The 144,179-nt window shown below is 46.0% G+C and overlaps 1 protein-coding gene across 2 annotated transcripts; it reads right to left on the bottom strand.

Moving 5' to 3' along the window:
• Window positions 1-32,133: 32,133 nt before the first annotated feature.
• On the bottom strand, window positions 32,134-141,936 carry LOC138566222 (uncharacterized). Of its 2 annotated transcripts, none has more exons than XM_069643282.1 (6): window positions 141,841-141,936; window positions 130,689-130,875; window positions 112,900-112,997; window positions 93,476-93,561; window positions 48,800-49,008; window positions 32,134-36,471 (listed from the first exon to the last, which is right to left on the bottom strand). In XM_069643282.1, exons 1-5 carry the CDS (start codon window positions 141,887-141,889, stop codon window positions 48,808-48,810), a joined length of 621 nt encoding a protein of 206 aa, XP_069499383.1. In that variant the 5' UTR covers window positions 141,890-141,936; the 3' UTR covers window positions 32,134-36,471; window positions 48,800-48,807. The 2 variants fall into 2 exon arrangements, with proteins under 2 accessions (XP_069499383.1, XP_069499382.1); XM_069643281.1 differs by having other exon boundaries at window positions 48,830-49,008.
• Between the last annotated feature and the right edge of the window lie 2,243 nt (window positions 141,937-144,179).

The following is a 144,179-nucleotide window of genomic DNA, read 5'->3' as shown; positions in this document are numbered from 1 at the left end:
GGTAGGCAGAAGTTTCCGCTGTTTGGCCTGGTTCCTTTGGAAATTGTACAGATAAACCCAGTCTCCAACATTGTATTCCTTCCTAGTAGTCTTCAAGTCATAGTGGGTCTTCATGCTATCGGCTGATCTCTCTAGATTTCGCTGAGCGTAGGCAAAAGCATGTTGAAGGTGTTTCCTTAAATTCTCAACATACTCATGAGTTGTGGAGGCATTGATCAATGTCTGCTCTTGGGTCATGTAAAGCAGATGCTGGGGAAGCACCATCCTGCGTCCAGTCATCAGCTCAAACAGTGATATTTTAGTTGCAGATGAAGGGGTAGATCTGATGGCCATTAGGACAAGAGGTAATCGGATATCCCAATTTGGCCCAGAATCTGCCACAAACTTTTTTAATATTCTCACAATGGTTTTGTTGTAACGTTCTACTGCACCAGAAGAGGCTGGCCGGTAAGCAATGTGTAGCTTCCTTTTAACCACCAGTATCTCCCACATCTTTGTCATTACTTCGCTGGTGAAATGGCTACCTCTGTCTGACTCAATCCTTTGGCGTAGTCCAAAATGCGAAAAGATGTGGTTGATCATCAGGGCAGCTGCTGTTTCTGTCTTGCAGTTTGGGGCCGGGAGACATTCCACCCATTTAGTAGATAAGCATGTCACAGTCAACATGTACTATTCGCCCCAGAGGAGCAAATCACGGGCCCTATGAAGTCGACTTGCAAATCTGACCATGGCAGTGTCATCCCCCTCTTTTGGAGAAGTGCACGGTGTGTGAGGGATGTTGGCTGAAATTGTGCACACACAAGACACCCCTTCAAGTATTGGTCGAGTTCCTGCCACATGTGTGGCCAGTATGCAACCTCTCTTAACATTTCAAGTGTTGTCTGAAACCCCCTATGACCGGCGGTGGCCACATCATGGGCGTGACAACATCAGGCTTCGGAATGAGTTAGGAACCACCCACTGATCATGACCAGCTTGGGATTTCCTTACCAACAAACCGTCTTGGATTCAGAACATTTTTGGACATTTCATCAACACTCTAAGGTCCTTTTCCCAATCGGTATCCGTCAGGGGAAAGTTCTCAGGGTCCTCGATGTGTTGGTAAAACTTACCAATTATTGGATCCTCCTTCTGAGCCATGATCAAATCAGCGTCTGGGGTCTCCTTACTCCATTGTGCAGTTGAAATATCATTGTGAGCATTTGTCTGGGACCTAGTGATAGCAGTGACCTGGATTTCCCTCAACAGGGACTCAATCTCTATTAGATTCCCTTGGATGGCCCCGGTTCTGACCAGCTAATCAGCTAAGTCATTTCCAGTTTTGTCTGGTCCCTCTACTTTGGAATGACCCTTGATCTTTTTCCAGTAGATGGTCATCCCATTCGAGGTGACCAGATCACCAATATTTTGGATTAACTTCCCATGTTTCAAGGGTTTGTTATTAGCACATAACCTGCCTCTCGTTTTCCAATTAACCAGGTGCTCCACGAACCCGTTCCGTACATAATCCAAATCTGTGATTATGACCAGTTCGTGGAGTTTATGTTGGACAGCAGTGAGGATGGCTTGATGCACAGCCATCAACTCTGCCACCTGACTACTTCGGGGACCAATCTTGTACCCAGCGGAGGGTTCTGGGGACTCATTCACCCATGCATTCCCTACGCCGGCCACAAGTTCTTTCTCCCCGTTGTTGTCAACATGGTAAGGGCATCCATCCACATAGACAGTGGGCATTCCCTCACACTTGCCTTCTTCAAAGACTCTGTGTGGGGAATTAAGGTATGCCTCCATGTTGTCCTTGACTTTTAGACTTTCGTCCTCGAGACAGTTTTCTCTGGCACAATCATGCAAGTCAGCCAGACCTTGCGCGAGGGGACTCTTCTTCTTTTGGCCATATCTGACCTTCACAGGAAAGCCTTGCATTGACAGAATCCAGGAAGTAATTCAGGAATTACTCACATTTCCGGCCCGGATTCTGTCGCTTTGGAGATATTGCAGAGGCTGGTGTGGAGTCTCTACTATGATGTGTTCCCCCTGGATAAACGGGCGATAATTCTTCAATGCCCACAACGTTGCCAGGAGTGCCTTCTCACAATCGTTGAATTTTTCCTCCACAGAGGATAAAGTTTTACTCGCATAGGAGATTACTTTATTGACCTTGTCATGCTTTTGATATAATACTGCAGTCAAGCATGTATTGGAGAACCCTGTCTCCAAGAAAAACTCCTTGTTTCTGACAGGGTAAGCTAGGCACGGCACTTGTGAGAGGCTTCTTTTGAGCTGTCTTACTGCCTCGGATTGTTCTGGACCCCATTCCCACTTGACCCCCCCTTCAAGAGATGAATCAGGGGTCTAGTGATCTCTGCGTAGCCCTCAATGAACTTTCTACTGTAATTAGTCAGTCCAAGGAGGCTCCTTAGTTCCTGCAAAGTTGTGGGGTCCTTCAATTTCTGAAGTGCTTCCACTTTCTTTTCCTGGGGACAGAGACCCTGAGGAGTAATCTCATGCCCCAAGAAATTGACACGGGTTCTACATCACTGTGCTTTCTGAAAGGAAAGTTTTGCTCCGGCAGCCCTCAACTCTGTCAGAACAAAACGGATCTCTGCTATGTGTTCCTCCACAGATGAACTTTTGATGAGGACATCATCTACATAAGCCAGGTTACCCCTCAAACCCAGGTCAGGCATGGCCTTGTGTAAGAAAATGTTGAATTCATTGCTGGAGTTGAGATATCCGAAGGGAGTCCGGGTCCATGTGTACTGCTGGCCCCCAAAGGTAAAAGCCAGCTTATATTGGTCCTCCCTACTGATAGGCACAGTCCAGTATCCATTGGTCAGGACTATTGCAGTGAATACCTGTGACCCCTGGCCAGCCCTTGGTTAATGTAAGGAAGAGGCCATCGGGAAGTATGGACCCGTTTGTTGAGCTCCCTAAGGTCGGCGCAGAGTCTCCACTGGCCGTTTGGCTTCAATATTCCCAGCACCGGATTATTGAAGGTGCTGTGTGCTGGACGGATTATCCCCCAGGACTCAAGGTTCTTAATTATCTCAGTAAGGGACTCATGGATGCGAGAGGCAAGCGATATTGCTTCACAAACACTGGAGTCATGCCAGGGTCCGTGGGAATTGTTGTTGTGTGGATGTTGGTGCGACCACAGTCATATGAGTCCACCGCAAAGAGATCTTGAAAATCCAAGAAAACTTGTTTCAAAACTTGTTTCAACTTTTGCTTCTGCTCCAGAGTCACACAGGCATTAGCTAGGTTGATTCTCTCTTCAACCATCTGCCTGAAGCCTGGAAAGACTTCTGGTTTCGCTATCTCAGCTGCCTCCTCCAGCTGGGTGGAGAAGTCCCTGGTCAGAGTGCTGATTTGGACTGGTGGCTTCAGGTGGGAAAGGCAGCCCTCATGGACCTGGAAAATCACCTCATCCCTTCTGAAGTCACAAGTCACATCTTCCTTACCATAAGAGCAGGAAGTGTACACCAGGAAGTGCCCCCCCATGCCGGGTAAAGATCCTGTCTGGTGTTGTATGGTCATCACTGTCACTGTCAAAACAGTCCTTGGGGATTGGTCCTAACAGTTCATTTCCTAAATCAATGGAAAAATGTCAGTCATCAACCGCCATTCCAATAATGGTGCCTGCGGCTAGAGTGATACTCTTTAAGTTGCTGTTATCCACCTCTATTGGAATGGTGTCATGCTCTATATTGACTAATGGTGTTGGGTTTACCCCCAACCCTTGCTGTTGGAGAGGAGCATTTAGATGAATATAAGCATCAGGGTTTTGCAATTTTTGTCCTCTTAACTTTCACTTCCAGGGAGAATTGTCGGGCCCTTTCTGGGATGGGGACTCTTTAATCTGAATTTCAACTGCATAAGGTAGCAATTGAGCTGACCTAAATGCTTTCTCTGGGTCATCAAAGCGCATGGGATTATCCGCTAATCGGGACCAAGCTTTGAAGTTTATTAGATCCAAACTAATGGCAAAGTGATTGAGAATGTCACTGCCTAAGTAAAAGGTGGCAGTGACGTCTCGCACGACCCAACAATTATGGACTATGCTCTTGTTCCAATGGAAATTTTGAGCATACACCTGCTTGGCAGGAGATGTTTGGAATTGGGTGTTTCCAGATCCATTTCCCATTTGTCTATCAGTTTGAATGTGGGAATGGCTAGGTCTTTTGGGAGTTGGCGGAACATGGCTTCGCTGATGAAGCTCTTACCGTTGTTCACACACAATCGGGCGAGAACAGAGTCCTTCCCATCATTTAACTGAACAGGGATGAACAACTGCTCTCCAATTTGCTGATTATCAGCCAAGCTCTGAGCTGATTTCACATGTTTCTGGACCATAGGAGTGGGAATGTCTGATTGTGGATTGGTAAAGAATTTCAGAGTATTTCCTTCCAGTGTGGAATACCCCCTTAAACTGGAAGGAAGGTTGATTTTCAGAAATAGAGAGGACCCCCCATCACCAGTCTGTTGTCCTACCGCTATTACTGTCACGTCTGGAATTTGGTTGTTCTGGAAGTGAAATTTTACTTGGTCAGATTTTGTTCAACCATGTGGCATGTGCCGTTTAAACTAACATGGTTGACACTCTGTTTTAATTTTATTGGTCGGCTAGTCTGGGTCCAGAGGACCTTGTTTACGCAATCAATTAGGGGTGACAACCTTCTCAGGAGGTCATTCCCTAGTAAACAAGGGGTGCCCTCTGGAGTCACTACTATGACCGGGTGTTTCACCTTGTGTCGCCCAATTTTAATGTCCAAATCCACAGTCCCCTCAACTGGAATTTCCTTCCCGTCAAAGTTCTGAAGTTGTCCAGGAAGACAATTTGGTAGTTCTCCCCCCTTCCTGAATTTAGCTCATCGAAAACCTTTTTGGACAGAAAGGTAGCTTGGGATCCTGTGTCCACCAGTGCCAAAATTGTACCCTGCCCCTGTACTTGTACCGGGGAATAGTATCTTCCCTCCTTCTCCTGAAGGGGGCATAGATAATGCACATTTTTGGACAACTGGTGGGCCAATTTTCTGGTTTTGGACATGCAAAGAGAAGAGATTTGGGCAGAATTCTGTGGAGAGTCTTGGGAATCTGAAAGAAAAAGTTGGCAACTAGAAATAGGAGACATTTTTCATTCCCCTGGATCTGGGCTCCCCCCCCCATTTTGGAGGCAGCATCAGAATGGGTTTGAACCAGGGGATTTTGATGCTGTTGGTTCTGGGATGAGATGATGGGCGGCGCTAGCTCAGTCCCCACATCTACCCAGTCTGGATGTGAATCCCTTGGGACCCATTTTTCTTTGGGAGGAGTTCCCCCATGTCTGAAGGAGAAGATCCTTTTCCCAGGATCCTCTGAGGATCCCTCTACCTCAAATTGGAAGATCTGTACCTCCTCCTCAAAGTGAGTCTGTTTGGGTCCTTTGTTTCTCCTACCTCCTCTCTGCTCCTTGGGTGGCAGACTTTCTGGGGTAGGAGATTTTGTTTCCGGTTCCTGGGTTTCCAGGGGCTGTTCACAAGTGGGGAAGGAAGCTTCCTCCGAGGCTTTACACCCCCCTTCACCTTGTGCCTCCTCCCTGGGAACCGGTGGGTTATCGGGGTGCTGCCCTGTCATTGTTCTGGAGCACCAGGCCCAGAGTGTGGGGCATTCTGCACCAGCATGCTCATCTGGGGGTCTGCTGAGCCCTCAGCATGCGACCCAGATCCTGTGTCATATTTTGGACCTGGCGCTCTAACAGTGAAACCCGCTCAGGCTGATACAGGGTTCGGTTTTCTCCCCTGGCCTGATCCCGGGAAGGGTAGCTATCCCTTCTCTGGTAGTACCCAGGTTGGGAAGATTTGGGTACCCCTCCACCCTTGGCCTCTCCTCTCCCGGATTAGGTGGTCTGGGCTCAGGGAAGTGGGGAAAGAAGGATGGATGATTTTGGGATTTGGAAATTGGGTGGATACCTGGGAAAAAAGTTCTGCCCAGGATTTGGTGAATTTCTGCCCTCCTGTGGGAAGTTAGGAGGGAAGTTCCCTGGGTTAGGTGCTTGGCCAAATCCCCCCCTTGGGTTAGAGGAGTCCACACATAACCCAGGATGGGTCGGTTTCCCTTGTAGCGGGGACTTACATAGTCAGGGGAGTGAGGGACCCCGTTTGTGGGACTACCTCCTTGACTCCCTGTCTGTGACTGGCCCGAGGGCCTTCTGGGCTTGGAATTATTCTGTGCAGGCAAGTTTTTATGCCTCCCATCTCCAAATCCAAAATGGAGGCAACCTTTACCTCTGCCACCTTAGCAGCAGCAGGGGTGCTGGTCGGTTTGGGGTTTTTCTGAGCATTAGTTTTATTTTCTATGGGCTTCTGCACCTCATAGATTCGGGTGACCAGTTCAATTACCCAGTCTAATGAACTTTTCTCATGAAAATCTAGCTGGGTCATGATGTATTTGGGCAAGGCATGGAAAAACGTATTTACAAACTCTTTACTGTCCGTGCGCACCATTTTGGTAGTCTGCGCAAAGGCACGCTTCAACTCCTGCACAAATTCTTGTGGGGCCTGATCCTTCCCACATTTCAAATTGTAGGCTGCATTGCGAGCCTCTTGGGGATTTCGGTGAACAGAAAAGTGTTTCAAGATGGCTGCCCTATATGTGGACCATCTTGAATGATTCTGGTCCTCCAGCCCCGCAAAGAAACTGGAGTATTCTGGGGAGAATGTCCATTTTACGTACTGAATGCAGCTACTGCTGTTTTTCAAATGGAAAGTCTCCATCATTTGCTCAAAGAGCTCCAAGTGTTCCCAAACAGAATACTTTTCTTATGATAAGGAGTGATGAAGCTCCTTATTGCTTTGATCTGTTTTAAGGGGTCCTTAATCAAGGCCCTTTTTGCCTTATTGGCCTTCTTGGTTCGGGTAACCCTGGTCCATTCATCCTCTGACTCAGAAGCACTGCTCCCAGAGGTGCCTGTCTGATCTTCCAGGTTTTCCTGGATTCTGCAAGCCTGGGAATGGCCTGCAGAATGTGGGGACCTAGTCTCTTGTGTCCTGGGACGTGCGGAGGAGTCTTCAGATTCCTCCTTGCTGCCCGGATTAGATGGGTACCCCCCCACCGACCTAACTGGGCGGAGGTTTTCAGAATGCCCTTAGAGGGCCTACTCTCTCGGGGTTCCCCATTAAATAGCACTGTACTTGGGTGCCCATACCTGGATGCCTGCCCATCCTTTCCTGGGAGGTACTGGCTTATGAGCCCCATACTTTTGGCTGTATAATAATCTGCCATCCCCGTGGCCCTGGGCTCATGTGCACCATGGGACATGGGGGTGGCAGAGTCCCAGGACTGGGAGAGATGAAGGCCTCTGGTACTAGGGCTCCTGAGGTTATGCTCAGGTGTTTCCCTTTCCCAGCGAACCTCATCTGTGTCAGCCCCTGCTCCCTGTTGCCATGCAAGAGCCTGTGCTTTCAGTTCCTCAATCAAGGCCTTACTAGACTCTATCAGTCTCTCCTGCATGGCTACCTGTTGCTGGAGCCTATCATTGTGCTGGCAGAGAGCCTCATTCTCTCTCTGTGCCTTCTGGTTAGTCTTGGAGTACTGGGCCAGTCTCTGCTTCAGGAGGGTTACCCCCTGAGTATGGTCCCTACTGGCCTGCTCCTTTCTTGCCAGAGCATCTTCCACCCTCCTGGTGTGCTCTAACAAGTTCTGATGCTCTTTTTGGAGGTCACCCAGTGCCTCGAGGGCCAGGTTATTTTCTTCCATTTTCTTTTTTAAGTGGCAGACTTCCTGGCCTAAGGTATCCCTTTCCTGAGTAAAAGCCTGCATCTGTGCCGCCAGGTCATCCTTCTGCCTTTGAAAGGCACCAGCTCTTTGGCGCTCCGCATCAAACTCTGCCTGGGTATCCAGGTCTTTCAAAATCAGTTTGTTGCTCTCTTCCTTCACTCTATCTAGGTGGCTTTGCAGGGTGGCTACCTGCTTTGTGCATGCCCTGTTGAAGTCTAGTTGTTGCTCCAGCTTTTTCTGGCTTTGCAGTAGGGAGTCCAAACCTTCTTGATACTCCTTCTGCAAGGCCAGAATTCTGGTATCCTGGTCTGCCTTTTCCTGTTGCAGGATACCCATGTCCTCCTTGATTTTAATGATATGCTGCCTACTATCATTTTCTGACTCCTGGCTCTTCTGCAGCCTCTGCGTAGAAGAGTCCAGGTCAGATTGGGCCTTCTCTAATGCCATCAGTTGCCTATTTGCCAGATCTTGGCCTTCAGCACATTTGTCCTGTATGGCTCCCATATATAAATATAAATATGCCGCTATCCTGGCAATCTTATTGAGCTCATCTTTGGCTTTAGGGGCCATATATAATTCACTCAGGGCCACTTGTAAGGGGCCCTGATCTCTCCAGATATCTAACTCAGTTGCAGTGACCTGTTGTGTGATTGCCTGCAACCACATATTCTGGTCCTGCTGAGTCCATTTGCCTCTGACAAATAGCTTATGTAAGAGGTGATCTCTGGCTATTTTGATATCTACAATGTCGTCATTCTTGAAATTGATTTCCTTCCCGACTTACAGAAGTTTGTATTTTATCTTGCAAAACAGACCATTTCCTTAGAGTGTCCTTCTTTGAGGGGTGCTTTTACAGCTTAACACAGCGTGGTGATCCAACAGGGTTTATGTATCTTGTCAGTTAGCACACTGTATTAAGCTGCACAAGTGGTAGCTCTAATCCAGACATCCTGGACGAGCCCCCACTCTGTAAGTGACTTCAATCTAGCAATCCCACTAAGTCAATGCCTAGTCTGGAATGCCCAATGGAAGCCCGTATTTATATATTTTTATGTCAAGTTCTTAAATCTGGATGATGAACCCTTATATAACGCCCCTCTCTTTGAATCCCTCTGACCTCACTGAGCCAAGAAGTAGGTTGTTTTGCAAATTAAAAGGTTTATTGGAAAAATTAAATAACATATATATATATATATATATATATATATATATATATATATATATATATATATATATATATATATATCACATTTTTATGAATAAATTAATATTTGATAGCACACTTATGAATATGAACAGTGATCAACAATGGGTAATCTTACAATAGCACACTCCCTTCAATCAGTGAGGAGTTGGTATAGAAAGGATAAGGTAGCAGAGGATACTTTTACGGTTCAAGGAAATGCAAGATGGGAAAGAATGCAGGCACAGAAATAAAATTCAATATGGATTCCACAAGAGATAATATGATCACTTTTTCCCTTGTGACAACTCACTCCCCCCTATGCAATATGAAGAGATGGAAATTAGGGCACACAGGTTTTCAGGAATACAATCAAAAGCAGTTCAGTTCCCGTTCCCCCCAGCAAGCTTAGAGAAACAGGGATGATTTTAAAACACAGGCCAAATACCTATAAATGTGATTGCAATGAAGTGAAAAATATGCTAAAAATTATTTTAATTCCCTATAGGAGATTCAGGGTAGGTGACAGCTACTTTGGATTAGTTCCGGTCAACACTAGCAATGATTCATGAATGATTATCAGAGTGAAAACGAATTTCAGCAGTGGAAAGTAAGAAGCAGCTATTTTGACAAGTGGTGAAATTGAGCCAAATTGCAATTCGCGGCACTTTTTCTGAGTGCGTAAACCGCGAGTACGGAAAAGCTATAAGGAGGTTGTTTAGGTTCTTAGCTTTAAAATGACAGTTAAATCTCGCTTCTAGGACATACGGGCCAAAAGATACAGACGTTTTTGTGGAGGTAGATTTTCAGAAATGAAGTCAAGATTTCAGAATGACATATGACACTTTTGCAGCTTTGAAATCACAGAATGGACACACGATTTCTATGCAGTTCTGGACAGGTTGAAATGGTTTGAATAAGATTACTTTAAACTAAGAGATGGGTTCTGGACAGTTCTAGATACTCACTCCTAGTTTTGGAAGGGAATGGACCTCGTCACAGATCTGGTCAGGTTTGGGCTGCGGTTCTGTCGCCACGGGACGGTCTCTGGCACTGGTTCTGCTCACAGCGCGGCCTCTGGTCTGCTATCGGCACTGCACAGCGGTCTTTTCTGGGTCTGCCGGGTTCTGGGTACAACTCTGCTTTCTGGGTCTGGATATGGTTCTGGCACAGGGTTCTAGCCAGAATCAAACAGCTCGCCCAGCTGTTGAATAGTTTGGTTAGGTTGCTGGATTCTGGGGCCTCTGAAAAGAGTTCAGCTTGTGGATTAGGCCCCTTTTCTCCAAGGTTCTAGAGTTTAGTTCTAGAGTTTAGTTCTGGAGTCTATCTGGAGTCTAAATTCTGGACGTGTTTGGGCAGCGTGCTGCGCGGGAATCGATGAGTAGTGGAAAAATAAGTGTGTCTATCTGGGTCCCAGCAGTCTCTTTTTATGTCTTTTGAAAGTGGGTGGGAAGGCTGACTTTCTATGCCCAACCCACTAAGGATTTTATAGGTTAAAGGATTTACTGTCCTCTAACTGGAGAACGGAGTTGGGAGTCAGAGTGAGTCAACAGGTATCATCTTTATGGCTCAAGGAAAGGACACTCCCCTTTGTGTCCGTACAGCATATCTTCTTTTTCATAAAACACATATTTACAATATACCCCACTTGTTAATATTACCTAAATTGCATGACAGATTGCTTAAGGTACAGTTTGGTTCAAGTCACATGTTTCTACGAGCTTGGGTTCAGAAATGACAACATTTTGCACTTTTGATTGGTTTCGCAATATTAATTTTGCATCAAATCTTACATGGAGGTACACACCCTTTCTGCGCATATTACTGGAAGTTCTTAGGTTTTTAGCATAAACCCAGCAGTGACAATATTAATAATTATGGGGTTTGGCCTCAGAACATCCCACAGCATCCAGCTTAGTCTCAAATTGTGAGTGAACTTTTCATATTAAGAATCTCCAAATTGTACATTTCTGTCAGCTTGATACAATATTTTATAAGCAATTTAAAAAAACATACATTTGCCTCCACTGCAGTACACCCATTGGTTTGTCCCTGCCCCCAGAAACTTGGTGAGTCAGAATGGCCACATGTCTTATTTCTCCCAGAGCAGTTGTTGCTCAGGCACACCCAAATCAGCATATTCTGTTTAATTAAAAGAGTCTTTTGTCTTGACTGAGGTCAGCAGACCAGGGTGCCACTCTGCATCTGGTTAACATGACCATGTGATTTCCTGTGCTGTTGCTGGGAAGACTAGGTGTGAAGGCTTCCCGGGGACAGCCAGCCTTTTGAAGTCTCAGCTAACTCAGGGTACAGTTTAGCTTCAGAAATACAGGTCTCCTGTCAGAATTTAGATCGCTAGCGTCGGTCAGTGTCAAGCTCCGGTATTGCATCCATTTTTGACAGTTGCCTTACCAGTAAGCAATCCTCAAAATATACTTTGTTCAAATATGGATGCACTTCTGTGGACCTCAGATTCATGTAGAATATTGCGGGAGAATGATGTTGACCCCCCCAACAAGGAGTTGGGATCTTTTTAATTGTTTTGTGAGCCATGATTTTAGCAATTTTTGACATCAATTAAAAGGATTCCCAAACAGCTCTGGGTTGCTTTTAACAATCAGTATTGCTATTCCCAAATGGTTCCAGGCTACTGTGTGTGTAGCCCAATGGTGGTTTTAGGCAGTGACCACATGTGCTCACTAATATAGGCAAAAGTGGGTGGCAGCCTATTCTTCAGATTTCTACTGTGCATCTTTGGATGATTTCTGGCGAGCAGGATGCTTTCCGGCGGCCATTATGATGTTTCCGCTGCCAGTAATGCATAATGATGTAGCAGGGCTTGGATGAGTGGGTTCAAACATCCCACAGATAGCTCATTAATTTAAGGGCTCAGTGCTGGGATCTATGCGGAAGAGGAGAAGTTGGACACATTTTTCCTAACTGTCGCCCCCTCATGCCGCCATACTGAAACAGTAGAATGGCCCAATATGGGACTCCATGTGTTGTGCCTATACCGCACCAGGTGTACGGGAGACAATATGCACTCAGGCAACCATATCTAATGGACTCTCACATTGAAAGTGTGGAAGGATGTTGTGTGGACGGTCATAATTGGAAAATGGACCCCGACTCGTGTTAAGATTAATTTCAGCTCCCACAGAAACAGATCAGGGTTGCAGAGTCAGGAGACGCTGGAAGAAGAAATCTGTGTGCAAAACAAAGAGCCGTCTTTGTCGGCTTGGGATCAAGGATATTATTGTTAAAGAATAGCTGAAAAGCATGTAGGGAGGCAGATGGATAAGCCATGGACGAGCCATATTTCTCTTGGATTAAAGAAGAAGAAAACATCTACAAGAGCCAGGTATTGGACAATCAAAAGTGTATAAGTTCTATACAATGTAGAGTGAGCAAGTCTCTAGAGGCCAAGAAGAACAATGACCCTAGTATAATGAAATCAAATAGCAGTAAATAAGTGGTTGAAATGGCACATTTGTGGTCTCTTCACATGTGACTCAGAAATCGAAAACAAGGGCTATTCAATTAGCCTTGGATGAAGATAGTGTTGTGCTTCCACTCCCTTGAATGTCCCAGAATAGAGAGCAGGCCACAAGCTCAACCACAGATGTGAAACTTCGGCTCATGGCGGGACTGATGAGAGACGATGGACTAATTGAGAAGTGGGGAGTAATCTGACGTGATTCAAGCACCTGCTTCATTTCACTTACGTGCTGCAAGCCGAGCCGAAAGTCCAATGTTGGGTGAGAATGCCAACCAATCAGTGGATCTATGGGGCAACCTACTATATAATGTTGCATAGACCAATCCGCTGCCCTTTTGTTTTGTTAGAGATAGTTTGAGGCGTGTTTTACAGATAAGAAACAGCCAATGGTGTACTGACCCCCATGTATTCTATAAGTAGCCATGTTCCCCTATCCAATCCCTCCCACTAATAAGGTTTATGGTTTGACACGTAGGATGACATCATAGATGACGTTTAGGGGTTTGTCCTGGAAACCTTACTCAATCAAGTTTGTGTCTGAGTGTGCAAGCATCAACACAATGGGCTTCATTACAATTGTGCCAGTCCGGAAACAACGGTACTGGTAAGCCTACCGGCACCATTGTTTCTGAACCGGCACACTACAACTCTGGGGGCGGGTGACGTCCCACCCACCAGGGTAGGACCTGCTGGGAGGGACGGCACCCACTCGCAGAGTACAGGACCACCGGCAGTTAACGCTGCCAGTGTTCCTGTGTCCCCATTCCCATGCGCCTGAATTCCCAGGCCACCGGACTTGGAAAAGCCTGGTGGCACGGGAAAGTCAGGCAGCAGTAATATTTTAACGGGTCCGACGGCAACCCGCCGGTAGTAATGGCAGGATGACCTCCAGACCCGTAATGAAGCTCACTGTCTGCCAGTTGACCCTGCTTTATTAAATTGAGAAAGAAGTAGTACTTTGCCATATTCTTTGAGTCAGTCCAGTTATTTGGTCAGAGAGCTTTATGGGTAATTCCATCAAGCACAAGAAACACCTCAAGGTGCTAGAGCACATATGCATGAACTGCAGGTCACTGGTTTGAATACTAGCAAGGTCTACTCAACCTTTTATCATTCTTGGGTTGACAAATGAGTATTCATTGTGTTTGCTGAGCTATAATAATTTTGTGAGTGTTTTAAGTAAAGTGCTTTGGTAAAAGTGTCATTTGAGTAAAGGATTATTATAAATGCTTAAATGTTAGCATCAGTAAATCTAAGCATAGGCTCATAGTATTGTCATAGTCTTCAAATAGTGTTGCTTTGCGTGTGCGACTTCTGTGACTCTTATTCAACTTTATACAATGCCTGCATAAAAATCACATGCCAGTATTTCTCTGCTTCCCTGGGATCTGAGTGCATCATATTTTATACTGGCATGTCTGAAGCGGAATGAGACAGGGTTATGCATCCATGATCCACATGCTTGCTGCAAACACACGTCATCACCAGGGGTGGACTGGCCTATAGGGCACTCTGGAGATTTCCCGGTGGGCCTCTGCGCCCTGGCCTCTTTTGTGTGGTATTTCCAAATTTTCTCATAGGAAAATCATTGGGCTTGCTGAAAATGTCTCATATGGGGCCACTTTGAACTTTATTTCCAGGGCCTTTTTTTGTCCCCAGTAATTATTTCCAGGGCCTCTTTTAGTTCCCATTCCAGCCCTGGTCATCACGATGCCAGTCTATACATTGGTGTATAGATTGCAGACTTTGTTAATCTTATAAATAACTCTAAATGCCCCGCCCCCAAATATAACTCCCGGACACGGCACTGATCCCCCAACCCATATGATGGCCATGAGAAATACCTACACAATATCTCCCCTAGGCATGCTTCCTCCTAAATACAGGATAAGGCAGTTGGGGTTGAGTGGGTGAGGTGGTCACAGATAGGAATAAGACCAGAGATCATGCAGGAAGCTGGCCTTTGAATCAAGCTGCAGCGTTCATGTGTCATGGCACGTGGTCTCAGTGTGCGTGACACAGCCGAGAAAGAGGCACGCTGGGAGCTTCAGGCACGCTCCTTTTCTAGGCAGCCTGCATCCTGCCATGTCGCTGCTGGAGGGTGATGAGACTTGGCAATGGCTAGCAGATACATTCAGAGGTAGGTGTTAATGAGTGCACTCTGGCAGTCAGGGGTACCAAGGGGTCCCCGCGTGGCCCCAGTCAGAGTGAGGCCTTGGCGGGCTGTCTCCCCTGGCAGATGGCCCTGGGGATGTTTGGCCCTGTTTATGTACCAGCCTGTTATAGTGTGAGATGTTCTACGAGGAGTGTGTGGCCATGTTTATATGCCAGCCTGTTAGTGTAAGATGGTCTTTGAGGGGTGAGGCCCTGTTTAAATGCCAGTCTGTCATCTGTAGGGAGTTGTGAGCAGGGTGCAAGTCCTAAATATTAAAGTGGGGGACTCAACAAACGCAATGGGATGTGAAATTAGCAATTCAAAGTGAAATATGCACATTTCATTAAATTGGCTTTGCATAACCACCCGAATTGAACAGGACGAATGGTATTTGCCTTTCATAAAATCAACACACACATAAAACCTATCAACTGAATCAATGTGTGCCAGTGAGCACAATTCGAGCAGAAGAAATGAAAGCTTCACCTTTTCACTAGCAGTAGGAATTCGTGCTTCACTGTTTCAAAAGCGACGAATGTCTCCAGGGGTGGACTGGCCTATAGGGAACTCTGGAGATTTCCCGGTGGGCCTCTGCACCCTAGGCAGGGCTGGACTGGCCTATAGGGAACTCTGGAGATTTCCCAGTGGGCCGCTGCCTCCTGTGTAGGGGTGGACTGGCCTATAGGGAACTCTGGTGATTTCCCGGTGGGCCTCTGCACCCTAGGCAGGAGTGGACTGGCCTATAGGGAACTCTGGAGATTTCCTGGTAGGCCTCTGCACCCTGGGCAGGAGTGGACAGGCCTATAGGGAACTCTAGTATTTCCCAGTAGGCCGCTGCGATGTGGGCAGGGGTGGACTAGCTCACAGGGAACTCAGGAGATTTCCCGGTGGGCCACTGGCCCCTGGGCCTCTTGGGAAAAGGGTTGGGTTTGTTGAAAATGTGTAATATAGGGCCACTTTGCAAATTCTTTCCAGGCCCTCTTTTGGATCCCAGTCCACCGCTGCAGGCTACAGAGTGTGTGCACGAGCAACATGCATGCATGTCTCCCTATTTATGAAGTAAATCATAAGGGCTTATAGACTCGAAGGGCAAGGTCTAGTAGGAGGAAGGCTTGCATCTCTTTGTCTGAAGTGAGTGTACATGTGGCGAGTAGGAGAAATGCAGTTTGTTAGAGAAGACTCGAAGTGTAGTGTAGAAAGAGAAGCATATGCAGGTTTTTCTGTGCATGTATATTCTGCAAGAAATTTCACATGCTGCATTTGCCATGAGAGTGCTCCACCATTTCCCTTCACACCTAACCACCAAAGGACGCAAAGCGGAATGCTGGAATGGAACGACACTTTGGGCCCCATTTATGGAAAAGTGGGCATTTCTCCCTCAATTGCTGCACGCCGAGAACGGTACTGCGCGAGCCTGCACACAGAATAAAAACTGCGCCCTCCGCATATTCATGGAATTTACTGCACAAAGTAACCGTATCCGCAAGTATCGCCCGGAACGCCCCCAACATGCCCCCCCCCGCAAAGCATAAACAGCCATAACAGCTACCTTTGCGTCCTTCTCTGGGCGCGAATACACGCACCCTTCAAACAGTGCGTGGGGTCCCGCGCAAGCTGGCCAGCATCTTGGGGATTGTATGCACTTCTAAAAAATTATATGTAGAATAAATATGAAATTAAACACGTTCTAATGATTTTTTATAACCTCATTTTTAATAGCCGCTTGTGCTTTAATGTAGAAAAAGTGAACTTTTTTAGGTATTATTTTCCATTGTTATTGGCTTCTTTATTGCAATAGTTTAAAATAGAATTACTTATTTTGTATTATTATTTTATTTTTTAAAGTAATACTATTTAAAGTAAATGGTTAAGGAAGTGGTCCTATTTGGTACCCTTCTGACAATAATGCTGTTCTTGCTTAATGTGGCCCTGATAAGGTCGTGGGGGGGTGATGGTTGGGGGGCTGTTGGTACAATAGAGGTACAAGCAGATGCTGAAACCTGCTGTGTTGGTGAGTGCAGGGCGAACGTGCACTGTACCTGTGTGCGTGTGTGAAATCTCTCCATTTATGAATTTTTTGCATTTTTAAAGCGCTCACACAGGCTGGGGGCATCGAGGCGCTGTTACAGGAATATGACTTAGTAGCGTATTTATAACGCGCTTATACCGAGAGGTTTCTAAGCGCTGACCCAGGGATCGAACCTATGTTGCTTCCTGTCATCTTGTTTCTAAGGTGAGCACGTTGCTGCTGAGCTATCCTCCCGGTACTTGTCCTGGAGAGGTATATTCTGAGGCAGGTTAGCTGCCTGGGCACTCCCCTGGTTGTGTAGGCACAAGGAGTGTGGTGGGGAGGTTGTTGATAAAAGTTGTTTTGTTTATTAGATCTGTGTAGTATTCAGCACACACATCATTGAATACGATTGTCCCTATGGTCTCATGGGTGGAATGTTAGACGTGTAATGGACCCAGGTGATGTGCAGAAGGGACTGGCAGGATGGGAGCCAACCAGAACAGATGTTTACCCACTGCTCTGCTGTTTCCCTTTTATACTTAACTGTAACATAACAAAAGAAGTTCCCTTTTGTGCCCCGTGTCTCCCGCCTCATCTTTCCCTGATGTCTGACTTACCTGATGGAAGAGGTCACTTCAATTCTGAATGGCATTTGATGGGGAATGAGTTGCACGATTGCAAGATGTTTATAGTAAGGAATTAATGTACGGATGAGAGAGGAGGGGAGGCAAGGGGAGGTAGGGTGCCAATTTCTTCCTGAACTTGGTTGTGGATACTTTTTGAGAGGTTTAGGTCTCGTCCATCAACTTGTCACATGTGAGATCAGTGCCTGGATGGGTCTCTTATCCGTGCTGGTTTATGTTAGTGAATATGTAAGTATTAAATTCAATCTTCTATTTCACGTTGATAATGAAAAAGTCAAAAAAGTTGAAATGATTAGTTTGTCAGTCGTAGTGCCTATTTGTTTTAATATCAAGAGATGGCGGAAACGTGGTTCTATCTATCGTTCTATCTATCTATCTATCTATCTGTCTATCTATCTATCTATGTGTTTATAAAGCGCCAAAGCCCTCAGGCATCCAGGCGCTGGTTATCTCCAACCAAAGAAAAGCCGGGCAGTGGGCGGTCAGATGTACTTTCTTGTGTAGATCTTGGTTTTAGGTAGTCGTGCCCGTCCGGCCAGTGGAAAAGCCACGTCTTGAGGTGTATCCTGGCACCCAGGTGAAGATGCTTAGGTAACCTATTCCAGAGTTTGGTTGCTAGAAGTGAGAAGGACGATCCTCCTTCTCGTTTCCTGTTGAAGCAGGTAACATGGACTAGTGCAGTGGTTATGTTATCTTACTGTTCTGTAGGGTGCGTAGTGCTATGAACTTCAATGTCAAGGATAATGGACCCCTTCACGGTGGATGATGCCGAGGGCTTAAAATGTATTATTTCCTTGATGAGGAGCCAATGAAGTGTACGAAGTGCTGGGCAGATATGTTCACTTCTTTACCTCCTGAAGAGGTGACTGGCTGCTGCATTTTGAATTGTTTGCAGTTTAACCATAATGAGGTTTTATTTAAAAACGCGTTAGATAGAACGTTTTTATATAAAATATCACCCAACAGAGGTTGTCACTCGTGTCGACTTCGGAAGGATGAATGGTTGAGTTAGCTATGCCGGGGTTCGAACATGCGACCTACAGATAAGACTCAGGTTGCAGCAGCGAGTGCTCAACCAGCTGATCTATCTTACCAGCTAGCATGAGTTAGTCGGAGTTTTTGAGATAGAGGCTATTCAGGTAGCCCAGTCTTTTTTTAGCACAGGTAATATTACGACATGACCAAGGTTCGGAGAAGTAATTTCTGGCAATGGCTCTCACTTGCCTTCCACTGTGAGGGTACTGTCCATCGTGGTCCTGAGGTTCCTTACCATGGGGGATAGTATTGGGCATGCACCCATCTTATCTGGTTAGAGGATTGAAGTGGTGATTGAAGAAGCTGGACTGCATATGTGCGCCCTGAGGCCAGTGGGCACGTGGCGCATTACAAACATTACAATAAATAAATAAATATAAATAAATCTGAGCAGTTTATCTAGGGTGAGATTATCTATGTGCTGCCATCTACGTTTCCACGTCTGCAAGACAAGGCTTTATGGGGGTCATTACGAGCATTCCGGTCCAGAAATAAGGCCAGTAACGTGTTCCGGCACTTTTTCCGGACCAGCATACTCCGAGTCAGCGGGTAGGGGCAGTGAACTACTGGCAGGTCAGTCCTGCCAGTAGTTCAGGTCCCTACCAGCAGTGAATTCACTGGATCACCAGCAGTGTTAACAGCGGGGCCCGTGATTCAGTGGTTCCCATCCTGTTACTCCGCCCCCCATCATATCCCTGTAATACCGGGATATCAGGCAGCGAAAAAGGTAAGCCGAGTAATGACCCCATATGTCTGGAGGGAGATTTGAGGGTTTGACTTTGAGATTGCATTTTGTGTGCATGACACCTGTGTAATTGTAGCAGGCGATGCCATAGTGATTTAGCAGGGGTGTCACTGAGATGCGGAGAAGCAGGGCTGATAGCATTGATCGCTGCGTTACTCCACAGTATAGCGGGTATGGTTGGGTTCTGTAAGGGCCCATCAAGGTGGCTTTGGCTCTACCAATGATAAAGGAGGTGATCACATTACACTTAATATGAATGTCTTCCAGTCTCTTAGAAGAGTCTCGTGACTGATAATATCAAGAGCAGCAGAGAAGTCCATAAGGACTGTGCACTCTCTGAGTATTTATCGCCATTGCTCTTAATGGTGTCGCACATTTAGCACAGTGAGCACAGTACTAATTCTGCACTTCTAGAAGTTCTAAAACCAGGCCGTGCCTCATGATATGATATGATAGGTTATTTATAACATGCTTAATACCCAGAGGTTTTCTGTGTCGTCTTGCATCCAAGGCAAGCAAGTTGCCCTTAAGCTATCCTCCCGAGACTTCCATCTAGGAAGTTGTTTGTTTAGATGAAATGCCTGAGTTCACTGTTTATTAATTTTGTGATTACTTTTCAGCTTAAAAGAATGTTTCAGAGGGGACAGTAGCTAGGAGGGGCATCTGGAACAACTGCTGTTTTTTTTCTTGTATTGTATTGCCATTTGTGTCAAATACATCACAAACTCCCCACCCATCCACTCCCCCTCCAATTCCCTCCCGTGCCCACCTTCCACACCTCCCCTACCATTACCCAACAGAGAAGTTTCAACAGAACTTTCCCCACCATTCTTTGATCTCTCCACCCCACCATCGATAAATGTAATCACTGACCGTAACAGTTCCCACTTCAGTCAATGTGATGACACCATGATCCCCTCCCCTGATCTCCCCTCCACTCTGCCCTTTTCTGGCCTTCCTTGATCCACACCGGTTTGGGCCTTTGTAAACCTCCATCCATGGACACCGTTGCTCATATCACTCGGTCAAACCAGGTCCAACAGCTGTAATCTTCAGGGGCACCAGATAAATGTGTTCGGCTGAAGAAAATGCAAGATTACGTCCCAATCCAATAGGAATATTTGGTGCCCCCCCCCCCGAATCAAGTAGGTCTCCCACCCAAGAGCAACAAAGTTCCATATCTTTCCTACCATTCATGTTCTGAGGGGGCACATTTCTGCATTACCAACATCTTCTCCGACATCTGGATTATGTACACCTTTCTTTGCGCTTTTGAGGGTAGGTCCCCCAAAACATCACTCATCCCCAACATGGCCTCCCCACATTGCCTGGCTGAGATCTGGGTCCCAAAAATCATATGTATTGCTGCACCTCCCATACCCAAAAGGGCTGTATTGCTGGCATTCCCACCAGATATGTTTCCAGGATCCCTCCAACCGACATTCTCTCCAGCACAGCCCTGATGTCTGCTGGTAAATCCTATGCATTTTCTCAGGAGTCTGGTGACATTGGATCCTCACCTTAAGCCACATCTCCTGCACCTGGATGGCCCTTGTAGGTTTGGGGACGCTTGCACACAACTGAGCCCATTGCCTCTCCTCAAACTGGAGGTTTCTGCGGTCCCTCAGACACAATTCTGTACAGTGTTCCCACCAAATGTATCTGTTGTGACCTATTTCTCAAAGGGTGCGAGGTCCCCAGTGGCCGCAGATCTGATTGATGGCTTTATGACCCAATGTCTCAATTGTGAGTATCGGTATCTCCCGCCCTCCCCTAACCCAAAATGTGGCTTGCATTGAGCAAAGGGTTTAACTTCGCTACCTCAAACATATCTCGTAGCTTTCGTCACCCAGTCTCTTCCCATCTAGTGAATGGACCCTTCTCTCTCCCTGGCATGAACTTAGGCTCCCTAAACAGGAACGTTAGTGGGGACGGAAGGATCATCAGCGCCACCTGCTTAATCAGGGCATCCCAGGGATTGCCAACAAGTGCTGTTATCCTGCTTAAATACATACTTTTGGCTCTGTCCTCCGTAGGTTGCCATAATACTTCCTCCAGTGGCTTACCCACTGCCGCCCTGTCCATTCGGTACCAGATTTTAGAGTGTTTGACCAGAAGCCACTCCTGAACCACTCTGATTTGAGCCACTTTATTCTTAGAGTCCATAAGCAGTTTCATGAGTGCCTTGGGATTTTATGATTCAAAAGGAAAGCCCCCCATACTTTTGAAGGCTCCTGGGGAACCTTCACTGGAATGCCCATGAAGTAGTACAAGCATCTGGGTAGGATCAAACTTTTAAGCACATTAATCCTCCCAAGCCAAGGTGCAGACACAGGGGCTCAGTCAGTTTAAAGTTGTCTCACCCTCTTCAAAAATGGAATGTAGTTAGCCTAGTTGAGTGACTCCAACAAGCCTGTCATTTGCACTGTTTTCAGACAGAACCCAGCAATCTGTCACACCTGGGGAGTGGGTCGAACAAGCTCAATATTTCGGATTTATGAGCATTAATCTTCAGCCCTACTACTGCCCCAAATAGCCCCAGTTCCCCCAAAATCGCCAGCTGTAAAATCAGGCAAAGTCATTCATCTGCAAAGATGGTGACTTTGTGCTCTTCACCCCCGAAAGCGATCCCTCTTATATCTCGAGTAGCCCTGATTCTCGCCAAGAGCGGCTCCAGATGGAGTGCATGCAAAAGCGGCCAAAGCGGACACCCCTGTTTGGTGTCTCTAGAAACTTGTATCCCGGCAGAGTTGCTCATTAATTGATAGCCACAACAAAGGCGTATGATAATTAGCTCCGGCCATTGCAAGGAACTTTGGTCCGATTCCCATGGTCTTCATTGTACGAAAGATGAATGACACTCAACTCGGTCGAAGGCCTTCTCTGCGTCTAATGCTAGCATCAGTGTTAGGCAGAATCACCCAAAGTACCCTTGGGGAACACTACAGGCAATTAAGACTACAAGTGCCAGTACAATTTTACCTTTGGTACAATCCTGTACTACACAGTTATGTGGTAGCAGTGGCTGAGCAGCCAGACTTATCTCAAGAGTTGAGCGAGAGGTAGAACAAGTTACACAAAGGACCAACTAATACAGTGATTCAAATATACACCTACTCAAGGTTTCTTGGTAAAAGACTATACATTTTATTTACTCAGTCAGTTAGAAAACATTACTCTAGCACAAGCCGCTCAATATCACACACAAATACACCACAGAAATCCAACTGGTAAGTAAATGAGCAGGTTTAGCTCCAAAATGAAGTGGGAGCAAAATGGCACTTCAGATACTTAATAAGGGAGGGAAAAGACAAGGTTATAAGAATAGACAGCCCAAATACATTCATAGGCAGAGCAAAGGGTTTCAGTTAAATACAAACAGCAATTATTCTCAATAGGCCTGGGCCAAAGTCAATGGTTCAGAGAGTTTTGTATAGGATAGCACAGTTCTGGTATATAACGGTGAAGTCTTTGCCACAGATTTTCACGGCTAGGCGAAAATTTTGACAAATGTTTAGGGAAGGACAAGCCATCATAACTGAGGAAAGGTTCACGCACTTTCTCAATGGCCGATAAGATTTCTGGACCACATTTGCACAGTATCTTGTCAATGAAGAAGAGCTGTAGCTGAGGCAGTTGTGCCTGGCAGATCCTGCAGACCCTGCTGTTCCTGAGCTTCAGTCGTGGGGACAAGAAGGAGGACGTTGGGAGGTTCCTGCACTGCCCAGTGATGAGGCCAAAAGCTGTAGCAAGACGTCGGTTTAAGGTGTGAGTGCCCTAAAGTCTACAAGCTGGTTTCCTTCCCCCTGGCTATCCGGTTTTCAACAGCACTCTGATGAAAATTCGACCAGATGGGGACGGTGTCCAGGTGACTTGCGAGTTGGTTGTTCCCACCAAACTCAAGGGAAGAAGTTAACCTTGAAGGGCTTCTCTGTCGTCGGAGTTACAGGCAATTCGGACCTGCATCAGGGGTTCACCGGTCGTCCAGGAGTTGCAGCAGTCCTCTTCCTTCTTATCCTCTTCGTTTCTTTCGTTCCAGTGGTCGTCTCTGCTTTCCAAATCCCAGACACTCACACACCAGGGTGGCTGTCCTTGCCAGACAGCCAGCCGGCCAATCATGCCAGAGTGCATTCAGGTCTCCTAGGAGACTAAGCACAGGGAGTTTCGGGCACCTCCCTCACATTCTGTCCACTCCAGACACCCTGGCGCCAGAGGAGGGCTTCAGCACTGAAGCACGCCAAAGGCCAACGAACAAAGGGACCAAACCTGGATTGGCACGCAGAGACAAACACAAGAAGGACCTTTCCTAAAAGAAATGGCAAAAAAAGATGACTGGAGTCTGTTTTTACAGATAGGTCTTGGGTGCCATATTGAAAAACATGGCTGACCCGATTTTTAGCTACCGTTGTTAGCGGTCGGGAAAAATCATGGTAGTTTGATCTAAACCACTGCCACCAGCCATTTAAAGTAGGAAAGGGTAACATTTTACTGTTACATGAGTGTTTTGACTCCGGGGAAGCTAGGCAACCCATCCAGCACTCTATAGGAACATAGTGTCTGCTGGGTCAGTACATTTAAAGAGACTAGTAAAGTCAATTTAACTCTACATGCTCTGGAAGACAATAGTCAGTCCCAGAGAAGGTATTTAAACCTTGGGAAGTCTGAAAGACACACCAGCCCTGATTCGGCGGACCCTTAAATCCGGCGGTAATAGCGCTACCGCCGGATTTAAGGGTTACCACCGAGGTCATGACCTTAACTTCTTCCATGGATGGGGTGATTCACCCCATATCTAACAAAGGAGCTGAGAGTGAAACTAGCCCAGGGATCAACACCTCCCGAAAGGTCCTATAAAAGATTGCCGGGAAACTGTACCTCCCAGGGCTTTCCCCAGATGTAAGGCAACTCCAGCTGCCCGAATATCCTCTAGTGAGATATCTTTGTCCAGCTCCTCCCTCACTTGCGGAGTAATCTTCAGGAGAGAGCAGTCGGATAAATAGGCTGACTGGCCTACTTCATGAGGGGCGTCTGACAAGCACAAGGCAGAGTGGTATGCAGAGAACTCCCAAATGATATCAAGTGTGGCTGCACTAAGTTCCCCTGCCGCCTTCTTATTTTGAGTATCGTCCTTGACGCTTATTTCTTCCTAACTTGATGTGCCAGGAGGTGGTCTGCCTTGTTCGCCTTCATGTAATACCTCTGTTGGAGGTAAAGTAAGGCACGCTCTGCCACTCGAGTCTGCAATACATCTAACTGGCCCCTTATCAGCATGTATTCCTTCCTCAACGCGCTCCCCGCGTTATTCACCATTTTCCCCATAACCTGGGTGAGTTTGGTTTACAATTGTCTGTCCCTCTGGCATTTCCTTGCTATGAACTCTCCTCCCACAGTGGCATAACAAGCATCCCATAATACATGCTCCTCTGTGGTTTTAAGTTCGAAAAATGCCTCTATCTTGCCCTTTAGCTCCTCGCATATGACCCTGTCCTTTAACAAGTGATTGGGGAATTTCCATCGCCACAGACCAGAGTCCCTTTTCCCTATTTGCAAAGCCAGCCTACTGGGTGCATGGTCCACAAGCAGTTTTGCTCCCAGCGCCCCCCATGAGACCTGCCACAGGAGCACCCTGGAGATCCAGGCATAATCAATTCTTGAGAAGTTTCTATGGACATGGGAATAGAATGTATAGCCTGTATCTTACTCTCGTAATTCCCTCCAACAATCTACCAATGCCAATTGGAATATGCGCTCCTTTAACATACCTGACGGCATCCCCTGATTGTGGAATACTCTCGCACTCCTATAACCCATGGTTCTCATGTCAGGTTTGTAGAGGAGAAGGTGGACACATTCTCCCTGCTCTCTGCCCCCTTAGCACCATCCCACTGGAATGACGAAGAGCCACATTTGAGAGCCTGCGCATGAATCCTTGCAATATGTATGTGTGAGACGGTATGCACTCAAGCAACCATTTAGAGTGTACACACAAGCTGACATAGTGGAGGAATGCTACCAAGAAGGATGCCCCTTGCCGAACAGTCAAAATGCTGCATGAACAGAATGGAAGCACGTTAAGACAATGGCCTCATTACGACCTTGGCGGAGAACCATGGTGCTATTAGCACCATGGTCCATGGCGCTAAGTTGCCAACTCCGCCATGGTGGTTGGCGGACTTACCGCCCCATTCCGACCTTGGCGGGGCGGTAAGTCCCCAATCCCCATTTACCCTTACCCATTCCCATTTTTGCCCCATAGGGCATAATGGGAGTGGGGAAGGCGTTAATTACGCCACCGTAAATTACGGTGGCGTAATTAACAACAAGGTCCCTTAGCGCCATGGATTTTAACACCTGCTAAAAGCAGGTGTTAAATCCGCCATGGCGCTAAGGGAACTCGTACTCAGGCGGTAAGGGTCGGCGAAGTTTACGCCGGCGTAAACCCCTTACCGCCTGGGTCGTAATGAGGGCCAATGTCTTACGACAGCAAAAGAATGTCATAAATAAGATATAAGAACCTATGCTGAAACGAAATGAAAATACTTAAGGATGGCAATGTAAGTGGAGCACTAACAGAAACATGTACCTAATGATACAGTAATAATGAACACAAAGAAGATTGAAGTGACTCCCTGGTCAATAACTGTAAATGTGCTGGAACGCAAGGTAGAACGAATATATAGAAGCATGCTTATAGAGGTATATATATTCAACATTGAGGATGACCATTAGAAGAAGATGGACAACGGCTCATGTCAATCAACCCAGCTACCTCAAAATGTGAGCCCAGGATCCCGAAGTGAAAAGACAATGAAGGGCTGTTTTTCCCTTGCAAAATAAAGGAATACATTGGCCTGGGACCAAGGATGCTATTTCGAGAGATGAAAGCAAAGTACAAAGGGAGCCCAACGAGCAGATCATGTGCAAAGGGCATAATTCTTAAGATTAGGAGGAACAAAAACAATTACAGAGTATTTGATGAATTAAAAGTGTATAAAGTTTATATGGGATAGAGTGAACATGTCTCTAAAGGCCAAGAGGAGCAACTGTACCCAGTATAATTGAATCAGATAGTGTTAAATATACTGTCAAAATGGGCACTTTAGTGGTTTCTTAACACATTACGAAGAGCTTGTAAACAAGGGCTATTGATTAGGCTTAAAACTAAGATAATGGTGTGCCTACACTCCCTTGTATGTTTGAGGACAGTGCAGACTGGCAAGGTCAATCGTCAAACAGAGGACACTGCCATGAGGCCTACCGAAGGGAGAGGGTAGACTAATTGGGAAAACAAAGGGAGAGCTGACGTATCTCAAATCACCTGGGTTTTGTTTTCTATGTGTGCTGCTTGCGAGCCGAACCTCCAAGGTTGGATTTGGGTTGCCAACCAATCAGAAAAGTCTGCCATTTACTTTTACATACAGTGTTGCAAGTTACTATTCCGCTGCCATATTCTCTGCTGTAACCAGTATACTACGTATGTAGAAATAGCCCAGGGCGTGTCCTAAAGACAAGGGACCGCCAAAGAGAAACTAACACTTATGCATTCCATATGTAGACATGTTCCCCTAATCCAATCCCACCCTCGATAGGTTTTTGTAATATGCCACGTAAGATGACATCATAGATGACACATCTAGCGTTATATAAACTAAGTATGATCAAGAAAACATTGTGATCCTGCATACATCAATTTGATGAATGACGATCTACCCTGCTTTCCTTCATTGAGATAAAAGCAGTATTTTGCCATCTTCTTTGAGTCTGTCCGATTATTTTATCTGAGACATGTTATTGGCAATTCCACCTAGCACAAAGACGCTTCAAGGTGCTAGAGCACAGGTTCAAATCCCTGACCAGTATTAACTGCCCCTTGGCGCACCTATCTAGTTTAGCCAGAGCTGCTTGTACAAAGCCATCCTGTCCCATGGTGGGTGCATATACTGTTGCTATGGTGAATGACCCTCTCCCCCATTGGAACGCTACAGCAAGATATCTTCCCTCATCATCACCCTGACGCCCCGTATGTCCTGGGCAGCTATTGGTACCCCTACCGTCTTCCTCTGGGCATTAGCTTGATATAAGTGGGTATACCCGCTACATTTGAATTTGTGCTTATCCCTCCTCTGCATGTGCGTTTCCTGGAAGGCCACTATCTCAGGTTTCTCCCTCCCCAGAAACTGTTCCAACTTCTTTTTCTTAATTGGGGAGTTAATCCCTCTACCATTGAGGCTGAAGATGCGACACTTCACCTCACTGCCCATAGCAGGCTTAAAAGGCAACATCTCACAAGCAAGAAAGTTCCCTGGCAGTCTACAGCATAGGTTGTGTTATCACCCGCTCAGGTTGACAGATTTTCTCTGCAGCCGTAGCAGAGTGTTGGGGGATTGAGCCAGATCACCTGGTGCTCACTTTTTGAAACCCCTTGTAGGGACCTTTGTCAATTTCCACACCTTCCATTTGGAGGCTTCTCCCTGTAGCCTCCCTTCCTGCTTGTCTTCCATCATCAGAACCCTTAAGCCCTTCTCGCTGGATGTGACCTGGTGTTGCCTCCCACCCATTCAAAAGGAAGGACGAAGGGAAAGGTCCATCTGTACCGCACCTCAGCTCATGCCAGAGCTCAGACCACAAGGCCCATCAGCCGCATTCTCACTAGGGTGGTCTGAGCCCGTCTTGAAACAGTTGTAGCTCGGAGCCATTGTATTTGATCGACCTGGATTTACTGGCGGCCACTAACACCTTCTCCTTTTGACTGCCACCACCACATCTCAGGGTCTGGCCCCTGGTTCTCCCCTCTTAGGGCCCACTTTGTGGATGTGGTCCAGTTGTATCCCAGCCCAGTCCTCCACTTCCAGCAGATCCGTGAACACATGTTGCCCCATTTCACTGAGGTCCTTGTCCGCTACTGCCTCCGCCAAGCCTTTTATCCTAATGTTTGACCTCCTTCATCGGTTCTCTAAGTCCTTGCTTTGGATTTCTAGGTTCTGGGTAACTGTGACCAGTCACCCCACCAACTCATATATCTTCTGGGTATCCTCTACAATTTCTTGCATGGCATTCTCTGCCACGTCTGTCTGCTCCTCAAGGCTTGCAATGTCCCCTTTCACTTCCTTCAAGGACTGGGAGAGCTCCGCCCTCATCAGGCTCAGCTGAGTTTGAATAGTCTCAAAATGGTATTGCTGAAGTCCTAAAAACATTGACAGATAACTTCTTAGGTGACCACTTGCACCGTCCCCAGCCCCCTCCCTGATTCCTCTGGCTCTCTCTCTGGGGATGGGCCCCTTTCACTCCCTGCGGCCATCTCACCTTCTTTTCACCACAGATTTTGTACACTACTTTCCTAAGTCGTTTCTGAGGACTTAGAAGTTGTTTGATGGTCCTTGTTCTTGTTCGTGGACATTTATGCTTCATTACCCTGTGGGTGAGGGTAGAACCCCACCTCCGCTTGAGCTGTCTTGTCGCCCTACTAGGCCACCCCCAGATCCCTGCCGCAGAGGCTATGCACTTCGCCCACTCCGGGGCCTTTCTGCTCAATCCTTGGTTGGCTGGCAGCCAAAGTGCTGCCCTCCACTTGTGCACCAGTGGGCCTGCAGGGGTCTGCCTCAGAATGACCCCCACCTAACATTCCTCTGTGGTCCCCAGCGGCTTTGCCCATACCTCACTGGGAACTGCTGGAGAGCACACCAGGGTGCCCCCCGGGTCCATCACTGCTTCTTGAAGGCCCTCTGTGCTCTGGTCCCCTCTCGTGGTGCTCGAGGTCTGCGGTAAAAGGAGACCGGGACAAGACTCTGCTGTGCCCCTGGCTGCCCAGTCTCTCCTGTGGGCAGGTCTTTGAATATTGCTGCTGTGCCTGCTTTGATAAGCCCCAAGAGGAGTACAAACAAGTCAGCCCACTGATTACAGTACTCATGTGCCTCCTCCCCACTCCCGTTGGGCCTCCTGCCTTAATTGATGCCGGTGATGCTGTCCGCCTCCTCTCTCCGTGCTCTTGTTTGTTGGCTACCGGAGCGGGAAGTGATGACCCGCTCCTCCTCTCTCCGGGGTCTAGCCCTGGCCACCACTGCTTTGTAGTCACCAGGAGGAGGAGGGGGGGTCTAAGACATCCTCCCGCCCATTGGCTTTCAGTAACCTGGCAGGCCCCCCTTAGCCGCTGCTTCAACCGGCTGCTCCTGTCCCTGGAAGTGAGTCTGTGGAGGCCTCCCCGCTGCTCTATCCCTCACTGGAGTGTGACTCTGCACACTCTTTCCTGCTCACAGTGGGCCACCTCTCCGTCCCTCGTAGCTCCCGGCCCTCGCAGTCTTCTATTGATGTCACTGCACGGGTCCACACACACCCCGCGAGCGGCATCCAGAACCAGCAACCTTTTTGTTAATTTTCCCCCGCCTGGGGAAGGGTTTTTGATTGCTCTGCTTTCCTTCTGGTGCCGGGGGGATCTGAGCTCAGTCTTTACGCTGCTCTCCAACTGCGGCCATTTTAGGAGTGAACTGCTGTGTTTTGAGAAGCGATTTGATGTATGCAGATTTCAGAGGAAGTGCCAGTTGATGAAGTGGATGGAGTCATTGCGGGAGCATAGGAATATAGGTGTCAGATCCAGATCCTTGGAGATGGATTTGATTATTTGAGAGAACAAGGATTCTCAGAGGATCTGGAAAGGTTGCAGGAGTCGATGGTGTTGAGTGGATCGTCTACAGAGAAAAGGCAGAACGAGGTCAGTGAGGTGGAGGGTGGAGTCATAGTTGATTTTTCCTCCTGCCTATCCTCTGAAGATGAGGCTTCTCCATTACCCAGGTGCTCTTGAATTTGCAGGATCTGCTCAAATGCTCACACATCTCATTGCAAGGATTGTGCTTAGTGTTAGGGAATGATTTGAAAGCTGTAAGGTTTTTGAATTCTTTAATGACCTTGATCATTTCCTTCTGGCTGTGTTGTCCAGATTCTAAGCTAAGGAATCTATGCGCTTTCTTGGCTCTGATGACGTGTGTCGTGTAGGAACATAGCTGCCGACTGCAGGTCCATTTGCCTGATCGCAAATTGATTTTTCTCCAGATTTTTTCCAGTTGAAGTTTTTTTCAATATGGTTTAGTTTGGCAGGAAACATTTTGGATGTTCCATTTTTGGAGAGTTTTTAAAAGGTTTCTTAAGCGCAATGCAGTCTTCGTTATGAGTAATCCACCTATGGATGATGTAGAGTTTCCCCTTAGGAGTGTTGCATGGTCTGTCTGAAGTGGTGGTTGTTTCATTTGCTACTAGACTTTCCAGTAGGGTGTTGGTTTGGATATCTTTCCATAGCCTGCTCATAGTCTGGGGATCTGTCGATGGAACTGCGAGGGGGTGTGCCTCTGTGAGTACTGTAGCAAAGTGTGGATAAGTGTGCTTCCCATGGAAGGAGTACTGGAGCAGAAACGGCGATTATATGTTTGCTGTAGAATATGCCGTTTAGAGTCCAACCCGCTATGTGTGTGCAGGATCCTTAAACATTTGTTTGAGGCGTGGCGCAGTGAGGTTTGCTGTAAAGTGAATGTTGTGCTGGGATTATGTTCTTTCTTGAGTCAGTTGTTGAAATCGCCAAATATAGTCAGAAACTGATGATCCGGGGACAGGATGGCGATTCCATCAGTGAGTTTGACTGCATTCTTTATTATTATTTGTGATCATAATTAATTTCATTTCTATTTTTCATTAATTACTATTTTCTTATTCATCTTGATTATTCCTGATCATATCCGCGCTCTTCCCACTTGTATGTAGAATCTTTGCGGTTGATGACTGAGTTCTTTATCTTGAAGGTTATTGTTTTATGATGGATGTTGTCTCTCTTCCTTTTTAAGTATGCTTCTTCTCTTTTTCCCTTGTTTCTCTTGAGCCACTCTGGAGATTTTTTTTATTGTTGTTTGACCCTTTATTTGTATCTTCTTTTATTGATTTATTAATTGAGTATTATTGAAACCTGTTTTATATGTAGGTATGGTTGGTATGTCGATTTTGTAAAAGGCTTGATAACCAAATACAATAACTAAAAATAAAAAAGGTCATATTTCTTTTATTTGACATTGCTATTGTCTATATGTTCATGAACTGCTCTAATTATTTTGTATGAATCGTGATTATTTTTGATTGATAATAATTGTATTTCTGATCAGTAATAATTGTATTTGTTATTCCTCTATTGTTTGTATGTATTACAACAATGTATTTTACTAAACTTAATTCTGATCAATATTAATGGCAGCAACAGACAGTACCACTATGAAATGAGTGGTTGTAAATTCACTTTAGTTCCCTTTCAGTGAACTGTGATTCGGTAGTATCACTGCTCACTTTTTATCTAGACCCTTGAGATGTCCTTACAATCCCCACATGCATCATCTAGACCCTTGAGATGCCTTTACAATCCCCACGTGCATTATCTAGACCCTTGAGATGCCCTTACAATTCCCACATGCATTATCTAGACCCTTGAGATGCCTTTACAATCCTCACATGCATTATCTAGACCCTTGAGATGCCTTTACAATCCCCACATGCATCATCTAGACCCTTGAGATGCCTTTACAATCCCCACGTGCATTATCTAGACCCTTGAGATGCCTTTACAATCCCCACATGCATTATCTAGACCCTTGAGATGCCTTTACAATCCCCACATGCATTATCTAGACCCTTGAGATCTGCCCAGAGCCATTGTCTGGTCAAACTTAGATTTGGACGCAAAAGAGCTGGTGGCTCCAGCTTCTCGACAGTGACAGCCAACCTCTGGAAAAATGTACCCCTGCATTTACGCTCAGCACCATCACATCTTTGTTTCCGAAAACGCCTAAACACCCATTTGGTCAACTAATTCTGTGCAACGGTATTTAATGTCCAGTGCCTAGATGCCCCCAGGCTTTGAGCGCTTATACAAATGAAAAATCAAATAAATTTCTTAATTGACACATTTTTATCTGTTTAGATACTTGCGTTGGCACCTCTAGCCCGTGGCAACACCTGGGCGGACAAGCAAAATATTGCATTTTGTATCTGAAAATGTGTTCCCCTCACCATCTTATAATTCCACAGTTGGTAGCAGGCGTTTGTGTTATGATTGAAAGTACACAGGAGGCAGCAGGTAGGTTATGTAAGTTCCTTTATTCTTAGTCTTCAACCAGGTGACATCAGGTACATTAATCATGGAGATAGGAAGGGAGATGAGGGAATGGGACCCACTGACATCCACCACCCAGGCTACATCATGGCAACTGCCTCAGGAGGAACACTCAGGGTCTCGAGCACACTGAACATCCCAGCACTCGCACCAACATTCCACTGATGACCTCACACATAAAGACACCATGAGGGACAGGGCACATAAGGAAACAAGAAGAAGGACAGGTCCTAACATGGGGAAGGCAAATCCTAATATCAGATCCCAACACCTCCTTCCCTTCCAACAACACAAAAGTAACAGTCGTCCTAAGCCCAACTCACCATCCTACAGGACACACACACAGGGGGACAACACACACAACACGTCAGCCTAGCAAACCTCAACTAAGTGTCCAACAAGGGGTAACAATGTTTTTTATTTTTTATTGTTATATGTCTTAAAATCTTAACGTTTAACAAATACTACAATGACAATAAAAAAACACAAAAGAACAGCAAATATACAAGGAGAAAAGAACAATTAATAAAACAAATAAGAAATATAAAAAATAAATTGAGCATCTTATCGAGTGCATAGTTTCGTACAGGTATACATACAAGATTTAGTTTATTACCACATAATTCATGCCGAATTTCAATCAGTAGCATCCAATTTCAGAGATTCACAAAAATTCACAACTGCAACAACAGTAGATGTCTTATTACCCGCTAGTCACATTTCATTCTTTGCCCCCTGGTCGAATAATTGGGAAAACGTCATCAAATATTTACATACGCTGTGGCTATGTCCCTTCATTCCCTCTGCCAGCGCTTGATACTGGATGTCTGCACTTGCCCTTGTGCTTGCCACCCGCTGGCCATATTTACTATGTTATTAGTTTATTATCCCGTGTGCTGCACTCTCCCCCTCCACTCTCATGCACTTGATCGATCTGGATGACACCTGGCCTAGTGGGATCGCTGTTTGTCTTCCCACTGTTCCCCCTCCCTTGCCTCATCGCGCCTTGAAACACTTGTGTATAGGCGCATTATAAATACCATATCATATCATATCATAAATCTTGACCCCTGAATTTGTGAAGCCCCACAATCCAACAAAATATGTTTTGAGCTTTCGATACTGATCTCATCCTTACAGAATCTACACTTTGCTTGAGAGGGGTTCAGCAAACCATATCTCATCAATAGCGATTTGGTTTCCAACAAATTGAGCCGAAAGCATTGAAAAGTTGACCGCACAACCATACCGGATAAATTGCTAAGTAAGGGGGCCAACGTACCCAACCTCTTATTATCATACTGGAGGTGTACCAAAGATGGATAGGCATGCATCAATTCCGTAGTTGTTATCCAATCAGATTCATACAGCACTTTCTTACGGGGTAACTAATGCACATGGGTGGGACACTCACCACAATGCCACCAACTACACCAACACAGAAAAACTGACTCCTTCTGCTCATCCCAACCACAGAAGAGCCTCAAAGTTGCCACCTTTCAGAACTGATCGCCCCACAGAGGGCACAACTACTACCATCACAAAATCCAGAGCCAGTAAAGAACACATTGCTCCTTCCGCTCACCCCTGCCACAAATGAGCCTTAAGGCTGCCGCCCTTGAGAACGGACTGCCCCACATAGCGGGCACGGTTAGAACCTACCACATCAGGCCAGGAACGAAATTAACTTTCCAATAACCAAATTCAAAGGAGTGGTGACTACCAACTTGCGCTGGATCCGCGATGTACACACCACACTCACTGGGCGACACACACTCACACACTCATCCATGCAATTAGTGACAAAGCACAAGCATGCCATGCAGACCATCTAGTAAGTTCCCCCACGGAACCACAATGCCACAATCATGGGCCTCAATACGAGGCTGGCGGTAGCCGTGCCTGTAACACAGGCACGGCTGCTACCGGTATTCATTTTTTTTACGGCGCCCAGAAATGGCCAATTACCGGGTCATTACGGCCTTGCCGGACCCGGAGTTTGCCCATTCCCGGGAGCCGGAAAAATTCTTCCCTATGGGGAGGTCGGATGCACCGGCACCATTTATAACGGTGCCGGTGCATCCGACATGCTGTGCTCCCGGGTGCCTTTCATTCCGCCTGGTCAGTCGGAATAAAGCACGGATAAACTTTACGGAGAAATTACATGGCGCCGTAAAGTTTATCCATGATTCAGCAGCCGTTTGCTGGATGTTGTTGTGGTTGCCATAGCAACCCAAGATGGAGTCACGTACACCGACGCTGCTAAGTCCTTTCCTCTAGCGCATTGGACAAAGGGAGACTTTGTGAACACATCGTGTATTTCCTAGAAGCTTGCGGTTACTAAGTAACAAGGACCCACATGCGCAGTGACGTTAATCAGGCATCCAATGATCAGAGGTTTGTGCTTCCTGTTTTTCTTTGAGAAATGTGGTTGCTAAGTGACAAGTTGCCCGCGCGCACTGACGTTGGTCGGAGACGCAAAGTTCAAAGGCTCGCTCTTGCCCCCAGCATAGCGTATTCGGCTCCCAAAAGTTATACTTCTCCCCACAGTACGCGAATGCAGCAGGAAAATGCAATGTGCCTCTGACCTGTGATGTGATTTTGGGCAGCCCGTTTTGCGCAGCTGACAGCGTTCCTTCTCCTTCAGTTTGTTTGGTTCAGTGATGCAGTTACTCGGTGGGACCACTGCGTCACAAAATCCTCATTGCCAGTGAAACAATCTCTCTTACACAGGTTGGTTGTGAAGATCATTTATTTGTGTAATCTTCAGATCTATTCTGTACCCCACCGGCCTTGTCCACAGCTTCTTCCATTGACTGGACTCCTTTCATATTCCCATTCCATCCTTCTACATTCTACATTCTACACAGACCTATACAACAATACAAGGCTGCTACAGCACCATAGATACATAGGACCTTTAATTCAGTCTCTTAAGACACAGATAACCAGTTTAACAATCTCTAAGAGCAAAAGAATCATGATCATGCTTATGTACATTAAATAATAGTCTTGTGGCCGCGTTTTGAATCTTTTAGAGTTTGGAGAGATTTTTCTTAGATACACCAACATAAGTGAATTACAATAATGCAGGCGTTTGGATATAAAAGCATTCGTATGTTGAATTAGTGCTGACAAGAAATTAAAAAAAAAATCTTAAGATTTCAAGTTCGGAGGTGAAATTTAGGTGGGTAATATTTAAATGTTATGAGTGGAAGGCATCCCTGTAAACATACAAAAACAGTACAACTCATATATGCAGCAAGTGTTAGATTTCTTCCCAGGTGAAATTGAACAGGTCATTTTTTTTTCTCAGTGATATTAACTGCAATGCCATCTGCAAGCTATTAAGTATGAAAGTTGATATTTTGTTTTCTTTTAACTTATGCTGTAAAGTCTGTAACATTTTAAACAGTGAACAGAAAAGTTCATCAGCCTGGAACTACCATAAACTTAAACTGGATTCAGCATCCAAACTTGCCCCAAAAATTGAGAGGTTCATTAAACTCCAAAAAGGTTTGAAAATCAGGTGCTACCTAGAAAAAGGATGTGGAATCTAGACTACTGAAGTCACATCTAGAATAATGATGTGTGATCTTGTGCACTGACAGGTCTAGAATGCAAATCTGCCATCTTCAGGACTCACGAACGACCCAGAATACTCACCTAAGACCATCAGTATTAATGTACATTCTGATGTGAAATCCAAAGTACAAATGCAATATCTTGAGTACCAACATGAGGCGCAAAATACTGATGTGTGATACAGAGCACCAATGAGTGTTCCTAGTGTTGTTTGTGATCTAGAGCACTGATATAAGGCCTATTCTGTTCATCTGAGTTCTGAACACTAACACGAGGGCGAGAGTAATAACATTGAATCAGATAACAGACTGCTATGGAATTGAGTACCAAAGTGATTCCTTAGTTCTGATCGATGACCTAAAGGACTGATATTAGAGCTACACTATGATATTGATATGCTATTTTATTTGTATCGCGCTCATACACAAGTGTTTCAGAGCGCGACGATGCAAGGGAGGGGAACAAGGGAGGACAAAACAACGATCTTACTAGGCCCAGTGACATTGAGAAGGCGCAAGTGCAGGAAATACTACTGATGTGCAATCTAGAAAACAGATGAGTGATTTTAACACTGATGTGCAGGCCATAGTGTGGATGTGTGGCTGTAGCTGATTCATGGCCGTTGCGATGGCTTCTGTCTTCTGTTACCACGGATCACACATTGGGGGGACAGACTGCTTCCTCTAGAAATCCTATTGAGGCTTCATCTCTGAGGATCCTGCAACAGAAGAGGCTTACAGTTACAAACAGCACAGCAGTGCAATTACAGGGAAGATAGCTGTGACAAATAGGCAATGCATCGTCAAGAATGGGGAGGGAAATAGAACCAAGGTCGGATGATCTATTGCCATTACTTCCTGGGTTTCTAAGTATCTGTAATTATCCACTAATGGGTTCCTCCAATCTAGGACTTGTAGTTTGACACCTTACCACTTACCTCCACATCCCCCTTGCCCATGGGGACCCACCTTGATGTTTTCTGTTCATTTTTTTATATTTGTGTTTATTTATTTTGTCTCTTATGTCTGTAGGTGTCGTTTTGTGTAGCGCTCTGAGGCCTGCGGGCGTGTAGTGCTTTATAAAAATTCAAATTAATAAATAAAAATAAATGAAAACAATTACATCATGGAGCTAAAGTACATGTGTAGCTGGACTGGGAGGAGCCCCCTATCTTATAGGCAATGTGATGAATGAAGGGGGTTGAGGCTAGTCTGAGTAAGTAGATGGAAGCAATACATCCGGTGTGAGAAAGAGGTCCACCAGGGTTTCAGCTGAAGTATCTCCCACTAACATCAAGGATACGTTGTTCCTTTGATACTGTGTCAAGATGGCAATAAACAGTGCACGTGACTTCCATGCTTTGGAAATGAGGCATCAAGACTTGACTGCAGAGCGTTGAAGCCTTAAAGTCTATGCAAGTTTGGGACTGCAGACTGATTGCAAGTAGCAATGAGAATTCAGTCCGAATAAGGAAGGACAGGCGCTGGCCTTGGGGAAAAAGAGGGCTACGGTCCGGTTGATGGCTAGAGGGATTACAAGGCCAAGTAGACGTGAAAATCAGTCATTGGTGAGGTCTTCATTTTAGTGGTCCTGGGCACGGACATAGGTGTGGCCCCACTGTACAGAACTCTTAGACTTCAACGAGTGGTCAGGTCTGCTCTTCCTCAGGACCCATTTGCCAAAGACCTTCAGTGCTAGGAAGGAGAACTTTTCAGACAGACATTTTCAAATAATGATGCATTTTTCGGAAGCAAATTCTGTCTCAGACACCATCTGATAAATGTGCACCCAGAGATATGACACAGTATACCATCCACGGTTCCATGTCTTAACAACGACACCCTAAATAACGACATACTTTTAAAACGACACCTGAATAAACCATTTTTTATTTGGGGGGTTTCTCCAAACCCCCCTGTTTCTACTGCCTTTTTACCCCCCCCCCAACTACCCCACCCCCTTTAATCCCTTACCCCACTCCCATATATACTTTTACTAAAATAATTCGACTTTCTGTCAGTATTTAAGTGTTGTTAAAAAAATGTGTCGTTATTTTATTCCGTTATAAACACTGCATACCACCATCCATAAACATGGCATAAAAGTTATGGTTGTGGCACCCTTGGGTGGCCCTTGCGTAACATTCCTATCTTTCCATTTGGAGCCATGTGGACTAAAGCAGTAGAGAAGAATCTGAAGTAAACACCAAAGGAGCTATTCCATCATGGCTGCAGGAAGGTGATTGGTGTATGCCCTCGATGAGGGGCGGTCCTTCCTGATGGAGCTCTTGCCAATGTAGAATATGGGCCTGTGATAAGCGGCCCGATCACAGCTTTCTGGGGTATTCCCATTTGATGGTAGGGCACAGAAATCCGGGTCACTATTTAGAATGGCATGTCAATATCGCGACTCTAGATAAAGATTCATTCAATGCGAAAGTTGAATTAATGAGGAAGAGGAAAACCCCTTCCTCATTTCAAGGCATGCGCAAATTGAGAGGCTCCGGTTCTTCAGCTTTTAAAAGTAATGTGAGGCTTTTTTAGAGGTGCCTTTTAGGAGTAATGGCTTCCCTCATTTGATGCTATTGTAGTGTTAGAAATAAGACTCTATTCACTTACTGCTATTTGATAATGGACCTCATTACGAGTTTAGCGGTGCAGTAAAAAAGTGGTGTTAATTCCATTACCGACACTTTTTTTTCAGACTTTTTTTGTGCACTGCCTTAATTCCGAGTTTGGGGTTGAAGTGGTGCATTTACCTCCAGCCTCATGCTGGAGGTAAATCCTCCACTTAAACGCCAAAAATTGACAGGATTACCGCACCTGGTAATCCTGCCAAAATCCCCATGGAGATCCATAGACTCCAAAAATGGGGACTAACATTGCCTTACCACCACTTGTAATCCCATGATAAACCCAGGAGACCAAGTGGCGGTAACAGAAGCTGATTTTGGCGCATCAAATTACCGCCAAACTCAGAATGAGGCCCATGTGCCTTAGCATGTTAAGAAAACATGTTAAGAGACCATGAACACGCAGATGTTTTGGTCTCTGAGGGACTTGACTCCCCACCTGGTGTAAATGGTATTCCATCCTCGTACACACATACTCATCTGCTTGCATAAACTAAACATGAATGGAGTACTAATGCACATGTGAACACTTGCTCTGGCTAGCTTCAACAGTAGATCCACACATGAAAGGAGTGCATGTCAATCATTGCACGGCTTCTCATCTTCTGATAACACCTGTGTTTAACCCCTTTACTGTCTGGCTATTATGCAAGTCTATGCACAAAGACAAGCTTACTCGTCCTTGGCACTTGAGGCAGGGCCAATTGTATAGATAGCCAACAGAATCATAAAGAAATAGAGCAAGGAATGATCATACATGTAGCTAGGGACACTCACTAAGTGAGCACAATATGGTGTCTTCATTGTTGGTAGCCAAAGCAAGTGGGAACACATTATGTATTTATTTATTTAATTTTGATTATTTATAATGTGCCCAATGCCATACCTGAGTTCGGTTTCTAAGCGCGGATCCGGGATTTGAACCTTAGTGTGGCCTTGCTTCCAAGACCAGCGCGTCGCTCCTGTGCTATCCTCTGTTCAATTAGCGTTATTTTCTTTAACATTATAATATATTATCTTAATTGTCAATGTATCTTGTGCATTTTTGATGGTAATGATATGCTGTCCATATTAATACAATGGATTAAAACCTTTTGTAATTCATTATTAAATTGTTGAGCATAAAATAGTAGTTTGGAGGATAAAATCTGCTGCTGTTATTACATCCGTTGGCACTCAAGACAGCACGGTGGGTGTACGTGCCTACGCCCGATAAGGTGCAGTCATGAATTCGCACCACAGACAATTCTCCACAGCCCAGAGGATTTGGTAACATGTGGTATTTGGGGACTGAGACTGGTTTTGATGGGGGAGGATGGTAATGAACTGTGTAGTATTATTAAGAGGTGCAATAAGGAATGAAGAGATTAACACACTGTAACATATTAATTATGTGTTTTAATAAGTTGTTTTAAGTTCACTTTGGGAGCCACTGCTAGCTTATGAGTGTGGGTTGTTCTCAGATGTCCTTAAATATTTTAAATGTTTAATATCACAAAGTAATATGCCTAAATATAATAGTGACTGATGGGTCAAAACATGTCCCATATCAAACAATGTAATCTAATATCGAGGGTATATGTGGAAGTGATCTTAAGGACAGAGAGATATTGGTGAAATTTGAACACCTGGTAATAGAACTCTGCCCCTTGTTTACTAGACCCGGCGAATGAGTCTAAACAGAGACGATTGGGGGAGTTTGAGTGGTTCGATAATGAGTGCAGGCAGTTAAAACATGATTTAACGCTCGATCTTGCAACTGAGGGGAAGGGGACCAAGGAAATTTTGAGCACGAAAAGACGTATTTGCAGAAACAAAGTCCAGGAAAGGAAAGAGTACTAACACAAAACGAAATGGGAAGAGCTTACGGAGGCCACCATTAAAAGAGAAGCAAAGGCGTTTTGGACATTGGTCTCCCACCAAACAGAATCAAAAGATAATAATATTCACTGCCGTATTACTGCAGAAGAATGGTTTTCCCATTTCTGTGGCCTATAGAAAGAGGATGTAGATCGTGAGCATCTTAACATTGAGCGACTGGGTGTGATAGATTTGGAGACAATTGATCACAGTAGCCCCTTGATTACAATATCATTGGCAGCTGTTAAGGGTGCAACACTGAGCTCTTAGGGCCAGAAAGCACCTGGCCTGAATAGAAAACCAGTCGATTTGCTGAGGGACGAACCTGGTGTCTGGCCTCCAATATTATTGAAATAGTTTCATGCAGTGGTTTAGCTCAATAAGGTACCCGATTCCTGGAGTAGCGCTGACATTGTGCCTATACATTAAAAAGGCGGGAGAGAAAAATCTGGAAATGACCAGCCTATTTCACTACTTGACACTACAGGAAAATTATTTGCAAAGGTATTATGAAACCAGTTACAGTATTGGGTGAGTTCATTAATCTTATCTCCCATCTACAAGTTGGTTTTCAGCAAGAGCTGAGTACAGTGGACCAATTGCCTATGTATTGTTGCACAGCAATATACTGGCTTAAAGAAGATGCAGGTGTACTCTGTCTTTGTAGACTTATAGAACACTTTTGATAGCGTACCTAGGGCCAGGCTGTGGCAAACACTGTTAAATCGGGTTGTGCCTGTCGAACTGGTGCCAATGATTTCTCAACTGTACTCTAAAAATACAGCATATGTGAGGTGGGGCCTGGCAGGAGAAACTACTAAACAATTTGGGGTTGAAAGGAGCATGCGGCAAGGCTGTGTCCTTGCACCATTCCTGTTTCGTTTATACATAAACTACATTATTTTGGATCTGGTAGCAAAGTGCCCGTAGGGTAGGCTTGATCCCCCAAAGCTTTAAAATTCTGCCAACCAAGGACTTCACAGAAGAAGCCATGAGCAAATTGAGAATGGAACTCATGAGCTGACTAAAGGGGAACACGTAGGATCTTAACTCAGAGATCAGGGTAAACATAGTGGAGAAACCTTTCCGGGAAAGGGGACCTTGATGTGGAAACTGCAGCAGACACACTCCATCAAAACCATGGCATACTGTTCAAGAGAATGTACATGTGTATGTTCCAGTTTGTAGCCACCTTCACAAAATCTGAGGACCTAGAGAATAGGTCAAGGAGAGAGAACCTGTTCATTCATGGTTCAGTAGAGAGTGTAGAGGGTGAGGAGACAGTATTCTATGTTCTGGGGCTGTTGAGGCACGTTCCGGAGGAGGACCGTACTGCATGACAATTGAGAAAACATACATGGCAGGAGCCAGATAAGAAGAATTCCAACCAAGCGATCCGTTTGTGAAGCACCTATCAATTTCTAGATAAGTAAGCAAAATACCTACTGCAGGCCACAGTCAGCAGACTCTATACATTTGAAGTTTCTGGATCAGGATCTCAAAGATCATGTGCCACAATGTTGCAACTGCTACAACAAAGGTTATGACATAAATCCATACTAGAATAAGCATCAACGATCCTGGGTCCAGATCTCCTAGAAACCCCAAACATTCTCTTAGTGCTTCGTGGTGAGTATGGAGTGAGCCCAAACGAGAAGTGCAGAATATACAGGGAGCAAAGGAGTGTGACTGAAAGAGATGATGTGTCTGATTCCACCTTCACGCAAACGCAAGGGACTCTGCTGGGAGGTTTTTACTATGACCCTGTCTGATGTTGTCTTAATTACTGCATGGGTGGTGAGGGAGATAGGGTTGGTCTACTGGATGAGCCTCAGTTGGGACAGCAGAATATCTGCATTTTCTTGTTGGGGTGCTTCATATGTTTGGGTTTACTAATAGATTGCCTTGCTAGAGGTGAGAGGGAGATGACAGGGACTTCCCAACAGCGCATCAGTGCCAGATGCAGTGAGGGGGCAGAACAGGAGGGTGCACAGAGGATACAGTAATACAGGTGCTTAACGTAGAACTCAGACATATGTCAGGGAATGGCTAGACGAGAAACACTAAATGTTAAGGCTCCACATTCACCTAACAATTGTGCATTTCCATGCAGCTGGATTCTAATGGTCCCAACATAGCCTGTTCACAGGGAACACATTTCCTACCAAGGGATAATGAGAATGACATCTGGACATTCAGAGCAGCAATGCTGTTCAGCCTTTTCCAGCACTTAAGCAGGTGGGGCTATTCTTGTCAAGGGTGCTATTAAGCTATATTAGCGCCCTACTTGGGGGAGCTAGTCAATCAGGTGACTAGGAACGCAGGTTGAAACTGGCAATCTGAGCCCAAGTTCCAAGCTGCCTGATGGCCGGGTGACATGGCCGCCATCTTCCCCCCACCCTCTGTTCCCTTTTTTTAAAAGAAAATTCACCCCCTATCACTTACCTCTTTGCAGCAGCGGCGAGTGCTGCTGCTACCCCTTGTGCACTGCCCCTGGTGGTATCCATGGAAAGGGAAGTGGTTCTCCATTTCGAGCCCAGCCTTCCCATTCATTGGCTGCCATCTTTGAACAGTCTTGTCTTTCCGTGAACGAGCTACCACGAAGCGACCCATTCACAGGAAGAAAATATTTTTAAATTAGCCCCATCCCAGCCCATGGGACGGATGCTAATGGCGTTAACCACCCATTCCAATCGCTGGAATGGGTGGTAAAATCCCAAAGCCCTCCTTAAATGCCCTCGCTTTGCTCAGGACTTTAACTCAGGCCCAGGATGTTACCACCTGTTGCAGCCCTTGGAACGGGTGGTTAACGCCATAAGAGTGACAAGAAGTGGATATCTCCTGTCTTTGTTCTATTTCTTAGCTAGGCAGGATTGCAGTAACATCAATGAACACCATCCCCAGACAGCTTTATCACATCCAGGCACCTTTAAGCTCTCCCAGCGTGGGTTTTGCTACGACCTCTGCATCTGGAATGAACTAATGGTAGGAATTCCTGGGTAATGAGGTGGCTATGGATGATCCCTTGAAATAGAGGCTGTCATGTTGCTCAGGCATCACTACTTACTAGAGTCTTAAAGACTGAGGGAGGGGTCATTATTACGGGATAATGACCCATCCGAAATTCATCTCAGGCCATAAGATCTGGAAGGGTCATTCTTCCAAATGATAATAAAGACCCCCACTCCCGAACTCTATTAGGCTATTAGAACAATTAGATAATGGAAATAGAGGAAATATAGGCGCCCCTCTGTGAGAACGAGCATGGCTAAAGGACAGGTTCTTTGAAAAGGTACCCACTCGAGAGTCCGCAGCCACGCTTTAGCTCACTGTACCTTTCACAGAAGGGCAATATCCATTTGAATATCAGTCTTTGTCCCGCCCACATGGGTGGTCCAGCACCGAAATCCTATGGCAATTCTTTTCTGAACACAGCAACCCCAGACACGTGGTTCAGCCTTGTTGGGCCTCCTCAGTGAGGTGGAGCTGTGCCTCTCTCAGGACAGTGAGCAAGGGGTCCACGTCTGGATGACCCTGGGAATCTTAGGGTGACTAAACCTAAGTCCCTTAAACAATCAAAAAATAGTCATAGGTTCCCCTCTGCGAGAATGAATATGGCTAAATGACCTGTTCTTAGGGAAGGTACCCACTCGAGAGTCCGCAGCCACACTTTCGTGGCTTGCATGAAGACTGGCGTGTCCCATGTTTTGTTGAGGAGCTTGGGGAGGAGGGCCATCAGCATGGCTTTCAGGGGACTCCCAAATAATGTGCTATGCCACTAACTTTAAATTTTCTGTGGAGTATGGGTTGTGCCGTGTGTAATAGCTGTCGGCTTGGGCGTGGGTGGCAGTCTCCATCTGTGTTAGGCTGGTCATAATTCTGCTCAGACTTCCTTATAGGGCCATGAATCTATTGGTTAAGAGGAATAGACCATAAGGGCCAGGTCTCAAGTCTGCCCAGTGCTAGGCTGCCCCACTGTCCCCTTATTGGTTAACAGGGGCCAAGGGGGGAGGGGCGAGCACCGGAGCAGCAGAGAATTGTGTTTTGGTGCCTGGTTGGATCTGCAGGGCTCATTCTGAGGAGATCTAAATAGGGAAATGCTACAAATTGTTATTCAACAGTTTTTGTGAACATCGGTAAAGTGCTCGCCATGAATAGATGGTAGCCTAGCATTTTTGTGCAGCAGGAAATAAAGAGGGGGGGAGAAGCATGCTCGAATAAATGACGACTTCTTTTGATACACAGACATGTTGTAAATGTATGGCCTTTTACTTTTTGCTGGAGGGCGGGGGGAGGATAACGTTTTGTTTAGCCCCGGGGTGCTGTGTAAGCAAAGGCGTGTCATTCTGTAAAAGATGACCATTTCCAGCTTGGTCCAAGCTGTCCTAGCTTCACACTGAAGACTGATAAGGTTTCCAAGTGTCACTTGAATGCTAGCACCCAGCTGCACTGATATCATTCAGGAGATGTAGGGGGAGTTCTGGGAAAGTTCTGGGAGAGTTCTGAGTTTGGCTGCCTTCACATAAGAGTGTTCTCATATTAATTGGAATGTGTGAAAACATCATTTATGAAATCATTGGCCTGCCATGCTTATTGGTAAGCATGTTTTGAACATGCTATATAAGGTGATGTAACTGCGGTAGAGGTACATAGGGTCGGGATTCGGTGGAGTGTCTTGTTGGTCTACGTTCCTGTGTCCCCTTTTCAGCTGCTGCCATTAAATATCTACCAAACTAACCTCACAGGGCTAGTGCAACAGGGATGCACAACCTCCCAAGATACCAAGTTCTCCTAGGGTGCACAGAAATGGGGGGTGCCATGCTGGTACAGTTGTAAAGGACTGTTTATAACTTTGTAACTCATACCAAAGAAGACCATTCCTTGCTGCAAAAGCATGGAGGCCCTTTTCAGATGAAGCTGTAGAGGGGCACAGCACTGGCATTGCAAGAAAGGAATTAAGTGGTTGCTAGGCACAGTGGTAAAAAAAAGTAGTGGAACTATGGTATCGGCAGGGGAGGGGGAAGGTGGAAGCACAATGCAACATGTGACAAGGTGTTGCAGCCGGGGCATTGCAATAGTCTAAGGGACAAGTCACTAAGGCTCCTATCACAACTTTACACAAATCCTCTGTCTAGAATGGCGAATATGGCCGTAAAAAGTAGAGGAATGGTTATCAGAAAAAATTAAAAGTAGTGGAACACACCGCGCTTGACCTTTCCCACTCACTTCGGTCACTGGCTAGGCAGCAGAGAGAGAGAGAGAGAGAGAGAGAGACAGTGTATGTGTGTTAGCAGGTGGAATGGATGCCATGACTGGCGTGAGTTTGAGGGAGACTGAGGGTGTGCTGAGGGGTCACTGCAGCAATTTTGGGGGGAAAAGAGCGTCATGTGGAAGTAGTTGGGCAGAGACTGGGACTTGGTCAGAAATGTGGAAACAATGGCATATATTGAGATATATGCCTTTCTTTGGGGACAACCAGCATGAAAGGAGGAAGGCGGACAGTGGAGGCATACATTGTAGTGACAGACCTCATGATGTCCTTTGGACACTAGCAACAAGAACATGTATTTTACAGTGCCAGTAATGGTATACATTGTGGCAGGTCTCATGATTTTCTTTAGGCACAGCCACCTCAAAGATGTGTTCAAAGATACTCCGGTGTCCTCTTGGTAGCATGGAATCTATTTGAGTGTTTCATGTGCCACCTTCCAGAACTGTATTACTTTAATGTATTTCCCAGGATAGAAACCCTTATCCCGCTGAATATCCCTGAGTTGGATTGGCTTACTCATTTGTACTAATTACGTAAAAACATTGTGTTCCACCTCTTCAAAATGTCGCTAGCCACTAAGGCTGCACTATTCAGTGTGTGAGGGAAATGTTCAGTGCCTCTGCCCATTCTGTGCTTCTCTTCTTTGTTAAGGTGGGATACTGCATTTGCATCCGGGGAAGGGCGCTGAGCCAATCAGGTGGCTGGAACAGCGGGCGAGAATACACAGTCTCCGCCTGCTGCTCCAGCCACCCAAGGCCCTACCCAGGTGGCATCATCATCTTTTGTTTCTTTTGTTAATAGGTGGAGGCAACAGGGAGCCTCTAACTGTTACCTTCCCACCTCCCCACTGCTTCAAAACCAACCAAACACCTTCTTCACTCCCTCTCTCCCACATACCTGCTATTCCGGAGCTTTGTGCTCGGTCCTGGTGCTCCTCCTGCCTCCCCTCCCCTCCATGGAAATGAAAAAGGGACTTAGTCCCTTTTCCCTATGGCAGTGGCCATCTTGTTTTTCTCCCTCTGGAGATTTCTCTGGAGAAAGAAAAATAAACCATTCACAGCCCGGATAAACCCCGGGGTTCAAATGGCTTGCTTTGCTCGGGCTTACCTTGGCTAGGGCTGGCGGGCCATTAAAGGCCATGTCCGCCCACCACAGCGGGGGTGAAAGCCATAACTTTGCTTCCCAGGCTGTGTCTGTTCTGTCTGTACCTGAGAAGCTTGTAGTGCTTCTGCTACAGTGGAGGAAGTGGACGGGAGTGGTTGCGAGCGGTGCTCCTCTAGAAACGTTCCGGAATGGTTTCGTTTCATAATAAAAGTGTAGGAAGAAGTTGAAACTTGCACTTTCAGTGCACTGCACGTTCCCTTAAACAGCAGGCACATGTGTTTGGAGGTTTGTGTTGTGCACGGAAGGGGGTGTGGTGATTGGGGTTTGTGGGGAGCAGGGGCAGGCCAGTAGGGAAGTTCCACTACTTCTTTTCGTAAACTTTTACCATCGTTCTGCTAGTGCTATTCCTGCTCTGAACGAGACGTTCCTTGAGGAAGAGACCCACATGGGCTTGAAAGGCAGCAGAAAGCAATGTGCATTTACCCCAATAAAGTGACCATCTATGCAATAGCCTATGCAATTAGTTAACTTTTTCTTTAGCAAAACGCACAACCTGCACTGTTCTTAACAAAGGGCCCTGGGCACATGTACCATTTGTGTTTTCTTGTTATAGCAGATGGCAGAGCTGCCCAGTGATGCCCTTGCCTGAGCCTGATGCCCACTCTATCCCTTGTCTGTTTCTGAGGGGGAACCTTGTAGGCTGTACCATCTGGGTGTTTGTTGCCGATGGCTTTGCCTGCTACTGTTTTTAATTCTATTTCACATGACACTTTTCACATGATCATTTTTACAATTATTGGCTTATTCATTTATCCGTCTGCTGGCTTTTGAAACCATAGTAAGCAAACTTTACTTAACTTCGTGTAAAGCGCCACATCACCGCGGGCCTCAGAGCGCACAATATTATGAGTTTGTCCAATAAAGTTATCTCTGCAAGACCCTGTGTTTTTTTTTTTCTTTTTTCTGAAAAATAACAAGCTGCATTCTGTTTGCCTGGATAATACATTGTTGTAGACGAGTATGCTCGTCCATTTTGCATAGACATGCATAATAGCCTGGCACTTAAGGGGTTAAGAAAGTTCATTGTTAGATCTGTTAGTGGCCACTCCCACTCTGAACGCTGCTGCATGCATGTGGAGAGGCAGTGCGGATTTGGAGCGTGGTATAGTCAGGGCAACGGGGTGGTAAACTGGTCAAGTGGAGTGAGGTGAAGGTCATTGGGCTATATTCCCTTCCCACTTACAGAGACAGGTTCAGGAGAAAGGGGGTCACGGGGCAGGAGGTTCACCCCACTTCTCATGGCAACACAGTCCCTGTATTATGCATTTGTAAGTTGCACACTGGCGATCACCCACAAATGCCTTTCCAACTCGGCTCCACCCTACCTATCCAAGCCCAATCGATGAGACCAACAAGAACGGCAAACACCCACTGCCTGCTCGCGCCCAAATTCAGGCTATCCAGAGTTGGGGGTTCTAGCTTCCCAGTTATGGTGTCTAATATTTGGAACGCCCTCCCTCCCTCATAACCTGACAGCAGAGCAATCCTATTGGGCATTCCGGAAACGTCTGAAAACGCGGCTCTTCTTGGAGGGCGGCAGCGGAGTTGCTCTCGCGTTATCTGCATCCGGTGATCATGACCTTGCTGGTGTAACCTGAACTGTAACAGTGCCTGGATGCCCTTGGGCTTAGTGCGCCTTATGAATGTAAAAATAAAGTAATAAATAAATAAATACGCCGCATCACATTTTGATTATGTGGTCACGTGCAACTGAACTACACCCTGAGCTTCTCAAGGTGTATGTAGGTGTTTGACGACAGTGCTTTACAAGCGCCAGGAAACTGCTTCTGAGCAACCGACCTGTTCACAGGATCATCAAAACTGCCCCACTGTTCCACCACTTACCTTTTGCCCCAGCAAAGACCTTTTCTACCCTGTCTGGCCCTATTCCCCTTCCTCCCACTGACTCATTGTGGAACTATCGCCCTTCATCTCTCATCTTACACCTGTTTAACCTTTATTTCGCCCCTAAGAAACTGGATACCAGTGTCACACTTAATACAATCTTCTCCTTTTGGTCACACTTTTCCCCTTCATCAGGATATTGGTTTTCTGTGGGATGCATGCACAGTGCGTACCACTCTACTCACTGCTCACAGCTGGCACTCGTCTACTTACAGTCGCCTTCAGGGTGCTGGAAGGAAGTACCTGGCTGGCTCATCAGCCACACAGAGGTCGTAGAGGTCAGGGCTGGTGTTGTTGGCTATCAGGAGAGTGGTCCTGTCCTGATGGAGCTCAGCGGTTCGTCGAATCAGGTGCAAGCGATACCTCCTTTCGTTGGACCTCTCCATCTGCTGGGCGTAGCCGAGCTGCTCCAGGCGAGGGCCCTGCTCGCAACCAGTGCCAGAGACGAAATATAAGAAGAAACGGTGTCACTTATGATCTCCTTGGACGTTCTGACTTCCGATGCCTAGACTATTAGTGTGATATGCCAATCTGAAATTATTCGGCTTCGACTTTATAAGGGCTAAAGGACAATTGGCCCTGCATGCAAGTGATGCTGACCGGTTAAGTGTAGCGCCTGGGGACCAATTCCGTTGGTGATGGTGCGCTATATAAGTACCTTTAACATAACATAACAACATCTTCAGGAGTCCAAGGCAAGTTAGAAGCGTGTGGGCAGTGTATAGAGGAGGGCTTTGAGAAGGTGGGTCTGATACCTGGTTCTCCAACTTGACACATGTAAAAAGGCTTAAGTGCCTAAAAGCTGCATGAATACAGAATGAAGCACTACGGAAAAATCTAATAGTAATATTCTCCTTTACATAATTCTTTAAGGATGTCTGTGCATTGAGGACGGGACATGCACACAGCCCCATATACACAAGCACTCATACCTTGAGACACAGATCCACTCTCAGCCCCTCTTCTCCTAAAACATTGCAGACAGAGCAATCACTATCTCCTGACACAGGAAGCACATGCTGCAACCTTTTTATCCTCACATCCCAAGCCTAGGGCTGTCTGAATTGTTATAAATGGTTACGAACACCTTAAAGTTAGGGTGGCAATCTGAAAAATGAAATGAGCCCCAAGGGCAGTGTGAATTGTGTACTTGGTGATTCAAGCATACAACCCTTTTGTCCCAGACCTATTTGTTAAATAAAAAGATCTGTTGTCATTCTTATGTTATCAAACTGTTCTTTAATGTTATGCAAAGCATCCAGGAACTCTCGTTGCTGCTATTTGTCCCCTTAACCTTTCTCATAGAGGTATGTTGTATGACTACAACACACCTGTGGCAGACTGTCCATCAGGGAATTATAACCTATCAGTAAATAATGTATATGGTTATTTTAGGTGTGCTTTGCAAAATAAGAGAAATATAACATTTGACTACAACAATATATGTTGTGAGTGATCAGTAGAAGCGGACGCTGTCAAAAAAGCCAGTTTACAACTCTTGAACCATTAAATAATCTCCCTGTTTCATTAGATATTTTGTTGAAAATCCATGCAATTTAGTCTCTCAAAATATTCTTCCTTCTTGGTAAGGATTACACTCAGATTAAAACGAATGGTCTGTTCCTTCTATTATTAACAATTCTAATTGTAATTGGTTATTTATAACGCGCCTCATGCACAGAAGTTTCTAAGCGCAGACCCGGGGATCGAACCTGTGTTGCTCCGTGTCGTCTTGCTTCCAAGGCGAGCGCGTTGCAATGCAGTGTTTAACTTTGAGTGCTGCAACTGATTAGTGGGTGTAATAACCACTAATAGTTAACAACATGGGAAAATAAGAAATTCAGTTGTAGATCAGGTAGCCTGTCCTCTTGTTCTTTAGAAGGGTTATGAATTCCAGAATATACCACAGAGGGTCTCTGCATCCTTCTCACTTCCTCCCATACAACCAATGAACCCTCGGGGTCTTCAGTGTGATGTGAACTTCCTGCAAGAGACACACAAGGACAATGTCGGTCTCCAAGTGCGAGGCTTTTCCCCACCTTGGAGATGCGTTTGTCGCTGCTGCCCTCATGCTACTTTTAACCAATAAAATACAGCAGCCCCCCCGACCCCCACCCCTCATAATGATGTCAGTGTTCTTTTTATGATCACATTGCTTTCAGCAGCAAAGGTTGGGGCAGTTCAAGCAAACACAGACTTGGAGAGTGAGACAGAGAAATGGAGTGAGACAGAGAAAGAAAGAGCGAGATAGATACAGGGGAAGCACATAGAGAAAGAGAGAGAGACATACAGAGAGAGAGAGAGTGAGAGCGAGAGAGAGTGATGAAGAGATGGAAAGAGCATGAGAGAGAGAGGGTGACAGAGAGAGCACAGAGAGAAAGAGAGAGGCAGAGAGAGAGAGGGAGAGAGAGAGCGAGCAATGTAGAGAGGGCGAGAGTATGTTAGAGAGGGAGAAAGAATTAGAAAGAGTTAGGGAAAGAGAGGGGCAGAGAAAGAGAGTGAGAAAGAGTGATGGAGAGAAGGAGAGAGCGTGAGAGAGAGAGGGGGGAGACAGAGAGAAAACAGAGAGAAAGATAGAGGCAGAGAGAGAGAATAGAGAGAGAGAGATGGAGAGAGCATGAGAAAGAGAGAGCACAGAGAGAAAGAGAGAGGCAGAGAAAGAGAGAGCGAGAGAGAGTGATGGAGAGAGGGAGAGAGCATGAGAGAGGGGGAGATAGAGAGAGCACAGAGAGAAAGAGAGAGGAATAGAGAGAGGGAGAGAGTGAGAGAGAGCATGAGAGAGGGAGAGAGCATGGGAAAGAGATGGGGAGACAGAGAAAGCACAGAGAGAAAGAGAGAGGCAGAGAGAGAGAGAGAGAGAGAGAGAGAGAGAGAGCGAGCAATGTAGAGAGGGTGAGAGCATGAGAGAGAGGGAGAAATAGTTAGAGAGAGTTAGAGAGAGAAAGAGAGAGTTAGAGAGAGGGAGAGAGCACTAGATTTGCATATGGTGTGCTGGGAACAGCTAGTTACTATTAGTATTAGTATTATTCATTATAATAATAACACTGAAAATAATAATATCTTTTTGGTTATTATTTCAACTTAAAAGCATTACACTAAATAATGAAATGACCAATTAGGGAGGATCAGCCAAATAAATCATTGGTTGGCACCAATCCCCCTACATAGCCCAATAGATTTATTGGGAGTTATCTGTGTGTTGCACTTGGCTGTAGCTTGGGGGTAGGAAATGTGTTACACTTAGATGCATTTTGAGGTAAGCAATGTTTTACACCTATATGTAGTTTGGGGGTAGGAAATGTGTTGCACTTAGATAGACCTTTGGGGGTAGGAAAAGTGTCGAACTTGGAAGGATTTTGTTGGGGCAGGAAATGTGTTGCACGCAAATAACCATACTAAAAACTCACTACTCTGCCTACTCAGCCTCAAACTCTAAACTAAACACAGTCCTACCTCTACTGCACCACAAACTGCACACACTGCACAATCCCAACATGAGACTAGTACATGGATATTTATGTACCATGTCCAATAGAGGTTTTAACAATATTCCTTGATGAGAACAGTCACACCTGTATGGATTAGCAAAATTGTTGAATACATTTAAGACTTGTTTCCTTTTCTTTTTTACTTTGTGCCTTGAATAATTGTTCGTATGGCACTTTCTGTGTTGAACATTTGGTCTTATTGTATTGAACAACTGTTCTTGCTCTGAGTGAACTGAAGTTTTATTTTCCCCTCCCCCTTTTTCAGTCACTAATTGTGTTTTATTTTGTATGTCATTAATATCTTTCAAACCTAATTAATAAAGGCTTACAATTATCTTTTGTAAATCATTACCCTAGTTCATAACTTCACGTAACAGTCGTCATTGAGCTTTGGGATACCAGACGTGACATCATGGCTAATGCAAGTTGTCTTTCTTAAAATAACTAGAAATTCAATAATGAATTATTTTTTACAGCGTGTGATATATATACCCTTTGTGGCAATCCGAACATTAAACCAAACACAAGTACACACAAAGCACCCATGAACAATCATACCTCAACACCACATGACAGCTACCAACCAAAAACGCGCCAACGCTCAGTGACCGGTTCTCCAATCTGAAACTGCCAACAGCACATCAAAGCTCGCTTGATCTTCTCCCTGTCAATCCCACTAACAAGCCCCCCAGCCCTCCTTCCATTGCAGAACCGCCAGTGTGCCAGGTGACCACGCAAGTGGCAGCAGTGCGGGATACAAGACACATAACATAATATAACATAACAAACCCCACCTGAAATTGATTTCAAAGTTTGACACCCGTAGATGAATCGTTTGATTTTGATTTCATCACTTGTGGCAACTACTGTTAATGGAGTCCAATACGCATTTACACTATTTTTGAAGGTTTGAGAGCAAGTTATCTGTTAACTTAGTCTCATGCTATTCCACCAACGTAGTGTCATACTACGATTTTAGGACATCAAAGGTGTTTCCATTATGTTGCCAGGGGCCAATTGGTTGCCCGTGCAGAAGTACAGGGGCTGGACATGGAGCAGTGCCTGGATAGGTAATTGAAAAGTACTTGGGCTATCCATGGAGAAGTACATGGGTTGGCAATATAAGGAACATAACATGAGCTGTCCAAGAGGAAGTACATAGTTTGTCTATGGAAAGTACAAAGGTTTGCCATAAAGAAGAGCATAGGATGCTCATTGGGAAGTAGATGGGTTGGCCATGGGAAGGGCCATGGACTGACCATGGGGCATCATGGGATGGTACATGGGCTGGCCATGGGGACGTACATGGGTTGGCCATGGGAAAGTACATGGGTTGGCTATGGGAAAGTACATGAGCTGACCATGGGGAAGTACATGGGTTGGCCATGGGAAGGTACATTGGCTGGCCATGAGGTAGTGCATGGGTTGGCCATGGGAAGGTGCATGAGCTGGCCCTGGAGAAGTGCATGGGATGGTGTTGAGATGGATTTCGAGAATCTGGCCTAGTGGACAGATTTTAGGAGGCCACCCTAGTTATAGTGAAAAGGGGAATTATGAGAGGTTAGCCAAAGCCCAATCAAAGATATGCATAGAGAGCAGTCCAGGTTTTTCTCAGGAGAGTGTGAGAGGGGTTAGTGGTCCACAATGAGTCCACACAGTCAAGCATGCAATAATTTAATTTAGACAATAATGTATACAATTACAATATTTATTCTGGGCCTTAAAAAACACACCCAAAAAATGAATCAAGCAGGTTATACTATTGCACAACACTCAATAATAACCATGCATGCAGTCACCATAGGTTCTAAAATGCGTTCAATGACTTAAGTTAATAAAATAAGGTAAGTAGTAAGTAAGCGAGCAGTAAGATGGACCCAAGTCACAAGAAACATGCCCTAGCTTCAGAAGTCCAATCCCTATGAAGAGTGGGGACTTGTGCCCAAAGCCACAATGCCTCTCCCAAGAATGTATCAGATGCAGGCAAAGTACTTGTGTTGGTGAATGTTCAAGAGAAGAGATGCAACGAAGTTACTGGTTAGTAAAGATGTGTCTGTCTTTCAGGTTTCACTGCCCAGGTGCATGCAGCGACCAAAAAGCAGTGGACTGGAAGGGTACAAATGTTACCCTATGGAGGACAGTGGGAGACAAGCCTCCACTAAACATACTGTTAAATCGTGGGACTGGGCATTAAAACATAAGGGTATCCATCGGGGGTGGCCCCTCCTCCAGCATTTGCCATAACCCTGAATTATCTCCTGGATCCCAACCACTGAACTTTATAAACTGGATGGCAGGGGGGTTGGAATCCCTGGGCCGGCTTTTCGAGGGTTGCCAGCCTCGCTCTTTTGAACAATGCAAAGTAACCTTCCAACTAGCAGAAGCAGCCAGGTTGACTTACGCGCAACTTAGACATTGGTGCTCCCACTCCCAAATCCGTAAAGCAGCTACACGCATCCCTAGCCCTCTTGAGCTTACACTAAAGGAGTTGCGGCCTCGGTGGAAAATGTCCTCGCTTTACAAATGACTGCAGGAAGAAACACTTACGACTAGAGCCCCATACGTGGCACAATGGGAGACAGAGTTAGGGCATCCCTTGGAAGACCAAACGTGCATCACTAATCGGTAATGCGCCTACAAACTTCTTTTGAGGTGGTATTACCCCCCGCTATGCCTGCATCACTTTAACCGGTCCCTCGATCCACAATGCTGGTGCCAATGTGGCCAGCTGGGGTCTTACTTGCACATGTGGTGGTCATGCACAACCATGAAATCATTCTGGGCACAATGCATCTCTACCATAAAAGATATTACCCAGGTAGAGATCCCCATGGAGCCAGAAACCATCCTGCTAGGAGCTCCAGCACCAGGGGCCTACCCAAGATCGGGGAGAACAGCTAAACTCCTTACACAACTTCTCCTGGCCGGGAAGCATACCATAGCCCGTACTTGGAAGACGCCTGATGGCCCCTCATTGACGCTCTGGTGAATTAAACTGTGGAACATTTTAGTTGCAGAAAAAATCACGGCAGCCAAAGCAGGCCTTCTAGTTCGATTTACAGACATTTGGGCCCCACTACTAGACTATGACCTGAACTTCCTGGTGATGACCCACAAACCCCAATCAGCCAGATGGGCCCTACATTTGGGCAGCACGGAGCTTGCAGATGTACCTGCCCCATTGGACCAAGTGGAGAGTTGATCAGGAAACGGAGGAGGTGGGGGGAGAGTATAGCAAGGGGTCCTGACTATGCTGGCTTAGTCTCAGCTAACAGGAACTGTGTTCATTCATGTTTTATTTGTGCCTGCATTGGTTTCATGTATGCAACCGGATTAAAATAAGCAAATAAAAAAATGTTTTTCATTTACTTACCCACTTGACTCCAATTTTCCCAGAAGACTGGGTGGGTCGACTTGGGTACAATCGAGGTTGGTTCTCCTGCTGTTTTTTCTAATGGAAGGTGCCCAGGAGCTGTGGGTGCAAAGGTTCTTAAGGACGGGTCCAGGAGCACAGTGCAACCCTTGGCGACGGACAACTCACAAGACGAGGGAATGCGAGTTCCAGCACAGCCACTATGCAAAGAGGACGGCAGGTGTCCTTCTAGACACCGCTGAAGAAGTCCTTCCAGAACATGGTTGGGAGCTGAAATTTGTCAGGAAGGCAACTTATGCCACAATCTGGCAACCCCCGAAGATCTGGTTGTAAATGCAGAACGGCAATGCTTCTGGCGAGGTAGCCACTAAATAGCTAGTCAGTGCATTGGGTGGTCGGGGGACACTTCAAGGCTCAGGGTGGCTGGATCCTCGAGAAGGCATCGAGACTAGTTGATCCCACTAGTCCAGGGGTTAAAGCACCTCACAGGGCCATCGCAGATCAGGAAGTCCAATAGACGCAGGAAGAGATGCTGGGCCTCTTCAGGAGTCTTCCTCGGGTCTTCAGTCGGCTGTTCTTCTACAAGGGATTCTTGGCTCCACTGCTGATCTCCAGAAATGGCTGCAGGTGTCCTCTTCTTATCAAATCCCAGCCAGGACGCAAGTCCAAGCCCGCCCACCACTGGTAAGGATCTGCACCAAACAGCCAGCAGTTGTCCAGTCAGGGACAACTAGTGGTTTCACTCATGACACACACCCTGTAATTCAGGCACCACATATGTGAAGTGGGACCAGACAGACCCACCCACTTTCTGAGTCACACACACACACACACACACACACAAAGAAGCAAGGCACCTACACATGACAAAGGCAGAACACTCGATTGGGTGGCCGATCACAACTGCCTAGCGAACATTACTAACATATCACCCCTAGCCTGGACTGACCACCACCTGGTCTCATTCCTGCTCTCTACTGACAGACCCCCTCCCCCACCCACTATCAGGGCCCCGCCCACCCTCACAAGAAATAAGAAGAATATGACAGCTGAAAGACTTTTACCGTACTTACTCCCTACCCTCAACTCACTCCCAGACAACCTAGAACCTGAGACCTTAGTTGAAGAATATAACAAGACCATGGCCACCTCGTTGGACCTAATTGCCCCCCTCAAACTGAGACCTAGCAAACCAAAGACGCATCTAAACAAATGGTACACCCCATTCCTTAAAAACTTAAGGCAGCAAAAAAGGAATTGTGAGGCCACTTGGAAAAAATCCCCCTCAGATGCGAATAAACTTAAACTCTCCAAACTAGCCACACTCTACAAAAAAGAAATCTACCTGGCTAAACGAACCTCCTTTGACTCTCGCATATCCCAAGCAAAATCAAACATGAAGGAACTCTTCTCCATCCTTAAAGAAGTTGAAACCCCTATAGTACCTCTCGACACTTGCACTAAAGATAAAAACTGGTGCTCTGAAATTCAAAGTGCCCTAGCCAACAAAATTGCGACCCTCCAAAGCAAAATAGCCTGCAAAAAAGTGTCCCTCAACGGCTCTCTTCCCTCCAAAACACCAGACACGCCCACACACACAGATCTCCCTCGCTTTAACTTCTCCAAAGTCACGATTCTCGAAGTAGAAAAAATCATCCTGTCTCTGAAACCGTCCAACTGTCAGGGAGACCCATGCCCAGCACAGCTCATTAAAGATGCTGCCCGTGACCTCTCTCCCTTCATCACAAAACTGATTAATGCCTCCTTCACCTCATGCTCTATCCCCACTAACCTGAAACAATCCTGGGTACTTCCACTATTAAAAAAACCCACACTCAACCCAGCCACGCCTACAAACTATAGACCCATAACGACTGTTCCCTTCCTACTAAAAATCCTGGACAAGGTTGCTTATGTACAAATTCAGAAGCACTTGGAAGAACACCGTCTACTGGGTTCCAGACAATCAGGGTTCCGCCCTCAACATGGAACTGAAACTGCCCTCATTGACTTGAAGGCTCAGATCGATATGCTCAGAGACAATGGCCAAGCTGCCCTACTTCTCCTCCTCGACCTGTCTGCAGCCTTCGATTTGGTTGATCACTCTGTCCTATGCACACACCTCCACACCTCAGCTCACTTCTCGGCCGAGGCTATCACCTGGATTACCTCTTTTCTTAATGATAGAACCATGAGGGTCTTCTCACCTACAGCGGCGGCAGACCCCATACCCATCACTTGTGGTGTCCCACAAGGTTCTTGTGTCTCCCCCACCTTATACAACACATTTACCAAGCCCCTTTTCGATGATCTGGATCATCTCGGTATCACCTACACTAACTACGCAGATGATACCCAGATCCTCCTTCCGCTTTCTGGAGATTATGGAAAGGATTTGGCCTTGCTAAATAGAGTGTACATCATCATCCAGGCATGGATGGCCCTACATGGACTATGCCTGAATGATGATAAAACTGAACTCATCATTCTAGGCACCACATCCAGTCTAAAGAAACTTGGCCCTACCTATAACTCTTTCATGATCGATGGGAACAACATTAAGGTTGGACATGAGGTCAAAACTCTGGGCTATTACCTGGACTCTAACTTTTCCTTCAGAAGACAGGTGAGCTCCTTGGCCTCTTCCACGGCATATACATGTAAATTAATCCGCACAGCGAAACCATTTCTGTCTGACACTAACTGCCTTACCCTCGCTAGAGCCCTTATTCTATCCCGCCTTGACTACTGCAATGCCCTTTATCTCGGATCATCAAAGGCTACCACTAGCAAACTACAAACTCTCCAGAATAATGCCCTCAGAGCGGCCTTGGGCATCTCCATAAGAGAGCACATCTCAGGACTCAGCGAACAGAACAACTGGCTATCCATCAACGACAAAATTCTCTTAAAAACTGCATCACTCACCCACAAATCCTTAAATAATGCTGCCCCTACTTACCTTATAAATAGATTCCACAGACAACCCTCCCTGAGACCCACCAGAACTGCCTATAAAGACTGCCTCACAGTCCCCAACTTCAAACGAGCCACCATAGGGGGCAATAGCTTCCCAGTGAAAGCAGCCAAACTGTGGAACTCATTGCCACCAAATCTCAGAGCAGACCTACCCTACCAGAATTTCCGATCTAAGGTAGTTTCTTGGTTGAAAACGTAAGCTGTCTAAGATACTCATGCAACCCGCACAGACTGTAACCACGTGCATACTGGCCTATATGTATATTTCATTTATGTAAATCTTTGTTGACTTGTATTTAACTTTGGTGTGCCTTTCTGTACATTCTATGACTATTGTAACTAAGCTTCGCATATTCCTGAAAATGTTGCGCCCTGATACCCTCGGGTACGATCGCGCATTACAAATAATAAACAAACAAACAAACAAACAAACAAAACTGTTGCGCAAAAGCTCTAGCTTTCCCAGACAAGTAATTGGCCTTATATGGGATTTCCTGACCGGGCAAGGCAGGAAGAAGGAAAAAATACAATATGGCCAAAGAACAAGCAACAATCTCATTGCACAGCCATTTTAGAGCAGCAGCCACGTTTAGTATCCAGATACGGTTAACACAATGGAGACACTCAAAATAATGCAAACATTGTAAAAATGTATCTGCTGCCCAATACCAAGTGTCAAAAGCTAGGGTGATACATAAGTATCCCCATTGCACTGCATTGTAAAATGCTGTGTGCAGTGTTAAACGCCCCCGGGAGACAAGGGTGCAGGGTGTCTGTAGCCTGCTGGGTGTCTGTAGCCTGCTGGGTGTCTGTAGCCTGCTGGGTGTCTTTCTTGCTTATTCGGAAAGGAGCTGTTGCCAAGAGCGGACTCCGCCCACCAACTCACCTGTGCTTAAACCCTGCATCACTCACCCGTGAGGGCGAAGCCCGCGGGAGACAAGGAAGCGGGGTGTCCACAGCCTGCACGGTGTCCGCGGTCTAGCAGGTGGATTAAGGACTCTCTCCTCCTGTTTTCCAAAATATGTATTGAAATGTGTCAGTTGCACGTTGCTGTGACCGCGTAGTGTTCTTCGTGAGATTTCTTTCTCCTTGGAAAGAGCCAAACTAGCGCACACCCGGCGCCTACCAGAATACCCACTTAACTGTAGCAAGGCAAGTGTGGAGAAACTACAGGGGGCTAGGAGGCCTACTGATCTTGACGAGCCTCTCACCTAAGGATTTAATATAAATGGACTGATTGAAAGCTGGCTAAATTGTACTGAACCTCACCATATCCCATCTACCGGCACCTCCCTTCCATTGCCACCTCTACTGAGATATAAGATCTGTCATAAGAACAGCAAAGTAGGGGAACAAATGGAGGAGGGTTATATGGGGGAGGTGACAGACTTTGGGTGCCTCCCAAGTCAGTCGGGCGTCCTCTGAAACCCCCTGTTTGAAGCCCCGTTATGTTTGTAATATTGATCCTGGATGTTTGATCAGCCTATTGGCAATGCGCCCGTGTTGCCACACGTCTTGTAATTGATTAATAGATTTTAGCAATCTATCACTTGGCGCGCTCTTTTATAGTCTCTTTTATGACTGGTAATGTGCCTGAGTGGCACTTTTATTGTAATCTTGGCATTTTATGATTGACTTATCGGCCCAATTATTGAATGTCTTTTTTTAGTTTCACAATTTGATATTTTGTAACTTTTTTTGCAATATTGCAGAGTTCCATTTTTCTTATATGCATACATATATTGATACCAGTTGGCACATGCACTTTGCACTTTTTCTTGTACCTTGCACCGTGCATCATGTCCAAAAAGAAAGCCATGTCCTTCATTTCACCCTAGGACCGGCAAAAAAAGCTTTGGAGACTGTTTGGTCCTATCAAGGATGTCAATGTTTTGCAAACTGAAAGTAAGGATCTAATTCAGGCTACTGACTGATTGAACTGTAGTTGGAGGAGAGGAGTGAGGACTATAGATAAAACAATTACAACTGAAACAACCAACCATGCCTTGAACCCAGCTTCAAATTGTGTAGTAGGGATTGAGGATGCCATGACTGTATTTGTAAATGCTGCTCACAAACTCCCGACGAATAGCAGCCGGACCATTAACAAGTCGGATGGAAGTAGATTAATGAAGAACGTCGAGGACCCATTAAAGGTCTTCAAAATTGGTGAAAGGGATGGGCAGGAGAGGGGATGGAATTTCGTGTTACGGGCTAATGTGGTTGGGTCTGCAGGTCTGAACAAATGCGATATTATTGAAGTCCACCATCCACACGGCGTGATGGTTGATGCTGCCATTTTAAGTACAGTAACTTCGCAGGAGTAAACAAAGACTCTATACGTGATGAACAGAATCCATGGATAACAGAGACTATCATCATTGACCCTAGTGTCCTACTCTTCAACAGGTTCTCTGCTTTAAGTCCCAGAGGCCCCAAGAAAGGCGGAGAGATTTTGGCTAAAATGCCCCTCCCTTGAAAATAAGACTGCATGGATAATTCTAGAGGGGTCTTACAAAATACAATATAGCGATTACCGAATCCAAAAAGAACTTCTTTAATAAATAGATAGAGGAAGCAGAGAACAAAGCTAAGAAGATCTTTGGAATTTTAACACTCTTAGAGAAACCGAAAGCACAAGCAGTGGCATTTGTACCCACGAATCATGACTGTACCAAAGCTCAACAAGATTTTGACGCTAAAATATCTAAAGCCAGGGAAAAAATAAATAAAGATCCGACAACCCATGACATGAGTAACTCAACTCCCCCAACTTCTTTTTTGACATAGACTCCCATGCGTTTAACTTTTACACAATATCCATTTCGGACTTACTGCACATTCTGGGTACAATGCACCCATTTGCTGGTCCAGATTATGCTCTACCCCCGAAAATGATCCTCGATAATAAGGACATCTTTGCTCCCTTCTTAGATTTATCAATGCCTCCTTCCGCACTTGTGTGGTTGCAGAAAATATAAAAAATGTCACTGTGACCCCTCTACAAAAAAGACACCTGGGTTAGATCCCACTGACACAAGCAACTTTTTATACCAATGACCAACTGCAACCTCTTGTTAAAAATACTGGGCAAGGAGGCTACACAACAGAATCAGACATTTGCTAAGTCCATTAGTACCCTACATCCCAGACAGTCAGGCTTTCGAAACCTGCCCACAGTACCGAGACAGCCTTATCGACCTGTAGACACACGTGCTGGGAATCATGGACCGGGGGAAGGATGGACTATTGGTCCTACTGGACTTGTCGGTGGCATTTGATCTCGTTAACCACAAGCGCCTACTCCATACCTTGAGAGTTACTGGTCGTTGCTCTAACAAGACATCGAAGTGGGTCCATTCCTTCCTGACCGGGCGACTGTCTAGAGTCAGCTGCAGAGAGGCCTCTGCAGCCCCTGACCCTTATACCTTCAGTGTAGCTCAGGGGGGTTGTATTTTCCCAGTACTTTTCAATCTATACGCTAGACCTCTCTGTAGTCTCCTAGGAGAATTAGCAGTCTTTTTGACCAACTACGCAGACGATACCCAGTTGGTCCTAGAAATCTCCAGAAATTATTATGCTGATACAGCAAACCTAGAACACAACTACGACCTGAGTGTAGTGTGGATGAGAGAAAACTGGATGTGCTTCAATAGGGGCAAAACAAAGCTCTTCATTTTCAGAAAACCTCAGGTAAGAGCAAAACTAAATTCCAACTGGCTTCTATGAATTTTGAGAAAAGCAATGCTCCGCTACATTCCCCCGACTCTTGCAGTTAGGAAAGCACACATTTTTTGTAGTGTTTTACAAAACAAGCAATACCACAAGCCAAACACTGAGCCATGGTACACAGGAGTTTTATGCTCACGGCCTGAACAGACGCACTTAGCATGTATAAATCGGGAAAATCAATATGGTGAGGAACAGCAAGCATCCATTTTTTGAAAGAGCACTGGCAGACCTTTTCAAGGGTAGGTGACTTGTGCAGGTTACAAAAGTGTATGGTGCATAAAGCAGCGACTAAATGTAGGTCACATTTGGGAAATGAAAGGGTTGTGTGACAAAGGGCACCAGCAAATGGGTCAAAACGTTATGAAAACCACACAAACACAACAAATGTTATACCTTTGTGCGTTCCCACAGGTGTCGCCGATGAAAAGGTTACCTCACATGTGTGGGTGCACCTACCTGGGCGCCAAGGGGAAAGCCTAAAACACAGGTAACCCCAAGTCTGTTTCGACACCTGAATTTGACACTTTCTCCAGACAAGTACAACATACAGATATGGGCCTCGGGTGTCCAAGCCACCAAGGAAAACAGGGAACCCCATGCATTTCCAAAAAGAGGACACCCTTGGGAATCCACAGAGGTATGATTTGCGCAAATCGGCCCAGAATTTATTACCCAGACACCCCCGCAAAGTCTGAAATGTGGGGAAAAAAACGCATTTTCCGCACATTTCCTCACCCCAAATGGGTGGCGGGGGCACCTCATGCAGGCCTCCCTGGGCCTCCTACAAACGGCTGCGTGAGGTACACCCCCCCTCTATTTGGGGTGGGGGAGGAGAGGGCCCCCAAAAATTGTGGGACAGGTCCCCCAGTGGGTGGAGCAGTAAGGTTTGGGCACCCTGGGGCCAGCTTGTCACACCAATGTGCCCCTCTGCGCCAAGGCAAGTTTAGTAAACAAAGAAAATACTTCAAAATGGCACGCTGCCGTTTAGCCGGGGAAGAGGGTCCCCATACACTGCCAGGTCATTTTCTATTGTGAAGGGGGGTGCACCTCACCACCCCCACCCCAATTTGAGGGGTGGCACATCTCATGTAGCCCTCCCCGGGGGCAGATAAGTGGGGGGGCTGTCCTGCACTCCTCCCTGGGCTCAGGCGTCCCTTCCTGGGTGCAGATATCTGGTCCCAGGGAGGGCTGCATGACATGGCACCCACTCCATTGCGGGTGGGGGAGACCGGGTCACCACCCCGTCCCATTAGAAAATTCCCCGTCCCTTTGGGGTGCTCCACAGACCCCCCCTAAAATGCGTTCCACCATTTTCCATTTTTTTCTTTGTTTACAAAACTTGCCTTGGCGCAGAGGGGCACATTGGTCTGCCAATCTGGCCCCGTGGTGCCCAAACCTTACTGCCCCACCCACTGGGGGGCCTGTCCCACCATTTTTGGGAGCCCTCTCCGCCTCACCCCAAATGCGTGGCGGGGGAACCTCATGCAGGCCTCCCTGGGCCTCCTACAAACGGCTGTGGGAGGTACACCCCCCCTCCTTTTAGGGTGGAGGCAGAGAGAGCCCCCAAAAATGGTGGGACAGGTCCCCCAGTGGGTGGGGCAGTAAGGTTTGGGCACCCCGGTGCCAGATTGATACACCAATGTGCCCCTCTGCGCCAAGGCAAGTTTCGTAAAAAAAAAAAATGGAAAAAGGTACACTTCACTTTTGGGCGGGCTGAGGGGCACCCTAAACCGACAGGTAATTTTCTAATGTACTGGGGGGTGACCCTCTACCCCCCACACCAAATGCAGGGGGTGCATCTCATTCAGCCCTCCCTGGGGGCAGATAAGAGGGGGGCATCTCATGCAGCCCTCCCTAGAGTCAGATGCCCCTTCCTAGCAGCAGATATCTGCCCCCAGGGAGGGCTACAAGGGGTGCCCCATTTCCCCTTGGGGTGAGGGGGAGGGGGCCACCCCCCATTTCTGTAAAATATATCCCTGTGGCTAGTGCCCCCCATCCCACCCAAAATTCCCTTTTCTTATTTTCATTTTTTTTGCCCCTTTCCCTGGGGGCAGATGATCAGCCATCTGCCCCCAAGGGGGGCCCTAACCTGCAGGCCCCATCCTTTGGGGGGCCTGCACACTAATTCCTGGTAGATCTCCCTCCCACCCCCCAATTGGATGGGGGGCCACCTCATGTACTCCTGCCTAGGGCCATAAATCTGCCCCCAGGGGGGGCTAGAAGGGGAGCAGTGATCATCTGTCCCCAGTGGTCTCCAGCGCTGTGGCCCCATGCTTCGGGGCCATGGGGGAAGGGGGACGCTTACCTAGTAAGCAGCCCCGCCACCCCCTGCGTCACAAACAGATCTGTATTGATCCTGTGACATTGCTGCTCACGGATCACGCGCCCCGCGCCCAATCCGTGAGCAGAAATGCCACATAATGGGAGAATCACCCCTTTCTAACGATACCCACCTCGATCTCAGGCTTGAAATACAGCCAGAGATCGACGCGGAGAAAGAAGGGCTCTTACCTTCTTTCTTCACTGCAGACCGAAAATGGCTGCTGCAGTGATTTTACTTTCAGTTTCATGCCAACGTGCTTTACGCATGCCGACGTGAAAGTGAAGGTAATCCAGCTCCCTGGCAGTAAGGGGGAACCTTCCCCTCACATAGCTCGGGGGTTGGATTACAGTTTTGTGACAAAACAAGGTGCCAAAAAGGACAAGCTATCTCGTCCTTGGCACTGCACATGCAATTCCAAGGACGAGATATCTCGTCTTGGCACTGTAGGGGTTAAGGGCATTGCCAGGATGGAGACAAACCAGCTAGGACAATGCTGCTTGTAAAACAAGGAGCGTGGGTGGGTATGATTATAAACTAAGATTGTCGCAATTCCCTCTATTAGAGAAAGTGGGGGCGGGGGGGTCAACCACAATATATATCGTGGCCCCAGATGGATAAAGAGAATTTAAAGTGTACACTCCCAAGTTTAACTTCAGGCGTGGGAAAATTGATTTCTGAACTAGAGAAAAGGACATCAGGAGCGACTTTAGCTATAGGTTATATTAAAGGCCTATTATCAGCCATCATAGGGGAGTGAGTTGATGACGTGTGAAAAAGAGCTGGGTACCCTAAAGTCACGGCACAAATCATGGTGCACAATGGAGTGCCATTTCGTAATTGTAGAGAAGCTGTATGGCAATAACTTAGAGTACAATATTCTGATACATCGGATTTATTTATTTATTTATTTATTACATTTGTATAGCACGCAGGCAGCCCAGGGGCATTGTGGCGCTGTTACTTGTAGGAAACCTTAGTTACAATGAGTACAGGTTATGTCTTGGGTTACAGCAAGACAGGGTACAGTGTCAAGCAGTAGGGACTATCATACAACAAATGCATAGAGGGATCTTGATATAGAGTATTGGTTACAGTAGTGGGCATCCATGGTAACCCTGGGAGCTTGAGCAAATGGGGTTAGTTAGGCAAACAGGGTAGTTTTCATGGCTTTGCGGAAGGCAGTCAGTGAAGGTTCAGCTCGCAGTGAGGTGGGAAGGGTGTTCCAGTGTAGGGAGGAAACGTAGGGGAAGATGGCGCCACCTGCTCTAGCTCTTTTGACCCTAGGTACGGAGAGCATATTGGCATACGGTGTCCTGGTGGGTCTTGTGGAGGAGACCGGGTGGATTCTCTGAGATAGGTACGCTGGGGCAGAGAGGTGGACGCACTTGTGGGTGATGGTTAGTGCTTTGAATATAATTCTTTCCTTTATGGGGAGCCAATGGGAAGCTTTTCTGGCAGCAGTGATGTGCTCTCTCTTGGCAATGCCTTGTGCTGCACGCAGGGCGCTATTTTGGATTACTTGCAGTTTCTCGAGGTTGGAGATCCCTAGGAAGGGAACATTACAGTAGTCTAGCCGGGATCCAGTAATGCTCTGGCTATGTTGGTGCATGTGTCTTTTGACAGAAAGGGCCTGACTGCATTGAGATGTTTTGCATGGTAGGCAGCAGAAGAGGCGATTGCGTTTACTTGCTTGGTCATAGATAAGTTGGAGTCTAGATATACGCCTAGCGTTTTTACTGTGTCCAGTACTAGAATTCTGATTGAGTCTATGATGAAGTGGCTAAACTGGGCGTCAAGTTTCTTGAGGGTGTCAGGGGATCCTACGAGTAGGAGCTCAGTTTTGTCGGAGTTAAGGCAGAGACCGTTGACAGCCATCCACATTTGGATTGTGTTATATATGTTGCTGAGAGTCGCGCAGTCAGTGTCATCGTCACCTGTTAATGTGAGTAGGATCTGAGTGTTGTCAGCGTAGTTGGTGTAGGAGATGCCCATGGCGTCAAGGATAAGGAAGAGGGGCGGGTAAAGATGTTATAGAGGGTGGGGGAGAGGCAGGAGCCTTGGGGCACACCACATAGCATGATGGTGGGTGACGCAGTGGCTAGGTCAGAGAAGACCTACATGGTCCTGCCTTGAAGGAAGGAGGTGATCCATGTGGTAGCTTCTTGGGAGAAATTGGCTGTGGAGGTGAGGTGATGGCAGATGTCTACAAGATCGAAAGCCACAGAGCGATTAAGGAGAAGGAGCAGGACAGGTTTTCCTTGATCTCGTGTGTCATCTATTTGGTTTTTGAGGTCGAGTAGGGCGGTCTCTAGATATTGGGGAATACTGACTAAGAAACTATGGGAGGCTGAGAACCCCATTGCCTTTATTCAGGAGATTCAGGACAGAGGGAACTTGGAAATGCATGGATCATCGGAGAACACAGTAGCATGAATTTAACGCCAACTAAAGAAACAGGTAGGAATGGAAGCGAAGCCATGGCCAGAGATACAATTGGCAATTGTGTACTATTGTAGAATCTTAAGGGAAAAGGATAAAAAGAAAGCATAGGGTAGAAAACAGGAAGAGGCGAATTTAGTGCAGAAAAGATCATCAAAATATACCATAGAAGGAGCGGTATTGACACATAATGATGGAGCGATGGCACAAACAGTGCAGTTGCCACAACACAATAATGCTGCATATGTCATGGATCAGAATGGGTATAATGTTATGCTGAGAGGCAGAGGGAATGGGTATTGGGGAGGACGACGAGATGGTTTTCAAAACCCTCAAGCAAGGGGAGCATTTAATTGCGGACAGCCACTGTAATGTTGGGGCTGCGGTAAATTAGGGCATTTAGTATGCAGAAGTAGGGGAGGCATGCAGCAACAGAATTGGCAATCTTCATGAGGTGGATGGGATATGCTCAACAGTATAATATAGATTCACAAGGATATTATGCCCAAGATCACATGCAAACTCAGACATATGCACCGCAAGTACGTCAAATACAACAGGTTACAATGCAGATGCAGCCACCACAAGGGCAGCAACAGCAAGTGCCTATGCAGACACAACAGGCACCGCTGCCACCAGTACACTATATTCCAATGCAACAGACAGGTACATCACAATGGTCCACGGATATGAGAGCCATGCAAGTAGCTACACCCAAATCGGGGAATGTGATTGTGGTGGGAGGAAATCCTTTCACCGGTACGGGGATGAATTTATATCCACAATAGGACAGCCCAAAGAAGGACTTGATGTGTTCAGTGCTATCGGTAACACCGGACCCCAGAGAGGAACTAAGGGTCAAGGTGACGATGGGAGGCAAGATGTTTGCATTTCTTGTGGACTCCGTGAGGGAAAATATCCAATGTCAGGTGATGTCATGAATACGCAGGGATTTTCTGGGCAACAAATGTAGTTCCATTTACAGACAAATTACCGGTTTCTGTAGGTGAACAGGATATGTGTATGCCATTGTTATATTCTAAACAAACGCTGGTAAACATATTAGGACGTGACTTGATGACGAAACTGAACATGACGATATCTTTTACTGATGAAGGAATAGTGTGTTCCACTCCAGGAATACATTCTGTAAATGTGTGGGACTCATACCAGCATTTCCAGAAAAGAAAGCTCTACCAGGAGTACCTGTAGACGAAGAAGTGTTTTTGTAAGGAGTGGCTATGTATGATGGTTTTGGATGATCCAGCTCTTCTCCAGGACCGCAGAATGGTCTGAGTGGTTATTCTCCTGGACCTCTCCACAGCATTTAACACTGTGGATCATGGCATTCTTTTGACGCATCTGGAGCAAGTAGGTGTCACAGGGCCCCTTTTGGCATGGTTTGGGGTATTTCTTGAGGGACGGACCCAGCCCATTTCCATTCAGGCCTGTCAATCTCTGGTTTCCAGTCTAACCTGTAGGGTTGCTCAAGGGTCAGCCTTCTCCCCTCTTCTTTGTAATTTGTATGCGCGTCTTTTGGCAGACCTGATTGCTGGGTCTGGAGTCCATTTTTACACCTATGCCGATGACACACAGCTAGTGTTCTGACTGGACTCCCCTCAAACTTAATCCTTTGGCAAACTTTGTGACTGACTGGATAATATAGGCAATTGGATGTCTGCAAATTGGTTAAAGCTGAATGGAAATAAAACAGAGGTCTTGGTGTTTGGTCCATAAATGGCTGGCAGTCCCTGGAATTCACAATTCTGGCCTGACTTGGTTTGCCCTGCCCAGTAGTATGTGTGCCTGTGAAAAGCCTTGTGGTGAGGCTCCTTCCCAATGGTTTGAGAGAAGCACAAATTTCCGCAGTCTGCAATACAGGGTTTCGGAAACATAAAATCTTGAGGGAGATGCTACCCCTGCTACCGTCATGTAGCCATTCTATGATGGCCACATCTACTATAATGGGGTCATTGGACTACTGCAACGGGATATAGTTAGGGCAGTCTAAATATAAGATACAACGTATGTAGGTACTCCAGACCTCTGCAGCAAGATTGGTGCTTAAGGTGCCTTGGCTGTCCCCCTCAGCAGCCCTTCTGCATCGCCTTCATTGGCTCCGGTGGCAACACAGATTGAGTTTAAGGTACTCTGTGTTATTCACTGGGCTTTACACAATGCAGGCACAGAGTATTTGAAAATCAAGATTGAGCGCTACTACTCTACTAGGCAAATTTGCTCAGTCTCGCAATTTCTTCTTAAACTACTGAGGTATCAGCGTGCATAGTTGGGAGGTTGGTCCTTCTCAATTATTTTTTTCTTTTTTTTTTTTCTTTATTGTTTCGGTAGTAAATTTACTTTACACCTTTACAAAATTTATAAACATAAAAAATACATTAAAATACATTGAAAAAAAACCTATTATGTACATAAAACAAATACAACGGAATATCATTTCCTCTAAAAAAAAACGTTGTGATAAGACCCTTCAAGTATACAAGACAAAGTGTTTGCAGACATGAGACCTCTGCAATATACTGTAAGCGTGTGCCTCATAACAGGCCGACCACCACCCAAAGACCCCCTTACAGAATATAGGACACAGGAGCAGAGGGACAGAAGGAAGGCGCAACAAACAATCAGTCGAAATTCATTAGCACAACAAAGCAGAGGCAAATACAGCAGTAAGTTCAGATACAAACTTCTTATACTGGCCTAACATTTTCTTGCCTGTGCAAGTGAGCCAAACTAATGCTGTTAAAACTTGCATGATTCATCGTCAACAGCTGTTCTTCGATCAATGTAACTAGTCTAACAGTTGCTAATATAGTGGCATTCGAAGATCCCTGCATGCATCTTATCCATACTAAGTTGGCTTCAAAGCTCGAATAAGAAAAAAACAGAGAAGCCAAGCAGCACAATCTTTGCTTCGCAAAAAATTTACAGTAGATAAATAGATGTTCAAGCGTTTCATTTTCAGACCTGTTCAGGCAAAATCGACATCCATACCCCCTTGCCAACTCCCCATACCCGGCCCAAGACCGAATACGCGCTCCCGTGTGGATGAGATCTAAACGGAAACGCATATAAGTCTGTCTGGCCCTTTTTTCAGGAAAGCATAGGATATAGGGCAACCTTGGAATAACAGCATGTCTAAACCTCGCATAGGTCGCAAAGGAGGAGTAGCCCCCGACCTTGTCAGAATTTTGAGCCCAAGAGTTACAAAAGAAGCGAGTTTTAACTTTACCTGGGGTTTTAATTAAATCTGTCACAGTCATATTAAGTGAAACCAGAGTCTCCATTATTTCTTCCTTTGCTTCCCGAACCGAAGCCGGGCAATGTTTTTCCAACATTATCTGAAACTCCTCATAGAGTGAATTTGGGGGAGGCACTAAAACTTTACAAAAGGCATTTACCTTCCTCCAAAGACATTTGTCAGCTAAAGAGTAGAGTCCCAACTCGTGTAATATGATGGGATTTGGTAAATAACTAGGTAGCCCTAAAATGTTCTTCCAGAGATGGCCTTGGATCTGATTTAACAAGGGCCCAAACTTCAGCAGGCATATATCAAGAGTATAAAGCAAGATGGGCTCTATTTTCATCGTGTAAAATTGAATGAGGGGCAAAAGAGAAAAGCTGCAGTATTTGGCGTAAATTATTCTCATTTGTCCCAATAGCGGGCCGAGCTTCGCTTTCAGCAAGTTCCGCCATCCCTCAATAGAGGTCCCATTATACAAATGATAGCCCAGGTAGATGATCGCGTCCTTCCTAGCAATGGGCTGCTGATTGATAGTGAATGTAAATCGAGGCAGTTTTTTTTTAGCCGTGAAGATCATAATGTGGGATTTCGCCGGGTTAACTGTCATGTTATTCTGCTGACAATAATCATAGAATGCATTTAATTTATTCTGCAGGCCAAAAGGCACTCTATCAAATAAAATAATATCATCAGCAAAAGCTAACCAATGCAAACGCATGGTACCCAGTACTACGGGAAATGAATTGATCTCTTTCCATAGGTTCTCAATATCTGCGAGATATAGGTTAAACAGAACTGCGGCCAAATTACATCCCTGTTTGACCCCTATTCTCGTAGAAATGTTGGCAGAGAGTAGCCCCTTAGCATTAATCCGAATCTGACATGAGGTGTTTGTATGAAGGGCAGCGATTAGGGCCACCAAGGTAGATGGAATGCCATAGGCCAACATCTTACGCCAAAGGCGAGCTCGAAGGACATTGTCAAAAGCGCATGTGAGGTCCATGGCAGCCATATAAATGGTGCCCTTTGATTCTCCGTGCGCAGCTCTCCTTAAATGTGCTAAGATTGAGGCATTTAATTGGGTACCCATTGCCCTACGAAAGCCTACCTGAGCTTTAGACAAAATTTTAAGGTTTCTTATATGATCTTCTAAGTCAACCAGAAGTAGTCGTGTAAAGATTTTCGCCGCTGTGTCGATCAGAGCAATAGGTCTGAAGTTCGCAGGATTGCTTAACACCCCCTTTTTGTGTATGGGGATGATGATGGCTATGAGCCATGAGGCCGGAATAATCCCGGTATGATAAATCGACTGATAGAATGACAATAGATATCTAGCCCAAAAGTGGGGATCAGATTTGTACACACATGGGGGCAGCCCATCAGGGCCGGCAGCTTTTGATGGATTCAGTTGCTCAATTGCCCATATAATATCCTTTACTTCCCAGGGACATGTCGAAGGAAGAGATAAATGCACCGGAATGCACTCTGATTCGATGTGCCTATCCGGTAGAGAGAATTTCAAACTAAAGAACCTCTCCCATTCTGGGCCTAAAATAACCGCCACCATGCGAAGATCAGCTTTTCCTGCGGGATTTCTTAAAATGGCCCATATGTCCCGAGCTTTTTTTTTACACAGCAGGCCAATCATATGTTGGTTGGCTAGAATATGGGCTGCCCGACGCAACAGGGATAACTGTTGCTTGTAACGCGCCTCAATCATGTTTTTTTGGCGATTGTACGCATAGTGACATATAATGCGCTTCCTTAGTATGCGGAGATCGCAATTTCTTTGCTTTTTTAGACATATGACCTGGATATCATTGACTTGGGGAGCCTCAATAATGGACTTTCTCAAGGGAGCTTTCGCAACATCTACCAAATGCATATGAATCATTTTAGCATTAATTGCGTTAATTTTGGTCACATTAGCTAAGGAAGCCTTAGCATCCCAATTCACTAAAATGTCCCTATTAACCAGAAATGACAACTTTCTGCAACTGGCAGGGTTCCAATTTACCGATATAGTGTTTCTATCACATTGCACTAGGGCTGCAGGGGCAGAAGCTACATAACATTCCCCTCCCATGTGCAGGCGAGAATATAGCATATGATGATCACTCATATGCAGATCCAATATCTGTATTGGTTCAAGAAGCCCAGAACATACTTTAGAGGCGAATAAATAATCTATAAGTGAGGTAGAAAGACCTCGCTGCCAAGAAAACTGAGTAGAATGGGAAGCCAATTGAATAGGATAAAGCCCCCATGAGTGGAAGAGCGATAATACTTTCTGGCCTCTATCCTTGGCCTGTTGCGTATAGGCTGAACTACTAGAAAAGGAACGTGTAGTACTCTTTAAATATAGATAGCAATTCAAGTCGCCTCCAATCACAATTTCATAGTCTGGCCATTCCCTAGCTGCAATAGATAGAATCCGTTCCAGATCCTCCAGAAACCTATCTAATGAGACAGCTTTGGGATTCCAATATATGGATAAAAGAAGCAAGTTCAAATCATTAGAGCCCTTAAGCGTCAATTTTACTAGTACGCAAGAGGCCGATGAATCCACTATAGAAGCTATGACTTTCAATCTGTTATTTATAAGAATAGCTATACCTCCTGATGGGCGACCTGTGGTAACCCTTTCAGCCTCCTTGGAGAAACAAGAGAAACCATCTATGCTAAAGGGCTTTAATGTCATAGTCTCTTGGAGGAATAAAATGTCAGGCTTCTTGTCGGGCACAACTTGTTTATACCATGCGGTAAGAATGCCCAACGCACAACAATTCCAAGGGGCCACATTCAAAACTGAAAGTTATGATCCTGGCTTAGGCTCTGTGATAGCGGCAGATGCTTTTATCAAAGGTTCTAGCCAGGCTAAACCACTTAAGGCTTGGGAGAGAGACGCCAATTGCAACGATAAATGCTTAACTTGTGAATCAGGGAAATCATTCGCCAAGACAGTAGGACATACTGGAGATGGGGGTTGGACCCAGTCAAGAAACGCCCATGCAGATTCCATGTCATAGAACAATCTAGGATTAAGACCAATGGAATGAAAATCTTCAGCAAATTCGAAAAGCATTTTGGTAATGATTTGCGACTGCACTCTACAGAGCACTCTGTTGTTATTATGGGTTGCTAATTTGACCCAGTCCAGGTCTTTGGATGAAAGATTTCTTAGTGCTGGTATTTGAAAAAACGAGTTCATTAAGAAGGATCTATTTATACGTGCCTGCCCATTTATCTCTGGATTACTGGACCAGCCTACTATTAGTCTCATCTCCTTTGGCGTATTCACAAAGGATGGCTCTTCCAGGTCGGCCCCTCCCGGAACAATTAAGGGAGGGGACTCAACCTCAGCACAGCGAGCACGCGCCGGAGACATAGAGGCCAAGGCTATAGGGGTTGGCCCAGCAGTTCGGATTGGGTCTATATTAGGTACCTCCTGTATATCTGCGTGACACAATAAACCCTGGGCATCCAGCTCAACCGGTGTAGGTATCTCCTGGATGGGCAGGGGCTCCTGTTGGAGTGGCATAGTTGCTTCTAACTTGAGAGCTGACGACCCAACAGCCACTTTTTTAGAGACAGTGTTGGGGAAAAAGCATTGCATCTTAAGTTGTAATTTGTCGGAGCCTGCCCTTAGCGGGTGGAGGGGCATAATCTGCGTATTAGCGCTCTTCAGGGCGGCAATCTGCAGATGCTGCCTACTTTCATCGTCCCGGTCATATAAGGCCATTCCCAAGTCATCATGGCAAGTCCCATTTTTAAGACATGGTCTCAATTCCGTCGTCAAGACCTTGTCAGGGCTGGAGGTAGCCATATCGACTTTCTTGAGGCGCGCTTTGGTCTGTTTCAATCGCTTCTGAGCTCTAAGGAAAGATTTCCTAGCTTTCCGCGAGATAAATTTCCTACCATCGAGTTCAACAGGTTCGTCCTCGGGTTCCGAGGACGGTATAGTGGCCATGTCAGAAGGCCTAGACTGAGCATTTACCAAATCCACCAGAGGGGAGGGGCTGTCAGGCGGAGAAGTTTGCCTATCTTCAGCCAACACAGCCTCTCCTTCAGCCTCTCGAGGGTCTGGCATACGCTGAGCGGCCACGAGCTTATAGACCAGCTGCTCCATCTGCAGCAGCCGCTCATGTTGGAGTTTCAAAGCCTCAACTAAGTTGATGTCATCCATCCCCTCTTGTTCCATTCTGACCCCCTTCACTCCACTCACCACCTGTGAGTAAGATCTCTGAGGGGGTTCTATCGCGAGTACAGCCCTGTCTGTTTGAGTACTTTGAGAGGAGGTCGTGAGCCCAACTGGAGGCTGGAAATGGGAAGCTGCTATCCTTTCCAAAAGTGCTTCAACTTGGGCCACATAAGATGATCTAGATCGTTCTTCAGCCATGATAAAGCCCTCCATTTTTGCCATTTTATCTCTCATTATGGAAAGTGAGCCCTGCATCTCCCTAATGGATAATGCGTGAGTTCGTGGCCTCTATCCAATAGGTTAAGTAGGCTTGAAATAACGGGAAAATTAACTGCATCAGTATTAGGGGCGGATGACCTCAACTCCTCCGGGGTTGAAGCTAGGCCGCCCTCACCCTTTGGCGCAGCAGGATCAGAATCCTCTGAACCGGAATCGAAAGGGCTGCCACCAACTGGCTGAGTGAGACCCGTAGGCACAACTACCCCATCCTTGTGGTCCTCATGACTGCAGGCGGCCCCTCCGTCAATATCTCTGCCTGGCGTCGCCACCAGCTTACTCGAGTTACCTCCCGCATTTTCACAGCTATATAGTGGAGGCTGGTGTAGGTGTACTTGTTCACGAAATGGGAAGGAGAAAGCGGCTGGAGACGAAGGGCCCAACGAAAGCCGCATTCTTCGACCCAATTCATTAGCAATAGTAGGGGCCAAAATAGAAGTATCAGAGTTGCAGGAAGACCTTTGCTGAGCTTGGGGGTGAGAGCAAATTGCGGTCTGACCAGAACAATACCCAAAACCCCCCTCCCCTACGGTATCATTCGCCTCCTGTAAGGAGAAGGATGACCGCAATAGGGCCGAAGACTTTCCAGCCAAAGATGGGGGCTTGGGCGAGCATAGCGTGGCCTCATTTTCATACTCAATTTTACCCTCGCACAAGGCCACCTCTATCAGATCCTCCTGAGAGCCACTCATAAGCAATGGCATATTACTGAAGGGAGGCGACAGAGGGAGCAGTGCATTGTCCAGAATAATGGACGAATGTTGGGCAGTCTCTTTAGAGGCAGAACCAGATTTCCCACTTCTTAGGATGGGTCCCATTTCCCCTCGTTGCACAGCAACCAAACCAACTATGCGGCCAAAGAAGCAAAACCAGAACCCCCTTAACTAGACTCTCCTTTGCAAATCAAAAGAGAGCACATAGTTCCAGCCAAAACCTGAGGCCAAACAGGCACAAAGTGATCACTACAGGGCCAAAATTCTATGGAAGGCCACGACCCTCCTTATTAAAAGGCAGCGTAATTGCAGCAGGAGCCAAAAGATGAAGACTGGCGCCTAAGTCCCCACACCAACGCACCCCGCGAACCGCGAACAGCCAACAGTACTTAGCATGTACTTGGCTAGGTGCGCGGCGCAGGTGCGCGGGGGGCCAAGCCTTTATCCTGGCTTCCTGGGCGTTGTGCAGCACAGGGGGGCGGAGTCACCAGTAGGGAGGAAACCTCCAGCAGGAAATGCGTGGGTCAGGCAGTCCGTGTGTGTCCCAGAAAGACTTCCTCCACCAGTCCGCGTAAATCGTTCACGAGCGAGCAACGCTCTCAAAAGTAACAAGACAGTTACAGCGCTGGGAAAAGACGAATGCGGCCAGTCAGTCCCCTCCACAGCCAACAGTACTTAGCATGTACTTGGCTAGGTGCGCGGCGCAGGTGCAATTATGGCTTCTACATTATGGAACTTGCTTCCACTGTCACTGAGAGTCATAGAGGAGTACCTTCCCTTCCGTAGGGCACTTAAAATTCATCTGTTTTAACTTGTCAACATGCAAATCAATGTAAGAGCTTTTTTCTCTGTAGTGCAAATACCAGCGCCTAGACGCCTTCAGGCCTTAGTGTGCGCTTTATACATTTTTAAATAATACATAATAATAATCATGGTTGCCTAAATTGATCGGCATGATGTCGAGGATACCTGTAATGATGCCCATAACACGAGCAGCCTTCGAAGCAAAGTATCCATTAAGAAGACCATTGTTTATGTATCCACGAAAACTGACAGCCTCTTGGGAAAGATCCATGAGGAGCATGTGAAGACGGATGAAAGAAGAGACTGGTGATGTCACATGAAGCAAAGTGACATGCCTATGAAGAGATGATAAGAGAGAAGGTGGATGACAATATAGAATCTGATGACGAAGTTAAAAATCGAGTAAACTCTCACATGCGGGATGAAGATTGCACGTGTAAAAAGCACGGAAGAAAATGAAAACCATTTTATAATTGTACAGACGCAGTAACGCAAGTAGATTAAGTATTCTTGAAGGCTGGCTATATGTAGTGAATAGTGCAGGCGGTGCCACAAAGGTATATATATATATGCATAGGAATCTGAAAGATCCACATCGTATTTTAGCAAACTGAGAATCCTGTGAACAGGAGGACTTGAAGTGTGGTCCAGCAGAATAAGCCTGGCTGGAGATGAAGGAGAATCAAGAAGGTGTGCCTGGCCCAGTGTCAAGGATTGGGGCAGCCAAAAAACTGGTTATCTATCGTGGAAAGATACAATGAACGGGAAGGCGAGAGCTGAGCTCCTGTTAAGGTGCAGCGGAAGGACAATGGGTGCCAAGTTGTATGCATTAAATGGTATTAAATACAATGAAGGAGCTCAAAACGTGGTCTCAAGTCACATGGTCAGATGAAAATACACTTTGGGCAAGCTACACCGAGACCAGAAGATAAGAACATGTTCACACTCCCTTCTATTCCCAGGAGCAGTGATACTTGCAAGGCCAAGTTCAAAAGTCTATTCTCATGGAAGACAGCTTGAGTGATAATAAATGATGGGCTAATTGGGTGGGGAGGCATGGTCAAGTCCGGCCCACCAGCACCTGGGGTACCAACTTGCATGCTGCTAACAAGTGGAATATTCCAGAAGGATACAACCAATTATAAAGGGCCACATATCAAAGAGCCCTATAGTTTAGAGATCCAATAAGACGTTGTGTATTTGATTACACTGCATTAGGGGTGGGCAGAGTTGTCCACCTGACAGTAGAGAGCCAATCACAACACAAAATCCCCATAGAAAGTATGCCGTGCCCATTCCCCGATCATAGTCCTAAATATGTTTTCTTACTTTGCCATCTAGTATGATGTCAATGATGATGAGTTTTTAGTATATAAATGTTTTTTTGTGAAATACTCTGAGATCTTACTGCATGACATCCGATGATGTCCTTTGTGATCCCTGTTTTAGATAATTGTTAATAAAACAGCTAACATATTTGCCAACTTCCTGAGTCAGTTTTATTATTGATGCTTTAGTAATTTATGTATCTCCATCCCCCCTGTAGAGTGTTACCTGGTCTTAAAGGACCTCTGGGTTCATATCGATGGGAGGGGTCAAAGGAAAACCAGAAAAACAATCAGTCCATTGATTTGGAAGAGGTGCTCAAACTTCTCAGCCTGTACCCATGAGACCAGGTGCTGGTGTGTAAGTTTGTGCGTACCTGGAGTACCCGTCATTTTGACGGCCCCCATGAAGTGGAGGAAGTGACCCCTACTGCTGTGAAATTACAAGTCAGGCAAGCGTGGATACACCTCCATGATGTTAAACCTTACAAAGGACAAGCCTTGACCTCTACCGAAGCAAGTGAAGAACCTCAGCTAATGCTAACCAAATCCAGGACCAAAAAGCAAGACAAGACAAAGGAAGAGGAAATAACATTTTAGATAAGGGTTTGTTAAAAACGAATGGACTTATAGTGATCTTGGAACACTTTCCCTAGACTAGGTACACGAGACAATGGTACAGAACCAGTAGAAGTCAGAAGAAAAGAAGAATACTTTATTTTTCTTAATTTTCTTAATATTATACACATATTCTTGCTTGCAGTATTTTTGTGCATATTACATCGTACCCAGCATTAATACGAAGGCATACCGATACAGTAACGTTTCTTGGAAACCCTAAAAATAATACAATAGTTCTGAGAATTATATTGGCAACCTTTTTCCTGAGTAAAGAGAGATGCTGAGGAAGATAATGAAAGTATAAACACATACTTAGATAAATCGGCTCATTTAGCAAATAATGTATGGTACCAGCACATGAAAGATGTGGGAGAGAGAACACTGTAAAATAGTTGCTATGTGTGCTAATTAATATCGCATTCCATGAATGTGGCAAAAACATTTATTGCAAGAGGAATGCCCCACACGATGCAAAATGTCTCAGTCATCTAGCAGCATGTACCACCGCAGGACAATTTTAAGGGAAATGGGCAACTTTTAGATGGCGATTAAGACAGACTTTTGCCATATGAAGATACATATGTAAAGACAAAAAGAATGGAGAGTGGATTGGGGTGGACATAAAAAAAACCTATGTATCTATCCCAATTTGGAGAGAAGATACAAACTGTTGATATGAAGAGAATGAATTGCTCTGACATGACTGAAAAATCAGACGAGCCAGTATGCTGGGAGAGAGCACAGCTGTTGGTATATGGGCATGTAGCAACCAGAAATGGAAAGATGAACTAATATCATGCCCTGCTCATCTACTGAAGAAAGACACAGTCCAAAGAGTGCAAAAGGTTAACAATGAATGCCTGGAATCATGGGCCAAGTATGCAAAACTATTAACCTGGCTTGACAACGAAGCAGGACCAGTGCATATATTACAATTGAAGAATGCAACAACCTGCTTCATGAAGGATGGCAAGGTTTATGTTGGAAGGAAAAAAGATGGCAGATAAATAATTGAAGTACCAGGAATGAATGGAGGAACTGCAGTTCTGATGGATCAATATTGGGCCTGCGGATCCATGGCCTACATGCAGTTGCCTACGGATTGGGGAGGAGTGTGCTCCATAGTAAATGTACATGTCCCAGCACAGGTAATTCCCCAAAGTGACCTCCACATCGAAGAGTCCCCAAAAATGAATGAATATAATAGAAGGAAGAGATCATTTAATCTTTGCAGACTGAAATAAGAGAATTATTTCTCATCAAAATCAATAGAGGCTTACAAAGTTATTCCTGATGAACGCAAGTTATTCAGCAGGACAGCCATGATAATGACATCTATATTCATACTAGGACTTCAAGTTGAAGTAAACACCAAGTGGTTTCAGATCACTAGATGGGAATTGCTGCAGACAATCAGTGCAACAATAAAAGGATTCAACACAATAAAAGAGGAATTGAGAGCCATCAGGCTGATGACCCTCCAGAACAGGTATGTCCTGGCGCTAATAACAGCAATGGAAGGAGGCGTTTGTGCGAAGGTCAGGCCTTCTTGCTGTACATTTACACCATCTCATGATGGAGAAAATGGGACCCTGACTTTACTTTACTTTAGTATATTTATAAGGCGCACCAGGTGCCCCTGAGGCTTACGGGCGCCAACAAACATATAAAGTATAGACAACAACCAATACATGGAACAATTATGGACCGGTTAGGAGTGAATCAGCCCTATGTCAGACACAAGATCTATCTAAACAGGAATGTCTTTAACTTTTTCTGAAAACACAGCAGTAGACCGTATTTCCCTCAGGTCCTGTGGAATTGCATTCCAGGCTATCGGGCGGCCAATGAAAAATTGCCACTCTTAGCTACAGTCAATTGAGAGGCTGCATTTTAAGCTGGTTCGTGTTGTTGGATCTTAGGCACCTAGTGCTGGATTTGTTGATCAAAGCTTTACTCAAGTATGCATCATCAGTAGAAGTCGAAACAATTCTTGTCTCTATTGGCAACCAGTGTAGACTGTGTTTTGCCTCAGACACATGGTCTCTTCTCTTGAGTCCCATGACAACTCTGACCACACTATTTTGCAAGGTTGGTAATCCAGCACATTCTGATTGAGAAATACCAACCAAATAGGCTGCTACAGTAGCCACATTTTGACCCTACATTAGCTCTTGCTATGACTTCACAGTTTGGTTGAGAAATGTACGGGCCGAGCTGAGCCAGTAGTTTAATATAATAGGGTGGTGGGGAAGACTAAGCCACTCACATGCGCCTTCATGGTAAGATGTTGGTCCAGATTGACCCTAACCTTTTTACTTTATCTTTGATCTTGATGTCACACCCTGCCACTTCATGATCTCCAATGGATTTATTTGTTTCTTGTGAGCTACCCTATCACAGAATCCTGGATGGAAGTACACCAGGCAGCGTCTTTATTAACAATATCAGCCCGAATACTCTAACTCTTTCAAAATCTTGAAGAGTTCCTTAGTTTTGAATTGTGCTTTAGCCATCAAAGGACTATGACAGCTTCTTTAAACTTTTTTGCAGCCGTTTTATAGTTCTCCTCTTCCTGAGCATCCTGGGAGGATTTCCAGGTGTCGAAGCACTTAGTTTAAAAGCCTGAAGTGTTTGCAGCTCCATCGAGTACCAATAATTCCCCCTTCTATCCGCTATCTGCTTGGTTTTGAGGGGGGCTAACATAATAGTGGTCTCCGTTATGCTTTGCTGATAGGTACATGCAATGTCATCCACCAAGGTAAGCTTAGCCGTCTTCTCCGCCAAGACTAATAACCATGGCTTCATTGCTTCAGCTGTTAGTTTTTTAAGATTCCTCATAGTAAATGATACTGTCTCAATCTCCCTCACTCTCTCAATTCTATCACATAGTATATAAAAGTGTACAAAACAATGGGCTGACCAGGGACACAGCGCAATCACCATATCTGTAGTAACAACATCATGTGTGGCAATCCAGTCCAAGTCCTTTAGTGTGAGTCGGTGTTCTAATAAGTTGTTCAAAACCCAGATTTCCATGGGATTTTCCCATAATTCTAGGCTTTGAGTCGCCTTCATGTCCCAGCCAAAGATTAAAATCCCCTAAAACAAGGGCTTTGGTGTTTGGTTTCAAAATAAGGAAGAGAGTATGACACATTTGTGTCATCAGGGGTGTTGCTAAGTCTGGAAAAGACCCAGGGCTACGCTAATGTCGGAACGGTCGGGACTGGGGGCTAGATAGCCTTTTGGCTATAGCTCCTGAGATTCTATCCAGGGCTACAACCAAAAGACCAGGGGCTATAGCCCCTTTAAGCCCTCCTCTAGCAACACCTCTGTGTTTCATAAATGTAGGCATTGGGATGCGGGTTTATAGACCAGAACCAGGTTATAGGAGGTTTCTGCATCTGTCCTAATTTTTAACTGAATTGTGTCACGCTGTTTAATGTCCACTGGTGCTAACTTCCAAACATCTAAGTCAGTTTTTAAAATAAAAGCAACCCCTCTACTTTTTCCTTCCTGTCTGTCCTGCCATAGCATGCCATAACCGGGGGGGATAGCCAGCGCAAGTGTTTGCCCTGCTGCCACATGACACCATGTTTCAGTGAGGGCACAAATATCTACATCTTGGTCTTCAATATATGTGGACACCTCCAAGGCATGTTTTATAAGTGATCTAGTATTAATCAGAAGTATTTTGAGAGATCTCTTATAAATGGTTTTCACAAGTGTCTCTCTACCCACTGGGGTGGTCAGCCTAAGGCCACTCATATCCCTATGTTGCATTTGTGTCTCAGTACTATGTGCCCCAGGAACCACCGGGGTCAGAGGTACAATCTGGAGCTCAGGTGATCCTAACCCCCATTGTTCTTGGGGTAATCACTCGATTCCAGGCCCAGTGTTACCATGTCGAAGGGGAGAGTGTTAATGTTTTCTCATGGGATACTCTTGCCAGAATGTGCCATCTGTTGTTGTATTGTCCCAGGTGCCCTAACCTGCTCCCAGAGGAAATAATGATGTTAACGACCCTGCATACAAAAATGGAAGACAAAGCTGATGAGACAACAGGAGACGATTGGTTCTCATCCCTATTTTCATGGATTCCATCTTTGTTGGCGAATGCTTTCAAACTACTTAGAGCAGTACCATTGATGGTGTTGCTAGGATTCTGTCTCTAAAGGGTCATCTTGGGTCAGTGGCAGAAAACAGCCATGAAAGGTACTGGGAGGAAGATAATGATTGACGTTAACAATGGTACTGGAGAGAAAATGCAGACTGAAGAAAGTACTCAAGAAAACATCAAGAAAAGTTCTCTTGCACATCCAGGAACCATGTTCTTCTATCCACAAGATCAGAAGAGATATATGGGACGATGGATATTCTGTTTACCATCAGGGGATTGTCGCTACTTGACCTGGAGTGTGGATGAACACATAAAGAATGCAGATCACCTGAGGGGGGTGATAAAGATATGAGTCCCAAAGAAGAGAAAATATGATGAGATGGTGGATGAAGATGAAGCAGGAATTGCGAAAGATGAGGAAAAGAAGATCATGGTCGAATTTTTGACTAGAGGGGGGAATGTAGAGGAGCAAGTGGAGGCCTCTTCTCTAGTCCCTGCCCCTTCACCACCGCCTTATTGGAGTAGTAGAGGAAAGGCTACCATTGGGAATTCATGCATGAGTTTGTGTGACATGTCCATAACGCGTCGATTGTACAAAACACGACATGCACTCAGACAGCCTACGTGAGGTGGAGTGAGCAAGTCTCTAAAGGCCAGAGAGGGTAATGGCACCCTGGTTAATTAAATCAAATAACAGAAATTGAGATGCAGAAATTGACAAAATCGTGGTCTCCTGACATGTGATGAAGAACTCAAAACAAAGGCTATTTGTTAGAGCTTCGAGTTAAGATAGTGGTGTGCTCATACTCCCTTGAATGTCCCAGAACAGTGAGCAGACTATGAGGTCAACTACAAAGGATAAACCATGGCTAAGGATCAGGTCGATGACATACAATGGGCTAATTGGGAAAACAATGAATTAGTTGATGCAACTTGAATCCCTATGTTTCACTTTGTTCCTGTTCTGCTAAAACAAGCCGAAAGTCCAAGGATGGATAGGGCCTGCCACGCACCTTCATATACAATGTTGCAGTTACTAGCCCGCTGACATATTCTCTGCTATAATCAGTATGTGGTGTGCGTATAAGTAGCTCCAGGCAAGGGGCAGTCAATGAGACATTAACGCTTATATTATTCTATAAGTAGATATGTTCCCCTAATCAAATTCTACCCCCAGCCCACGGCGTTAGGTTTTTGTAAAATGCCATGGAGGATGACGTCACAAATGACGCCCGTAAAAGTATATAAACTCTGTGCAAGCAAATGTTGGTGTGAATATCAAGCATCTATTTTGATAGCTGTATTTCTCCCTGCTTTCTTTCATTGAGATTAAAGCAGTATTTTACCATCTTCCTTTGGTCTGTCCGATTATTTGTTCTATGATAATTATTGGTAATCCCATCTAGCACAAATAAGACGCTTCAAGGTGCTAGAGCACAACTGGATAGCGGGAAGGCAATCAGGAATGACAGATCATAAGAGAAGCAGGGGGTAGTCTGAAGAAGAGTTGGGTGTTGTCTGCATAACACTCGAAGTGTGGTGAAAAAGTGGAGATAAGGTGAACAAGAGGAGCGATATTGATGTTAAAGAGCTGGGGTGAAAGAATAGAGCACTGGGGAATTCCACAGGTGGAGATAGAGGTGGGTGAGGAGAAAGAACCCAGGATAACCTGGGAGGGACGGTCAGTGAAGAAAGAGGTCAGCCAGTCCAGTGCCCGCTCTGAGTTACCAAGGGTATCATGGAGCCATTGGTTGACCATGTCAAAAGTAGAGGAGAGATTGAGTAGAATGAGAACCGCAGGTGAGTTGGAGTCATGGGTTGGTATATGGTCTGGCCATGGGTAAGTACATGGACTGGCCACGGGGAATGGCATGGGTAGGACATGGGGACATTCATGGGTTGCCCATGGGGAGGTACATGATTTGGCCATGGGAAGGTATATGGTCTGGCTATGTGGAAGTACATTGGCTGGCCATGGGGAAGTACATGGGTTGACCTTGGAGCAGTTCATGGATTGGTAATGGGAAAGTACTTGGCAATTGATTAGGGAAGTACAGGGGTGGGCAACGAGAGGAACATGTCATGAGCTGCCTGAGGGGAAGTACATTGGTTGGCCATGGAGAGCACATAGGTTGTCAATGAGGAAGTACATGGGTTGGCTATCAGAAGTACTTGGGTTGGCTATAGGCAGTACATGGGTTGGCTATCGGAAGTACATTCGTTGGCCATGGGGACATACATGGGTTGGCCATGGGGAAATACATGGGTTGGCCATGGAAAGGTAGATGGGTTAGCCATGGGGACATACGTGTGTTTGCCATGGGGATGGACATGGGTTGGCCATGGGTAAGTATATGGGTTGGCCATGGGATGGATCATGGGGAAAAGCATGTGCTGTGCCTGGGGAAGTACACGGGTTGGCCATGGGGAGGTACACAGGTTTGCCATGGGAAGGTACATGAGCTGGCCATGGTGTGGTGCATGGATTGGCCATGGGGAAGTGCATGGGTTAGCACTGGATAAGTATATTGGCGGTCGATTGTAAGGAACATATATTGCAATCGACATATCCAATTAACAAACATTTGATTTTGAATAATAAATAGCAGAACTAAAAATTAAACGTAGGTTACACACTGAAGAACATTTAAGTAGTATATATGGCAAACTAGTAAGTAGGGATTTTCAATTAGCTCTCAATTAACTCTCATCCGTATGCGCTGCCACCACCAAAACTTAGACAATAGAAAGGGCAGATCCATGGAGCCTTTGATATTTTAATTAGGCTGGCCATAGCCGCAGGAAAGTGTCTCCTTGCCCCTTCTTGAGATGCGTTGATGTACCCATGGCTGTCACATTGCAGCTGAACATGACAGGGAGGACGGCGCCTGTAGGCGGTGTCCCTCCGGAGTACACTTGACTATGTGTTTGTTGTGCAGTGAGCAGAGGAAGACCCACACATTTTCTGAGGTTCATCTCCCTAAATTCATTTTCATTTCAAATATTTCCAAAAAAACCCAGGCGGGTGCACTCTCGCTGTGCGGATGGTCGAATTCCTCACATCCCTCTTGTCTTGATGCGTCTCAAACCAGTTGTATAGTGTGCATTACAAATGACCAATAAATAAATAAAAATAGAGAAAGAATGATATAACACATATGAAAAAAACAAAAAATAGCAGTTCCAGGTATACAAGTGAAGACAAAGGGGCAGATTCTCAAAACCTAACACCAATGACTACCCTGATGAGCGCAGTCCCGACACAAATGTTTGACAGGCTGCCACTATCCACGTGGTGCTTGGAGTGCATTTTTAAGTGATGGGCCATTATAGAACCCATCACTTTAAGAGCCAAACACAAAGTAAAAATAACATTTCTATCCCTGTTGCGGAGTGGGGGGGGGGGTAGAGCAAGTGCCACAGCAGAGGTGTAAAACGCTGCTGTCACATTGAATAAAAAATGCATGACGTAATATAATATCTAGTTTTATATAGAGCTACAAACCTGACAGGCATCTAAGCTCTAGAATAAGAGTTGAGAAAAGTATCTCACTGCATGGTACTCAATTTAGCGACCCTGGAAGAATGAAAGGCTGAGCTGGCTGTGCCGGGATTTGAACCTGCATCAGCAGGGTGCGCACAGATGCCAGGACGAGCTTTTAGCTCACTGGGCTATCTGACCGACATGGTGAGAAATGACACGGTCATGTGATGCGCGCCCTCCAGGAGGCGCAGGGGAATATGTACCACAGTTTGCGCGTTTCAACGCACACCCCCATTTGTGAATTTTGGATGCGCACTGAAATATGCCAAAATTCCCATTATTCACGCAAATGGGCATAGGGATTGGTAAAAGGCTTCTCAATGTACGCCTCACGGATGCCCTTTGACACTAGGGTGTCAAGAAATAGTTTTGAGAATCTGGCCCAAAGAATACAAAAGTGTAGGGTGATCCACAGAGTGGAAAGCAGCTGATCGATAAAGAGGTAACTAGATAGAAGAAAGTTTACAGTGACAAGCCTGCAGAATAAAGTTGGATCTAACTAGTAGTGCAGCTTCCAAGAATGGCCTACCTGACAGCCAGAGTGCAGTGGAGGCAACAGATGATTTTACTTGAGACAAGCAGATATCTAGAAATAAACAATGCTTTCTAATAGCTTCGATAGGTAGGTGGGAGAAGTGATATAGGGTGGTACTTCCAGTGATTTGAGACGCCAGGATTAACTTTTCATAATAAAAGAGTAATAGAATCCTCCTCAAAACTTGTTGGGAAGTCATCTGGTTGTGCGCCCTGAGGTCCTCGGGCATGTGGCGCGTTATGAAAGTTTAAATAAATAAATAAGAGACACATTAAACAGAATCACAAGATGAAATAAGAAAATACTGATTTAACAAGCGATGAAGGGATCAGCGGTAGAACTAGTCTGAGTAATAATATGAGTTAAATCAGAATCTATGACAGGAGAAAAATAAGAAAATGAACAGATACAAAAAAGAAACATAGATGACAAAGGGCTTCATTACGGGTTTGACAGTGTGGATAAAACAGGGCAATATAGTGGTAACAGAGTTAGCATTACCTCGATGCCCTTGGGCTGTAGCGCGCTTTACAAATTCAAATAAAATAAAAGAAATTACCACCACATAACCACACTGCCAAACTACAGGTTTGGAGGTAAGGCAGAGGAAACACCACCAGCAGAATGCTGAAGGTAATTCCTCCACCTTACTGCCCAAGAAGGCCAAACCAGTGGTATTACCACTGATGGTAATACTGCCGAAATCCCCATGGAGTTCTATGGATCCTAATTAATCGGGACTTAGCCCACCTACCGCCACTTGTAATCAGGTGGTCATACTGCTGGTGGTAATACTGCCAGACAAAGTGGTGGTAACGTTAATACCATTTGGTGGTATCTTGGTGGTATTACCACCGAGACACCACTCGTAATGAGGCTGAAAGTCTAAATTACTGGCTGAGGAAAAGAGAAACGAAAATCCTCAATTTCTTTAATAGGTAGGAAGCAAAATCTTTAGAATCAAGTGAAGGCAATAGTGAAGAATCTGAGGATGCAGCAGCAAGTATCCTACTTAAAATAGGAGAAAGGTAATGAGCTGGTGAGGCTCTGTAGAAAAAAGGGCCAGATCGTATCCAGATTTAGCTTTTTTTAAGATGGAGCTATTCTTTTTATGTATTTATGTATTTCTGAGAAAGCTAAGACGTTCCCAAATGATTTATTTTTAAGACAACAGCAACGTTCGCACTTCCAAAGCCGATTGCATAGATCGTTAAGAGCCTTAGTAAACCATGGACTTACGAAGCCGATTGCATAGATCGTTAAGAGCCTTTGTAAACCATGGACTTACGAAACCGATTCCATAGATCGTCAAGAGCCTTAGTAAACCATGGACTTACGAAGCCGATTGCATAGATCGTTAAGAGCCTTAGTAAACCATGGATTTACGAAGCCGATTCCATAGATCGTTAAGAGCCTTTGTAAACCATGGACTTACGAAGCCGATTCCATAGATCGTTAAGAGCCTTAGTAAACCATGGACTTACGAAGCCGATTCCATAGATTGTTAAGAGCCTTAGTAAACCATGGACCTACGAAGCCGATTCAATAGATCATTATTAAGAGCCTTAGTAAACCAGGGAACTACGAAGCCGATTCCATAGATTGTTAAGAGCCTTAGTAAACCATGAACTGGAGACTTTTAAATATGGGGGAAAAGCAGAACTCGGACAATATTGATCAAGAGAAGATAGGATAGATGCACTAATATATTTTCTGCAGTAACCAGTGTCATGTGTGGACAACATATCAAGGAAGAGAAAAAGAAACAGAATCAACAAGCTTATTAACTGAAATGTGTTGAAGATCCCATCGGAAAAAGTATTATTTAACAGAATAGGGTTAGTAGTGAGTGGGACAGATAATGGAAAGGATGAATAAAGAAAGAAATGATCAGCTGAAGGATTAGAAAAAGCTGAAATAGACTCATGAGTGTCAATATCAGAAGAGACAAAGCTAAGATCTAGAATGCCATCCTTACTATGTGCAGAAGCCGAAAGAAGAAGTGTCAAGTTATACGAGACTAGTGTACAAGCCCGTGTACACAGGCCAAAATGGAGGTTTGCATTAACACAGAAGGACCACTATATATCCTAAGGCAACAGCTCCTTCTGGCGGTGACAACAGGCGAAGCCACTGCATCAGACAAACATACATCTGGCCTTTTATTATATTGTTACATGAGATAAGGGCTTTCAGAGGAGAAGCATCAGATCCAGATTGGCAATTAGAAAGAAGTCAAATAAAATTGCCTGTTAGAAAGTTTAATATCAAAAGAAAGCAAAATCTGGGACTGGCGGACAATATATAGTTAAATTGCCCAACAGCCAAGGATAGGAGGATTTCACAAACTGGAATTTAAAAGATGAGAAATAACAGTGTGTAAAGGAGCCTTGACCCAGCTAAGGGTTAAACAATTACACAAAGCCCCGCCAAGTCAAGAAAATGTGGGAGTATGAAGAAATAAATATTGAGTAGAATCAAGAGCAGCATTCGTGTAGGACTTATATGGATGAGTCCATGTTTCAGGAACTCACATTTAAAGGAATGCATCAAGAGTAAGAGTTTGTTGACTATGGATCTGGCATTCCAAAGGACTACATTGAAAGGGGTTGGCAAATAACAACATCTTTGATACTGCAGATTATTCGGACGCATCCCATTTAAGGTTTGTGCAATTCTTCTTTTGATGATTGGTGATAGGCATAGGAATCTCCATAGAGATCACCAACACTGCTAGCCAATAGAATATCAACATCATTAAAAGCAGTGTAGGCGCATGTCCAGTATGTACCAGGTGGCAGTGTCTAACTGGTTCTGCTGGTGCCGACCTGGTGAAAATAGGGCGGTATCGTTGCACTTTAGAAGAAGCCCTGAAGAACAGGCACACAGGGTAGGGGGCTCTAGAGAGTCCATTTAAGTAAGTCTTTACGTGACTGGGTAATACAGTGATCCAATAGGGAGCACAGAATGACACAACGAGTGCTCACCGAGTAAGTGCGGCCAATGGCGCCAAGGAGCACCTCACAGGTAGAAAACAGCTCTTTGCACTACATCATAGCAGCATTTGGGGGCCCGCTTCAATGCAGACAGAAAGAACACCCTGTTCATGCCTTTCCTGGATTATGAAGGGTAACACGGTTTATAGTGATAATTTCGAAAAAAAAAATGTCGAAAAAAAAAATGTCGAAAAAAAAAATGTCGACCTTTTTTTTCAATGCATTTTTTTTTCGAAATGGGGGGGTTCCCCCCCAACCCCCCTTTTTTAATTTTTTTTTTTATTTTTCCCTTTTTTTTTACTCCCGAACCCCTAAAATAAATATATAATTAAAAAAACGAAAGTCGACATTTTTTTTTCCGACATTTTTTTGTCGACATTTTTGTCTGTCGACATTTTTTTTTCGAAATTATGACTGCCCACCGGGTAACACGCATACAATGCTCTTCCCAAAATCCCTGATCGAAAGATGGGCACAGAAGCCCTGAAGAAGTTTGAAGTGCATTGAAACATCTGGACTTCCATTTCAGCGTGAATACATGCACCGTCTTGGAGAGATAATACTTTGCCATAAGGGACCAAGACTAAAGTTGAGTCTGTTGAAGGCTCTGTCACTACCCGAAGACACCAGGCATTGTCTTGCAACTTTGGTGACAAAGTGGATTAGCACATTAGGGACCACTTCTTGGTGAGGGGCTCGGCCGATAGGAAAAGGGAAGAGTTTTGGTTGGAGGAAGATCCTTCTTTAGAAGAGGTGTTGAACCTGGCAAAAAGGGTCTGGACAGAAGGGGACCCAAAGAGCCTGCAAAGTAGGCCCTGATAGTGCCGTTGCCAAAGAAGGGCCCCCCTCGAAAAGAGTGCAAAAGGAACAATAACAGAGTCAGCACTTACACCCAAGGGGGCCGGGATAAGAGATGCTTTAGGTGTGAGAGCAGATCCCAACTCGTTAACCCCAAGAGCTGTCTTGGTAGAAAGGCCAGAGGTAGAAGCGGTGAGGCAACTCTCGAAGTGCTGTAAGAATGTTATAAGTACATGTGTTGGGCAAGTGGCAGAAGAGGGTGTGTCTTCTCCCTGCCCTGATGACGTCGAGTGCGTAGGACAGGATGCGCTGATGGTAAATGCGATACTAAAAGGAGCTCGAGATGAAGATGGAGACTGTGGAAGCCCAATGGTGCGGTCTGTTTGTGAATGGAAATGCATTGCATGTGATGGATGGGGGCCCCATTGAGAAGCACCACCAGGCTCTGGACAGGGTCTTGGATATCCTATGGGAGTGGGGTCTTATGCTTAGGAAGCGGGCAGTTGTCTATCTAACCCATGAGATATCTGGTGGTGGCACCCATCCAAAGAAACATAAAGCATCTAAACCGGTAAGATAGCTCAGCGGGTTGACTGCTCGCTGCTGCGATTTGCGCGTGAGATGCAGGTCGCAGGTTTGAATCCTAGCAAGGCCAAATCAGCCTTCCATCCTTCCGAGGTAGATAGATGAACACCAGCTTCAGTTGGGATGATAATTGCATGTAAATATGTTCTATGTACAGCGCTTTGGCGAAAGCGCTACATAAATAACAAATCAGTATCATCATTTAAACCGGAGTACCCTGCTAAATTAACTGATCTCTGAGATGAGGACGATACTCAGGAATCAGCTGAGGTAAAAAAATCAATGCTAATTTACTCAAATGTTAATTTTATTTTATTTATTTATTTATTCCAATATTTGTAGAGTGCACTCACGCAAAGGCATCAGAGCGCTAATAGCAGTATTGAAGTCCTTCATAAGAAGAAAGGAGTTGTCAGGCAACTGAAGGAAGAACAGATGCCAAATGCAGCTGTGCAGATGCGGTGACATGCTTCAGTGACAGGAAGGTGGCCACACATTTCATCATGAGTTCACTGAAAGGACTGCGTTCCCCAGTGCATCTCTCCTGAGGATATTGACCAGCCTGCACCCAATAACAATCCAAGATTCTGAAATTGAATGCTGGGCACGTTTTCAATTATTTGTAGAGCGTGCATTACAAACGTAATCGTCACAGGGAAGTCATTTCACCAAAATGCCAGGGGTAGCAGAGGTGACATCACACGACCCTTGACCTCTGATGACATCAAACAAACTGATGTAATTTCACCACGTCCCCAACTGACATCACGGGAAATGATGGCACCCAACCTTTCACTCCTTGACAAAACAGGCAGGGGCGTCACATAGCATTGTTCCTCAGTACACTAAGAAAAATATGGTTACGAAATCACTGTTATATGATGTACATTTCATCACCATAAGTAGCATTAATATCAGTATGTACAGGCCCATAATACCAAGATCTTTTAATTGTGTGACCACCCAATGGGATGGTACCATGTTCCCGTGCCCAATGGACCTTGGCAAATACCCACTGACTACTGGTTGCAGTCAATAGCTTGCCGCTCTTTTCCCTACTTAAGGAGCCCTCCAGCCTCTTTTCCTTTGCAGCTGGGGAGCAGGTGTAAGTGGATCTAGCTCACCTGGCCTAAGCCCTGCCCACCTGGTGCCTTCCTGCTTGCTGCTCCTTTTCACCACTTAGCAAGCCCCGCCCACCTGGTGCCTTCCTGGTTGCCGCTCCTTTTCACCACTTAGCGAGCCCCGCCCTCCTGGTGCCTTCCTTCTTACCGCTCTTTTCCCTACTTAAGGAGCCCTCCAGCCTCTTGTCCTTTGCAGCTGGGGAGCAGCTGTAAGTGGATCTAGGTCACCTGGCCTAAGCCCCGCCCACCTGGTGCCTTCCTAGTTGCCGCTCCTTTTCACCACTTAGCAAGCCACGCCCACCTGGTGCCTTCCTGCTTACCGCTCTTTTCCCTACTTAAGGAGCCCTCCAGCCTCTTTTCCTTTGCAGCTGGGGAGCAGGTGTAAGTGGATCTAGGTCACCTGGCCTAATCCCCGCCCACCTTCTTAGCCCTGCCTCTTCCTTCCTGCTCTTAACACTTAGATGAAGGGCGTCTTTCGCCCGGGCGTCCAAAGTGAAGGGCAGTCAAAGAAAAGGGCTATTGCTGTTTGGACCTGTTCAGACCAGGAGGATCCAGGGTCCGACTCCCTGCTAAGAAAGCAGGTAAGCATACACCAACATGTGTTTACACCCTCTGTCCCAACAGGCCATCCCCCCCGTGTTGTTCCCTTGTGCCCCCCCTTCCCACCAACAGGAGTCTGTCCTTTTCACCATCACCGTTTGTGGCCAATGCTGGATTTGACTTTTATAGACTTCATTGTATCGCGGTGCGTCACCCTTTCTCAACTCTCATGCTGGACCTCCTTTGCATCTTGTACTCATGGTGGCCCTGAATCATGCTGTTCCATCTTCATCTTGTATCCTGGCTTGCAACATTATGTGTTACTACTGACTTCTGAAATTGTATTAGCTCTCCACTCTTGCTTCTCCACTCTTTTTGACTGCTTAATCTCTGTTCTCTCCTCCCCTCCCCTATTACCTCCCTTTTCCTCCCCTTACTTTCTTCTATGCACTTACTCTATCAGAATTGTCCCTGGACCTACTATGATAGCAACCTCGTCTGTCGCTCCCCTATCCCCTTACTGTTGCCCCCCTCCCTCCAGCACTATCTGAAACGTTGTCAGGCCTAGTACGATAGTCACTTGTTTTGTTCCTCCCCTGCCTTTCTGCACCCCTCTCCCTCACCTTTTGTTTTCCTCCAGCTCTACCAGAAAGGTCGTCAGGCCTAGTACGGTAGGTAGTTGCCTGTCTGTTTCCATTTCCTTCCCACTCTCCCCCTCCCTTCCTTATCTATGTCTTAGCTCTTGCACTATCTGAAATGTCGTCAGGCCGAGTACGATAGTTAATTTCACATCCTTACTGTTCATGCCCCGTAAGAATGTTGTTGTATTTTCCCTTGTTCCCTTCCTTGCCTTGAAGCACTTTGAAACACATTGTGTATAGGCGCTATATAAATAAACTATCATATCATATCAATAAAAAAAAAAAAGAAATGTTTGGACCAATGGTAGCAAGGGAGACTGCAGGGGTCGCAGCTTCAACCCCTAGCGACCCCCAAATGACGTCCCTGCTTGGTCACTGTTCCCATGCTTGATAACGCGTGTTGTTCTTTGTGGGGGATATAATTTGCAGGAATCCTGTTTCCAGATGACACTATTAATCATCGAACAGGGAATTACCTCATTTCCGGTGGGCTGGGTCTCTAACAGCCGCTGATGAGACTCCGCCCGAATGACTGCCCACAGGCGCTCTGCCCCCGATGAATCTAAAAAACCAGAGAACGACCCAAAATATTAATAGGTGCTATTTCACAGAATTTCCAACATCAAGTGCATTGTAATTAGTGGCAAGACAGGATCACATTGTAGTTCCAATTTGATTCATATTTACAGACTGACCGAGTCAAAATGTCACTGTTGCATTAAACGTGCACGGATGTAAACCTTGCTACAATTGAAATGTTTAATCAAATGTATAATTGAATCGCATACACATAAAACATCAAACCTAACCTTAAAATGAGAGTATTATTAATTAGAAGAAATGAGAATCCATAAATGTTAACTTGGTTTGTGCACCTGAGTGTTGGATCAGATCGCGCTCATGAAATTGAATTTTGAAGGTGTTTATTGCCATGTCCAATAAAATAGTGAGTTCATTTGATTTGTAGCTGTTTTCAAGTTTAGATCATTGCATGCTATTGTGTACTGGACCCCACTGAAAATGTTACCTGACCTCAAACCGAAAGAGACTTGCTTAGGGAAGAATCCAGATAGCCCAGTGGGTTGAGTATGCACTGGAGAGACTTTTGACTTAATTAAAGGTTTACCTCCTAAATGGCTTGGTCAGCATTTCATTATTGAGTTGCATTATTAATTAAGAAGCAAGCATTAGAATATCCATAAGAGCGCCATCAAGTTGCTGCTTTCAGTGTTGCAACTACATGCTAGGTTGCTTCCAAACTATACCAGAGTGTTGCCGAATAATAATATCAGGCTGTTGCGCAAATATTTGAGGGTGGCACTAACAATATTTTATTTATTTATGCATTTATTTATTTGACATTTGTATAGCGCCCCCAACCCATAATATAATGTTCAATGGGCCTGACCGCCAGGACTGCTGCTGAAACCAGCCATGCTTCTCTCAAAGATGCTCACCACAAGGTGCCTGCCTTACAGGAGGAAATCAATGCATTCGGAAAACGTAATCCATTAACAAACAATAAAACAACAACTAATACTCAATAAATCCGGCATTACAAACCCTTCATTAAAGGGCTTGACATCAATCTTGCGCTTTGAATCACTTGTGTATAAGCGCATAATAAATAAACAATTAATCAAGCAACCAATCTAAAATACTCTAAAAAGATCCAACCAAGTTATATTGCAATATTCCTTCTTCTACAGATTTCTATAAAAGCATCCTTAATAGCAATCCCCTGCATGTGATAACGATTTACATCATTGTCAGACATGAAAAAGGTCATAGCCCCTGCACATGTCCTCATATTATTCCTAATATAGTGGGGTCTAAGCCGCTGCTTCCTTAAATTGGTTAAAACCCTGCAGACGCTAAGACAATGTGTTAAATCTTTCATGCATTCCAAACCGCTGGACATAACTTCCCTAGAGCCAGCCAAGGTGCCCGGGCTCCAAGTGATAAAATATTGAACCGAGCCATCAACAAATGTCTGCGGCACTTTACTACCGTAGGGACAGACTTGGGGCACGTGGGGACAGGCGTATAATATTTCAGCCATTGCCAAGACAGTTTACACATATGTACAATTAAGCACATATCTGCATGGCGGTTTCAACTGTGGCAGCCGAGTTTGTTCCCCGGTTAAGCATATATATTTATTTAGGCATTTGTAAAGCGCGCCTAACCCTGGGGCATCTGGGCGCTGAATGATAGTGTCTAAAGTCCAATAAAACCGACCATGCCAGCTTTGCATCGTCTCTAAACAATGCTCGGGCCACTTTTAACAGTATCACTCAATTTTACATTGTTCCAGTTAAGCACTTTTCCACGTCACAGAGAAGTTCAAACGAATTTCCTGTTGCCCCTAGAAAATGACCATGCCACGTTCAACAGTGTGATGCAAGTGATGCAGCCACCGAGTATGCTGCTGTGCTAGTTTCCACATTGACCCCAGAAAATGGCCCTGCTAGTTTCACAGAGCCCTTAGAAAATGACCATGCCAGTTCCAGGCCATTGCCCTGCGAGTTACACATAGCCCTTAGAAAATGACCATGCCAGTTCCAGGCCATTGCCCTGCGAGTTACACATGGCCCTTAGAAAATGGCCCTACCAGTTTCACAGTGTGTCCAGAGCATTGCCCTGCCAGTTTCACATAGCCCTCAGAAAATGGCCCTGCCAGTTTCACAGTGTGTCCAGAGCATTGCCCTGCCAATTACACATAGCCCTTAGAAAATGACCATGCCAGTTCCAGGCCATTGCCCTGCGAGTTACACAGTATCAGGTAATATTATCCCCATATATATGGTCGCCGTAAATAATATCGCCGGGAAAAGGTTGCAGCGATATTATATGGGTGACCATATATATGGGGACAGGGACAAAAAAAGAAAAATTAAAAAAAAAAAAGTTTGTGGGTTGCGGGGGTGTCCCCCGCATGTTCCATGCAATAATGTCGCCACAAAAAACGGCCATTTTTCGGTGATATTTTTGCATGGCGAGATTTTTGTGGCAACATTATTACATGGAATCAGTTAAACATAGCCCTCAGAAAATGGCCCTCCCAGTTTCACAGTGTGTCCAGAGCATTGCCCTGCCAGTTACACATAGCCCTTAGAAAATGACCATGCCAGTTTCACAGTGTGTCTAGAGCATTACCCTGCCAGTTACAGAAAGCCCTTAGAAAATGGCCATGCCAGTTCCAGAGCATTGCCCTGCGAGTTACACACAGACCTTAGAAAATGGCCCTGCCAGTTTCACAGTGTGTCCAGAGCATTGCCCTGCGAGTTACACACAGACCTTAGAAAATGGCCCTGCCACTTTCACAGTGTGTCCAGAGCATTGCCCTGCGAGTTACACATTGCCCTTAGAAAATGACCATGCCAGTTTCACAGTGTGTCCAGAGCATTGCCCTGCCAGTTACACAAAGCTCTTAGAAAATGACCATGCCAGTTTCACAGTTTCACAGTTTCACAGGGTGTCCAGAGCATTAATTACCCTGCCATTTACACAAAGCCCTCAGAAAATGTCGTATTGTAACTGTAGTTCCTCTGAGTCCTAAGAAAACTGCCCCATGACAATTCCTTATTGCTGCAAAGGAAACGATCCAATGCATTTTTTTGCAATGGCTCCGGTTGCTTCTCCTATGGCACTTTTACATAGGTTCCTAAAAATTGGTACTATTGCCTGGTACACACGCCTTTCACTGCTCTATGGTGGGTGGGGTATGGGATAACGTAGCGCCATCTCCACTTATTCAATAATTGGACACAGACCATCAGCACACAGACAGACACACACATGCACACACACATACACACAGATAATTGCATAGTTACTTTACTTTGTGGGGCTAAGATAAATTTCTAAACTCTGACCTGGTGGGAAGAAATTTAGGAGGCCACCCTAATTTAGTGGTACTGGGGACCCTTCTGGAAAAGCCAGACCAATCACGGTAGCTTGGCAGGCAGTCACAACTAAGTCTCAGGAGGGGTCTCAGGAGGGGTGAGAGTGATCGGAAGAACACACTATGCGCACACAGAGTAAAACTCCACAGAATACACGTAGACAAGTGTATATCAAAAATACATACACATTTATTATAGGGCTTATTAATTAAACACGAATCAACCACAGTGATATAAAACAGTTACTACACACTCTCTTTTCACTATTTAACATATATACAGTTACATTTTGTTTAATGCTGTAAAGGGGAAAACACAGCCACAACTGGTAAGAGAAGGGTAGATTAACACAGATATAGCATTAGGCAGTTGATCAGAATCCCCCTCTAACGTAAGCAGTCCAGCCCTATGAAGTGGGTAGTCATGTACTCAAAAGTACTCAAAAGTACAGTAGCACACAGAAAGCATGGTTGTGCGTAATGAGAGAAAGTGGGTCCTCTTCAGGGAGCTGTAACAGTTCAAGAAGGGGCTTGAGGTGATGACAACAGTGTCCCACTATTCGAGGAGGGTCTACCCTTGCAGGCAGAGAGACTTTCAAGTTTTGGGAATAGCTAGGGAGTGCAGGCTAGCCCAGCTAAATTGAGTATCTTGTTGGGGATTATCGTGTGTAAAGAACAATGGCTGTGCCAGGGGGTTACCGGTAAGTGATGCACATACTCACCGACCCTCGACACAGTTCAGGCCAAACTTTGCCAGTCTAGGCCAGGTTGCTTGTAGGTTCAGCCCCTGCAGTTGCAGTCGCTCCTGCTCTCAGCGGCTGCGGGATGGGACGATTGTCTGTGGCGGGACAGTAGCCTTTTCTCGATGAAAAAAAGAGGACAGTTCCAGTGCAACATATCTCAGGGCACTGGGGCAGTCAGGCAAGGCTCCTACAATGACCGTCACTGCAGCAGGGTGACGCATGGATGTAAATGCTCGCAGCATGGTGCACTCTCTTAAATCACGACACAGAAGAGCTAGGACTACGGAATTTGGCAGGAGAGGGCCAGGATCACAAGCTAATGATTCCACATGTCTCAAGTGTTAACTTGGGACGGCAGCGTTCCTATGCAATAGTTGGGGTTCGAGCTGGTCAGTTCGCTGGTTGGCCAAGGAACACTTCTGATGAGGCTCTTATGGAGGGTAATCAGGAGGCACTGAGCATAGGGTTTGCCACTACCCCAAACATCAAAGCACTCTTGCAGGCCTTCGGTGATCGATACAAAATCAGGGTTCTGACATGACCACAGCAGGCTCAGTGTGCCAAAACTTCCAGCACGTCTCTGGCGGTTCCACGGGTCTGCTTTAGCGTTTCAGGATACTTGGCTCATTCTGTAGTTTGGAGAGAACCTCAGGTGATCAACCTGGAATGGGTGCAAAGCCCCTTCTCTTATCCAAGATTTGTTTTGTTCTCAAGTCTGGAATAACCAATCGAAGATCTGCTCTCTTGCATTCACGCCATGCATGGGCCAGCCATGGCCCATGGTGGTACCAGTCATTCAGGCATACCAGACATACTGGCACCAGTAGTGTGGGTTGGGACCAGACAGTTCCCATCCTCTTCCTGGGCACTAGCACACGTGACATGCAGTAGCATGCAAAAGTTGTGGTTTTCGCCTGAGGATGTATGCCTAAAAAAGAAATTCCCAGATCTGCTTGACCTGGGGAAAGGCAAATGGACAAAATGTCCAAAGGACAGAATAAAAGACTTTGTGGCATGGTCATCTTCGGCACTGGCCACAGTCTTGAGCCAAACTTGATAAACGCAACATGGTTAATTAAAAAGAAGTAAAAATACTATAAAAGTAAACTGCTGCCACCAGTTCGTCCTTGGCACACTTGCACAATCACCAAAATTCCTTAGAGGGTGGCTAGGGCCATAAAACAAAAGGAGCCTTATGGGAGGTACTGTAAGGTAATGGGCACATAGATAAAAAGTTACCAAGAAATTGCAACATAGTCAAAGACTAAGGGTAACATAGTTTCCCAGTACTGATGTCTGAAGGACGTGTCAGTTTCCCAGTAAAAGATGAGCAAAAGCCCAGAGGAGCGCAGCTGAAGGTTGTGCTCCACTGGAAAAAGTCAAGTTAGGGGAGCCAAACAGCAGCAAAACGTTTGGGGGTCCATAAATGGAGGGAAAATTGCACCTAAGGGAAATCTTTCCTAACATGTGGCAGTGATGTTCTTCAACCAACCAGTTTCTGCTTGTCATGGGAGCTCCAGGGGTATGCATTAGAAAAAGTATGCAGGTCAATCTCCTTATGTCTGGTTGTACCTCCTGGGTGTTTCGCGTGATGACCCGGGGCAACGCAGATTCAACGTGTGTGCATGAAATAGCAGAGTAACCGAGGTGCCTGTTAGGCCTGCATCCTGGACCGATATGAGAGAGAGCAGGAGCGAGGGAGATCCTTCTTCCTCCCAGCATATGACACTTACTCACGGTGCCAGAGGGAAGATTACCTGAGGCTGCAGGAATTAGCACCCCGAAGGGGACTTGTGTGCAGGGGAAGGGCTGGGCTGTCAGCTCAAGAGACTCACTGTCAAGATAGCGACCACTATGTTTCCAATCGCAAGACGGGGCTTAAGTTTAGGCTCCCAATGAGTACATCAGGTATATGGTCTGAGGTAGAGCACACCATCCAACATCCATAGGTAAACATACTGGGCCTGATTTACAGATACTTCCACTGGAGCAAATCAGGAGCAGGCCTTTGCATCTGAGAGTGCCTCCTGCTACTTCCTATCAGGTGCACCAAACCTAATACTGGCGCCAATACAGCGATTCAATCTCAGCTTATAGCTGTCTCTTCTTCTGAGGGCAGGTGGTAATTCAATAACACATGATAACTGCCCTCACACTGATCATGTCTGATTGAAATACCAGGATGTTAAGCAAGACGCTTGTAAATCCTATATGGTGAATGATCACTCACACAGTGTGAAGCACAATACTAAAGAGTACTTCATTTGAGAGCAGGTGTTAAGTTAATAGAACATGATAACTACTCTCCTACGGATCATTTAGCATAATTCAGAAGGGAATCACTCGTGTACCTAAACCATCATGAACCAATAACAAGGCTGGGCCACACATTATTTCAGATGTGTTCTTCAACTAAACAAATCAGATTAAATGCAATAAGCAGTTACTACGTGAGGCATTAAGGGCCTAATTCACAGAAGTGTTTGATAATGGCAAAACCCCAATGGAAAACGCTCTGTGAGTCAGGACCTACACGCATTAATTAAAACATAGCCAAAGCCTGCCTGAGCCATTTATGTTGGAAGCATCAATCTAGTTTATAGACAGACCAGTGCATTCAAAAATCCAAGAGGGCAGGTTCCCAATGCAAAACAAATCTAATGCAGTCCATGCATCTAGTTCACCCTTTGAATGCTAGTATACGTTTCCAGGAAATATGTAAATATTAGACGTTATGAGCCATTTAGAAATTCGAGAGCTTTTCTAAAACTCAAGACTTAGCAGGTGTGTCTTGCCCTTGTAGCGGAAGTCACCCTGAAGGGGCGCTCTCTGTGGTCAGAGCCCTCTTTTTACTGTTTCTCCTAGGATTGCCTCGCTCAGGACAGTCCTAATCCAATCTGCCTACCTCTCCCGCCAGTCTCCAGAATGATGTCTGCGGGCCGCCTTTATACCTACTCTGGGGTATGGAAAGCTCCTAAAGCTGGATCCTTTGGGGCTGTGACAGTTAGTTGGCTGATGGTTCCCCAATGCAATCCTATTTCACAGTGGCTCTGATGGCCTTTCCTGTCACACCACTAGCTCCAATAATTGCTGGCGCAATGTCTATGTTTGTTGTATAATTCTCTCTCACCGATGTCACACCAGTTGGCGCAGCCCTGTCTGCACTTTCAGTCAAAGACGTGTAGAGAGAGTCCCAGGAATGCCCCTCCTCACCCCCATGAAAATGATGGCCCGAAGAGTCAAGAACGCTCGAAGGCACACATTTTTTGGAGAATCCCCAAGTGCACCACTAGTGACTGGCACGCATGCAGAGAGTTATATCTCAGACAGCCATTCCAACCTTATCCAGTGCATATACTTTCGGATACAGGGGACTCAACAGTGATCGTGGATCCGAATACTGTAATGGACTGCATCGATTAAATGCCAAGAAATCACTGGGCCGACGTCACTTGTACCACCACGATGTAGCCGCGTTAATCATGAAGCACACTCGCAGCCCTGCACAGAATTACACGAACACACACTCATATACACAGAGAATATGCTTAGACAGCTCTGTAGATAGAGGACAGATACACATACATACTGTCAAAAGCTATTTTTTATTTTCCTCATTAGCCAAGTGCAGTAACGTTAAAAATGCAAGGCAACAAGAGATCCTGAGCAAGCTTGCAGATGCATATGGCAATTAAATCTATGGGACTACAGGAGTATATATGGAGCCTGGTGGGACCCGGTACAACTAACGTATAGGAAATATAGCACAGTATGAGTATGTAGAAATCATGTTATAAGTCTAAGGAAAATTGCAAAAGATCTCGAGCTACAGGACACCAGACTAGGGAAGCAGGCTCAGGCTGCACGAAGCAAAGACCCGGTTCACAGCCAAGGTCAGAGTTAAACAGGTGCATTCCAAGCTCCAAACGACAATGGACCAGCTGCAGGAAAACAGAATAAATCCTCATTAATGCAGACCCAAAGAGCCCGGTTTTGTGGTCCACAACCACATGATGCCGTCAAACTGGACAATAGGCATTCACCCGTGGTGGGAAGAGGAGTCGTTCTCAGCAGCCTAGATGAGAAGTGAAACAAATGTTACAATGTGAAGGGCACTCTCATAGGAAAAGGTGGTGCTACTATCAAATACAATTGGGACACATAGGGCCTCCTTATGAGTCTGGAGGCAGCCATGCCCTTATTAAGGGCATGGCTGCCTTCAAATTTGGGTCCAGGGTCCCTGAATGGGGAAATTCCCGGGCCATTCCGACTTTGGAGGGTCCGGTATTTCCCGATTCAGGGAACCCGGCCCAGACCATCCCCATTCCCATTCGTGCCCCCCTAGGGCTCAATGGGAATGGGGAGGGAGATAACAACGGGGCCGTCAATAACAGGCCTGTTGTTAGCTCTCTGGTCCTCTCGCGGGACCCACTAAGGACGTCTGGTAAAACCAGACATCCAGAGCGGGTTCCGCAAGGGGACCTCATAATAGGGTGTTATGGGTTTAAAGGCGCCGGCACCTCTACCGGCGCCGTTAAACACATACCGCCCGGGTCGTAATGAGGCCCATAGTCATTCCACATCACCTTGAAGGGGTGCACAGAGAGCTTACAACCGAACTGGGTCCCAGGCCTGGGGAGACCTGATCTAAACTATCAAGAGACAGAAATCCATGGGTGGATAGCAGAGGGCAAGGGCCAATGGTAAGTCTACCACCCTGCAACAATGTAATAGATAGTTTCTTGGGGGCGGGGCAGGTCAGTCACCTGACATGTGAGGGCCAGTAGAATTACCTCTATATGGGCTAGCCATAGGTGATACCACTCTAAGCACCAAATATGTATGGGAGGTTTTAAGGGGAGGGCCCAGGTGATGATGCCATTTGATGTCAAAACTGTGGAGCGCATCCTGGGGAGTTCAGAATTGCTGGGGAATTGAGATTGTCCTGTATGAACCCTGTTGATTTTTTGTAATAAACAACCGTTTAACTTCGCCTTGGCTAAGTCCCTCATCATTCTGGGGCGAGGGTTGTTGGGCCCTCGGGAGAGCAATGCCCAGACCTCTGGTATACCAGGTTTCTCACCAGCATATGCCATCAAGGGATGTGCTAAATTCATGCCCCTATGTACCTGATGAGACGGCTAAGAGTGATTTTGGATGGTACATCTTATCACCCCACTGGATTTTCTTGTACGGAAGCTGATAGCTTCCCCAAGGCTCGGTCACGCTGCTCCTTCTTGTGAGCTACCATAGGAATCCCCTTTTAATACAAATAAAGGGATGTTTACCATTCTCCAAGCACAGGGCTGCACATTGCATGTTTTATCATTGCAATGCAGAACGGGGAGTTTAGAAATACTAAACATTACACTTAGGGCCTAAGTTGGTTCATTGTGTGTTATGTACCGTTCCAGTATATAGTGCTTTCAGGGTTTACGTGTCTATGTAAGGCACTATGTTGCTTGTAACTCCAGGCACTTGGTATGTATAAATCATGTTAAAACGACATGAATGTAGATTTCATCTCTATACATAAAAGACGTTGAAGCCTGTCTAGGTAAAAAGAGGGGAAGGAAGCCAGTGATGGCTCCTCACTCGCTCATGACCCCATTTTAGGGTATGACTCATATTATTTGTAACATTTAATTAAAATATAAAAGAAAATTATCTAATTTCACTTGACAGAGAGGTCTCCTTGATAGTCATTATCTCTTCTTCAGATTGTTTGGAGGATGAGCTAAATTGAGGTTGTGTTATTACCCATTGTTGCACCTCGTTAGCATCCGTGTTACTAATGGGCATAAGTGTGGGACTTTTTGTAGTAACATCTGTAGGGAGGATAGCTCAGGGGCAACGTGCTCTCCTTGGAAGCAAGACGACACGGAGCAAAGCTGGTTCAATCCCCGGGTCCGCGCTTAGAAACCTCTGGGTATTAAGCACGTTATAAATGACCAATCATATCATTCCAATCATATATCATACCATGTCATATCATTTCATAGGTAGAACCTGCTTCAGAAATGGGATCTTCTAAAGCTAGACAAAGAGAAATGTGTGCTTTCTCTTGGCTGTCGCAGGCATCCCGAATCAGGCCATCCCTTGTGGGCTCTAACCCTCCATGGACATCATCGTTCATCCCCTACGGGCAGGACTCAGATGTGTGTAGAGAGGGGAGAGGCATGAAGAGTTGGCATGTTGAATGATAATGTCCGAAAATGTACACAGTCTGACAGGTGAGTAGGAGAAGGAGCAAGGTGGGAGGAGGAGGAGTGAGAGCTGATAAGTGAGGAGGAGGAGTAACGAGCGAGACTGACGAGTAGGGAGAAAGGAGAGGAGCGAGGAGGAGAAAGATCAGGAGCCCTACCATGGACACCGGGCAACTATCCTGAACATGTAGGGCCTCGTTACGACTTTGGCGGTAGCCATGCCGCTATTGGCGGCATGGCTGCTGCCAAAATTGGTTCCGGTTCCGGGTTCCCTGAATGGGGAATTACCGGGTCATTTCGAGTTCAGGGGGCCTGGTAATTCCTCCCTCCAGGAACCCGGGCCCGGACCTTCCCCCCCCATAAGGCTCAATGGGAATGGGTGCAGGGAGATAACAACGGGCCGAGTACGAGCGGCCCGTTGTTAGCTCCCTGGTCCCCTCGCGGGACCCGGTAAGGGACGCCTGGTATGGCCAGGCGTTCCTTACCGGGTCCCGTGAGGAAACCTCGTAATGAGGCGGAATGGGTTTAACGGGTCTGCCTCCTTTAGCGGAGCCCGTTAACCCGTTCCGCCTCAGTCGTAATGAGGCCCATAGTCTTTTCTTTGGTCCGGTGACAGTTCATCTACTGGGTGCAATGCTTTACTCACATCTCTTCAACCGTACTGTTTTGTAAATTACACAATGCCTGCTACCATTTTAGCAAGCACAAACTGTCACCGAAATAGTTAATACAATTTATCTCAGAGTGAATGAGTCAGCATCGCCAGTGTGTAGGTTTTAACAGCACCGCCCGGGGGCCCTGCTGGGTGGTCCCAGGTGTGTAATCAAAGTTTGCAGTTGTTGGCTTGAGATTTTATAGGGTTCAAAAAGACATACATAATCAACACTCTACAATACTTTTGTTTAAAGACACCTGGACGCCTAACGATTGGTGGCTGCTTAGAATAGGACCCTGTGAATGTGATACATCACGTGAAAATTGATTTGCATGAAATGTTAATTTCAGGTGTCTCCATGTACACATATGCACAAAGTTATACATTATGCTGACACAGACCTGTTCACTCTGCTAACTTCTGTATGGTGGAAATAGTCAAGCAAGTCTTAAATATCCTTGTGGATCTTGGGATGAAGTATTCATTTTTATTGTTATTCTATTGTTCATAGCGCATGCCTAGCACGAGAACTGTGGAGCGCTGTACAGGGTGTGAGGCAACAGCGTTTCTGCTGGCATCGTTTAACAGTAGCGCAGTACTGTGAGTTGTTCTGTGCATCCATTGTGTCAGTCCATGGTCAGGTGTTGTTGAAGAAGCCACGTTTTGAGAGATTTGCAAAACTGGAGAATTGTGGGAGCATGTTTAGCCAATACGGGCAACGATTTCCAGAGGCTACGGCGTGACAAGAGAAAGATTGGCTGTGGGTCCTGTTTTGTGGGCCAGTTTTGAGTTGTGCCAGTTGGCCTATTTCATGCGCAAGGAGCATGTATCACCAGGTGCTCTGATTTGCTTTCTAAATAATGAATACAGTCTTGACCATGATCATGGCTTGAAGAGGAAGCCAATGTGGTTTACAGTGGATCAGGGGAGAGGGGAGGTTCATTCAAATTTCCACACACCCATAGTACAACATTCTAGGCGTGGCAGACTGCTTTAGTAGAAATAAGGGAGCGGCTGAGATCCCCATCAGGACGGTATTTACCCCATCGATGTGCAAGACCACAAGGGCCAGAACTATGGTCCAGAATTTGGTGCGCGGGATGAAGGGTTTGATTTGCAAAGGGTGACAGTAGAAACAAAGAAATGGCATGGCGTCTATAGATTATTGATTACACTTTCAAACCTGTCGGATATGCATTCATGTAGGCTTTAGAGTTACTAAGACTGATGTGGTCATAAACAATCCTGCCCTAAACAAAAGAGGGGTTTAAACCCCTGAAATTTCACTAAAGCTGTAATGAAAACATTTTGCCATGGTATAGCATTTTGCTGTTGGTTAAAATAACGAAAATTAAACTCTTGAAAGAGCAGTCCAGAATCCTTGTATGTTGATACTATTGTCACGATTTTCAGAAAAGGGGGCTGATCCCCACTCAAAGAGTATCATTCAATTTCCCTTTCCCATGTCTTTTAAAAACTCTCTCCTTGAATTTCTTTCTTACTATACTCCAATTCTTAGCAAAAGCCATTGATATACTTCCTAAAGCCCAAGTTTGCTTGACAAATACATGCAGTGCTTGATCAGATTTGAACAAGTATGTAAAGATCAGGGACAGGTGCTATGATGTGCGTTCTAATGGTCTGACCAATGCCTTCAATAAATCGACACATTGGGCCTCATTATAAGTTTGGTGGTAGCCTTGCTGGTAAAACCGGCAGGCTGCCGCCAAACTTGCGAAAAATTCCGGTGCCCGCGTATGGGCAATTACCGGGTCATTTTGCGTTGACAGACCCCGGTAATTGCCCTTTCGCGGGCGCCGGAATGGAAAGCTCCCCATTCCCATTTGAGGCCGATATGGGAATAGCAGGTTGGATACACCGGCACCATTCAGAATGGTGCCGGTGCATCCGACATGTTCTGCGGGCGGGTGCCGTTCCGCCCGCAAGGTCCGACCTGGGTGGCAGGAGAGCACCCGCACACAGAACTTGTAGTTTAGTGGTCCAGGAACTACGGTACCAGCAAGCTTACGAGTACGGTAGTTCCCACATCGGCAAACTTGTAATGACCCCCATTGTGTGTGTTTTGTGTCGTAACCAGTTATTACATTGCAGTAAAAAATAAAGAGGCAATGAATGAAGCAGTAAAAATAATGCAATACAAAAATAAAGAGGGTAAAAAAACAGTGGCAGGATGAAAAAATAACGAAATATAGGCAATGATATATAAATGCAGGTTTGGGTTTAAGTGGGGAGAAAGAAATTAGACTTCAGTTAAAAATAGTATAATGGGAGGATGAAAAAGGGTCATGACAGGTATAAGTGGTCTGGGGGCTACGGGGATTGTCCCCCGTAAATGGTATTAGCAAGGCAAAAAAAGGTATAAAGTAATATGGTCAGAGGGAAAGGTTACCGAAAAGACATTTAAAAGCCACAAAAGCACAATTATAAATTATTAAAACAGCCGCTGGAGGGCAGTTACATACTATAGAAAGAGTCTACATGTACCTAATATGCGTGATGTAAAAGGCATGTCGATTTTTACTTTAAAGGTTATTAATGTTGCTTTATAGATGTGTTCAGATGTTTTACATATAACCGTTGTGTGTTGTGTTGAAGGCAGTAGGTTTAACGCCTGGGTAACTAATTCCCATTGCACTTCTAGTCTTGGCTGGTTCTTACAATGGAAGAAGGGGAGTCCACCCCCAAGATCTCTGTAACCAATCATGTAAAACCAGATGTGGCCTTTCCCTCTTCTATTGAACCCGTTCGGCAGTGATTTATCAACATTTTCTTTCCCTTTGCGCTCAAACTCTGCATTCAGAATGATAATCTGCTATCAACACCCAGGCCTTGTTATTGGCCATTCAGACTACAGGTTGCAATACAAGCATCCTGATAGGTTTGCTTGCAGGCAATAACTGCCAGTATTGCACTTCAGATCTGAGCAACCTGAAGGCCTCCGCTCACCTGCAGGGGTTCTTTGGGGCTAACAGATTTGGTCTAGAAGGGATGACTTTGGGTAGCGAGGGTGAGCAGCATAATGCCAATTTCTCGAGTTGAACATGGATTCACAGGTTGATTTGCTTCTTGGTCTGTGTTATCTTGCCACAGTACAGTTGGTTCCACAGGGTCAGTGTTCTTTCCTTCCTGTTTTTTACAGTTGTGCCTGCTGCAGTCTTTCCTCATTACAAGCTTTCCTCCTTGACTGTGATGTAAATAGAAAGAGGCCTCCTTCCTTTGTGAAGGAGCTTCCTTTCATCTCCCAAGGTACCCATGTGTACTAGTTATTTCATTGAGAGAAGCAGGTGAATATCAGCTGAGAACATATTTTTTGTTCTTAGATACCCTACTGGTTGGAGAGTCAATTGAATCGAATTGATTCTTGTGCGCTCCTGGTCAGGTCATATCACTAAAACAATGTCTTTGGCTTTTGGTTGTTGTTAAAGTTTTTTCCTGCTATGTGAATTATTGCCATTAAGTGCAGATTAAAATCATGATTTGAATCATTTATTTAAATTGTATCAGGTTTAATAGAAGTGCACCCAATAGCTGTGAAATGTTGAATTTAGAAATGTGCCCAATAGCCTCTCCGTGAAAGTTGATTTTAGAAATGTGCCCAATAGCCTCTCTATGAAGTTGAATTTAGAAGTGTCCCCAATAGCCTCCCTGTGAATTAGAAGTCTCTGAAAGGGCATGAAACCCATCATATCTCACCAACACGCTGACTCTCTCCTTACATCACCACTCAACTAGAACACAGAGATACTATGACACCATTCGGTATAACTGTTCTCATATCAACATTCGCTGCTCACTCCACATCATTCTAAATAATCACTGCTGGTTACACACCCCCCAGCAAGGCGTTCTCCTCAGGCCTAACGCAGCCACATCCGATCTGGATTAATCCTGCCAGAACGAACACATACTCCTGACCTCTCAACCACCACACCTACCGCTAGAAAGCAGCTATTACACTGATACTGCACGAGCTGTACACATACCTGGTGCTCACACGCACATTTTTGACTCTCTTCTCTCTCTCTACTGATATGAACTTCGGTCCCCAAGGGCGTTCAACCTACCAGCGCCTTCAGACCATACCAATGGTATATAAGGCGCTATATAAATGCAAAATAACAATAACAATAACAATAATAAATTTCCTTGATACCCATTTGAAAATTGCTTCCTTTGGATGTTCTTTCTGTGATCTTTTGGTTGTTGTGTGGCATCAGATGGTTAAGAAGTTGATGGTGAACGCCTGGAAGTTATTCAGTCTATCAAAATACAGGGGTTATAAATAAATAAATAAATACATAAATAAATAAATGAATAAATAAATAAATAACTTTACTATCCAAACTGACCTCAGCACTTTGCTTTGGCTATATTACTTTCGAGGATTCTGCTAAAATCTCTTAAAATAGCCCGGCAAACATTTTTAAAAACGTTGATTGCCGGCTCCGACCAATCCCATGCGAGATTCCAGCAAGTTTAGCCAGAATTTGACAGGATCTCTCTTAAGAGCTGTAACCCTCCAGGAAAGTTCTGGGAGATTGGGTGTGATTCTTGGAATAATTTTAGAAGCTGCAGGAAGGCACAACATGGGAAGGTTTAGTGAGGGTTTAGTGCGGGTGGGGAGGAGCCTGGATAGCCAGGTTGGCAAGAGGGAATATAGCGCTGTGCTTCCGTGCATAATATGTAGATAGGATATCACATCAATCTCTGCAAAAGATATCTCAGTGGGCTAAAGTACCTGCTATAGTGGATATGTTAGCAATAAACATTAGACTCCCTTACATGGTAAGCATGCAGGATGCAGGCATTCATCCTATGACTATGATGGATGTTAGCAATTTTACAGTAGAGTGAGTTCATGGCTGGCATGACGTAACCTTATAAACATAAGACTCCGTTACATGTCAAGCATGCAGGATGCAGGCATTCATCCTATGACTATGATGGATGTTAGCAATTTTACAGTATGTAGGGGTCCTCCCTGCCATATGCCCTTGCTGGGGGGGACCCCTCAGACTTTCTTTTTGTAGACACTCTGACTTCTTACAGAAAGTATTTCTGATACGGTCGTGTAACGGAAATAATGTTTTTATGAAGACAGAAGGACTTCAAAAAGAAAGTATTTCTTTTTGAAGTCATAGGAAAACCCCACCACCTCTTGACATGGAGGCCTCCAATCTGGAAGCCTCCATGTCACAGGGTGGTGGGAGCCATATGACCTCAAAAATAAAGACATTATTTCTGTTATGGTAATTTGTCCCGTGATGTTAATAATGTATTTATGAAGGTAGAGTGACATCAAAAAGAAACAATTTCTTTTTGAAGTTATAGGGGTCCCCCGCACACCGTGACATGGAGGACTCCAGCTCCATGGCCGGAACAAGCGTTGCACTGGAGGTCTCACTCCCTGTCCTGGATCAACGGATTCAAAAGGTAAGAAAATTAAGTATGTTGTGTAAATGTGTGTGCGTGCATGTAAGTGCGTATATGTGAATAAGTGAGTGAGTGCATGATGTATGAGTGGGTGCCTAGGTCTGCGTGTGTGAGTGTGACGAATCAACTTCCGGGGCACTAGTGGTCCAGGGATGAATATTGGTTTCTAAACCATCAATCAGCCCCACACCTCTAGTACACCAGAAGGGATCGGAACAGATTAGAATACAAGTAAATTACAAGACCTCCTTGTCGAATTTTGGTAATGTGGACGGAACGGCAGGCTTGTCTCCGAAAGGTTGTGAATCATTGATTAGTTGCAACACAGTGTAAATAGAGTTATTACCAATGAGAAAAGGGACTGTCCAGTCAAGGTTTTATATAAATATCTACTTTATTATTATTACGACAGTGCTTCCACACTACGAAATACAGCCCACCCTGGAGAGGAATGCAGAGGACAGACAGTTTCGAAGAAGGAAAAGGGATGCATTCTGGATACAGACGGGAGGGTAGTCGGTATGGAAAATAATCGCAACAGTTCAAGGGTACTTGCCTTTAGCACAAAGGGAGCAATGGGTCTTAAAATGTCACAAAGGACCAGGGGGACAGAACCACAATGTACTTTGTGCTTGTAGGTATTCTTGGTGCTTGACAGGGTTGAGTCATTTTCAGGGTTCTTTGAAGCTTCTGCAACAGAGTTCAATACGGGAGACAGCTGTGGGTATCAGGCAGCAACCAGTTTGGCGAGTGAGGCTGGATGGACGGCTGCAGGCTGGCCTACACAGCGGCTCAGGGTTAGGTATCATTGTCTTAGTGCTGTTTGGCATTTCTGAAACACTGCTTGAGGCGTCTCAGATGGATTTAGCGACTGCAGTGGAACCACAGTCAGCGGTACAGTCGGTTCAGCTCGAGGGGCTTGACTGGCTCAAAAATGTATTTTAAGGTGGACATCGGTAGATGCTTGTTGATGCACTCCCCCTCACTTCTTCACTGGGCTTGTGTCGTCTTTTAAGGCAGACGCTCAAAGCTGAGGAGAGTGTTGCAGGCAGCTACCTTGTCCTTGGTGTAGGGTTCAGACACTCTATGGCACTTCTCAGCTAGGAAGCTTGCTGCTGAACCTAGCAGCGCACGCTGTGTGCTGGGTGGGTACCAGTTCTTGAGCTGCTGGAGGGTCCTCTAGATTCAGTATTGCCATATGTTCCCTGGGAGATGTTTAGGGGAGGGATCTGTCTTCCCTCTTTGTGGACCTGCCCTTCCTTCGCTGGTGGAAGATGGATGTAAGGCAGACTGTACCTTCAGCCAGGATCCAATGATGAGTTTTTCCTTAAAGCCAAATGGGCCACAGTGATTGTTGTAGGCTAAGCCTACCTTAATGAACCAATCCTGGATCCCCACCAACCATCTCCTGTATGCGTGAGGTCGTAACAGAAAAGGTAAAGGGGTGAAAACATGTAATCCCACCCATCTTCCTGTCTGTTGTGGATCAAATGGTCTCTCTGGTTAATGGAGCTCTCTGTGGTTCCTGATAAAAGTGGTAGGTCTCCCTTGAAGCTGCGGTGAGAACAGACTTTCTGACTCTGCCAAACGACATACTCGTTCCTTCTGAATCGGGTCCCCCTCCGGGGATGACTACTGGAAACGCCTACATCCTAGACATGACATTTCACTGTCAATCGATACTGAGGGTGGGAGCTGGTATCAGGTTGACACAGTTGCATGTGAATCATTGATGGGGTTTCCTGTCTCCTTTGTTAGCCTTTGCAGCCCGGCCCCATGTGGGCCTGCTTGAAGTACATTCTGTGTGTTTTTTAATTATGTTAATCACTGCCACCAGCTGCATGTCTCAGAAAAGGACAGGTCAATCGATGGGGCCTTTTTCAGTTAATCAGGCTGGCCAATGCAGGTGGAAGGTTTACCCCTCCTCCGTCTGGAGATGCCTCGTGTACTCCACCTGTCAGATCTCAACTAAATATGAAAGGGGGACTACGCCTAAAGGCTGTGTCCACCCAGAGTACATGGGTCTATGTCGTGCAGTGGGCATAGGAAAAGGTGTGTGACTTAGCCCCACACATTTTCCGGAGGTTATTCTACCATCATTCAATTTCATTTAAAATTTAAAAAAGCCCATGCAAGCGCACACCCACTGTGCGGATGGTCAAATACCTCACAGTGAGTGTATAGTGAAAGGATGCTGATGTAAATGTATGAGTGACTGGGTGTGGTAGTGTATGGTAAATGCTGTGATTAGTTGCTAGTAATCTTCATCACTCCTAGTCATGCTCTTCCTCGGCACGTTGCAAAGAGGGTTGTCTCACTTCTGAAGTCCACTTCATTCTAGCTATAAAACACAACAGCCTATAGTTTTTTTCCCAACCATGTTCCTTGATGTTAGGCTTTTAGCCAATTTTTGTGGCCCAGGTGAACTTATTTGTACATTTTGTAAAGAGGAACAAATGCTTTTGTATTTGTGACAAGTAGAAGCATGATTTTTCTGGGGGGGGCAGGTTACTTCTTTTTAATAGGCAGCTGGCTGTGTATATCCACACCTCCAGGCACACCTATTTTGCATATGCGAACTGGAAGTATCTGGAGAGACACCCCTGTCCCCCTTTAGGTCCCTGGTAGCCATTTTTAAATGCCCGTTGGCACACTTTTGTAAATCAGACTCAATTTGCGGCATGGGTAATTTGCACCTTTTCCAGCCTCAATGCATTTTATGGACAGAAAATAATGTTGTGAATCAGGATTAGCAAATTTGGCAGAAGTGAGCAGATGTTGTGAGTTGGAAGCATTACACAATTTGTGGTCATCATATAGTTTAACAAAAAAAAAGAGATTGAATTCACCAATATTGCAGAAGATCTTCAAGCGAAATTATTTTTGAAAGTACTTGTGTACAGTCCAGAAGAGAGAAAACATTAGGAATGCTTACCTCCCATGGCTGCAATTAGCCTTTGGATCTCAGGGCTGGTCTTGACCTCCATGGGCGGGGGATTCAGAAAATATTCTGCCATCTCAGGACCCAACACTCTGGTGGGAAAGGACAGAAAGGCCAAACAGCATTAAGGTTTGGTGGGTTGACACATTCCAAGAGAAAATGCAATTGATTGTACAAAATGTTGAAGACTAGCAATAGTCTCACAGAAGGAATATATTCACCCTGACAAAGCTATGACATTAGCAAGATTCTCTGAGAAGGAATACATTCACCCTGACAAAGCTATTAGACCAGCAATAGTCTCACAGAAAGATTACATTCACCCTGGAAAAGATACAAGACTAGCAAGAGTCTCTGAGAAGGATTACATTCACCCCGACCAAGCTCTGAGACTAGCAAGAGTCTCTGAGAAGGATTACATTCACCCCAATAAAGCTAAGAGAAAAGCAAGGGTCTCAGAGAAGGATTACATTCACCCCGACAAAGCTACAAGACTAGAAAGAGTCTCTGAGAAGGATTACATTCACCCCGACAAAGCTACAAGACTAGCAAGAGTCTCTGAGAAGGATTACATTCACCCCGACAAAGCTTGAGACTAGCAAGAGTCTCAGAGAAGGATTACATTCTCCCCGACCTAGCTACGAGACTAGCAAGAGTCTCTGAGAAGGATTACATTCACCCCGACAAAGTTACGAGACTAGAAAGAGTCTCTGAGAATGATTACATTCACCCTAATAAAGCTTTGAGACTAGCAAGAGTCTCTGACAAGGATTACATTCACCCGAACAAAACTACGAGACTAGCAAGAGTCCCAGAGAAGGATTACATTCACCCCGACAAAGCTACAAGACTAGCAAGAGTCTCTGAGAAGGATTACATTCAACCTGACAATGCTTTGAGACTAACAAGAGCCTCTGAAATTGATTACATTCACCCTGACAAAACTACAAGAATTGCAAGAGTCTCTGAGAAGGATTACATTCACCCTGACAAAGCTACGAGACTAGCAAGAGTCTCTGAGAAGGATTGCATTCACCCCGACCAAGCTCTGAGACTCGCAAGAGTCTCAGAGAAGGATTACATTCACCCCGACAAAGCTACAAGACTAGCAAGAGTCTCAGAGAAGGATTATATTCACCCCGACAAAGCTACAAGACTAGCAGAGTCTCTGAGAATGATTACATTCACCCTGACAAAGCTACGAAACTAGCAAGAGTCTCAGAGAAGGATTGCCTTCACCCCGACAAAGCTTCAAGTCTAGCAAGAGTCTCAGAGAAGGATTACATTCACCCGGACAAAGCTACAAGACTAGCAAGAGTCTCTGAGAAGTGTTACATTCACCCCAACAAAGCTACGGGACTAGCAAGAGTCTCTGAAAGAAAAGGCTGACATTCACCCCAACAAAGCTACAAGACTAGCAAAAATCTCTGAGAAAGATTCCATTCACCCTGACAAAGCTTTGAGACTAATAAGAGCCTCTGAAATGGATTAAATTCACCCTGACAAAACTACAAGACTAGCAAGAGTCTCTGAGAAGGATTACATTCACCCCAACAAAGCTCGAGACTAGCAAGAGTCTCAGAGAAGGATTACATTCACCCCGACAAAGCTATGAGACTAGCAAGAGTCTCTGAGAAGGATTACATTCACCCCGACAAAGCTCGAGACTAGCAAGAGTCTCAGAGAAGGATTACATTCACCCCGACAAAGCGACGAGACTAGCAAGAGTCTCTGAGAAGGATTACATTAACCCCGACAAAGCTACGAGACTAGCAAGAGTCTCTGAGAAGGATTACATTCACCTCAACAAAGCTATGAGACTAGTTTGAGTCTCTGAAAAGGATTACAATCACACTGAAAAAGCTACGAGACTAGCAAGTCTCTGAGAAGGATTACATTCACCCTGACAAAGCTTTGAGACTAACAAGAGCCTCTGAAATGTACTACATTCACCCTGCCAAAACTACAAGAATTTCAAGAGTCTCTGAGAAGGATTACATTCACCCTGACAAAGCTACGAGACTAGCAAGAGTCTCTAAGAAGGATTACATTCATCCCGACAAAGCTACAAGACTAGCAAGAGTCTCTGAGGATGATTACATTCACCCCGACAAAGCTACGAGACTAGAAAGAGTCTCAGAGAAGGATTACATTCACCCCGATAAAGCTACAAGACTAGCAAGAGTCTCTGAGAAGTGTTACATTCACCCCAACAAAGCTACGAGACTAGCAAGAGTCTCTGAAAAGGCTGACATTCACCCCTACAAAGCTACAAGACTAGCAAGAATCTCTGAGAAAGATTCCATTCACCCTGACAAAGCTTGAGACTAGCAAGAGTCTCAGAGAAGGATTACATTCTCCCCGACATAGCTACGAGACTAGCAAGAGTCTCTGAGAAGGATTACATTCTCCCCGACATAGCTACGAGACTAGCAAGAGTCTCTGAGAAGGATTACATTCACCCCGACAAAGCTACGAGACTAGAAAGAGTCTCTGAGAATGATTACATTCACCCTGATAAAGCTTTGAGCTTTGAGAGTAGCAAGAGTCTCTGACAAGGATTACATTCACCCCAACAAAACTAAGAGACTAGCAAGAGTCTCAGAGAAGGATTACATTCACCCCGACAAAGCTACAAGACTAGCAAGAGTCTCTGAGAAGGATTACATTCACCCTGACGATGCTTTGAGAATAACAAGAGCCTCTGAAACGGATTACATTCACCCTGACAAAACTACAAGAATTGCAAGAGTCTCTGAGAAGGATTACATTCACTCTGACAAAGCTACGAGACTAGCAAGAGTCTCTGAGAAGGATTACATTCACCCCGACCAAGCTCTGATACTAGCAAGAGTCTCAGAGAAGGATTAGATTCACCCCGACAAAGCTACAAGACTAGCAAGAGTCTCAGAGAAGGATTACATTCACCCCGAAAAAACTACAAGACTAGCAAGAGTCTCTGAGAATGATTACATTCACCCCGACAAAGCTACGAAACTAGCAAGAGTCTCAGAGAAGGATTGCATTCACCCCGACAAAGCTACAAGGCTAGCAAGAGTCTCAGAGAAGGATTATATTCACCCCGACAAAGCTATAAGACTAGCAAGAGTCTCTGAGAAGTGTTACATTCACCCCAACAAAGCTACAAGACTAGCAAGAGTCTCTGAAAGAAAAGGCTGACATTCACCACAACAAAGCTACAAGACTAGCAAGAATCTCTGAGAAAGATTCCATTCACCCTGACAAAGCTTTGAGACTAATAAGAGCCTCTGAAATGGATTACATTCACCCTGACAAAACTACAAGACTAGCAAGAGTCTCTGAGAATTACGTTCACCCAGACAAAGCTACGAGACTCGCAAGAGTCTCAGAGGATTAAGTTCACCCTGACAAAGCTACAAGACTAGCAATAGCCTCAGAGAAGGATTACATTCACCCCGACAAAGCTACGAGACTAGCAAGAGTCTCTGAGAAGGATTACATTCACCCCAACAAAGCTATGAGACTATCAAGAGTCTCTGAGAAGGATTACATTCAGCCCCGCAAAGCTATGAGACTAGCAAGAGTCTCTGATGAGGGCTGCATTGATCCTGTCAAAGCTACGAGACAATTTTCAGTGCTGTCCTATGCGTGTTTTCAAAATATTGCTCTGATGTTGGTGAAACACATTTAAGCAATAAATACCAGTTTCAAGGGCTGGAGCAGGTGATAACGCACCGGGTCCAGAGTTAATGGTCCGATCATTGCGAGGTCCTTTAATGAGGGTTCCCCATTGCTGTTATCACCCATTCCAGCACTTGGAATGGGTTATTATTGCTATTAGCACAATGTGTTTAAAATCCGGAAACCCATGGGACAAGAACACATTTTCTTTTTTTCAAGGAACAGAATACCTCGCATTATTCCATTCATTGAAAGAAAATACTTACGCAAGATGGCCACAACGGAGCTGGAAGGCGGGGCTCCACACGCAGCACCTCTTCCATTTCCATGGCAGCCAGCAGCCAGGAGACAGAGGTATTGGTAGGTTTTCATATGGGTTGTGGCCTGCACAGATCGCATGATGCTCGTGAATGGCAGTAACCAATGGCAGTCTACTCTTGTGCTCAGCACACTGGACTGCTGTGCACGTTGCTCCCCTCAACAATGTCCTCACCTTTGCAAGACGCACCCTTTTCACCCTACCCAGATATTTCTTCTCCTTTCCCCACGCTGGATGGCTCTCCATGCAAAATCACTCTCCCTTTATGTTCCTGCTACTCGTCCATACATCCATCCAGGGCCCTGCCCTCGTTACCTCGCTGAATGCATCTCACCCTACTCGCCCTGTCAAACTCTCCATTCCTTGCCTCTTCACAAGCCATCGGTTCCCCGCCTCTCCTCTGCCTCCTCCTGCTTTGGGTCCCTTTCCCTACCTGCCCCACTTCACTGGAAGGCTCTGCCACAGCCTTCAAAGCCATTGCTAGAGTGGAACCTGAAACACGGCTCAAACTCAACCTGCTAGCAATCGAAGGAGTCCAGGAAAACCACTCACCCACCCTCCATCAGCCTGGGCCATCTCACGCACCTGCATTCTGCCCTGAGGAGCACTCTTTGTAATTAGTAAATGTGTAAATACTGGCCTTAGGCGGTCGACGCTAAATGAAATTGCTACGTCCTCCAATCACTGTTCTGGTGTATGTTTTTACTTTCACCCCCTCACCACACATTACACCCCCACAATGCAACAACCCTTTTATTAAATACACCATACTGTAGGACTATTGCCTCTTCTCTCTCTATTGCCAACTTTGTAAGCTATTTCTGCTTGAAATGCCCACCAGAAAATCAACTTTCAAAAATGCCAAGAAGCATTAGGGACTGTTCGAATAAAGTGTAAACGTGTTAGCACTAAGACTAATGGGATTGCGCTGGGACTAATGGGATTGCACTAAGACTAATGGGATTGCGCTGGGACTAACGGGATTGCACTGGGACTAATGGGATTGCACTAGTGCTAATGGGATTGCACTGGGACTAATGGGATAACACTGGGACTAATGGGATAGCACTGGGGCTAATGGGATTGCGCTGGGACTAATTGGATTGCACCGGGGCTAATGGGATTGCACCGGGACTAATGGGATTGCACCGGGGCTAATGGGATTGCACCGGGGCTAATGGGATTGCGCTGGGACTAATGGGATTGCACTAAGACTAATGGGATTGCGCTGGGACTAACGGGATTGCACTAAGACTAATGGGATTGCACTAAGACTAACGGGATTGTGCTGGGACTAACGGGATTGCACTGGGACTAATGGGATTGCACTAGTGCTAATGGGATTGCGCTGGGACTAACGGGATTGCACTGGGACTAATGGGATTGCACTAAGACTAACGGGATTGCGCTGGGACTAACGGGATTGCACTGGGACTAATGGGATTGCACTAGTGCTAATGGGATTGCGCTGGGACTAACGGGATTGCGCTGGGAATAACGGGATTGCACTGGGACTAATGGGATTGCACTAAGACTAACGGGATTGCGCTGGGACTAACGGGATTGCACTGGGACTAATGGGATTGCACTAGTGCTAATGGGATTGCGCTGGGACTAACGGGATTGCACTGGGACTAATGGGATTGCACTAGTGCTAATGGGATTGCACTGGGACTAATGGGATAACACTGGGACTAATGGGATAGCACTGGGGCTAATTGGATTGCACCGGGACTAATTGGATTGCACTGGGGCTAATGGGATTGCACCGGGACTAATGGGATTTCACCGGGGCTAATGGGATTGCGCTGGGACTAATGGGATTGCACTAAGACTAATGGGATTGCGCTGGGACTAACGGGATTGCACTGGGACTAATGGGATTGCACTAGTGCTAATGGGATTGCGCTGGGACTAACGGGATTGCACTGGGACTAATGGGATTGCACTAGTGCTAATGGGATTGCACTGGGACTAATGGGATAACACTGGGACTAATGGGATAGCACTGGGGCTAATTGGATTGCACCGGGACTAATGGGATTGCACCGGGGCTAATGGGATTGCACCGGGACTAATGGGATTGCACCGGGGCTAATGGGATTGCACCGGGACTAATGGGATTGCACCGGGATTGCGCTGGGACTAACGGGATTGCACTGGGACTAATGGGATTGCACTAGTGCTAATGGGATTGCACTGGGAATAATGGGATAACACTGGGACTAATGCGATAGAACCGGGGCTAATTGGATTGCACCGGGGCTAATGGGATAGCACCGGGGCCAATGGGATTGCACCGGGACTAATGGGATTGCACTGGGGCTAATAGGATTGCACTGGGGCTAATGGGATTGCACTGGGGCTAATTGGATTGCACTGGGACTAATGGGATTGCACTGGGGCTAATGGGATTGCACTGGGGCTAATTGGATTGCACTGGGACTAATGGGTTTGCACTGGGGCTAATTGGATTGCACTGAGGCTAATGGGATTGCACTGGGGCTAATGGGATTGCACTGGGACTAATGGGATTGCACTGGGACTAATGGGATTGCACTGGGACTAATGGGATTGCACTGGGAGTAATGGGATTGCACAGGGGCTAATGGGGTTGCACTGGGGCTAATGGGATTGCACTGGGGCTAATGGGTTTGCACTGGGGCTAATGGGATTGCACAGGGGCTAATGGGGTTGCACGGGGCCTAATGGGGTTTGCCCTGGGACTAATTGGATTGCACTGGGGCTAATGGGATTGCACCGGGACTAATGGGATTGCACCGGGGCTAATGGGATTGCGCTGGGACTAATGGGATTGCACTAAGACTATTGGGATTGCGCTGGGACTAATGGGATTGCACTAAGACTAACGGGATTGCGCTGGGACTAACGGGATTGCGCTGGGACTAATGGGATTGCACTAGTGCTAATGGGATTGTGCTGGGACTAACTGGATTGCACTGGGGCTAATTGGATTGCACTGGGGCTAATGCGATTGCACTGAGACTAATGGGATTGCACGGGGGCTAATGGGATTGCACTGGGACTAATGGGATTGCACTGGGAGTAATGGGATTGCACAGGGGCTAATGGGGTTGCACTGGGCCTAATGGGGTTGCACTGGGACTAATGGGGTTGCACTGGGGCTAATGGGATTGCACAGGGGCTAATGGGATTGCACTGGGGCTAATTGGATGGCACCGGGGCTAATGGGATTGCACTGGGGCTAATGGGATTGCACAGGGGCTAATGGGGTTGCACTGGGCCTAATGGGTTGCACTGGGACTAATGGGGTTGCACTGGGGCTAATGGGATTGCACTGGGGCTAATGGGATTGCACTGGGGCTAATTGGATGGCACCGGGGCTAATGGGATTGCACTGGGAGTAATGGGATTGCACAGGGGCTAATGGGGTTGCACTGGGCCTAATGGGGTTGCACTGGGACTAATGGGGTTGCACTGGGGCTAATGGGATTGCACTGGGGATAATGGGATTGCACTGGGGCTAATTGGATGGCACTGGGGCTAATGGGATTGCACTGGGGCTAATGGGATTGCACAGGGGCTAATGGGATTGCACTGGGAGTAATGGGATTGCACAGGGGCTAATGGGGTTGCACTGGGCCTAATGGGGTTGCACTGGGACTAATGGGGTTGCACTGGGGCTAATGGCATTGCACTGGGGATAATGGGATTGCACTGGGGCTAATTGGATGGCACTGGGGCTAATGGGATTGCACTGGGGCTAATGGGATTGCACAGGGGCTAATGGGGTTGCACTGGGCCTAATGGGTTGCACTGGGACTAATGGTATTGCCCTGGGGCGAATTGGATTGCACTGGGACTAATGAATTGCACTGGGACTAATGAGATTGCACTGAGACTAATTGCATTGCACTGGGACTAATGGGATTGCACTGGGGCTAATGGGATTGCTCTGGGACTAATGGGATGGCACTGGGGCTAAAGGGATTGCACAGAGGCTAAAGGGATTGCACTGGGACTAATGGGATTGCACTGGGGCTAATTGTATTGCACTGGGGCTAATGGGATTGCACTGGGACTAATGGGATTGCACTGGGAGTAATGGGATTGCACTGGGGCTAATTGAATTGCACTAGGGCTAATGGGATTGTACTGGGACTATTGGAATTGCATTGGGACTAATAGGATTGCACTGGGCTAATTGGATTGCACTAGGGCTAATGGGATTGTACTGGGACTAATTGGATTGCACTGGGGCTAATTGAATTGCACTGGGACTAATTGAATTGCACTAGGGCTGATGGGATTGCACTGGGACTATTGGAATTGCATTGGGACTAATAGGATTGCACTAGGGCTGTTGGGATTGCACTGGGACTAATGGGATTGCACTGGAGCTAATGGGATTACACTAGGGCTAATGGGATTGCACATATCCAATATAGTTTTCACTACAATTTAGCCAAGTACGGGGTCTATCGCTGCAAAAAGATTCAAAGGGGTATGCATATGTCTTGGATTTCCGGCTTGAGGAATGCTGAGCAGAAATGTCATTGTTTAGGAAATATACTGTAAAAAAGCAGGAATATTAATTGTCCAGCCGATGAGGAGCAAGGAGGGCTACCCAGACTAATGGATTCCTTGTGGTGGACAGACTCTGCTAATAAATACTTGTATTATACCCCACAATTGTCTTTAGTGGTAATATTTGTCCCCAAATGAGATGTAACCCAAAACAACCTCTTTTATCTGAATTTCATTTAACATTGTTTGCTAGTCCTGTTTCCCTTTCTGTGGCTACTGATTATAGAGACTACAAAGTTATTAGAAACGCACCCATGACTGGTGACCCCGAATTCAGTGGATCCAAGAGAATTAAAAAGGTGCCCACCTTCTCCACTGACGTGCCCCTGCAGGAGGAGGCCAAGAGACAGGCCACCTTTGGGGGCATTGATGTGAACACTCAGACATGCCATTTGCTGTGTAGTTTCCTGGGCAGCAAATCAGGAGAAGAGTGATATTGTAGTGGATTGTCTGCTGTGTGCAGATTCTGGAAACATGATCTGCTCAAATCCCCTGGGGAATACATGTCACCATCTAATATGCACCCCAAAACCGCACACTCCAGCCACCAGAAGTCCTATTCTGAGTGGGTTACTGACCGGAGGCAGAGGGTTAACACTGACCTGGTGGTGCCTTGCAGTGTGCCGAACCAGACAAGGGTGTGGCTACCATCCAGGGTTTGATATTTGTCATGGATTGAGTTGCTTCCCTAACCAGCCACTCCATACCAAAGAGTTTTGAAATCTCTCAGCTGTGTAGTTTCTTTTTTTAACCCAATGAATTTCACAAACCTATAAAAAAAAGCTGCACAGGCTGGCACACCATATGCTTCGGAGCCTAGCGGCAGCATATGGGAGCTAGCACCCACTTTCCCCACTAGCATGTTGATGTGTCAGTGTGGTAGAAGACACGCGTGTTATGAGAAAGTTCAAGCACATATTTCCTGACCAGCCTGTTAGATGGAAAGATGTTCGAGGTTCTCCACCACCTCCTAGAGTGTGAGATCCTGGAGCTAATGTTTGATCGGAAATACGATTTTTCTCCAAGTCATTAATTCTAAGATAAATTCATAGGAAGCGTATCCATGGGGGGAAAAACATCTTAGTCCATGTCCCACAATGACAAGTTGCATTGCTAAGGCAGGAGATGGTAATCTACATGTGCATGCAATAACAACAACAACACACATCTTCACAGGTTGCTGGTAAGCCAATCAAGATGAAGGAGATCTGTCACATGCTGATAGATTCCATGCATTTGGCAGATTCTCAAATTATTTGTGTTTACATTTCTTCTCTACAGACCTGGAGTTAATATCTGCCACCAAAGGAAAAGTTGAGTGATGCATTAGGTGTGGGCAAATGTTTCTAAAGTCTAGGATGTTGAGTGCGGCTGCAGTGGCTGTGACCATGATGAACTTTGAGAGTTTAAAGCTGCTGTTCAAAAGGACCCCAAAGTTGCTAGCCATGGGTGAGGGGGTGGGGAGGTCAGGGGGACAAGAGGTGTGATGGGGGAGAGTAGGGTTGGTGTTGGAGGCTGGAAGAAAGATGAGTTCTGCATGAAGGATTACAGAGCCACCTAGTGGCAGATGGCGGTGAGGCAGTTGTTTGTTTATTTGGAGGTTGCATGAGTGAAGAAGGGAACGGAGGAGAATGTAAGGGCATCTTCAGAAAAGAGGTGATAGGCCAAAAGCAAGAATTGAGTTTTCGGGGGAAGGAGTTGAATAGGATGAAAGGAAATGCGCCTAGGACTAGGACACACAGTGAAGGGGGGATGTCGGAGAGGAGGTGCTGTGGCCCCATTTCATAGTAAAGGAGCAGTCAGTCAGATACCAGCACACCCTGTTGTGTACAGTGTCCTTGAAGCCAAGGGGGAAGGAGTTTGAAGGCTGCAGGGGGTCAGCCACAGCGCTGAATGCTGCAGAAAGGTCTAGAACCATGAGAATGGAGGCGCAGTGAGAGTGGTGAGCAGTGGTAAGAGCATTGATGGCATGAATGAGACATTTTCAATCAAGCGTTTGGAGCAGAATCCAGATTGGCTGGGTCAGGATATGAGTGTACCTCGACATAATTGACTGGGTGGGTAACGACAGCCCTCTTGAGGATGTTAGAGTGGCGGAGAAGGAGAGAGACAGGCCTGTAAAATGAGGGGTGGTTGGAATCAGTACTTGGTTTCTTTAGGGGAGGTGTAGCTGAGGCTGTGTTTAAAGAGGCTTGGAAGAGACCAGTTAAGCGGGAGGTTAAATAAAATGGAGATGTGGGTGGAGGTAACAGCTTCAAGTTCCTGAACAATTTGTGGTGCAAAGGAGACAATTGTCGCTGAGGATGGTTTCCCGATCAAAGGGTTCTTTGTTATTTACCTACATTTTTTACTGGAGACCCCACACCACTTTTCACCTACCTCTTCACCCCTTTTCTAACCCCAACCATCAGCTGCCCTTTTCTGGTAAAAATCAATGCAGTGAAAAAATGGGGTGAAAACAATTCTACAAATTTGTATTCGACCAAATGACTGAATACCGAGCTTCGGATGGTTGTGGAAGTTGGTTGTGGAAGGTGGGTCCGGAAGTGGAATGAAGAGATTGTTTGCAAAATTAGGGGCGGGAGAATGAGAGAGGGGATGGGAAGGATAGAAGTGGGGAAAGGCTGTCCCATATTTTGGTGATTTTAGTAGAAAGGTAGAGAAAGAGAGAAGAAAATAGAGCTCTTCTTATGGCAGGGAAGCATGGTTTTGTGGGATTGTGACAGTTTGCAAGGGTATAAACTGAGAGAGGAAACAAGAGTAGTGTCATAGGAGGATTTAGCCGTGTCAAAAGCTTTACTCAGGGTCAGTACGGGCCAGTACGGAGCTCTTGTTGGCAGAGAGGGGAGTGGTGGATCGGTCTTTGTGCTAAAAGTGTAAACAGCAGCGCATTGTCCTCAGCAGCTGGATGGCTGGGGAGAGCCCTGGTTCATGATGCGAGAGAGGGGGGGTGAAGGAGTGGGCAAGATAGTGATCATTGAAGGGGCTAGACAGTATATGATATATGATATGATAGGTTATTTATAACGCGCTTAATACCCAGAGGTTTCTAAGCGCGGACCCAGGGATCGAACCTGTGTTGTTCCATGTCGTCTTGCTTCCTAGGTGAGCACTTTACCACTGAGCTATCCTCCCGAGGTAGAATTCAGTAAAGGCAAGGTCAAAGGAGTGAGAAAGTGGAGGAGAAAGAGTGTTGAGGTGTGAAGGTATCGCGGTGAGCCAGCGTCCAATGCAAAGAGCTTTTATTAAGATATGGAGGTTCTATCACCCGATACCCAGAGAGCTCCCCTCACCCTCACAGTCTTTTGATCAGTCTCAACTGTCCTTCTTTTCATCACATTCTACTTTTCTTTGTTTACCTTTGCAATGAATGATGTCTCCCAGCAACCGCTGGCTCCTGGTGGAACTAATGGCGACATCAGCTAGAGCAATTCTGCTGAACACTATAACAGAGAGCTGGCGGCGAGACGTTGACTCGTTTGAGGTAGAGCTACATGGAGTCAGGCTTGGATTTGTGTTTGATGGTAGTCGAGTGAGGAGATGAAAGAATGGGGGAGGAGTGGAGATGATGATGTGAATAGGGGAGTGGTAAAAGGGTGAAGATGGTCCACCGTAGTACGTAGAGCAGCAGGAAGGGCATTCCATGCTTTAGCGGCGGCCACCAAACAAGCCCATCCGCCAACATGAGTGAGTTTAACCCGATGGACTGCCACTACGTAGGCTGACTGAGAGCAGAGACAGCGAGATGGCGCATAACGTAAACTTTTTTTGGAAGATATTCTGCCCCTGTGCCAGAAAAGGCACGATGAACAAGGCAGAGTGATTTAAAAAGAATCTGCTGTTCCACTGGCAGCCAGTGAAGCTGTATAAGCAAATCGGTAGTATGCGTCCCATAAGGGGGGCGGCGAACAGCTCTGACAGCTGCATTCTTCAAGAGTTGGAGGCGCTTTATAAGAAACCGTGGTTGAGCCAAATAGAGCGAGTTTCAGTAATCAACTGCACTCAGCACAAGAACAGCCACCACGGGTGCCTGAATACTTTCTTGAATGAAGGGGAGCACCTTACGGAGGATGCGTAATTTGAAGTGAGCACCGTTACATACAGCAGCAACCTGCTCATGCATCGACAGGGAAGATGTGATTTGTACCCCCAGATTCCGAACCGAGGAAGATGGTGAGGGAAAAGGGCCCAAGGAGGTAGGCCAGAATTTGCTTTTCCAAAACAAGAGGGGGGTACTTGTGCCGACAACTAAGACCTCTGTTTTGTTTCCATTTAGCTCAAGCCAATTGACTGTCATCCATGTTCCAAGATCTTCCAAACACCTCCTCAGACGCGCGGCTGTATCAGGGCGTGTAAGGTCTAGGTGCAGAAAGATCTGTGTATCATCTGTGTAAGAATAGTAGCGGAAGCCATGGGAATAGATCAGTGACAAAAGGGGTCGTTAAAAAGTATTGGAGAGAGAGAGGACCCCTGGGGCGCACCGCAATCAAGCATCATCGGTTTAGAGTGAAAAGGGGGCAGGGAGACAGATTGAGAGTGGTCAGAGAGAAACGCAGTAAACCATCTCAAAACCTGACCAGAGAGGCCAGCCGAAGAAAGACGGAGAAATGGGTGGGATGGTCCACTGTGTCAAACACGGTGGACAGATTGAGCAACAGCATTGCTCCAACTCCCACCTGATCCACCAAACGAGCTAGGTCCTCCATCACAGAGTTTAGGACAGATTCTGGTCCTCTCCCCGGACGGAAGCCCGATTGAAATTGGTCTAAGAAACCAGACGTCTTGAGAAAGGTGGAGAGCAGTGGGGATAGCAGGGCCTCCAACAGCTTCATGAGGAATGGAAGGAGTGAGATGGGACAACAGCAGCGGGATCAAGAGAGGGAGTCTTAAGAAGAGGAATCACCAGCGCATGTTTAAGGGTAACAGGAATAACACCTTCCCAGAAAGAGGTGTTAACAGCGGTGGTGAGTATATGAATCAGATCCGCAGAAATTTCTTTAAGAATGGTCAGGGGAATAGGGTCAGCAGGGGAAACTGATTTGAGGTGCCCGATTGCGGTTAGCACATCAAGCTCTGAAAAGACTGGAAAGTTTGACCAGATGTCAATAGGGAGAGGAAATCCACAGAGATCGAGGAGGCAGCACTTAGACCGGCTCCCTCTTCAATGTTCTTCCGGATATCCTCAATCTTTGTATGAAAGAAAGAAGAGAGAGAGTCACACAGATCCTGAGATAATGGCACCTGAGGATCAGTTTTGGCTGGGGCAGAAAGAGACTGCGCCAGCTCAAACAAGGCCCGAGGCTGGTTTAAAGCTGATTCCCCCTTATGCGAGAAAAAGCTTTTTTTGCATCAGTAACAGCTTTATGATAGGCTGATAGGGGAAAGCGGAAGATACGCCTGGCTTCAGGGGAGTAATCAATGCGCCATTTCCTCTCAGCCTTTCTACATCTAAGTTTGGCAGCTTTAAGCTCTTCTCAAAACAAGGGTTCAGAGGGGAGGTTTTTTTGCTTTCCAATTTTTAGAGGAGCAAGTAGATCAGCTGCTGCGATGAATGAGGCTTCTAAGGATGACAGAGAGCAAGGGTAGTCAGACTTGCAGTGGGATATTAATGAGGCACATGCCTCAAGCGATCACAAAACAATAATGTTCCCTCCGGCATCATCCTATTCCTACGGTACTCTCATTTTACCCACTTTCTCATCCTCTTATCTTTTCCATCTTCCTTTTCCTCAACAAAGTGAGGTCTGGATACCCCAAGTCAACCACTTTGAGAACACTGCGGTGGTGAATTGGCACAGTATGGCCTGAGTTAAAGTCTCGAGCGAAGAGAGTGCTTTTAACGAGGGCCTCGGGACGTTACCGTCCTTGGAACGGTTGGTTAACGCCATGAGCACCTGTCCCAGGGGCTGTGACAGGGATAATTTAAAGTATTTTTGTTCTGTGAATGGGACACCTCACGGCGTCCCGTTCTTGGAACGAAAAACCTGTTCAAAGATGGCCACCACGGAAAGGGATGTGACCTTAGTCAATAGACCCAAAACGAGGTGTACAAAAGATGAGATAGGACACAAGCTTTCACCAAGACTAGAATGGCTTCCTCGAGTCATGAACAGCAGTAGAAGCTAATGGTTTATGTCAAATGGGGGGCATTTTGGCTCAACTCACTGTGACCCACATGAAGGATTTCCACTTGCTAATCTCTAGGACTCACCAAATCTTTACCTGCAGAACAGCAACCAACCAAGAGAGTGATCCTCACCACATGGACATCATCCAATGTGTCGCAGTAATCCAGACCATGCTTGAGGCAGCAGCCACAGTGAAATGTGTCTCTTTTCAACGTGCTAAAAAGAGAAACCTGATCTGCAAATGTGTATTCTCTAGGGTTTAAGCATTTGGAAAGAAAATTATTTTTCAGACTTATCTTTCTTGAGGAGTTCCCACAGGACAGCACTTCAAGGAAGTGCCACAAGATGAGACTGCTTGTCCAGATTTGGTGGACAGATATCTTGGTATCAGGAGGCAGGGCAGTACCCTTCAAGAAGAGGGACTGACATGGAGAGAGGACTATTGTTACTTCTGCATTAGGGTACAGATATGCACAATGTTTCACACTTATAGAGAAGCAAAGATGAATATTTTCTGATGCCATTTAGTTGGCAATCTCATCCAAGTCTGGGACCTATTTATGGAGAAATGAGGATACAGACAATAAACTCCCAATTTCGGTGGCAGGACCAATGTAATCGTTCATGTTATTTGGGAATCGTCACTACAGTGAAGCTATCATTCAACATTCTTGCCAAAATGACAGCTAAGTGATATTACAAAACAGAGCTTATTTACACTTTGTGGTCACCATCAGTAGTCCTTTAGTCCTTTAAGAAGTCTGGAAACTGTTGAAACTCAATATATGGAGTTCCTTCTGTTGGAGTTAATGGAATGCGACTGGGAAGGCCACGGGGGCCAGGTGCTAACACACACATCATGAGGTCGGCACTGGGGACTTATATAGGTGTTCCTGCAGTGTTCCCAGCCAATCCCTAGCCTTGCTTGCCATCCCAAATCAGACACCGACCTCCCAATGACTGCTAGGAAAAACTGCCAGTTTGAGCCTCAAGAAGAACTTCTAACACATTGCTATCTGCTGATTCTTGAATTCTGGTGTCCATGGAGCCTACGCCGTGCAAGCAGAAGGCTTGCCTACCTCTCAGAAGCCTTGTCTCGAAGAGCCCATGGAGCCCCACATTAGTCACAAAGTTAGATGTTTACCAAAATGGAAGACAAAAGAGGAGCAGACAATGCCACACACATATTATTATTATTATTACGATATTTATTGAGCACGGACCGAGCTTGTAGAAGAAACGGAGCGCTTTACAGAGGTATGCAACAGCCCAGATGCACAACGGAGCACTTTGCAGATGGATACAACAATATAGATGCACAGCGGAGAGCTTTACAGAGGTATACAACAGTACAGATACATAACAGGGCACTTTTATCAGAACAGATATACATTGGGGGGTAGGATAGAGAGCGGTACAGCTTTACAGGGTGGTGGGAAGGAGAGGGGTGGATGCTGGCACAGTGGCAATTGTTGCCTAGGTGTTGAGGGGGATAGACTCCTTGCAGAGGTGGGTCTTGAGTTTTTTCAGAATTGTAGGTGCGTGGGGGCGAGTCTGATGCTGACGGGGAGAGGGTTCCATAGTCTTGTGGCGTTGGCAGAGAAGGCTTGTTTTCTGGTCCTTTCCTGTTTGCAGTGACGTCTTCTGGCACGTGCAGCACGTGTTCTGGCTTTTGATGGTTTGCTGTCCGCCGCAGATGCTGACTTTATCCGCGAGGTAGTTGGTTGACGTGAGGGTGACTGCCTTATAGATGATGCAGCAAGACTTGAAGATGATTCGTGCATGCAGTGGGAGCCTTTGAAGGTCAGTGAGGGCCGGGGTGTGGTCGTATCTGCGTAGACCCTTGATGAGGCACGTGGCCATGTGGAGGACATTCTCAGGGGCACAAGGGAGGAGGACGGGAGGGTGGGATAGGACCAGTTTATGAACGGTGGTTCTAAAGCTGTCCGGAGGGAGGAAGGGCTCGAGTTTTCACTGGAGGCAGAGCTGATACCAAGCTGCCTGAGTTTTCTTAGATATGTGTGCCTTCAAGGAGAGGTGTTTGTCGATGTGGAACCCGAGGGACTTGGCGCAGGAGGTGAGCTCCGGTGTGAATCCCTCAGAGTTCATGGCTGACAGCCAGGTCTGTATGTCTGGCTGTTCAGTGTTGTTGGTGAGGTGTAGGAATTCGGTTTCAGAAGGGTTGAGCTTCAATTATGCACTGGACAACCAAGACAGGATCAGCGAGGGGCAGAATTTGAGCCTGTGGATGTCCTTGATGGAGCCAATCTGGGGGTATACCTGTGTGCTATTGGGGTATTGGTGGATGTGGATGTTGTGTGTGACTAGGAGAGCTTGCAGTGGCACCATGTGTATTTTCAATCCAACCTTCGTAAGCTAAGCCTTGCTGAGGTCATGCTCACAAATTGTGCTTCCGTGAGAGATGTGTTTCATAACACTTGATCAGTTAATCGATTGATGTGTCGTCCTGCTCGAAGAAAAAAGAACCAGGAAATAATCAGGAGTGTAAGAATGAGGAATTCAGAGTATACGGAATAGTGTGGTTCAGAGCAGCGAAGAAGAAATGTGCAGAGAGAGTGTTAAGGAGGATGTAGAGGCAGCACCAGACTTTGCCAGAGCGGAAGGAGGTGAATAGAAGCAAGCTTGAGGAGGCGAGAGAGTCTAATGGGAAGGCAGGAGGGCTGATAAGGAATGACTAAGAGTATCAGGGTAGAGAGTTGAAAAGGGAGGAGAAGCAGGCAAGAAATATTGCAGAGGAGGCAGAAGAAGAGAAGGTGCAGGAGAGAAAAAAAGTAAACACATGGAGGCGGGAAGAACATCCAAACTAAGAGGAAGAAAGACCTAGCGAGAGAGACTGGGAGAGAAGAGGAAGAGGACATTAGAGCATGGCTCTTTGTTGAGGTGAAGGAGAAGAAAGGCAGCATGGAGGGGACAGAGCTGACAGCGCGTTGCTCGGGTCATTAACTCGGTCTTCATGGCCCATAATGCCCGGAACGGCCCTCGCTGCAGGTCTATAAAGTTATAATAAATAATACAAATTAATTCGGTTTTATGGCGAACAATTGAAGGCTCCTAAAGGAAAACAAATGGAGTCCTGGACTCACCCGTAGAGTTGCTGTACATATTCTGGCCTGTGCAGTGGTTGTGCCGTCCCCCTCTGGATCTCAGGTGCTTTCCGGTTGACTACGGATGTGTTTCCATGGGTGAGTGGAGGACTGCACTGCTGGATACCTCCTCTGGTGCTGGGATTGGAACGCCAGCCCTGGGAACCAGCCATTTGGACTACTAGCTCTGGAAAAGTGAAGCAAGAGTGTTAAAGCACCATAGTCTCAGGGATCACGTGACCTTAAGCAATTAATGACCACAAATAATATTCCAATAGCACTTTATCCGCTATTCTGTGCTATTCCACCAATCGATAAGTGTCCAATGGGGGCCCTTGACTGCAGGGTCACACATTGTGATGATAAGGGGCTGGGATTCAATTGAAATACACAACAAGTGTCCTGTCACCATTACACACCATTCCTTGCAGGTTCCCCAGGATCTGCATGGGCAATATTCTGATGCGATGCTGCAGGGGACACAGGAACGGAAAACCTGCAGCGTGACATCACCCACTGAGCACTCAACAGCACAGGGAGGGAACAACTGCAGCATAACATCACCCGCCGAGCACTCCACAACACAGGACTGGAAAACCTGCAGCATAACATCACCCACCGAGCACTCCACAACACAGGGTGGGAGTACCTGCAGCATAACATCACCCGCCGAGCACTCCACAACACAGGACTGGAAAACCTGCAGCATAACATCACCCACCGAGTACTCCACAACACAGGGTGGGAGTACCTGCAGTATACCATCACCCACCAAGCACTCCACAAAACAGGGCTGGAAACCCTGCAGTTTAACATCACCCACGAGCACTCCACAACACAGGACCGGAAAACCTGCAGCATAACATCACCCACCAAGCCCTCCACAACACAGGACCGGAACACCTGCAGCATAACATCACCCACCGAGCACTCCACAACACAGGGCCGGAGTACCTGCAGCATAAACTCAGCCACAAGCACTCCACAACACAGAGCAGGAGTACCTGCAGCATGACATCACCCACTAAGCACTCGACAACACAGGGCGGGAATACCTACAACTGACCGGAAAACATGCAGCATAACATCACCCACCGAGAACTCCATAACACAGGACCGGAATACCTGCAGCATGACATCACCCACCAAGCACTCCACAACACAGGACCGGAATACCTGCTGCAGCATGACATCACCCACTGAGCACTCCACAACACACTGGACCGGAATACTTGCAGCATAACCTCACCCACCGAACACTCCACAAAACAGGGCTGGAAACCCTGCAGCATAACATCACCGATGAGCACTCCACAACACAGGGCCGGAGTACCTGCAGCACAACATCACCCACCAAGCACTCCACAAAACAGGGCTGGAAACCCTTTAGCATAACATCACCCACAAGCACTCCACAACCCAGGGCCGGAATACCTGCAGCATAACATCACCCACCAAGCACTCCACAAAACAGGACCGGAAAACATGCAGCATAACATCACCCACTGAAAACTCCATAACACAGGACCGGAATACCTGCAGCATGACATCACCCACCAAGCACTCCACAAAACAGGACCGGAAAACATGCAGCATAACATCACCCACCGAGAACTCTATAACACAGGACCGGAATACCTGCAGCATGACATCACCCACCAAGCACTCCACAACACAGGACCGGAATACTTGCTGCAGCATGACATCACCCACTGAGCACTCCACAACACACTGGACCGGAATACTTGCAGGATAACCTCACCCACTGAACACTCCACAACACAGGACTGGAAAACCTGCAGCATAAAATCACCCACCAAACACCCAAGAACACAGCACCATAATACTTGTAGCATAACATCACCCACCGAGCACTCCACAACACAGGACCGGAAAACCTGCAGCATACATCACCCACCGAGCACTCCACAACACAGGACTGGAATACCTACAGCATAGCATAGCCCACCAGGCACTCCACAACACAGGCCCGGAACACCTGCAGCATAACATCAGCCACCGAGAACTGCATGACACAGGACCGGAAAACATGCAGCATAACATCACCCACTAAGCACTCCACAAAACAGGGCTGGAAACACTGCAGCATTACATCAGCCACCGAGCACTCCACAACACAGGACCGGAATACCTGCAGCAAAGGGTTACACAATACAGGCCTATGAAAAATCTTGGATCAGCTGCAGCACTTCTCGTTAATCCAGTGACAAAATCAGCAAGAATAGGTGGCTCTGCTTTCTCAGTACAAGCACCCACCCTCTGGAACTCGATCCCTTTAACCATTCGTCACATAAAAGATGACCTCGCCTTCAGGAATGCTCTCAAACCTGGCTCGTCCCTTCGACAGCCTGGCAAACTGAGCCAATCTCCAGGATTAATTATTACTCACCCCTGACGGGATTGCTGGGGTACCTGCCAAGGCAACAGGAGGGGTGGCACATTTCCATCCCATTGAAGGCACCCAGCGAAGCCTTTACGATAAGCTCCACAAGATCCTTTCCAACCAGTTGTCGGTTTCTCTTCAATGGAATGTCAAACATGCCATCATAACAAAACATAAAATTACCAGCTCAGGCATGGCCCTCTCACCTGCATACCTCTCAATGAACACTACTCGATTACACAAACACAAAACATGCATCACCCCATCCAATAGAATACAGATGAGGCACACGCAAAATATGGACCAGCCGTTCACATAATCTGATCCTTATGTTATGTTATGTTATGTTATTTTGCACTTATATAGAGCCTTATATACCATTGGTATGGTCTGAAGGCGCTGGTAGGTTGAACGCCCTCGGGAACCGAAGTTCGGATCAGTAGAGAGAGTAGGGAGAGTCAAAGGTGCGTGTGATCACCGGGTATGTGTGCAGCTCGTGCGGTACTTGTGTAATAGCTGCTTCTTAGCGGTAGATGTGGTGGTTGAGAGATCAGGAGAATGTGTTCGTTCTGGCAGGATTTATCCGGAACGGATGTGGCTGCGTTAGGCCTGAGGAAAACGCCTGGCTGGGGGTGTGAAACCAGCAGTGTTTACTTAGAATGGTGTGGAGTGGGCGGCGGGTGTTAGTATGAGAACAGTTATACCGAATGGTGTCATAGTATCTCTGTGTTCTAGTTGAGTGGTGATGTAAAGGAGAGAGTAAGCGTGGTGGTGTGATATAATGGGTTATATGCTCTTTCAATGAGCACACTTCTAAATGCAACTTTCCCAGAGAGGCTATTGGGCACACTTCTAAATGCAACTTTCTATAGTGTCTATTGGGTACACTTCATTATCAACTTTCACAGATGCTATTGGGAACACTTCTAAGTGCAACTTTCACGGCGAGGCTAGTGGCACACTTCTAAATTCAATTTTCCACAGAGGGGCTACTGGGCGCACTTGTAAAATCAATTTTCCAGAAAGGCTATTGGGAGCACTTCTAATTCAGTTTTCTAGAGACTATTGGGCACACTTCTAAATGCGACATTTACAGAGCGTCTATTGGATACACTTCTATAATGAACTTTCACAGAGGGTATTGGGCACACTTCTAAATACAACTTTCTCAGCCAGGCTATTGGGCACATTTCTAAATTCAAATTTTCCACAGAGAGGCTACTGGGTGCACTATTAAAATCAATTTTCCAGAGAGGCTATTGAGAACACTTCTAAATGAAACTCTCACAGAGGCAATTGGGTACACTTCTAAATGCAACTTTCCAGAGTGTCCATTGGGTATACTTGTAAATGCAACTTTCACAGAGGATCTTGGGCACACTTCTAAATTCAATTTAGCAGAGGGGCTATTTGGCACATTTCTAAACTCACGGAGAGGTTATAGGGTACATTTTCCAAATGTAATTTTCACATGTTAACATTCACAATTCCATCCAGTTGCGACGCAGGCCAATATTCACAACTCCATCCAAGTGTGGACATGCTAACATTCACAACTCCATCCAAGGGTGGACATGCTAACATTCACAATTCAATCTAAGTGGGGACATGCCAACACTCACAATTCCATCCAAGTGTGGACATGCTAACATTCACAATTCTAACCAAGTGTGGACAGGCCAACATTCACAATTCCATCCAAGTGTGGACATGCTAACATACACAATTCCATCCAAGTGTGGACATGCTAACATTCACAATTCTAACCAAGTGTGGACAGGCCAACATTCACAATTCCATCCAAGTGTGGACATGCTAACATTCACAATTCCATCCAAGTGTGGACATGCTAACATTCACAATTCAATCTTAGTGGGGACATGCCAACATTCACAATTCTATCTAAGTGTGGACATGCTAACATTCACAACTCCATCTATCCCATTCCTATGACCAATTGTCACGGCACCCATTCTCTCACCTGATAACTATGGGCTGCTGCTGGGGACCTAGCCACTCTCCACCCACCTGCAAAAATGCACACACGCATTTTAGAAATCCTTTCTTCACCTCTTACTTCTCTGACTACTGTCTTATGCAGCGCCTTCAACCACACAGCGCTTCGAGGCCATCCCAGCGGAAGTAGGTGCTATGCAAGCGCCCTATAACATAACATAACTTAAGGGGTTTTGATAGGTAACACAGGGGTTTTACGTTATTGCGTATTATTGAGGCATACAAAATTAAAATAGTTCCAACAAAAGCTGCAAAATCTGAAGGGGTACCTATGGAGCGCCACTCTGGGGACTCCGAACCCTGTATTTATGCAATTCATAAGATTGTGATTAGGTCTGACATCACAAGAAACATTATTACAACTGTGGGGAATAGCCATTTGGTTAAAACTTTCAGCAGCAGAAAACATTGCAATCTGGTGGTATGTCAAATAAGTAATTTAAAACAGATATAGCTTCTTAGTTTGATACATGCAATGATTAAAGTGATTCAAAGACTCTGGAACCTCATCCCTGTCAACATCAGACCTACCCCATCATTTCTACAGTTCTTGAAAGAGCTCAAACTGTTCCTCTTCAAGAAATGGCTCCTCCTTAACACATAGGTCCACACACCCTGCACTCCTCACCCTACCTGAGGCTGGGTGATCTGCTCCCCACTGTCTTCCGTCGTTGCTGCCAATTGCCCCCCCTCCTCTGTTAGCTCCCCATTCCCTTGTTTTTCTGCTTCCCTCATTGTGTTCTTCCTCCTATGATTGCAAAGTGCTCTGTTGCTTCCTGTGCTCCATAAATACCCTAATACTAATAATATTAACAATAACAATAATAATAATAATAATTATAATAGTAATGATGATAATAATTCATGTTGGATATAGGTCATAACCGGGAGGGGGAACATGCAGAAATGGTCGGGGAAGAGTTCTGAGAGATACACAGTACAAAGCATTACAAGTGAACCATACGGGAAACTACCAGTTACTAAGAAATAAAACAATTACTATGAAAATATGAAGAAATGTGTCCTCAACAAGTTAACAGGTAGAGTCATCAGGCCAGCTTTCCATCTAGGAAAGAGACATAGGGCCTCATTACGACACAGGCGGTAGAGGGTTAACGGCGCCAGGAGAGCTGCCGGCACCGTTAACCCTCTACCGCCTCATTACGAGGTCTGCTTGCGGGTCCCGCTAAGGACGTCTGGTAAAACCAGGCATCCTTAGCGGGACCCGCTAGCAGACCAGGATGCTAACAACGGGTCCGTCATTAACGGGCCCGTTGTTAGCATCCTCCCCATTCCCATTGCGCCCTATGGGGGCTCAAATAGGAATGGGGATGTACCGGGTCCGGGTCCCGGGAAAGCGATTTACCGGGCCCTCCAAGGTTGGAATGGCCCGGTATTTCCCCATTCCAGGAACCCGGACCCGGTACCCGGTATGGGATAGCCATGCAGCTAAAAGCGGCATGGCTACCTCCATACTCGTAATGAGGCCCTATAGACTTACTTAAGGATTAGGGGAAATTGTTTAGAGACCATAGCGGGTCGGTGCCTGTGCATGAAGAACACTAGTTTAACCTGTATGTGTAGATTGTGTAAGAGAGAAGTTGTGACCCTAAAGCATCTTGTTGTCAACCGTGCAGGCATGAAGATGGTAACTGTCCAATCCTATTTGTGGGAATTCTTGCAGGGTACTGGCCAAGTTTGTAAACATGGTGATGTCATCACTGGTATATAAAGTGGATTTACCATGAGGAAGGGCCAGAGCTGCTGAAATGTACCATCTGACAGCAAGAAAGGCAACACCAGAGGAGACGGCTGAGCATTGCATCTGGGTGGAGCTGTCTACTGCAGGGGAGGCCTAAAGAAAGCTGACTGGGCCCTTTAGCGAAGAGTGGGGGGCCATCCTTGAGAGTGGAATTACCAGACACGTGCCCTGTCTTCCAGAGGGTCCTGACATGCAGCTGGCTTTCCGGAAATTTAAGCAGAGGTTTTCTATGTAAGTAAAATGGAACCCTTTGCAACCAAATGGGGGCAAATCTGCTGGCCTTAAATCATTTCCCTTTATAGCGAGCAGGGGCAGGGGGGACCTGTGTAAATCCTTAGCCTATTTAACTAAAGATATAAATGTACTTAATTCCCCATTTGGCAGAACACCAGAGGATTTTATTTGTTAAAATTTGAAAATGACAAAACTCATTCCCAGTGTGCGTTGAAAACAATAGTCTGCAATTAAATTGGGCAATCTTTCTGCTCAGCTTCCCCCACACAGTCCTTTAAGTGAAGGGGGATCTGAAATCCAAAATTCTAGAATCATCCGGCCTTTAAGTGGAAAAGTTCTGAAATCCAAAATTCCTAAATCATCCCAATTTTTTGTCTGATTTCATAATTGCAGAACAAATTAGGGGTTAGTCTAAAACCCCACTGCAAAATCACCCTGTGTTTATTTACTGCTAGCCTGTTGAGCATGCAGGAACATTTAAATTGCACTGCATTGCACACATAATTGTTTTTGTTAATTGACCAGTTTGATTATTTTTTAAGTGAAATCTGTAGAAAGTAAAGAATTGTGATTTGTGTTCTTCCCAAACCATCTGTGTTATTTATTTATGTTAAGTTCATTGGGTTGTGCCACGGATGAAGTGGTGTTTGACACATAATTCTAAATATATTTCCTGTAAACCGGTCTAGTTCTTGGGTCATTGGTAGCTCGGGGGAGGGAGCAGAGGGGGGTGGGGGGCAGGGGGTAGTGGTAAGTGGAATCCAAGGGCATTAGATGAATTGGAGATAGGAGTGAATAAAAGAATCTGTTAAACAATTTGTCGGGTGACACCTTGAGTGGGGAGCGGAGGAACACCCCGTGTTGAGGGTGGCCTCTCAATAAACCATTACAAAAGTGTTCTGTAAACTATATCACAATCTTAAAAAAAAAACGACGTAGAGGACTATGAGGCAGGGGGCTGGACATTCACAGAGACCTGGGGCCCAATTCACAGAACGTTTTCCAATGGGGTTTTGCCATTATAATACACATCTGTGGATTAGGCCCTCACACATGTTAAAGGAAAGTAGAATTTTCTGTAGTCAGAAAACATACATGATATTTACATTGGAAAGTCACTATTGCCTTTGACCACTCCCTCAATCTGTAAGGTTTACATATGCTTTTGAACGCAGAGGCTGATTGGTCTTTTCGGAGATCAAGACTGAGATATGCTTGACATGAGACTGGCCCCATCCCAGCCCTGCCAGCCACTTATGGGCATCGGCCTATTAGGATAGGGAGTGATTTGGGCAAGGATCAGTGAGATGTCGTCAGCGCCTTGAGGGCCACAGGTTTAGTGCGCTTTCTAAATGTGAAAATAAATAAATAAATAAGGGGAGTGTGACATTTCACAGCTGTGTAGACTGAAAGAGAAATTAGTTGTTATTACTATCCTTATTAATAGTATTATATTACCATATAGAGCCATTCGGGTTAGACTGGCAGCTTTTCTCTGCGTGGACACGGGCACTGCCCCTTATTTAGCAGTGTCGATGGCATTGCACAGATCCACAGCTAGTGGTGGCAGGAAAGGACCCCGGCACTGTCCGAAGTCCTCCCCAGTCTCTGCTTGTGCCCCATTAGACCTTGGTGACAGGTCAGAAAAAGTGGGTAACAGGATCATGTATTGCTTACCCTCGTGCACACCTAAGGGCCATAAGTAAGACATGGATTTCTTTTTTGTGTGGTTACTGCAGGAGTTAAATGACAATTAAAAGCAAAATGCCGTAGATCTGTCTGCATACGAGATGCCTACCACCACAACAAAAACTCAGAAACTCCACAAAAATGACAAGCGCCCCAAACCAGGCATACAGACAAAGGTCATCAGGGACCTCCACATAAGCATGGACCATCAGAGTAAGGACTGTGATAAGGAGCAGGTGCGTGTCAGGCACGTGAACCCCACATGATGGGAAATACACCCAATTCACATTCACGGTAACAGTCATTGCGCTTCATGGAGCACTCACCACTCTCCAGCTCCGTCTTTGCTCGAATACTGCTTTTGCCTTACTTTAGCTGGCCCGTCTCCCTGTGTAGGAACTCGCCAAGCTTAACATATGATGCCCGCCCTTCGCATCACTACCACCTGACTGATCAGAGCTAATGCCACCTCCATACCTTAGAATTAAACTCAATTCCACCTTCTAGCTAAAATAAATGATGGGCTACTTTGAGGGGCCCCACTTTTAAATATGCGTGTGGCCATTGCTGGGGGGAAGAGTGGATAACTAGAAACACCCACATTTTGGGTGGTGTAAGGCAGGGTCGGACTGGGGCATAGAATTGTCTCGGGCACCAACGAAGAAGTGGCCCACAGTTGCAAATGACAATTAATTTCTTTTGAGACAGACTGTTTGAATATTACCCAAGGGGGGAGTTTTTTGATAAAAATATGAAGCAAATTGGGCAATTAAAAGAATATGTATTCAAGCAACAATGGTGTAAACGATTAGCCGCATAGTGAAGTAGCTCATCAACCTGGCCCACACTGGCCAGCCAAGTGGCCAATTTGACCAAACAAACAGGCCCACGCTAGTTTTTTGCGTTTTTGGTTCGGGCATTGCCCTATTGCCCATAGGCCAGTCACGGCCTGGTGTAAGCTCCTGTAAACCTTTAGACTTTTCAAGAAATGTGTCCGTTAAAGGGCACTGTGGGGGAAGGCTGGCTGAAGGGCACTGTAGGGCAAGGCCGGCTGAAGGGCACTGTGGGGAAAGGCCGGCTGAAGGGCACTGTGGGGGAAGGCCGGTTGAAGGGCACTGTGGGGGAAGGCTGGCTGAAGGGCACTGTGGGTGAATGCCGGCTGAAGGGCACTGTGGGGGAAAGCCGGTTGAAGGGCACTGTGGGGGAAAGCCGGTTGAAGGGCACTGTGGGGGAAGGCTGGCTGAAGGGCACTGTGGGTGAATGCCGGCTGAAGGGCACTGTGGGGGAAGGCCGGTTGAAGGGCACTGTGGGGGAAGGCTGGCTGAAGGGCACTGTGGGTGAATGCCGGCTGAAGGGCACTGTGGGGGAAGGCCGGTTGAAGGGCACTGTGGGGGAAGGCCGGCTGAAGGGAACTGTGGGGCAAGGCCGGCTGATCCCAATTCTGACAGGGCCTGATACCGGGCAGCTTGGCACCACACAGGCCTCTACAGACCGCCCTCTACAGGCCAGTGGCGCATGTTACACTTGTCTTCTATTTGGACTGCTCTTGTGCTGGAATTAGAAAAAACATGTTTTTTTTCTTGGATTGCTGAGGGGTTGAGAGGGCACTGGGAGCTGTCGGGGGCAGATGGACCAAGGGGTGCTTTAGGGGAGAGGTTGTCTGGCTCATCACACCAAAAGGGACCCGCAAATATTCCCGGCTCATCTAATTTAGTAAGCGGCAATCCCCAAATGTTTTATTTATTTATTTGATGTGTTATAGTTTAAACATAAACTTTACACATGTAAAAAAAACAAAATACAAAAAATAAGAGTATTACATTATACATATCAGAATAAAAACATGGTTTTACATTATTCACCTAGCACTTCACTGTCAAATGTGGTTAAACCCTCATCCCACCTGGTCCAGCACACCCCACTCTACAGCCTCTCATCCAACTGCATGAAATGAGTACCGGTGTGTAATTACAACATCACCACACATACAGCGTTGAGGTTACACATATTGGGTTGTGGTTGAAGATTTAGGGTGCTATTGTGTTTTAATATTATATGTTTCATATGGGAAAGGTGTGACCCAAGGGAACAACATTATTTTCCTTAGATCACGAGTATCTAAGGAAAAGAGATTTTCCTTGGATAAAGAGTAGGAACTCCACGGAAAATATAATGGATGTGCAGAGACATGGGATATGTGTTAAGGTGTAACACCAGTGCGGGAAATGCAATACAATTGTCTGTGAAGTGTTGTACAAAACAACAACATTAATTAAGATTTGAAATTCGAGAAACACTGCACAACTTGTGTGGTTACTGATTGGATAGGAAGTCATTATAACATCTGGAGAGAGTAACACTGTGTGCTGCAGGTGTGATGTTTAATTCGCATGCGGGCACTCTCTGAGCTCAGTGAATGATGTCTTTGTAATTTCGGAAGGAGGAACCCTTTCTCTGCATCCAGGGAACAGCCCCGCAATTTCACAGCAATATTTCATCCCACCAGATCCCCCCTCTGTGAGTTCCTTCTGGCCTGTGCACTCTCAACGTGACAAGCACCCCTAAGTTTAAAGCGTTAGTACATTAATAATGCATGCTCGTGTAAAAACCGTTCTAGTAAAAACAAGCGTACAATTAAAGTGCTTACCTTATAACAACCACCTTTTTATTTCATTACTATAAAACCATATTACATTTACTAACATGCATTATCCATTTACTTTACTCACTCATTTCTAAACGCTATATTTCTAATACCGCTACGTGCGAATCGCTTAATAGTCCTCAGGCGGGGGCATTATCCGGCCATAATGTCCTTCTCGGTTTATAAGAGTATACTATAGCCTCGTCCCCCCGCCTTCTTTTTTACAGCCCAAAGGATTTAAACGTCCCTGTCACATCTCACACTCACAATGAGGGCCCTCCCGAACCCTGCTTCTATCTCCTCCCCTCCCCACTACTCTTTTCCTCCAGGGCACTGCCACTGTTTTCAATTTGGGGTGCTTTCCTATACTTTTGATAATGAGTAAAAGACAGAAGTGCTGTACCTCGCGGACCCAGATGTGTGGCCTCCTCGGCGATCGCTCTTCTCCCCATGAGCTTCCACTTATTGTTTCTTGAAGGTTGCCATGGAGATGCCCCCGCCTGACATGGTAATGCCTCTTCCAGGGTAATTATTAACTGCTGAAGCTGGCCCTATGGTCGGGTTGCCCTTGAGCTGTCCTCCCTATGAGGGAGAAGAGCTGTCAATAGGGAGTGGGAAAGCTGCTCCTTGAGTCTAAGAATGCTAAGCAGCGGAGCAGATAGCTCAGCTGGTTATGCGCTCGCTGTGGACATCTGTTCAAATGTCAGCAGGGATGCTTAGAGTTTTTATTTTAACCTACAGGATCCCTAAATAGTCTCTGGCTTTACTCTGCTTCCTATTATTACTGCATGTCATAGGTTTATTAATTTAGTACCTTCATCATAACGTAATAGGTTGTTCACTTAACGACTTCATGGTGTGATATGATATATGATATGTGTCATTTATAACTCACCTGTATACAAGTGTTTCTAGGCGCGACAAGACAAGGAAGACAGAGGGAGGACAGGACGATCTTACTAGGCCTTGTGTCATTCAGATCGTGCAAGTGCGACAGTGCAAAAGTGCAGGGTGAAAGGAGAGCGGGAAGTGCCAGGGAAAGGTGAAATGCAAACCGAACAGATTTGCTGAGTGAATGCTGCCAGGGCAGCGCAGCTCTGGGAAAGGGCGAGGAGGCAGGTGACTGTAGAGGATAGTTACTGCCCCTAAGTGCACGGTAGTCCCCAGAGGTGGACTGGTAAACAAAAGAGGCCCTGGAAATAATTTTCAAAGTGGCACTATATTACACATTTTTAGCAACCCAACAGTTTTCCCATGGGGAAATTTGCAAATGCAACACAAAAGAGGCCCAGAGTCCAAGGCCTACCGGGAAATCTCCAGAGTTCCCCATAGGTCAGACCAGCCCTGGTAGGCCCGTAGGCATTGCAGGGGAGACTGATCATGGAGGGGCTTGGTGCCCAGTGAGACTCTGCGGGTGGCCAAGCAACCAGGCGGCGCAGCAGACAGGTAGGTCAGCAAAGGAGCGAGAGAGAAAGCAGAGGTGACAAGAAAGGTCTTGAGCAGCTTCCGGAAACATCAGGTGGTCCGGCTCAAGTTTGAGAGCAGCAGGGAGGTCATTCCAGAGGGAGGCACCTCCATAAGAGAGAGATCCACCCACCACTCTCTGCTTGGAGAAGCGTCTGACCCTCAGAGAGTTGGAGGTAGCGGAGTGAAGGGCTTGAGAAGGAAGATATTTCGGAAGAGAGAGTTGGATGTAGTGCGGGCCACGGCCTCAGAGAGCCTTGTGGATGATGCAGAGGGTCTTGAACTTGATTCTTGCAGCCATCGGGAGACAGTGGAGAGATTTCAGTGCTGGAGAGGTACAGTCCCTGGGCTTAAGGCCAAGGATACGTCTCGCAATCGTGTTCTGGATGAGTTGCAGAGGGCGGAGAGTAGCGGAAGGCAGATTGAGAAAGAGGCTGTTGCAGTAGTCCAGCCTAGAGAGAACCTGGGCTCTGGAGACATTGAGCTTCAGAGGGAACGTGAGAAAAGGAATAAAACCTCTGAGAAGGTGCAGCTGGGAGTGGGCCTTCCTGGCAAAGTCTGTTATGTGAGGATAGAGAGTAAGAGAGAGTGGATTCGAAGATGACACCGAGGTCTTTTGCCTCACAGCAAGGCGAAGGAAGAGGGCTCAAGGAGGGCGGCCAGAGTGAGAGGGGGAAAGCAACAGCAGGGGATCAAATGACCAGGAGCTCCATCTTACTGGCATTAAGACATAGATCGTTGGAGGCGCACCAATCCTGAAATGCGGCTAGACAGCCAGGAATGATCGAGAGAGGAGAGGAGGCTGAGGGGAGCCCGAAAGAGAGCTGAGTGTTATCTGCATAACACTGAAAGTTAAGGGAGAAGGTAGAGATCAGTCGGCCAAAGGGGCCAAGTAGACATTGAAGAGCCATGGTGAGAGGCTAGAACATTGGGGAACACCACATGTGGAGAGAGAGGTGGTGGAGAGAAGGACCCAAGTTGGACCTGGGAGTGTCAGTCCAGGGGGAAGGAGGTCATCCACTTCAGGGCCTGATCCGTGATACCCAGGTTCTAGTGGAGTTGATTGATCAGTATGGGATGATTGCCTGTGTCAAAAGCAGAGTGAAGGTCAAGGAGGATGAGGACAGAAGGAAGGCTGGAATCAAGATTAGAGATCTTCATGGATATACCCCAAAATACTGCATCCATTTGTACAAATGGTACAAAAGACCGTAAAAGGCCTGTACCATTCGTATGAATCGGAAAATACTGAACATAAGGAGCAAGAGTTACGGGGGT

Source organism: Ambystoma mexicanum, chromosome 2p, assembly GCF_040938575.1.
Source record: "Ambystoma mexicanum isolate Mex_15411 chromosome 2p, UKY_AmexF1_1, whole genome shotgun sequence".
In the NCBI taxonomy this organism is placed as follows: domain Eukaryota; kingdom Metazoa; phylum Chordata; class Amphibia; order Caudata; family Ambystomatidae; genus Ambystoma; species Ambystoma mexicanum.
This window is presented reverse-complemented; position numbering and strand designations above follow the sequence as displayed.

What these genes read in the sequence shown, in the direction of transcription:
- LOC138566222 (XM_069643281.1), bottom strand. Translation starts at nt 141,889, where the DNA reads ATGGGGAGAAGAGCGATCGCCGAGGAGGCCACACATCTGGGTCCGCGA. An exon ending in CACACATCTGGGTCCGCGAG is followed by an intron (nt 130,876 to 141,840) that starts GTACAGCACTTC and finishes TCACTTTTCCAG; the next exon opens with AGCTAGTAGTCCAAATGGCT. An exon ending in GTGGCTGATGAGCCAGCCAG is followed by an intron (nt 36,472 to 48,829) that starts GTACTTCCTTCC and finishes CTTCTGTTGCAG; the next exon opens with GATCCTCAGAGATGAAGCCT.